The sequence below is a fragment of the Lissotriton helveticus genome, chromosome 5_1, assembly GCF_964261635.1.
Source record: "Lissotriton helveticus chromosome 5_1, aLisHel1.1, whole genome shotgun sequence".
NCBI classification, from domain to species: Eukaryota; Metazoa; Chordata; class Amphibia; order Caudata; family Salamandridae; genus Lissotriton; species Lissotriton helveticus.
In genome coordinates, this window is record NC_136065.1 from 89,951,295 (window position 1) to 90,095,473 (window position 144,179).

The window sequence follows — 144,179 nt, forward strand, 5'->3', positions numbered from 1 at the left end:
CAAGCCTGAAAAAAATAATCTGGAGCAGCCACTGCATTATATGCAGAACAACTAGCAGAAACATGGAGGAGGGCAGGTCCACTCACCTGGCTGGTGTGTGATGCTGCAGTGCTCTCCTCCCTCTGGACAAGGATGAACGGACAGTGCTGCAGAGTCCACTGCACCCTTATCCAGTCCTGGCCTCCCACCCCCAAACTCTACCTCCTCCCTCCCAATCCTGGTGCGTCATTGAGAGGGGTGTCAAATGCATAATTACAGCAGCTGTGAATGTGCTGACGATGGTGGGGAAACCAAGGGAGGGGCCGGCAGGCTACACCCTCTTTAAGTCTCTTGTGGAGCCAACTGATCTGCAAAAGCCCTCCATTCTTGTGTCTGTGAGTTCCTTTTCGGCAAATATAATTGCCCAGTAACAGCCCATCACTGATGATTTTCACACTGTCCAGGCCTAAGATGGTGGGTATTGGGGAGTAATTGGAAATTCAAAGGCCTCTTCATTGACACTGGCTTCCACAGCTTGCCACCTTTGAAAGAGAAACTTACTGGTCATTGTCCATTTTTGAACAGTCTGCAAAGGGCCCGGATGTTATACTTAAAGAGAAGTTCATATAAAGTCATTTGTATTCATTTATTACATGACTTTCTGCTTTTTCCTCCATATAATTGCCTCCAATTCAATGCAAGCCAAGTAAATTCCTCCGATTTGTTTTTAAACACCCCTCTTTCTGGCTTCCAAATGTTGGCATTATGCTGTATATTGTGTTTTCCTTCCCTGTACACATGGAGAGAGCAGGCCTGTCTGGAAATGTGTGTTTACTGGAATAAATGTGTACTGTAAGTACCTATGGTTCAATACACATGCCAATACTTAATCTTACTTAGTGTGTTTGAGACTAGACAACTTTACTTTCCTGATAACTTGCATTGGTGTAAAATGCATTTGATTAAAAACTAAACTATCAACAAGTCTAACAAAATAAGTCAGGCATTTTCTGCCTACTTTGGAAGTGTTGGAAAGTGTTGATCCAGTGAAATATAGAGGTCATCTTCCCCAACATGCCATCAATTAAGCACAACATTTACAGCTTTAGGCATGTCACTTACAAATCATCAACATCAAGGGTTTAAGTCTAATTAGTATAACGGAAGCCATCAAACCCTTCAACAATAAATGCATTAACGTGCTTGGTGCGTGGCTCCCCTGGCTAGTTTTGATGGCGCACCAGGGAGCCGCCGCGCACAGATTGGGAACCACTGGTTAGCGGCTCAGTGGACTAATGCACCCACTCGAGAAACTTGTGTTTGACTTCATTGCCACAGGTTCAAATTCCAGTGGGTCAAATCAGACTTTCATCCTTCTTAGGTCGAATGAGTACCAATAAGTTGGCTAACAATACATTTCTGTTATTCAGCACCTTGATGCCTCTAGAGGTGAAAGTGTGCTGTACAAATACCTGTATTGTGTTATAACTGGTACTGCACAGGTAACAGCAGCTGCAGAGTCCTCTCACACAAAACAGGTGCAGGTGCAGCACAGGCACCAGCAGCACAAGCTTCCCTCACTCACGGAACAGGGGAGGCACAGAAAACAGCAGCTTATGCTTCCCTCACACATATGAGGTGCAGCACATCAACAGCAGTTTACGTTTACACACACAGAAAAGATGCAGCACAAGCCGCAGCAGCACAACCTTTACTCACACCGAAGAGGTGCAGCACAGACAACAGCAGTGCAAGATCTACTCACATAGAAGAGGTGGAACACAAACAACATCAGTGCAAGATTTACTCACATAGAAGAGGTACACCGCAGACAGCAGCGAGCATCCTTCACACAGAGAACAGGTACAGCGGAGGCATCAGAGGTGCAAACTTCTCTCACACACAGAACAGGAACATCACAGTAGCAGTAGTGCAGACTTTGCTCACACACAGAACAGGAACATTGGGGTAGACAATGCAAGCGTCCGTCTCACACACACACACCAGCAGTAGTGTAAGCTTCCCTCTCACACTCAAGAGGTACAGCACAGACAACAGCGCTGCATGCATCCTTCAAACAGAGAACAGGTACAGCGGCGACATTTGCACTGCAAGCATCCCTCTCACACACACACACACACACACACACCAGGTACATCACAGTAGCAGTAGTGCAGACTTCTCACACACACAGAACAGGTACATCAGTGTAGCAGTAGTGCAAGCTTCCCCCACACACTCAAGAGGTACAGCGCAGACAGCAGCGAGCATCCTTCAGACAGAGAACACAGGTACAGCTGAGGCATCAGAGGTGCAAACTTCGCTCACACACAGAACGGGTACATCAGGGTAGCAGTAGTGCAAGCTTCCCACACACAGAGAACAGGTAATCGAAAGCAACAGTACAACCTTGCCTAACACACAAAACAACGGCTAGGGCGCTCGACCTCGGATCTGGGTTTGATGCCAAAACCTCCTGTGATTCTGGGCAAATCACTTAATCTCCCCCTGCCTAAAATGAATGTTTCTTCCCTTTTCTGCATTGCCTTCTCTTCTTACCCTTGATTCACTCCCACCCTCCCTTGGTGCTGTGACTGCGTCCCCCCTACGACCCCACTTAAGGGAACTCTGCCTGAGGATATCTACTATGTGTGTATATATTTGTATATAGGGATAACTCTAATCACTAGTATATGCAGCAGACCTTTATACTATCTACCATGCCTATGTGACTCTTAGAGTATATCCATTCGTATCCCTTCCCTATGTATATAGAGATAACTCTAATCACTAGTATATGCAGTAGACCGTTGTGCTCTCTTCCATTTCTATGAGACTCTTAGAGTATATCCATTCGTATCCCTTCCCTATGTATATAGAGATAACTCTAATCACTAGTTTATGCAGTAGACCTTTGTACCATCTACCATTCCTCTGTGACTCTTAGAGTATATCCAGTCATATCCCTTCCCTATGTATATAGAGATAACTCTAATCACTAGTATATGCAGTAGACCTTTATACTATCTACCATTCCTATGTGACTCTTAGAGTATATCCACGTGTATCTCCTCCTTGTGTGACTTTACATCGTGTACATTTGCAATTTTTTTTCCGTGTGTATCTTTTTTGTAACGCATGTAATCCTAAATCCTTATTTTTTTCAACGGGTAAAGTTCGCGCTATAGAAAATCGCATAAATAAATATATAAATAAGTGTAAAGCGCTCTGATACCTGATTCGGTTGGGTCTAGTTCGCGCTATATAAAACTCTGCAACAAACAACAAGTAATCCTTCCCTTTACACAGCCCTGGTGGGGTTGTCACCTGCCAGTATTTTACCGGACAGGTCAGTATTTGTATGCAGGGCTAGTAGCAATATTGAGAAAAGCAGCAAAAGTTGGTGCTTTACAGCAATAGACACAAAGAGTGAAAAGAAGAGAATACAGGAAGAAATTGGGTCAAAATAGTTTTTGAGCAAATTAAAAACATTTCTAAATAATATTAAAATAAACAGACCCAGAATGGAGGTGTTAAAAATAATGCACATGATTTTACAGAAAGTAATATTCACTTACAGATTCTGACAACAAAACCACGTGACCGATAGTTCAACTGAGAAGGGAGGGAGGCAAACTTGTAATCAAAGCGCAGGCTGCGGGGCGGAGTCAGTCCTCCTGCTCTGTGGGTGTAAACATGAACCCGGAAGTCTCGGCGCACACGTGAGGGGCGCAGACGCACAGACACAGCCACTGCACGCAGAGAGGGGCAGACGCACAGACACACCCACTGCACACAGAGAGAAACTGAAACTGACCTTCACTTCCAGTATTTCTGCATCATGGCGGCAGCAGCTCAGCTCGGGAACCTCCAGGAAGAGGCCACTTGTTCCATCTGTTTGGAGTATTTTATGGATCCGGTGATTATTGATTGTGGACACAACTTCTGCCGCTCCTGCATCACTCAGAGCTGGGAGGAGAGAGATGAAAACTTCCCCTGTCCACAGTGCAGAGAAATCATTTCTGAGAGAAACCTCAGACCCAACAGACAACTGGGGAACATGGTGGAAATGTTAAAACAGCTTCAAATGCTCCCAATGCTCCCCGTGAGGCCCCCGGAGGAGAATCTGTGTGAGAAACGTGGAGAGAAACGGAAGCTGTCCTGTGCAGAGGATCAGGGGATGATACCTTCGGCCTGCCAAGAGTCCGAGGAGCATGAAACGGACACAACAAGCCCTGAAGAGAAGGCTGCAGAGGACCACAAGGTGAGTCTGGCGGCATTAAGGGACCATAAAGTCCCAGAGTGTGCTTCACTGTTGAACCTGCCCAGGAGTACAAGGTGTGTGTGTTCTGGAACAACAAGAGAAGAGCACAGTGCATCTCTGAAACATTCAGGGATCACAAAGTCACTTGGTGCTCCACATCCAGGGGCTGCCGAGGAGCACAAGCTGCGAGTGAGTGCTCTGAGTCACAAGTCACCCTGTGTGTCCCATAGAGGAGGCTCCAGGACAGAACAAGTCATCTTTGTCGATTTTGAGGGACGCAAGACAGCCTGTGGCTCCATAGGAGGCTGCTGAAGAGCATTAGCTGTGTGGCTGCGTACAGTTCATAGTGCACCCTGAGGGCCCCGAGAGAAGGCTGCACAAGGTACACGTGTACCACAGAGAAAGAAGCTGCAGAGGAGCACAAGGTATTTATGTGGGTGTCAGGGTTCACAAGGGAAGACACCAGTTAAGTCTTTAAGAGGATACAAAGTATAGGTTCGGGTGTTAAGGGCTTCAAATGTCACCATACAGGTCTCGTAGAGAAGGAGGCCCAAGAGCACACAGTATGTATGTGGGGGCTTAGGGTTCACAAGTGAAGATACTCTGAGCCCTGCAGAGGAATACAAGGTACATATGCCAGCTTTCAGGGATCACTGGTTGTGCACTATTGGCCTCATAGAAAAGGCTGCAGAAGAGCACAAGATGTGTCTGTGGGCATTCAGGGATCACAACAAACCTGCGGGCTACCTAGTGGCGGTGAAGATGTTGATGTCATTTCATTTGTCTACTGATGTATTGACTGTGGGTTCCGGCAGAGTGTTGGTTCAATGTTTGACAGCCTTGGAGAGGGCTTTGCCTCTGATGGTTACCTCTCTGATGGTGGTTTTCTAGTAAAAGGCTTTAGCTGTGGTTAGAGTTAGTGTTTAGTAGGGTCAGGTCAGCGGGGAGTTTGAACTTCTCCTGTTTTCATATGGTACACTTGTTTTTGTTAAGCCGTGACATCTGTGGTGGGCTGAATCTGGGAAAGTTCTTGAATTTTTTTCGGATGGTTGTCTTTGATGGAAGGTTATTTTTCCTCTTTTCAGTTGTGCTTGATGTTGAGGTGTAGAATATTCGATGGTGAAGGGGGTGGGAATGTGGTCGGTCTGTAGGAGTCCAACTGCTGATAGAATGAGTTCTCGTGTGCGGTCTTTGGAAGAGGGAGTGCTCGGTCCAGCGAGGTCTGTAGGAGTCCAGCAGAGATGAGGAGATGCTGTTAGAATGAGTTCTCATGTGCGGTCTTTGGAGGAGGGAGTGCTCGGTCCAGCGAGGTCTCTAGGAGTCCAGCAGAGATGAGGAGATTTAAAAAAAATATATATTTTTATTATCACTCAGTTCAAAGAATAGACAGAACAAATAGAGTCACTTGTAAAGATCAGACCATTGGCTAGCATATTTTAAGGATACGCTAAATAACAATATGAGCAAGCATTGTATGTCAGTAGGCAAACCAATAGTAATTGAACAGTAAATCGAACAGCTATTCTAAGCTTCCCAAATAGTCAATCATAGGCTGCCAGATTTTAATCCCAAGTTGCTTTTTCCTCGAGGATTTAATACGATACAAATTATATTCTAAGTAAAACAAATTATAAAACTTAGCCCACCACATCTCATATGAGGGTGCTTCGGGCTTCAACCACATAGAGGCAATACATAAGCGGGCAACTGACATAGCTATAAAAAAGAAATATCGATTTGAGTAATACAATGGCTGAGTATCGTTATCTTTAGATATTCCAAATATCATCATCTCTCTAGATATCACCACTTGAAGATTGGAAACATTTGACAAAAATTGTGCAATAGATACAACAAAAGATTTTAATACAGTGCAGTCAAAGAATATATGCAGAATATCCGCATTGTCAGCTTGACACCTATAACATTTCCCATTGTGGCTATTACCCCACTTCATCATCTTAGCCGGTGTGTGGTATAAATTAGATAAAGTTTTATAATGTTGAGAGCTTAAGTTGGCTGTCAACATAGTTTTGGCAGCCATATTGATTGATTCTTGGACAAATAGTTCAGAAATACCAAGTCTAGTATTCCACTTCCGCTCTTGAAACTCAATATCACCGCTCAGTGTACTCAGCAGGGTATTATATAAAGTCCCAATCCTGGCAGTTTTATTCAAAATTTCCAGAATGTAGTTAGTGGCTAAAGATCGTATATTTGGATGTTTAAAGATAAAATCCCGTAGCTGTAAATATTAAAAAAAATCCTGCTGGGGAACCGCATATTTAGTTTTTAAATCTTCGAATGAAGCCAAAGTGCCAGCATCAAACATGCTGCCTAAACAGACAATACCCTTACCCCCCCATGTCCGCATCTTGCTGTCCCAAACTATAGGTGGAAGTAATTCTATTGAGTCACAAGGGGTGTAAAAATTAATACTTTCAAGAGAAATAATTTTGCGTACCCAACACCAACCTTTAAATGCTGTTAATATGACCTTAAACCGAGTTCTTTTATAATAACTTGGTTCTAGAAACCGCAGCAACGTTTGTCGAGTTTGGCTGCCCAACAACATAGAATAAATATTAGGGCTTTCAAATGTCGGCGGTTCCTCCCCAATCACCATAATTTTAATATTCTGGAGAAGGCAGGCTAAATAGTAAAACGTGAAATGTGGAACACCCCATCCACCTCTTAAAAGTGGAAGTGTCATAAATTTAGACGCCCAAAGAGGAGATTTCCAGCCCCATAGAAATCGATCAGCAATAGATTGCAGCTTCATTAATTGTACTCGTAGCAGCTCCAGTGGCACAGTGCGGAAATAATAGAGTACTTTAGGCAGAATAGTCATCTTTAAAACATTACGTCGCCCCACTAGTGATAAATGAAGGCATTCAAGCTTTTCAAACTGATGTTTAACTGATTGTAATATATCAGCCCAGTTAACCGAAACTAACTCTTGGAGCGACAACCTAATTTTAATTCCTAGATATTTGGCCTCCTGGGTAACACGTACATCATTAGGGCATAGCTGTACATACTACTTGGGTTTTAGTGATGATCAATTTATACCCGGGCACAGTGCCAAATGCTTGTGTTATATTTTCAATTTCGGGTAGGGCCTGTTCAGGATCGGATGTAATAACGGCAATATCATCAGCATAGGCTAACACATACATGGCTATCACCCACAGCCATTGATGGTATACGCTGAGAAGCCACTAGCATCTGCAACAGTGGTTCGATATTAATAGCGAACAGTAATGGCGAGCATGGGCATCCCTGCCGCGTACCCTGAGTAATATTAACAACCGATGACTCCTGTCCCATCAAACAGATCTTAGCCCTTGGTCGTTTGTTCATAGTTTGTAGGGCAGATAAAAATAGGACTCCAAACCCCCTTTTACCCATAATAGCCCATAAGAATGCCCACGCCACGCGGTCGAATGCTTTTTCAGCGTCTAAAAACACCAAACCAACATTTTTATGAAGCACGTGTGCATAATCCAAAACAGCAATGACACGGTGTAGATGATTGACTGTGCTTCGGCCTGGAAGAAACCCATACTGATGATGAGACACCAATGATGGCACAGCTTGAATAAGACGAGAAGCAAGAATTTTTGAATAAATCGTAGCGTCGGCATTAATTAAAGAAATGGGTCTGTAAGACCCCGGAAGATGTGGGGGCTTATCTTTCTTTTTGAAGACACGATACGATGGGGGGGGGGGGGGTTTGCCAGTTTGAGCAGCGATCAGCGTGGCCAGCATATTGTCTTTAATAGTAGAAAATAACAAACGATATAGTTCGAGAGGTAATTTATCCGGACCGGCCGCTTTCCCAAGTGCAAGGTCCTTGAGTGCCGTCTCGAGCTCTAACATCGTTATTGGTGATTCTAACTCCTCTCTAATAGTGGACTCTACTGTAGATAGATCAAATCTAGCCACAAACTGCTCGATCTGATCAGAAGAGAGATATTCTTGGGTATACAGCTCAGTATAATATTGTTGAAAAACCTGCAATATATCATCCATCGAGTCAACCAAGTCACCCTGATGGTTGTCTAATGCCGCTATACATTGTAGTGTCTGTCGCCCACGAAGTCTTTGGGCTAGACATCTGCCAACAGTCTCACCATACTCCTATCTCTCTGCTCGATGAGCTTGATATTGACATGCTATGTCACGACTCCAAGCACCATTAATCTTTGCCTTAAGACCTGCGGCCTTGGTCTGTGTAAGATCAATATCGCGATGTGCTCTAATGTCCGAAATAAGTTGCTGTTCTACATTTTTTAGATCAACCAACCATTTATCCATTTCTGTTTTCTGTTGTTGAAACCAACCATAACTACAAGTTTCACCCCGCAGCCCCGCCTTAAAGCTGTCCCATACCATTGCCTGGGATGCTGTACCTCTATTACAATCAAGAAATTGCTGGGCCCAAACTTGGATATGGCATACATAAGCTTCATCAAGTAGTAGTTTTTTATTAAAGGAAAATGATCGCCGTCCCCGCTGTAACTTAAGAAGAGGCAAATCTAGAACGACAGGGCTGTGATCCGATGTGATTCGTGGCATTACCTGCATACAAGCTCCACTTATAAAAGACCTGGGTAGAAAAATATAGTCTAAGCGAACCAGTTTTCTATGCGGGGAAGAGAAAAAGTATACCCAGGTTCGCCTGGGTTAGCCACAGGCCAACCATCCACTAAGCCATGCTGGAGCAATAATTGCCGCAGTGCTCTAAAGACATGCAGCTTGCGACCAGCATAACTGGTAAACTGGGAATCCCACGTAAAAGACTCCCCGTGTATGTTGAAATCACCTAGTAATAATAAAGGGGTACCCCACAATGCCAATTCAACAGTCAAGAATTCAAGAGTCTGAGTTTCGTCCAGATTCGAGCCCTATACTGAGCATATTGTAACAGTAACCCCCCCAATAATACACTCTACAATTGCCCAGCGCCCTAGACTATCCGCTTTAACTTTACCCGTAGTAGCTATCATTTGCCGGCCAAGAATAGCAACCCCACGATTCATGGTAGTCTGCCGTGATGCAATAAATATTGTATAGCCCAATTCACTTAATATCTTCCGATTCGCCCATGCCACATGGGTTTCCTGAAGACATAGAATGTCAGGATTGATTAATTGCACTTTCTGCATCACACGTTTACGTTTAATAGCATTATTCAATCCACACACGTTAAACAAACATATGCGTAAACTATTACTAGCCATTACCCCCAAGTTGGGTCTTGAGTTGCCAAAAACCGATAATACATGACATAGAAAACATGCTTGCTCCAACAATCTTACAGCGTATCCTTTGAACTGACGTTTTTCCCTTTACACCCTTACCCCAAAAACGACCCCACCCTACACCCTGTGAACCCTCCCCAAGAACCCTCCCCCATCCCACCCCCCCTCACCCCCCACCCAAGTGACCCTCCCAAACAACTAAGGCAATAGGGCCAATCGCCCTTGGAGATGAGTGTGAGAGATCCTCTATATTTGGGCATACCCATATCTAGTCCGTATATCTTCATAACCCTTCTAAAAATGGAAGGAAAGAAAAGAGAAAACAAACCATATCATAATAATTGCTCTATATGCATATTCCTAAATAGATACAGATATATACTCATCTTGTGTGTCATCATACATGATTTCAACATTCTATCAACCCAAAGAATTAAGGTACTCCTTAGCTAAGGTCTCAGAGGTAAAAAAACGATTCTGTCCCTTATGCACAGTTTTTAAGGTAGCAGGCTGTAGAAGAAAAACCTGGAGACCCTTGGATTGAAATGGGGCGATAAGTTGGCATAATCGCCATCGATTTTCTACCATGGCAATAATCAGGGCGTACAAAAAATTCTATGCCCTTCCCTTATCTTTTTTTATCCGGTCTCGCCAAGTCATATAATGTTTGTCTTGCCCAAAAATTATGTAGCGAAATCAGTATAGCACGTGGATGTTGAGGTGCTTGCCCGGTTCGAGCTGGTCGCTGACGAAATGGAAATCGGTGCGCCCGTTGGATTTCCTGGGCCCAATTCCAATCTTTAACCTCCACAAAGGCTTCTTCAAAAAGCTCAACTACATATTTACGAATGTCCTGACCCTCACTCCCTTCAGGGACCCCCAAAATGCGCAGGTTGTTGCGGCGGAGTCGATTCTCCATATCGGCAAGTTTGCTATGCACATCATCTTTATGTGCCTTAATATCAGCCATTTCAGCCTTATGGCCTGCGACTTGGTCCTCTAGTGTAGAAATGCGACCCTCCGCCTCTAACATTCTATCTGTAAAATCATTACAAGATTTTGTCAGACGTCGAACATTATTCTGTAGTTTTTGACATGCAGTATGAGTTTTTAGGTGTTAGGCTCTGGCCTCTAGTCGGTGTTCCGAGATCGCTTTAAGGATCTCCTCAAGGGAGGCTTGACAAGTGGCTCCCAGACCTCCACTAGCCTGCTCAGACAAGTCCAAATGCCTGGACATAGTCGGATTCTGAAATAGCCCAGTCGTGACTTAGAGGGGCATTCTGTTGTCGAATAGTAGCATTTCCAGCAGCCAGCTAACTCCGATTACTCACACTCTGTGCGCTTTGCTGAGTGACTCTCCCAGTGTGGTCTCCTCTGTAGTCTCTTCATGGATTGACAGATCTTCCTCATCTTCCAAGTCCTCGTCGAGGTCTGTGCCATCAGATTGCTCGGATAGAGAGTAGAATTCGCTATCTTTGCTGCTCACAGGGTCGCTAGCTTCTTCCCCAACGACAGACATCATAGTGGCTGCACTGCGTTCATGCCCAACATGGTCTTCAGTAAGTCCAACAAGCGTTTGCACTATTGGTGCTATTGAGGAGTGCTGTCTTGAAACGGGGAGACTACCAATTGCTCCAGGGCTTCCACCAATGTAGAATCCCCATCGGTATCAGCGGAATCGAGATCAGCAGGTCTCACTGTGGGAGTCATGCCCTTTTTCCCTTGAGGAGTTTGAAACATTTGTGGAATCCTAGCGTAGACAATTTATCAGTCTCAGGTTCCTTGTTATTGTCCTCTAGCCTGGTGTCCTCTTTACTGCTATCAATTTGCTTTAACTTTGCAGCAAGTGCGGCGCGGGTCCCAACCTGACCCTCTCCAACTGCTCTAGTTTTCCCACCACGGGCTGTTTTTGGACCCATATCCAGATAGTTGAAGTATGAGAGCAGTATAGAAGCGTTCAGGGCGATAGATGATTAATAAAGTGATTTACGTTTTTTTTTTTTTTTTTTTATAGGGGTCCCTTGGCAGCAAAAATAAGAGACTAAGCTCTGCCCCACAGTCAGTCAATCAATCAATCAATCATAACACTTGTATAGCGCACTACTCACCCGGAAGGGTCTCAAGGCACTTGGGGGAGGGGGTCCGTTACTGCTCGAACAGCCAGGTCTTGAGTTGTCTCCTGAAGGCGAGATGGTCCTGGGTCAGCCGAAGGTGGGTGGGGAGGGAGTTCCAGGTCTTGGCCGCCAGGTAGGAGAAGGATCTGCCTCCGGCGGTGGCTCTTCGGATGCGCGGCGAGGACGAGGCTAGTGGATCGTAGCTGGCGGGTGGGCGTGTAGAATGTCAGGCGGTCATTGAGGTACTTGGGGCCCAGGTCGTGGAGAGACTTGTGTGCGTGGGTGAGGAGCCTGAACGTGATCCTCTTGTTGACGGGGAGCCACTGCAGGTCCCTCAGGTGGCCGGAGATGTGGCTGCGTCGGGGGATGTCCAGGATGAGTCGGGCGGAGGCGTTCTGGATGCGTTAGAGTCTTTTCTGTAGCTTGGATGTGGTTCCGGCTTAGAGGGTGTTTCCGTAGTCCAGTCGGCTGGTGACGAGTGCCTGGGTGACCGTCTTCCTGGTTTCGGTCGGGATCCATCGGAAGATCTTGCGGAGCATGCGAAGGGTGTGGAAGCAAGATGAGGAGACAGCGTTGACTTGTCTGGTCATCGAGAGGGAGGAGTCCAGGATGAAGCCCAGGTTGCGTGCGTGGTCCGTTGGTTTGGGTGCGCTGCCCAGGGCGGGGGGCCACCAGGAGTCGTCCCAGGCGGAGGGTGATGGTCCCAGGATGAGGACTTCCGTCTTGTCCGAGTTCAGTTTCAGGCGGCTGTTCTTCATCCACTCGGCGACGTCTTTCATCCCTCCGTGTAGGCTGGTTCTGGCGGTGTTGGGGTCTCTGGTGAGGGAGAGGATCAGCTGGGTGTCGTCGGCGTAGGTGATGATGTTGAGATTGTGTTGGCTTGCGATGGTTGTAAGAGGTCTCATGTAGACGTTGAAGTAGACAAACTCTCAAAATCCAAATTCGAGGTCTGTAGGAGTCCAGCTGCAGATATGAGGAGATGCTGATAGAATGAGTTCTCGTGTGTGATCTTTGGAGGAGGGAGTGCTCGGTCCAGCGAGGTCTGTAGGAGTCCAGCAGCAGATATGAGGAGGTGCGGATAGAATGAGTTCTCATGTGCGGTCTTTGGAGGTGGGAGTGCTCTGTCCAGCCGCGGTCATTAGGAGTCCAGCAGCAGATATGAGGAGATGCTGGTAGAAAGAGTTCTCATGTGCGGTCTTGGGAGGAGGGAGTGCTCGGTCCAGTCCAGGTCTCTAGGAGTCCAGCAGCAGATATGAGGAGATGCTGATAGAATGAGTTCTCGTGTGTGGTCTTTGGAGGAGGGAGTGCTCGGTCCAGAGATGTCTGTAGGAGTCCAGCAGAGATGAGGAGATATTGATAGAATGAGTTCTCGTTTGTGGTCTTTGGAGGAGGGAGTGCTCGGTGCATTCGAGGTCTGTAGGAGTCCAGCAGCAGATATGAGGAGATACTGATAGAATGAGTTCTCGTGTGTGGTCTTTGGAGGTGGGAGTGCTCAGTGCAGTCGAGGTCAGTAGGAGTCCAGCAGATATGAGGAGATGCGGATAGAATGAGTTCTCGTGTGTGGTCTTTTTCTGACAAGCAGCTACTGCAGAGATTTCAGAAGCGGTCCGGAAGGAAGGTTACACATGACATAGGCTACTGTGTTTTTTGTACAACTTGAAGGTTCGAAAGTAGAATCTAGTCAGCAGAAGCCAGTAGGGTGTTGCTGTAATCTAATCTGCTTGTAATGAGTGCCTGTACCAGTGTTTTTCTGGCTGAAAGAGGAAGAAAAGAGTGGCCGTCCTCAGCAGGCGCATCATATGGAAGCATCTACCGACAGTGGCCAGAACCTGCTCTTTCATAGTTAGTCTGGTCTAGACGGACACTGAGGTTCTTAGCTGTCAGTTTGGGAATCTGTGTGGCGCCAAGTTCTGCAGGCCACCAGTCCGCCGACCAGAGCTGATGGGCTTTGTTAAACAGCATGGTTTCGTTTTTTTCCGTATTTAACTGAAGGCAGTCGTTAGACATCCTGGCTACAATTGCTTTCATGCTGGTCGCAGAGATCTTTGTCAAATGTGATGACCAGTTGTGTATCATCCGCATAGGACAGAATTTCAAAGCCGAAAGGTTTGGCAGTTTTGGCGAGGGGGGTGACATAGACGTTGAAGAGCTTTGGGCTTAAACAGGAGCCCTGAGGCACGCCCTTTTCAATTGACATAGTGCGGGGTTTGAAGGAGCCCAGAGAGGTGGTGTGAGTTCTATTTTTAGAAAGTTGGAGAACAATAGTAGGACCCCCCCTATGGACAAACGCTGCAGACAAGTCCAGCAGCACAAGCAAGGTTGTTATGTCAGCTTCGAGGGCTAAGCGTATATTAATAACATTTTATTTGGTTTTCCTGATATAATATGGGCCGTAGTCCTACAAATACCTGTAAGAAACAACATGCATCAGGATTACCATAATATTTAAACAAATGCAACTCCTGCAAGTACTGCAGGTCCAACAATATAAACACAGTGCAGACATTCCTAGATCCCAGTAGTTGCATACAAATTACATAGGTGCAGAGACAGACAATTACATGACATGGAATGAGACGTACAATGAACATTGGTGTGAGTGGGAGGTTCTGTCATGGGTCTAAGGATGGGGGGGGGGCAGGCCTATCCCTCGATATGTCATGCAACCGGCCCATATTTTTCTATGTTTCTGGGGGCATCCACAGGCCAGAAACGGGCTAAGCATATATGATCGGTGACTGCTATGTGATGGATCCAGGATAGTAGTGGAGATAACAAGCCAGTTAATTCAACAATATAACCATTGTTGCCCAGTAATTGTGTAGCTCCGGGCTGTTTCCCATGGTCACTTTAGTGTTTGGGATAATAAACGGACGTTTGCCTGTGTTGTAGTGTATAAGTTGCTGGTCAAGTGAGCTTTAGATTGTGCATTAAGAGTAATAACAGTGCTTTTCAGCCTCTTGGTGCCCGCGGAAAGGTATAGTAGTGGGCTTTACAAACAGTGTGCACGTGTATATAGGTGAACTTATCAGCAAGTGTAGGTTGTATCCATCCGCCAACTGTGGCCAAGTCTATAAAGGCGCTACTGGGGAATAAATCTCCTTTGTTAGTTTCCTCCACCCTCTTATTCTGTTGAGGGTCTGCCTGTCGGCCGTGAGTGAGTAAAGCGGGTTGTGGGTCAGGGGCTGTTCCGAGGCGTATAGCTCAGGGCAGGCTGAGCATTTTCTGATGTCCTCCCAGGCCAGTTGTGCACTCTTGGCTGAGTTTATTTCAGTATGGCCCCGTCGAGGTGCCCTCCCAGACAGGGCACTCAGGTGTATTGTATGTGTCGTGTCTCACTCAAGTGCTAAGTGGTCCATATATGGCAGGGGGTGTAGCCAGTGGTGTGTGTGCTGTGCCTGTGCACTGTAGTAGTACAGCTCAAAGTCTGGTGCTTCTAATCCCCCCGGAATACGGCAGACTGAGTGTTTCCCAGTTTATTCTGGGCTGGGGTTATAGATGCTTTCACTTAGTGCTTTGAAAAAAATGTCAATAGGACCAAGTTTATTCTTTAAAGTAGGGCCGCATCTAAATGTTATTATGAGTTTAGGCAAAAAATACTAATGTCTTTTATCAATTGTTTAAATTTATTTATTGATTTTTAAAATGCAATTTCAGATGTTACAATGGTAAACAATTCCATGTCACAATAACATGCCCACAAATGTCTGTGGTATGTGTTCTGTGCGCAACATACTGGGTATATGGTAAAAGGGATTGTCAGGGAGCGAAACTAGGAATAGGAAACCCATCCCTCTTAAGGCGAAAAGTGATACGCAAACAAATGATGGACAGCATTCTGTCCATCAATTGTTTCTTTTGTATTTGTCGCCCTATGTGGGAAGGGTATGCCTAGACGTGGTGTAGGAAAGTGGAATCTGCTTCCTATGATTACCCCCACTTTTTGCTGATGTATCACAGTTTTTCGACTTTAGTCTGGCTGGGGCCGTGCTATCCAGGACCCCAGCCTAGCTGCTTCCTCTCAAATTGATTCCATGTACTATAGGTACACTCCAGTTTGGTTACTGGGGTACCTGTGTGAGCCCCTAATATATGGTACACTAGGTACTAAGGGCATAGGTACCCCAGAGGCCTACCAGGGACTGCAGCATGTATTATGCCACCCCTGGGATGCCTTCTAAAATGACACCAAAGGACTTCTACTGCTGCCTGGGTAAGGTGGTGCATGCACCCCTTACTGAGATATAGGTTACCTATATTGACCTTAAATCGCTACACATAGAGACCTATCAGTCCCCCTTATGGCAGTCCTTATCAATCCTGAAGGCAGGGTGCTTGGTTTCATGTGAGAGGGTGCCCATGCATGAGCATAGCCCCTCTGCATCCTTCGGAACCTATTCTCTGAGGCTGTTCTGTGATGCAGCCTGACCATATACTCTGAAGTGCATTATATCCTCGCTGTAAATGCTAACTTTGGGATGGCTGCACGGAAACATGTCATGTTTGCTGTCAAACACTTTGAAATACTACCCCCCGCCAGTCCTGGCGGCGGGGGTAGAACTCCACCCTTCTAGAGGGAGAGACATGTACACACCGGTCTACGCTGTAACAGTTTTAAAGAGCCCTGGCATCACAAAATGGATGCTGCAGCCACAAACACGAGTCTGGCCTCCTGCTGCTGGCCGAAACTCTGGCAGGGGAGGCCTGGACAATAGGTTTCCTGTCCCAAGGAGGTGTAACCACCTCGCAGACAGGCTTTAGTGTATTGGGGCTGGGTGGGTGCACTCTGAGTGCTTTGAAGTCTGCACAAGGGGGCACAGTTGGTGTCCCTGTGCATAGCCCAGTTCAAAACGGATGCAGGGGCTACCAGCCAGTAGATGTTAGCAGAAGCCCATAGCTGCTTCCACCGCAGCTTGCGCCTCTCAAACTGCATTATCCCATATGCGCCTTCTCTACTAATACAGGATATGCCAAGAAGACACAGTGCCATCACTGCAGCAGAACGCTCTGCCTCGGTGGAAGCGGGGATACAGACACCGGGAGACATATCACAACAGACAATTAGCACCATTTGACAATGATGTGCCGCGAGGCAAGTTCGTATTACACAACTCATTGAACTTGGCGCTGCGAGCACTGTGGAGAGACAGAACACAAGAGCCTTCAACACACCTCACCATCTAATATATGCATGTGATGGGCGCAGGGAAACTTCTCACAAGGTGGTTTGCAGAGTCTCTGAGATCTCATGCAGCACGTCCATTGACGTCACGTAGGCAGCACTCACCTGTCGCAATGCACCTGCTGAGTCGTGGAATGAACTTGGCAAGTATGCCTATTAGGCTTATATCGCAGATCCAAAAAACACAAGGTGCAGTACCGATTCATAGACCTGGGGTTGATTGTAGCTAAACGCTTAATTACTAGACGCTGGAAGTCCTTGGAACCCCTGCCTAAGAAAGTTTGGTTTCACTCGCTGGTGAACTGGGCCCAGGAGGAGAGCGTCGCTCTACAACGTGAGGGTACCCTAGGGCTACGCAAACTCCTAATAGCAGTGGCATGGGACACAATCCTACTGGGTCTCCGCATCGCCTAGCAGGTGGGTGAAGAACCTCAGGAGACTTCCAAGGATACTGACGGGGTGCTGGCACTTATAACCGGCGCAGAGTAATATGGTCAACAGTACGACCTACCAGAAAGCGCTCCAGGCAACCCCAAATCTCAAACACCTCACACACAAACCCACGGTGCATTACAACTGACAAGCAAGGTGGAAATCTTATCACACAACAATGATATACCAATTATAAGAACAAATTATCCAAAGCATGGGTGGAGCGCAAACATTGGAGGGCAACAGAGTACTTGGTTGAGCAACAGTAAACACATCACTTACCTATTCACTATCTCTCTCTTTCCTATTCCTCGTTTCTCTCCCCGACTATCCCTCCTACCGTTCCACACCATTCCAGTCCTATGCACCCGGCTCCTCTGGGATAGGTAACTCCGGTACTACGGTATCCATGGGTGGGGTGGCTCTAGAACCTCTGATGTTCCAAAGGGTTTTCTTGAAGTCCTTCTAGAAGGGTCCTTAAACTTAACTTTCCAGCCGCGACCTTCCCATAGAGTTGTACGGAGCATGCGTCCATGTTCCTCACTGCACCCGTTCTCCGTGGATTCCCTGTGTCATTACCTTGGGTGGTTCCTTGGGGCCCCGGCGATTCTACATGCACTAGGCACTGTCTTTAGTCAAGTTGTGACTGTTATACCACTACGTAGGTCGAGCCTAGCACAGCGCGCATGCGCTGCTCTAGGAGATGACCTTTTGGAATCGGTCTGCACTTTTCAAACACTCGTGCTTGTGGCGGCATCCACCTTACGGGAACGAGAAGCTGCGCGCAGGGGCTATCTGATTACAATTAGTTGGCCGTGCGCGCTTGTTTACATTTCTCTACTTTCTCTCCCCGGTCTGTTTCACCCTGGCCCTCCCTTGTCAACCGTCTCCTCCTAAACAAGTTTGTGGCTTGTTGATCTCTGCCAATTACTGTGCTACATATCTAACGTTACTAAAAATGCACCTAAGGAAATTAGCCAGATGTACTACAGTAACTCAAGTCCGGCCATAATGCACAATAGTGCGTACAGGGTGCCATCTGTTTCTGAATAGCGCGACCGCTTTTACTTTCATGGCCATGCTTGTTATTTTAACCCTTTGGATGCGTCAGACGGCCCCAGTCCGCCCGACGCTACGGGTGGCATGTGCGTCGGACGGCAGCCGTCCGAATTTTGCACGCATCCAAGGGGTTAAAATTGTTTGTCAGCTTTGGTTAGTTTATTATTGTTATGTAAAGTGCGAGATAACAAAATACAACAGGCGTGCAACTGTTAATGTTTTAAAGAGCGTTTTCTGGTGTGACATGCACCTCATGCTGTCTGCGGTCCCTACTTTTCAGGTGTGCTACAAGCACGGACTGAGAGCAATGCTGTGCCATGATGTAGCGGCTTCGATTGATACGTAGCGCCGTCTGCCTTCAACGCGTTTGAGCCCTGGGTTCTACTGGTGCTTGCAGTTAAATTTTCTGAACCCATCACCAATACTTTCTTGAGTCACACTCTGATCTCTGACAGAGACTTCCCGCGCTGGAGCAGTGCTAAGGATTATGCGGTTTGGTGCCTTCCTTTCTCAGGGAAGGACACGCCCCGACCGAAACTCGTGCCAACTCTCCTCTCTCTCTCAGTAAGTCTCACCCAGTCAGAGTGCTTTTCCATGGCGCAAACCTCCCCATGTACTCTTATGGGCAGCCACGACTCCTCCTTTTATCACTTCCATGGGAAAGCCGCCACTCATTCTTTTATCCCTTCATCACCACATGCCTTATGATTCATACCCTTTCATGGGGCAGTCGCTGCTCCTTCTTTTATCACTCCATCACCACTGCCTTAACTTTCATACCTGCGGCTCCCTCTTTTATCACCTCCTCAGATCCGTTCTTGTTAACTTTTGTGTTTGTGCGGCCCACCGTGGCGCCTGTTTGCATTTTTTTTATTTTATGTAATCACTATGGCGCGCCTTCACAGTCGCCATTTACATAACTTGAATTCGAGGGAGCCATACACATTTAACAGCCACTTAAGTGTCCATAGGAGAGGAACGGAAGCCTCCCCAGCAGTTGAGGTAATCCGCATAAAATAAGCTATGTTTCTGAGGCACTAACTGGCACTCTTAAAGCAGCAGTCTCTGTCTGTTCTTTGTAACTAGGACATTCATCAGCGAGGCACTCACAGGCACTTTTAGGCTAGCTGTCTCTGTATGGTGCAAAAGCACTGTTGGTTAACTGACCAGCACAACAGCAACAAAATGATTTGGCCATGTCTTCAGACCTTTATCTAATCTCCCCGCAGCTGTCGAACTTGCTTACAACCTTCCACCCCCGCCATCGATCTCCTGGACATCGTGCACTTTTATTTATACCTGCAAGCCCCCGCAAATCTCCCTAATCTCCCGCAGCTTTATAACTTGGTAGAATGTTAGCATCTTGCTACTGCATACAACCCTTCCCCCCCGCCATCGAACTCCTGTACATCATGCATTTTTATTTATACCTGCAAGCACCCACAAAGTGTGTTTGGAATATCTTCAGTGCTTCATCTAATCTCCCCGCAGCTGTATAACTTGGTGGAATGTTGGTGTGTTACTCCCAGAAACATCTTGTCAAACTCCTGGACATCGTGTATTTTTATTCATTTCTGCACAGCACATGCAAAACATTCATCAACTAGGCACTAACAGGCGCTCTTAAAGCAGCAGTCTATGTAATGTCATTTGGTCTCATGGGTGTAGAAGCAAGGCAATATTCCCAATCTCTTCTAAATAGATATACGCCAGAAACAGTGGTGCAATTTTAAGTGTTTCAAATCGGATGTGGTTAGTTTCTTTTGTTTTTTTTATAACTTAACTGGTTTCAAACCACAAATGCTGATAAACTCCGAGACGATGGCATTAAATATTGTTTGCGACGTCTGAAGAGTGGAGGAATAGTGCTTGTTTTCAGGGCTTCTGAGTACTGACAGTAATGTAGAACTTCTACTTTTACGGAGGCAGGAGGCTACAGAACAAATTTTGTGGTAACACTGTACCACCAGCCCTAGGCTGTACTACAACAGAGTAGAAAATAAATAGCTGTGGCATCTTTTAAAGTGTTATTTAAGTGTGGCTACCTTGCAGCTCAAACTTTAAATTTTTACCTTGCGCCATAGTTTACAACACAATGTTAAAGCATCCGTTATTTGCAATAAAAAAAAATGCAAATAGCATTCCAAGCTTAAAAACTACTGGGGCGTAAAACTGTGTCGCCAGATTATTAACAGGATAATGTGCTGCATGGCTAAACACTTATAAGGTCCCAAAGGCAATACCTTTTGGCTATGCCAAGGCTTGTTTTGTATATGGTTTGGTATCCCCATGGCGCCCACTGTGTATCGTGCTACTTACAACTGTTCTATTGATCTCCTATTGTGTGCTTTGTGTTCTATCCTCGTGTAGAGGATAGTAGAGAGTGTTGTATTAATAAATACATATTTTTATATAACTACTGTGTGGTTCTCTTTCATTTAGTCATTCAAGAGGTGATATTCTGGTACAACAAGCTGCTTTACATTACTTCAAGATTAAGCCTGAAGGCTGCTCTCCACAGCTACCACTAGGATAGCTTTCTAAAGGTTATATTTGACCTTTGACATCATAAGGGTAGTTTGGACTGATGCAAGGTGCCCACTTTAATTAGTGGACAGCATATACCAGGCTAACTTCTCACACTCTGGGCATGTATGTTTGGTACTGTAATCATAATTTTTTTAAGTAAGAACGCACTCTACAAATCTACATCTATTTCTTGCTCTCCCATCTCTGCAGGTAAAACTTCAAGAGTGGCTGCATATTCTGAAGAAAGAGGAGGAATATATTCTGGAGTCTAAAGTTAAGGACGAGGAACAATTTAAAACCATCAGAGTGAGTAGCTGCAGTGAATGCTCTGAATATATGTGTCTGTATTTGTCCATATACTTGTGTGTACCTCTTAAAGTTCAAGACACACAAACGCAGATTAAACCCCTTACAGACTGGGTTATAATACACACTAGCTAAACAGTCACTGCTGAGGCTGACATCGGACAAGGGTATGTCTTAAAATAAACAACATCTAAAATTGTCCTGCTAATCCCCAGGTAATATTTACATAGTGTGAATTAGTGTATTTATTAACATGTGTGGCCTTATCTTGCAGTGAATATATACCTGTTTTTGTGTGCATGTGTAGGCATAGTCAGAAATTTGCATTTAAAAAACCTTAGAAATGCACTGAAAAAACCATAGGTGTCAGAGACGTTATAGTTCAAAATTAGCATTTATTTATTTATTTATTTATTTATTTATTTTAAAAATTTATAAAGCGCGCATATACCCGTGGGCGTCTTGGCGCTATGACTTAGCTAACGATCTCTGATTAAGCAAGTGTCTACCTTAGGAAATGTTGAGCTGAACAGTTATTGGTCAAATAACCAAGTTTTTACCAGTTTCCTGAATTGGAGTAGCGAGGGTGCCAACTTTATTTCCATTGGAAGCAGGTTCCAAAGTTTGGCTGCGGAATTGATGAAACATCTGTCGCCCCATTTAACCGTCCTGGTTCGAGGCACTACCAGTAGAAGTCTTTGTTCAGATCGAAGAGATCTTTTCGGAAGGTAGTGACAGAGTTTCTGTTTGAGAAACGCTGGGCCATGACCCTTGAGAGCTTTAAAGGTGAGACACAAGGTCTTGAATCTAATGCGATTTCTCACCGTTAACCGGTGGTAGTTTCTTATTGCTTGCTTGGTGGACTGAAATCTGGGAATGCCAGATAGTAGCCTTGCGGCAGCATTTTGAATAAGCTGCAGTTTGGCCACCACCCGTGCCTGAGCATTTACAAATAGTCCGTTGCAATAATCAAGTGATGAGAGTACTAAGGAGCTCACCACTGTTTTCCTTGTACTCTCAGGCAGATAGGGCAGGATTTTTCTGATGATCTTGAGCTTGTAAAAGGCAGATGACGCTACCTGATTGGCATGGCTGGTAAAATTGAGATTATCGTCGAAAATAATTCCCAGATTCCTGACCTTATGCACAGGTTCTGGGGGGGCTCCAAGCGGAGTGGGCCACCATGTGTTAGACCATTGTGGCGATAGTTTTCCAAAGATCATTCCCTCCGTTTTCTCTGAATTGAGACGTAAGCAATTCTCAGCCATCCATTCCTTGATGGCCACCATGCCTTCCTGGAAGCTAGCAGCTACTTCCTTACCATCATTCTTAATTGCGATCACCAATTGGGTGTCGTCGGTGTATGAGGTAAGGCTCATCCGGTAGTTCTTGATTACCCTAGCTAAGTCCGACACATAGATGTTAAAAAGTGTCGGACTTAGGGATGAGCCTTGCGGAACGCCACATGGAAGGGCGAGCTCGGTAGATTGAAATTCGCCCAAGGTCACTGCTTGCGTTCTGTTCGACAGAAAAGAGGCCAGAAGCTCTTTGGCCATGGAGCGAATGCCCATTTCTTCGACACGGTCAATCAAGATAGCATGATTGACCGTGTCGAAGGCCGCCGAAAGATCCAGCAGGACCAGTATCGCTGTTCCTCCTTGGTCCCTGATGGTTCTAATGTCATCGGCAGCCTTTATAAGAGCGGTCTCAGTTCCATGTAGTTTGCGAAATCCGAACTGGGACTCGTCCAGGAGGTTGTTATGTTCAATATACTCGGCTAGTTGGCTGTTCATAACTTTCTCCACTATTTTGGCCAGGAAAGGCAAACTGGCGATAGGTCTATAATTTTTGAGGATTGTTTTATCTAGACCACTCTTTTTGAGGAGGGGTTTCAGTAGTGTGTTTTTTAACTTGTCCGGGAAAATCCCGGATTGGAACATGGCGTTACAAATTGGAGTGATGACTTCACTAACCAAGTCATTTACTGGAATAAGAATTTTAGGGGGACAAGGATCTAGGGATGAGCCAGTTTTTACCTGTCTCATGAGATCTTTTATCTCTTCATTCGTCACGTCCCTGAATTTAGCAAATGAGCAGTCCGGGATATTTTTTAATTGTTTAAGTTGTATGTTGGTATTAGATGACATAACCGAAAAATCGGAGTAAATGTCATTGACTTTTGAGAAAAAGAAACCTGCTAAGTTATTGCAGAATTCCTGTGATTGGGGAGGGCTCAGGTCTACCACTTTCCCTGACAAAGTCTTGACTACTTCAAACAGTTGTCGACTTGAGTTTTTTGATTTTTCAATTTGCTGCTCAAAATAATTCTTTTTTTCCTCCTGAATCATTTTTTTGTAAGTGGTAAGTTCATTTTTGTACTTGGCCTTACTTATGTTATCATAAGTTTTTCGCCAAATTCTTTCCTGGTTCCTACAGGTCTGTTTTTGTTTTCTGAGAGTTTCTGAGTACCATGGTGCTGAAGGCACTTTTCTGTTTTTCGAGATGGTTTTTAGTGGAGCATGCTTTTCAACCGCGTTGCCTACCCAGTTGAGAAACTGACCTACTGCTTCAGTAGGATTAGGCTGAATCTCCGGGCGAGTGTTAGACAAGGATGTCCTGAAGGTATCGTAATCGATATCCTTCCACACTCTAAATTTGTTCTGAGAAGAGATCTGTTTAAAAGGGTTAGTCCGTTTAATCGGTAGATGACACAGTATGGCATGATGATCTGTCCATGTCAACGGCAATATATTGGATACCTCCAACTCATTGATGTTAGAGAAGATGGCATCCAGGGTATGTCCAGCTTCATGAGTTGGTGCCTTTATGTGCTGGTTTAAACCCAGTGTGAGACATTCAGCTAAAAGAGCTTGAGTGTCAACCTCGTCCGTCTTGTCTAAATGAAAGTTTAGGTCTCCCAGTGCCATAAAGGAGTCCTCGATGGCTAGGGGTTCCATCCAAGAAGTGAAAGAGGAAAGAAACTCTGCGCGAGGACCTGGTGGTCTATATATGAGCACTCCTTTAAGGTTATGTGAAGGGTTTAGGTTGATGGTAAAGTGTAATGCCTCGCATGCTGGCGATGGCACAGGGGAAATTCTGACCGAGAAAATATCACGGCTAATAATTGCCAAGCCTCCTCCTCTTTTTTCCCCCCTGTCTGTCCCATCTAAACACCTTATAGCCGTCAGGTACTGCTACCTGTAGGTCGGGCTCGGATGAATCATCCATCCATGTCTCAGTTACAAAAAGGATATCTATAGCGTGGTCCACAATTAAATCGGCTATATCCTGCCTATGCCGAGCCAAGGAGCGTGCATTAATAAGGGAGATAGATCTATTAGTAAGTTTAGTAGAGCCATCAGTCAGATGCTTGACTTTATTATTAGGAAAACAAGCAAAAGTCCCTACTTGATGGGGATATACCCTGGGGCGTAGAATAACCTGGCCAAAAGGCTTTAGGGGTTATCTATGCTCACACAACTGGAAATATATCAACATAACATCATTTTATCATACTAATGGCGGCCAATAGTCAGTGTAGGGACCCTATCTATATGTACACACAAAGGTTTTTTTAATTGTGTATTTTATTGTGCAATGTTTTTGTGATGCAAATGTTTATGTATGACTTTTTAATAAATTGCTGATTTTCCACTGGTAATGATTACAGTCTTTTAACTGTTGTGTGTACATATAGATAGGGTCCCTACACTGACTATTGGCCGCCATTAGTATGATAAAATGATGTTATGTTGATATATTTCCAGTTGTGTGAGCATAGATAACCCCTAAAGCCTTTTGGCCAGGTTATTCTACGCCCCAGGGTATATCCCCATCAAGTAGGGACTTTTGCTTGTTTTCTGTATACTCTCTACCCGGTCCCTTAATCGGTCCCAAGGGTACCTCCCTCCTTGTGTTGTGACTTTATTATTAATTAGCGGTACGGGAGATGTACAGTCCCTACAGCCAATTTCAATTTGGTCATGGAGATCCTCTGGGTTGTGCTTGGTGCAAGTCGTCAGGTGTCCTGGATTCCACTTACGTATTTCAACAGAGGTATAGGTGATCCTTTCGGTACTAAAAGGGGCAGGGGGTATGGCGCTAGGCGCGTGTCTGGCGCGGACGGGCGCAGACGGGCTTGCCTCTGGCGCGCCGCTAGCGCGCCCGCTGCGCCCGCCCGCTGCGCGGACGGGGTGGTCGTCTGTTTTTATCCAGTTTTGAGGAGGGTGGGAGGCGTCCAGCTACTAGACCGCCACCCTTCCTACCTCCAGTATGGCGCCCACGTCAGCACGTATTCTGCTGCGCGTGATGCTAGAGCGTGATGAAGCGGTAATTTTTATCAATGGGGTCTGTTAGTTAAAATGGGTACAAGTTGCAAAGTATGTCAACAAAAAATAAGGCACACAATTTTAAAAACACAATACAGAGCCCCCGGCTTCCGCCTCAGGGGTGAGAAGACTAGCTATTAGTCAGCGGGCGAGCGTTCTCGCGTTGCTTATGTAGTCAGGGAGGGCGGGAGGCGTCCAGCTACTAGACCGCCACCCTTCCTACCTCCAGTATGGCGCCCACGTCAGCACGTATTCTGCTGCGCGTGATGCTAGAGCGTGATGAAGCGGTAATTTTTATCAATGGGGTCTGTTAGTTAAAATGGGTACAAGTTGCAAAGTATGTCAACAAAAAATAAGGCACACAATTTTAAAAACACAATACAGAGCCCCCGGCTTCCGCCTCAGGGGTGAGAAGACTAGCTATTAGTCAGCGGGCGAGCGTTCTCGCGTTGCTTATGTAGTCAGGGAGGGCGGGAGGCGTCCAGCTACTAGACCGCCACCCTTCCTACCTCCAGTATGGCGCCCACGTCAGCACGTATTCTGCTGCGCGTGATGCTAGAGCGTGATGAAGCGGTAATTTTTATCAATGGGGTCTGTTAGTTAAAATGGGTACAAGTTGCAAAGTATGTCAACAAAAAATAAGGCACACAATTTTAAAACACAATACAGAGCCCCCGGCTTCCGCCTCAGGGGTGAGAAGACTAGCTATTAAAAAAAAAACCTTAGAAATTCACTGAAAAAAACACAGGTTTCAGGGACATTATAGTTAGTTGGACATTTCACTCGTACAAAACCAGAGAAATTTCGTCGTTCTAGTTAGTTGAGCTAACTATAACTTGCTCCCCCGCAATGCACTGCTGATGACGTCACATATTACATCACTCATGACATGGTCCGTGACATCACTCATGACATCTCAAATTACATCACTGTTGACATCATCCACCTGTTAATCTGATGCACCTCCTCACACCATAATATAACCTTTGATACACCCACTCTAAAATTCAGACTGCCATTCTTGAAAGCATAGACACACCAATACCAGTTACTAGTATATATATCTTATTTAGAATAATAATTTGCTTCTGGTGTCCTTAGGTCTTTCCTACTATGGCTCTGCAAAATGGCCAAAGGCATCGCTTTCTGCAATCGAGACTCAGGATAGCGAGATCAAGCTGTCAAAGGCTTCTCGTGGAGACAGAGGGCGCGGCAAGCACTTAAAACTCAGCAGCCAACCAACAGACACAATAATGTTATGTCTAACCCATTGCTTAATTTTAGTAAGAAAGAAAGAAAGATCTTTAAGTTCACAGAAAAATGAAATATGAATAAAGGTACAGTTACATGGTTGCATTGCATGTTCCCAGAAATGTGCATCACCCCCTCTTGTGCCCTCTTCCCTCTCTGGGAGTCTCTAGGATCCATGGGGTATCATATGTCCCCAACACTGACCTGCTACACTGGGAGAACCCCCTGACCTGTTAACAAAGTGAAGAATTTGGGCTTCTGGCTGCATTCTACCTTGTCCATGAAGTCTCAGGCTGCTAAGAAGGGCCGCATAATGAAATGGCTCAAAAAGATCTTATGGATACTTTCTTTTCTGCTCAGAGAACCATTGTTCATGACATGATATCTAGATTGGACTGCGGTAATATCCTGTACCTGGGGGCTGATAAAACTGTGATTAGACTTCTTCGAGTGGTTCAAAACTCTGCCGCCCGGCTACTGTTTCACCTTCCAAATTACTCTTCTGCATCTGGTCTTCTCTGCGATCTCCACTGGCTCACAGTGTACAAGTGGATTAACTTCTAGGCACTCTGTTTTATGTACAAAATAAACTCAGATTCGGGCCCTCGGTTCATGCAAAAACTAGTTGTCCCTTACCACCCTCCAAGTTCTCTGCACTCCAACAACTGATCCCTTTTTACATTGCCCAGAGTCGGGCACACCCAAATGGGTAGCCACTCTTTTTCTTTTCTGGGCTTCAAACTGTGGAATGCTCTCCCTGAATCTCTCAAATGCTGCTCCTTCTTGTCTACCTTCCAATAGGAGCTAAAAACCTGTTTTTTCTAGGCCACACTTCCTGGCCACTGAACCTGTTGCTAAGTGCTGGGAATCCCTTCGGGTAGCTATGTGCTCTACAAGAACTTAGTAATAATAATAATAATAATATATTATGGGGGTAGACCTTCTTCAAGGGCAGGTGCAGTTGGCTCTAGATCACCCACATGGCTCATGTGTAGTTCAGATCAATCTCTCATTCTGTTGAGGGTCTGCCTGTCATCCGTGAGTGAGTAAAGCGGGTGGTGGGTCAGTGACTGTTCCGAGGCGTATAGCTCAGGGCAGGCTGAGCATTTCCTGATGTCCTTCCAGGCCAGTCGTGCACACTTGGCTGAGTTCAATTCAGTACGGCCCCATTGAGGTGCCCTCCCAATCAGGGCACTCAGGGGTGTTGTATGTGCTGTCTCTCTCTCTATTGCTAAGTGGGCGATATATGACAGAGGGTGTATCCAGTGGTTTGTGCTGTGCCTGTGCAGAGTAGTAGTACAGCTCCAAGTCTGGTGCTGCTAATCCCCCTGGTCATAGGGCAAAGTGAGTGTTTCCCAGTTTATTCTGGGCTGACGTCCCCCCCAGGCTAGGGTGAGAGATACTTTCACTTAGTGCTTTGAAAATGTCAACAGGACACAGTCTATTCTTTAAAGGAGGGCCACATCAAAATGTTATTATGGGTTTAGAAATAAAATACTAATGTTTTTATCACTTGTTTAAATGTATTTATTGATTTTACAATTTAATAACGGATGTTACGCATGTGTACATATCAATGGTAAACACTTCCAGGTCACAATAACATGCCAATGATGTCTGTGGCATGTTTTTTGTGTGCAACATACGTACGGTAGGAGGGATGGTCGGGGAGCGAAACGAGGAATAGGAAAGGGAGAGTTGGTGAACAGGTAAGTGAAGTGTTTACTGTTGCCCAACCAAGGACTCTGTTGCCCTCCAATGTTTGCGCCTCATCCATACATCGGATCATTTTTCCTTATAATTGGTATGTCATTGTTGTGTGAGAATATTCCCACCTTGCTAGTCAGTTGTAATGCTCCCTGTGTATGTGTGTGAGGTGTTTAAGATATTATGTCGCCTGGAGCTCTGTCTGGTAGGTCATACTGCTGCCCATATTACACTCCGCCTGTTATTGGGGCCTGCGCCCCGTCCGTATCCTTGGCAGTCTGCCAGGTGAGGCGGAGGTCTAGTAGGATCATGTCCCAGGCCTCTGCTATTGGGAGCTCGCCCAACCCTAGAGTATCCTCTCGGTGTAGAGCGAGGCTCTCCGACTGTCTACCTTCCACAAGGAGCTAAAAACCTGTTTTTTCCTGGTCACTCTTCTTGGCCGCTGAACGTGCTCCTAAGTGCTGGGAAACCCTGCGGGTAGCTATGCGCTATACAAGAACTCAATAATAATAATATGGGTGTAAGCGTAATTCAAGCACAGGTGCAGTTGGGTCTGGATCGCCCACCTGGCTCATATAGATCGCCTTTGCCTCAAGAGTTGACACATACAAATCGCTCAGAGTGCAGGTTTCTCTCTGCCTCTTTGGTGGGGTTATGGCTCTGGTGGCATTGGCGGGCATGCGCTGCGTACCCGTCCCTTTAGCAGCAGCTTCAGTTGTGAAAGCTGTAGAGGCAGCTTCACTGAGGTCAAGGACTGCTGGTAATAATCAGTTCAGCAGAGCCTGCACGGCGACGCTCGTCTTTGACACTCGTGCGCCCTAGGCCAGTTTTTTTTTTTTTGCAGAGTTTTATATAGCGCGAACTAGACCCGAACCGAATCCGGTATCAGAGCGCTTTACATATTTTTCCAGTTACGTTACGACACACTTTCATTTTTTTTTTTTTAGGCACGGGGAGATTAAGTGATGTGCCCAGAATCACAGGAGGTTTTGGCGTCGTTACCGAGACTCGAACCCTGATCCCCAGGTCCGAGGTCGAGCGCCCAAGCCGCTAGTTGCACACTCTCTCAGTTGCACACGAGTGCTCAGCCATGGCCGCTACCACCTCCGGGTTGGGTGTCAGTGAATGGCTGGCATAGACAGTTGCGACCTGCAAGGTCGGATCAGTGCTTTCACATCAGCGTTGATGATGGCTCTTCTTGGGGTAGGTCTGATGTCCGGGTGCAGCCGGCACATATCAGGGCACCAGACAACACGGTGTTGAAATTCCCTTGAATGTTTTGGCTCAGTTCATAATGAGACTGTAAGAGCCCGCACAACACAGATGTCTCCTGGCTGTTCTCTGAATGGCAGTCTGCTTTCTCTGTGTGTTTCTCATGCCGGAAATATACTGGGCGTCTCTCCTGGGCAGGCTGACCCGCTGCAGTGCCTGGCACTCTTTCCCTCTCTCACCAGGCTGAAGTCTAGGTGCTATGCACCTCAGCTCTCCTATGAAGAACTGCAGACTTCAGGTGAGGTCTCCTCACCTCTGAGACCCTTTCTGCTCTGTAGACTCCAGCCACTGGCACACAGCAGCCCTTCGAGTACTATACATAGCATTCCTGGGTCAAGATAAAGTGGGAGGTTTGAGTCCTACTTTTAGAATACTCATTTTACAAAGAGGGGCTGCAGATTCACCCGCTTAGGCTCTGGAACCTTCACCAGAGCAGAACCCTGTACCCGTATACTAGTAACCCTGCACAGGAGCACAATACTCTGTCTACCTGTATATTGGTTACACATCACAGGAGCACAAGCCTCTCTCTACCTGTATACTAGTGACACATCACAGGAGCATAATCCTCTCTGTACCTGTATACTAGTGACACATCACAGGAGCACAACCCACCATCTATCTACTAGTGACGCATAACAGGAGCACAACCCTCTACCTGCATACTAGTGACACAGCACCGGAGCACACACTCTACCAGTGGCACAGTAAACAGTATACTAGTGACACAGCACAGGAGCACACACTCTACTAGTGGCACAGTATACCCGTGACACAGCACCGGAGCACAACCCTCTACTAGTGGCACAGTATACAGTATACTAGTGACACAGCACCGGAGCACACACTCTACCAGTGGCACAGTATACTAGTGACACAGCACAGGAGCACACCCTCTACTAGTGGCACAGTATACTAGTGACACAGCACCGGAGCACAATACTCTGTCTACCTGTATATTGGTTACACATCACAGGAGCACAAGCCTCTCTCTACCACTATATTAGTTACACAGCAAGGAGCATAATCCTCTCTGTACCTGTATACTAGTGACACATCACAGGACCACAGCCTTCTACCTGCACTCTGGTGACACAGCAGAGGAGCACTACCATCTATCTGTATACTAGTGACACATAAAGGAGCACAAACATTAACCTGCACACTAGTGACACACATGAGTACAACCCTCTACCAGTATACTAGTGGCACACCACAGGAGCATAGCTTCTCTCTACCACTATATTAGTTACACAGCAAGGAGCATAATCCTCTCTGTACCTGTATACCAGTGACACATCACAGGAGCACAAGCCTCTCTCTACCTGTATACTAGTGACACAGCACAGGAGCACAAACCTCTCTCTACCTGTATACTAGTGACACAGCACAGGAGCACAAACCTCTATCTACCTGTATACTAGTGACACAGCACAGGAGCACAAACCTCTCTCTACCTGTATACTAGTGACACATCACAGGAGCACAGCCTTCTACCTGCACTCTGGTGACACAGCAGAGGAGCACTACCATCTATCTGTATACTAGTGACACATAAAGGAGCACAAACATTAACCTGCACACTAGTGACACACATGAGTACAACCCTCTACCAGTATACTAGTGACAAATGTGATGTCCTTTATTTCATAACGCACTCGAGATTTTGAGCTACCTCACTGGCTTGTTTCTAGAATGCTTCGAAGCACTGGAGTGGGTATTGAACTGGTGACTTCTTTGCCCTTTTTTTTTTACCGCACCCGAAAACTCTTTGTACCGTGAGGGGAAATGTATTTAAAAAGGGTGTTCTTACACGAGAAATGAATTGTGGACCCCGATGGTGCGACTTGAGTATGTTCTACGACGTGTACCTGCGCTGAAGTACTTGGGAAAGTATTGAAAAGTTTGCGGTTGCGGTCCCTACATACGTTGTGGGTCCCTAGCTTGGGGGAGGGGCTTCTGCCAGAGGTAAGCGTTAAAGTGAGGGCTATCTTGAAGAGAAGGTTGTCCAGCAAACACTGGTATCGAACAGAGGACGCTTTACTTTGCTGTGTGCGTACGTTTTTCTTCTCGGGCTCTGCCGCTTTCTGTGGCAGTGCTGGCTTAATAAATAGGCTGCCTATGGCGCTGTACAGAGTGGCAAGTCTAGACGCTGTTTAAATACACCGGTGTGTGTGTGTGTGTGTGTATATATGTATACGCGTCGGCGATAAATATGTTAATGGGGCATTTTGGTGAAGCTGCATTTAAACGCTGGAAGGCAGGGATGCAGTCGTTGCCTTCTCACTGCTTTGGGCACTTTGGTGATTAATTAAATACTCGGCCGTCCTGCCGAGGAGAGGAGCACCATCTGGAAAATGACAGAGGCTGTGGGGCTGAACCTTTCAACTCCGTGAAAGCACTGCGTCCTAATGCGGAAAAAGGCTCATCGAAACAAACCCTAACCTACTAAAGGATTTTAAAAAATGCCTAATTTAAACAACAGCTTGGAACTTACTATAAGTTACTTTACCTGACTCGCAATTGGACTCCAAGTCCCACAATTAACTATGGACTATGCACTCAGCACACGCCCATGGGGGATAATGGAAATAAATAAAGTCCCAAGAATAAAGCATTGCGAGGTTTCCTTTGTGTTGTTTGGCAGCCCGAGAAGAAGAGGCAGAGAGCTTCGAAACGCGTCGGCGATAAATATGTTAATGGGGCATTTTGGTGAAGCTGCATTTAAACGCTGGAAGGCAGGGATGCAGTCGTGTGCCTTCTCACTGCTTTGGGCACTTTGGTGATTAATATATATATATATATATATATATATATATATATATATATATATATATATATATATATACACATATATATATATATATATATATATATACACATATATATATATATATATATATATATATACACACACACATATATATATATATATACACACACACAGTGGCTTTTTTGGCGCTTTTCAAGTATGGCCCTGCACCCGGCCCTGTTTTCGGACCCTGGCTGAACTAGGATTGTTGTCCTTGCACTTGGGTGCCATTGGTTTTTCAATACATGGCTGTGTTTGGTCGCTGTTAAATCCGATTGCTCGTGGCGCAGTATTGTACCCTTTGTAGCTACTGAAGCTACAGTCTTTTATTTTTACTTGGCTCTACGCATTTGATGCGGTTTTAAACTAGTGAAGGCTCTTGGGCGCTACATTGGGGGGTACCGTGTTGAGCCTAGGGATGCTACTGTGCTATTTTAACATGGCGGTTGGTCTTTGCGTCATATTGGCTACTGATGAAATGCATTGGCTGCTCTTGGCGCTGGATGCTCACTGTTTTAAGACCGCGTTTACTAGGAGCTAAGCTACACTTTGGCGCCGCGTTGGGTTCTCTATAATTCAGTATCTACTCTTGGCTCCGCTTCTAATGAAGATGGCGTGACCTGTTTTTGATGACGATGATCTGACCTGTGGGGGGAAAAGGAAAGGTCGGCCTCCCGCAGGGCCCCGCCCCTGCTCCGATATTGATCAAACAGAAAGGCCGGATCATGTGCCTCGAACTGGGCCCCCAGATTTTCATTGCTTGTGACTTCCTCTGGTATAGTAGCATGTGCGGCTCCCCTCAGCGAAGCAGCGTACTACTGCTGTGAGCTTTTAAATATTGCATTTCTATTTTTGTTTACATGATTTGAAAGGGTTAGGTTCCTAAATGTTAATATTCCCATCCTTCCCCGGGACGTATGTACACACAGTCTGAATGCATTAGTACGATATGTATTGGGTGACGTTCAGCCCAGATGTTTCTTCAAATCCTGCGATCGACCACCAGGTTTGTGCTAGTTTTACTCAGAATGTTCACCCACATCTTTGCATAAAGGTCGTCAACAGTTCAGTGTGGCCAGCGTTTTCGTAGTGTATTTGTAGTTTACGCGCGATTTTATGGAGTACTGCTGGTAACCATGGTTTCCACGCGTTGAGGCTATGTTTCACCGTTTTTACGACTTTAGGGTGTGGAAGGAGGGAGCCCCCCTGCTTAGACTTTGGTATATAATCATGGAGTCTACTAATGCTGTGTGTGGGGCTCTGTGTGTGTGTGGGGCTCTGTGTGTGTGTGGGGCTCTGTGTGTGTGTGTGTGGGGGGGCTCTGTGTGTGTGTGTGGGGCTCTGTGTGTGTGGGGGGCTCTGTGTGTGTGGGGGGGGCTCTGTGTGTGTGTGTGGGGCTCTGTGTGTTTGTGTGGGGCTCTGTGTGTGTGTGGGGCTCTGTGTGTGTGTGTGGGGGGCTCTGTGTGTGTGTGGGGGAGCTGTGTGTGTGGGGGGGGCTCTGTGTGTGTGGGGGGGGCTCTGTGTGTGTGTGTGTGTGTGGGGCTCTGTGTGTGTGGGGGGCTCTGTGTGTGTGGGGGGGCTCTGTGTGTGTGCGGGGGGCTCTGTGTGTGTGTGGGGCTCTGTGTGTGTGTGTGGGGCTCTGTGTGTGTGTGTGGGGCTCTGTGTTTGTGTGGGGGAGCTCTGTGTGTGTGGGGGGGGCTCTGTGTGTGGGGGGGCTCTGTGTGTGTGGGGGGGGCTCTGTGTGTGTGGGGGGGGGGCTCTGTGTGTGTGTGGGGCTCTGTGTGTGTGTGGGGGGCTCTGTGTGTGTGGGGGGGGCTCTGTGTGTGTGTGGGGGGGCTCTGTGTGTGGGGGGGGCTCTGTGTGTGTGGGGCTCTGTGTGTGTGTGGGGCTCTGTGTGTGTGTGTGGGGCTCTGTGTGTGTGTGTGGGGCTCTGTGTGTGTGGGGGGGGGCTCTGTGTGTGGGGGGCTCTGTGTGTGTGTGTGGGGGGCTCTGTGTGTGTGTGTGGGGCTCTGTGTGTGTGTGTGGGGCTCTGTGTGTGTGTGTGGGGCTCTGTGTGTGTGTGGGGGGCTCTGTGTGTGTGTGGGGGGCTCTGTGTGTGTGTGTGGGGCTCTGTGTGTGTGTGTGTGGGGCTCTGTGTGTGTGTGTGGGGCTCTGTGTGTGTGTGTGGGGCTGTGTGTGTGTGTGGAGCTGTGTGTGTGTGGGGGGCTGTGTGTGTGTGTGGGGCTGTGTGTGTGTGTGGGGCTGTGTGTGTGTGTGTGGGGCTGTGTGTGTGTGTGTGGGGCTCTGTGTGTGTGTGTGTGTGGGGCTCTGTGTGTGTGTGTGTGGGGCTCTGTGTGTGTGGGGCTCTGTGTGTGTGGGGCTCTGTGTGTGTGGGGCTCTGTGTGTGTGGGGCTCTGTGTGTGTGGGGCTCTGTGTGTGTGGGGCTGTGTGTGTGTGGGGCTGTGTGTGGGGCTGTGTGTGTGTGTGGGGCTCTGTGTGTGTGTGTGGGGCTCTGTGTGTGTGTGTGGGGCTCTGTGTGTGTGTGTGGGGCTCTGTGTGTGTGTGTGGGGCTCTGTGTGTGTGTGTGGGGCTCTGTGTGTGTGTGTGGGGCTCTGTGTGTGTGGGGCTCTGTGTGTGTGGGGCTCTGTGTGTGTGGGGCTCTGTGTGTGTGGGGCTCTGTGTGTGTGGGGCTCTGTGTGTGTGGGGCTCTGTGTGTGTGGGGCTCTGTGTGTGTGGGGCTCTGTGTGTGTGGGGCTCTGTGTGTGTGGGGCTCTGTGTGTGTGGGACTGTGTGTGTGTGGGACTGTGTGTGGGACTGTGTGTGTGTGTGGGACTGTGTGTGTGGGGGGCTCTGTGTGTGTGGGGGGCTCTGTGTGTGTGGGGGGCTCTGTGTGTGTGGGGGGCTCTGTGTGCGTGGGGGGCTCTGTGTGCGTGGGGCTCTGTGTGTGTGTGGGGCTCTGTGTGTGTGTGGGGCTCTGTGTGTGTGTGGGGCTCTGTGTGTGTGGGTGGCTCTGTGTGTATGTGTGGCTTTGTGTGTGTGTGTGGCTCTGTGTGTATTTTGCTCTGTGGGTGTGTGTGGCTCTGTGTGTGTGTGTGTGTGGGGCTCCTCTGTGTGTGTGTGTGTGGGGCTCCTCTGTGTGTGTGTGTGGGGCTCCTCTGTGTGTGTGTGTGTGGGGCTCCTCTGTGTGTGTGTGGGGGGGGGCTCTGTGTGTGTGTGTGTGTGTGGGGGGGGCTCTGTGTGTGTGTGTGGGGGGCTCTGTGTGTGTGTGTGGGGGGCTCTGTGTGTGTGTGGGGGGGCCCTGTGTGTGTGTGGGGGGGGCTCTCTGTGTGTGTGTGTGTGTGGGGCTATGTGTGCGTGGGGGGCTCTGTTTGTAGGGCTCTATGTGTGTAGGGCTCTGTGTGTGTGTGGGGGGGGCTCTGTGTGTGTGTGTGGGGGGGCTCTGTGTGTGTGTGTGTGTGGGGGGCTCTGTGTGTGTGGGGGGCTCTGTGTGTAGGGCTCTGTGTGTGTGTGTGGGGCTCTGTGTGTGTGGGGGGGCCCTGTCGCGTGGGGGGCTCTGTGTGTGTGTGGCTCTGTGTGTGTGGGATTGTGTCTGTGTGTGTGGGGCTGTGTGTGTGGGACTGTGTGAGTGGTGCGTTGTTTCTGTGTGTGGGGGTCTGTGTGTGTGTGGCTCTGTGTGTTTGTGTGTGGCATTTGCGAGAGATTAAGCTATAAGTCACACTCCTCACAACTCACTAAATTACACTATCCACAATTTTATACTCACTCTCTGCTACTCTCTACTACACTCTAATACTAAAAAGTACTAACTAACTACTGCTCTCTAATATATACTCTATTTTAAAAGTAATTCGCTACTCACTCTACTAAATAGATATACTACTCCATATACTATCTATAACTCACTACACTACCTCTATTTCTATCTACTACTTTTCATTACTCACTACTACTCGCTAACTCCTACACGCTCTCTACACACTATCTACTACTCACTCTATACTACACTCCACTAATCTACTCTACTCACTAACTACTATTGCCTACAACTCACTCCTACTCTACTCTATACAAGTATACTCTCTATTAATCAACTAGTCACTCTCTACTAACCACTGCTAATACTCTCTACTACTCTCTAATGCTTACCTAATGCCATTGTAAATGACAATACCATATATTTATCGGTTTAAAAAAAAACAATAAATGAAAAAAATGACATTTGCATTGCCAACAGCTCTAACTTTAACAAAGACGAGACCATTGCATTGTAAATGCTTGTTGGTGATGCTAGAAAGACGCACCTCTCTCCACTGCTGAAACACTCCTATTCTTGCTCGGGTGAAACATGCCTTCCCTGATAACACACATGCTCCTGCTCTAAGCCACAGAGAGACACACCTCATATGATCATACACACGCTCTTGCCCTAAGCTACAGTGTGAAACCCTCACCTAATAACACAGAGACTCCTGCTGAAAGCTACAGTGTGACATACCTCGCCTGATAACACACTGCGTCTTAAGTCTAACCAACTTTTCTTTGGTTCTCACAGAGCAAGTTAAAAACTGAGAAGAAAAAACTTAAACCTGAGTTTGAAAAACTGTGGCAGCTCATGAAAGAAAATGAGCAAACACTGCATGAAAAACTGGAGGAGATGGAGAAGAAAATTCCCATGGTAGAAAATGCAAATATTACCAGATTTTCCAATCAAATCACCTCTCTCAAGGCCTTGATAACGGAGATAGAAAAGAAGTGTGAGGAGCCGGCGCCGGAACTCCTGAAGGTGAGATACTGTTTGGTAAATAAAACAAAAGAAGGAAGTGAAATATTCATATTTTGTGTGCCTTATTAAGTGTATGAGCAGAACACATATGATCTCCTGGCAGGGTCGATGCTAAGTGACTCCACGCACTCTGACAGCCGCACACAATATACAGACATAAATTATTTACATTGTCCCCCTTGATGCTGTGAGCCCAACTCAATATACAAACATTGGAATGTACAGTGACCTCTCACCATGTTATATTCAAGTTAATGCAAATCACAGGAGTATGCAGTTCCTGGGTGGTGGGGGGGAAGAATGGAAAAGGGGGGGGAAAAGGAGGGGGTCGAAGGGGCCATCTGTGTGAAGTCCAGGCACTCGATAGAGAGTGCGTAGTCGCACTGGGAGTGCTCCAATAAGGAGCAAGGGCCCTCACACACCCCAAGGGGTGTCATTCTTCATCATAGGGCAGACTGTTGGGCCGGCGCTGCAATACCCAACGGGCCCCGCAGGGGGGCTCTTTGCCGGAGTTCTTTTCTGGTTGCTGTTGTGAAGCTAGGTGTTATGAGGGAGCTTGTGTGTGGTGAGTAGAAGTGAACAAATGTGCTTGTGATCTAAAAATGGCTACAAGAAACTCCAAGGGTAATTGTATTCTCTGGGTTCTGGTGCCGTGTGTTAAAAAAAACGAATGAGTCGTGAACTGAAGGGGGGGGATTATACCCGCTTGGGTCTAGATAAGTGTGTATGGTGTGTGAATGGTCGACATGTTTCTTGCCCTTTAGTGTCGCAAGGTCCTGTGCGAGCCAGGTGCGAGTTGGTCCCGTACAGTGAGGATCCTCAGTCAAGTTTCCTCCCTGGCTTAATTAGCGATTACTCTGGCCTTCCATGGTTGGGGCAGTCACATTCCTCAAATGAGGTGCATGTCCACAAGAAGGTAGACCAATTTTAACCTCTCACATTTTCACACTCTTGAGATTACGTTCAAATCCAGGCTATAGGGGAAGAAACTTTTGAACAATACCCAGTCACAGCAATAGATGTATCCTAGGTCCTGAAGAATTGCCTAGATCCGTTCGGACACTAAAGGGCAAGAAACATGTCGACCATCCACACACCAAACACACTTATCTAGACCCAAGCAGGTATAATTCTCTCTTCCCCCACCCCCTTTCAGTCCACGACTCATTAGTCGTTTTTAACACATGGCACAAGAACCCAGAGAATACAATTACCCTTGGAGTTTCTTGTAGCCATTTTTAGATCACAAGCACTTTTGTTCCCTTCTACTCACCACACACAAGTTCCCTCATAACACCTAGCTTCACAATGGCAACCAGAAAAGAACTCTGGGAAAGAGCCTCCCCGGCCGGGCCTGTTGGGTATTGCAGTGGCGGCCCAACGAGGAGCTGCTCTATGATGAAGCTAAAGAATGGTGATGGATTAAACCCAGATCAGTTGACTGGGGGTGAGCGTTTGATTTGCTCAAACGCTCCGTCCATCACCCCCTTTGATATCGGTTTGATGTATCAAGTGGAGGTCTTCCTGGTCTTTTGATTGCTGACTCTCAATGCAGGGTTCCTTGACGTCTGCGTTCTTCCCTAAACATCTTGCTGTGTGTTCAGGGTTCTTTCACTTGTCAATTCTAGCTTTTGTAGAAAGGAGGCCGCGAGGCCTTCTGTCTTCTGCCTCTGGTGTGTCATCCAGTTGGCTCTTTGCAGGTGAGAGGCTTGAAGCTGACCTCGGGGTGGATGGCATTGGATCATTGGCCTCTAGATCTTGCTTACTTCGCCAGTGAATTAGAGCTTCTGTGACTTGAGGGCCATTTGTCTCATTTGTTGTTGCCCTGTAGTTCTCTATGTTCAGCGAGGCCCCCCTGGACTCATTCTCTTCCTCATGGGCCCTTTCTTTGTGGATTTTGCCGCTTGTTTTGCAATTTGTTCCCTCATTTGCCACTTAATGCACCCCCTTCATGCCACCCCCCCAAGTTGGACCTGTTCGTGCACTTCCCACTCACAGTCCTTAGGGCATGAGTGATACCTAAGCTTGAGGTGGGGGGACAGCTAACGAGGGTCTGGTCTTGAGATTTTGTGCTCTATGGCAGCTTTTGTTGCTTCCGAGGGGCTATCTGGGATAATGAATGTGCTTATCAGCCCTTATTGGGGGGCGTTCACTAGCGGTGGCTCTTGATTGAGTGATGAGGCCGTGCTTCTTGTGATCCTTAAGTATGTAGAGCCTGTGAGCTCATTCACTTCCATGACGTCCCTTGAGGTTGGGGGGGGGGGGCTTCTTTTTGGGCACCATACTTTGGAGCTCCTGTAGGTGAGTCTTTTTGCTTTTCCCCTCTCTCCTCCTTCCTTCTTTCTTTCTTCCACACTTCAAATAGCCTGTGGCCCGTGCAGCTGAAGAAGGCCCTTAAGTGGCCCTTGGTGGTGGCTGACATATCTAACGCCTTGTTTTAGGCTCCTGATACCCCATCAGGGCAAGAAGCTGGTTGCCCGTTTCAAACATAGAATAGTAGCAATTTTATATTACAGGTGACCCTTAGTTATAGTACAGGGTGCGCAACATTTATGTCCACAAATTGCTGCCTGCCAGCAAAAGAAGTTTGATTTATAACTGTATTACCGTGACACCCTGAACGGCAACCAAATTTCTCACCAATATAGCTTAGGGAGGGATTAGCGGTATAAACCTCCTTATTTTGGTCATACGCTGCCACTTTTAACTGATGCTCTGCTCAAATAGGTTGTTGAGTAGTTTACAGTCAAGAAGCTTCCTGAGAAGTAGCTCAATATAAATGGCACTGGATGATGGTGAAAGAGAACATCCAGGAAATCCCTACAAGGGCAACAGAGAACATCCATTCAAGGGGGATAGGGAGCATCTCTCGGAGGGCAACAAAAAGCCTCCCTCCGAGGGCGACAGAGAGCATCCCTCAGAGAGTGGCAGAGAGCATCCCTCAGAGAGTGGCAGAGAGCATCCCTCCGAGGGTGACAGAGAGCATCCCTCCGAGGGTGACAGAGAGCATCCCTCCGAGGATGACAGAGAGCATCCCTCCGAGGGTGACAGAGAGCATCCCTCCAAGGGTGACAGAGAGCATCCCTCCGAGGGTGACAGAGAGCATCCCTCCGAGGGTGACAGAGAGCATCCCTCCGAGGGTGACAGAGAGCATCCCTCCGAGGGTGACAGAGAGCACCCCTCTTTGGCTCCACAGCCAGTTCTGAAACTCTCGAAGTTGAAGTTGTTTATAATGACCATGACCTGTCAATGTTGGTACAAACATGTAGTTCACCAGTTAATCTAAACACATGCTCAAATGCCATTTCTGCTTCCAGGAAAATGATAGATAATAAACCTGTGCTTTCCCGGACGGCGATTTGGTAATCAAGGTAATCACAAGGTGGTCATTCTTATGGCCCTCATCAATGCACGATCGTTGGGCAAACATAGCCAAGAAATAGCGGACCTTATCATTGATAACAACTTAGATGCCCTTTACATCACAGAAACATGGACGGATGATGCATCAGCCCCTGACCTAGTAATTGCAGTCCCTCCCGGCTACAAAGCCTACTGACAGGATAGGGTTAGAAAAAAGGGAGGGGGTCTGGCCATCATAATAAGAGACCGGTTCAAGGTCCGAACATCTTCTATTCCCGTCACTTCATGTGAAGCCATGCATTTTAACATAAAATTCTCAGCCCTTTTTAACTTTAAGGGAGTGCATTTATATCGTCCCCCTGGGACAAGAGCAGCCTTTCTGACCAATTTAATCACGATAACGGAATCGATAGCTACCGAAGAGTCTACGACAGTTATGGGTGACTTAAATTTCTACCTGGAACAAGAGAACGATAGGGTCACTGCCACCCTCACATCAGAACTAGAAATAATGGGCCTTAGACAATTGGTTACCTCCCCCACCCATCAGGCAGGACATACGTTGGATGGTATTTTTTCCAACGTAGAGGGCTTGCACATATTAAACATTCTACCCATTGACGCTGGGCTATCTCTCGGGCCTCAGGTGGGGACGGTGGTCTCCTCCTGCATGTTCCAGCTGCGCAGGATTAGGAAGGTGGCTTACCTCCTCACCCCTGATGCTCTGTTGCAAGTTATCATGGCCCTCGTCCTCTCCCGCCTGGATTTTTCGAATTCCATCTATCATGGTTTGCCTAAATGTTCCATCTATAGGCTGCAAATCATTCAAAACCAGGCGGCGAGACTGGCCCTCGGGATACCGAAATGGCAGTCTGCCAAACCCCTTCTCATCAAATTACACTGGCTCCCTGTTAGCCTAAGGGCAGCCTTCAAGCTTGGCTGCCTTATTTTTAAGTCTCTCTCTGGCTCTTGCCCCGCTTTCCTGAAATCCCTCATTCGGCCCTATTGTCCTTCACGTAACCTCAGATCATCACACTTACACCTCTTGGTTGTCCCTTCCACTAAACTCTGTAGATCTGGTGGTCGGAGATTCGCCTACCTTGGCCCCAAATTTTGGAACTCCCTTCCTCTCTCAGTTAGGATCTCTAACACTCTCATCCAATTCCGCAAATCACTAAAAACCTGGCTTTTTCCGCAATCTAGCTAAAGTCCCTCTGTTCCTTTCAGCATCCAATCAGCGCCAGGAAACTCACGGTGACAGTGCGCTTTATAAGCACCCCCTTAACATAACATAACATAACCCATGCCATGGACGGATCACTTTGCTATACTTAGCGGCCTGACAATCAAGGAATCATGTAGGAAGAAGGTCCCATTTTCCAAACCAGAATCCTTTAAAGTTTGGAAGAATATTAACCACACTGATCTAAAAAAACTTCTGGACAAGACTCGCCCAGATTTATCCAATGAACCCAACACCGCTACCGGTCAATTCCATGAATGGCTAGGTAAGGCTACGAATCACCTAGTACCTATCGAACTCCACTCTAGGAACAGAAGCACACCGACCGCCCCGTGGTATACAGAGGATTTGAGAACCCAAAAACAATTAAGTAGGAATAGGGAAAGGCAATGGCGAAGAACTTATGACACCGAAAGTAAGATTAAATCTAAAGAATCACTGGCCACCTACAAACTATGATTGTTGCAGCCAAAAAAACATTTTTCTCGGAGCAAATCGAAAAAGCTAAAAATTCCAGTAGGCAACTATATGACATCACTAAAACTTTATCTGGTAATGCTCCAGATCTTAATCCGTCCCCGTCGCAATCACTCTGTGACGCAATGAGTTCTTTTTCTCCAAGGTAAATGACATATACCAAGCTTTTACTTCAAAAACTAATATCTTCAAAGCTCCCCCTTCATACCTGCCTTCTGGAAAAACCCTGTCTAGTTTTAAGGCTCTGACTACCGATCAAACAAAGACCATTGTCGTGTCTATTAAAACGGGATCGGCTTTGGACCCTTGTCCATCCTCAGTACTTTCTATGGTGATGGACACTACTATCCCGGTCATCACTCATGTTTGCAACACAATTCTGAGTTCTGGAACATATCCAGATTCCTTAAAAAACACACTGGTCAAACCTCAGCTGAAGAAACCAAGTTTAGATAAGGAGGAATTAAAGAATTATAGGCCCATAGCAAGCCTCCCTTTCCTAGCTAAAGTGGCCGAAAAAGCCATGAACCAGCAGCTATCAGAGCACATAGAGAAACATCATCTGTTGGACGACACACAGTACGGTTTCCGTAAGTATCATGGTACGGAAACCGCCCTTATCAAAGCAGCAGATGATATCAGAACTATCCGTGATCAGGGAGGGACAGCACTACTTGTACTGCTAGATCTCTCGGCAGCCTTCGACACGGTCAACCACAAGATCTTGGTCGACTGTGTCGGAAGGATGGGCGTTTACCACACGGCGAGAGACTTGCTCTCCTCCTTCCTGGCCGATAGAACACAGGTGGTCACACTTGGGCCATACCAATCAGCCAAGCTGTCACTACCGTGTGGGGTTCCTCAAGGCTCATCCCTTAGTCCGACACTATTCAACATCTATGTGTCGGACCTTGCTTGTTGTTGGACCCGGCCTCATGGCGTGGTCCTACCCCTCCCGCATGGCGGGCCCAGGACGATATCCGCCCTCCACCAGACCTCGGGCGGCCCCTTCGGCCCGATCCTGCACGCCCCAACCCCACAGGGCCGGCTACCATCCCGGTCCACCAGCGCAGGCCTGACCCCAGCGTAGGCCCATCACGACCTCAGCACAAGGCCGTGCCCGACTCCATCTTGGACCCGCCACGTCACAACCACGTGGCCTCGGCCCCAGCCCAGGCCCCAGCGAAGCCCCGACATCGAGGCACCAAGATCCACCCAGGTGGTCGAGTAGCCACTCGACAGATCCCGGAGGAAGGGGAGTTTCGATGGGCCTCCAGCCGTCCCCGGACGCCTGGTATCGATCGCCCTCTGGCCTCCCTGGGCGCTGGCTCCACCCCCCTGCTGGGTGTCTGGACACCATCATCCCGGCCCCTCTGACCCCCAGGCGCGAGGGTCCGGACTTCAAAGACCTCCAGACCTATATCTGGGCGAGCCCTGGATTAAGACTTCAGTTGTATCCTGGACTGGAAGCCCTGCTGACGCTGTCACGGCCGACACCAGACTAACTCATCCGTAACCCGACGACCATCTGAGAGCCTGCTGGCGCTGCCGCGGCCTACCTTGCGGAACCATCTGAGAGCCTGCTGGCGCGGCCGCGGCCTACCTTGCTGAACCATCTGAGAGCCTGCTGGCGCTGCCGCGGCCTACCTTGCTGAACCTTCCGAAGAGCCTGCTGGCGCGGCCGCGGCCTACCTTGCTGAACCATCTGAGAGCCTGCCGGCGCTGCCGCGGCCTACCTTGCTGAACCTTCCGAAGAGCCTGCTGGCGCTGCCGCGGCCTACCTTGCTGAACCTTCCGAGAGCCTGCTGGCGCTGCCGCGGCCTATCCTGTCGAACCATCTGAGAGCCTGCTGGCGCTGCCGCGGCCTACCTTGCTGAACCTTCCGAGAGCCTGCTGGCGCTGCCGCGGCCTACCTTGCTGAACCATCTGAGAGCCTGCTGGCGCTGCCGCGGCCTAATTCACTGAACCACCTTGCAAGCCTGCTGGCGCTGCCGCGGCTCGAACATCTCTGAACCCCCCAGCTCGAGGATTGAGAGCTGTGCGTAGGGTATCCCTTCCTCCGCCCAGAGTAAGACTGTCCCGCTACCTTACCCCCCTTTACGAGACTTTCCAGATCCCTCGATCTGCTTGTACATACTGCCAAGAACCAGCAACCGTTTATTCCCTATAAAAGCTTGAGAACTTAACTTCTTGTGTGGTGTCCATCTGTAGTGTTGTGATTACTCTGCTGTACGATCCTAGGAGAGGACCCTCATTCAGGAGGCCTCTCAGCAAACGCTCGGCTACTCCTCGACGGAGAGGTGGACCTAGGGGTGGTCAGTCAGACATCTTCTGCCTCACCCCGGGGACGCCTTTCTAACATTGGTGGCAAGCGCTGGGATCCGAGCCCACGCAGATCGTACAGAGAGTAATTCGCTCACTACCAAGAAAAAAACCACTGCAACCATGAGCACAGAATTCCAGAAAGAGAAAATGGAAGACTACAGTCACAAGGAGCTAAAGCAATTCTGCAAGGACTTAGGCATCGCTACCACTGGCTTAAGTACTAAAGAAGACTTTAAATCGTCCCTGCAGGCCTGGGTGGACGCCGGCGAGGCGCCACCCCCGAGGGAAGATAACCCGGGCCCGAACGGAGGCACGGAGGCTGCGACGAACCCAGCGGGAGGGAGACCCGCGAACACAGACACGGGCCTCCCCCACGAAGATGCCAGAGAACGAGAGAAGAACCGGCTCCACGAATTGGAGCTCGTTCGACTCAGACAAGAAGGAGAGATCCAACTGGCAGAAAGGAAGTTAGCCCTCGAGCAGCTACGGCTAGAAGGAGACCTAGAAGAAAGGCGAAGACAAAGAGACCTCGAGGAGAAGAAACTCCTGCACGAGCGCGTCCTCAAAGAAATGGAATTTAAAGCCAAGGCAAACGAGACTGATCGCTCCGGGGGGAAGACCTCACCTCCCCCGGGGGACACAAAGGTGCACATACCTAAGGATGTCGTCAAAGAGTACTATAAGATCGACGACATCCAACAGAGGTTCAAAGCCTACGAGGTCGCCATGACCGCCCATTGAGTACCCCTCAAGGACTGGGGCGCCGGCCTGTGGGGGAAGTTTATCAACGAAGGGAGAGACGCCCTGCTAGAGCTCCCAGACGCCGAGATGACCTCGTACGAGCACATGAAGACCGCCCTCCTCACTCGCTACGGACTCACCCCCGAGATGTACCGGCAGCGATTCCGAGACTGCAAAAAAATCCCCGGTACCACGTGGGTGGAGTACGTGAACTATTACAGCCGAGCTTTCGAGGGGTGGACTCGGGGCTGTCAGGTCACCACCTACCAGCAGTTGGTCGACCTCATTCTGTGGGAACATCTATCCAATAACTGCTTCATCGAACTCCGGCAACACCTCCTCGACAGCAAGCTGACTGAGCCACGAAAACTCGCTGTTGAGGCGGATAGATGGGCGAGCACCCGAGTCGCCCGGGGTCCGACGGAAGACTCCGGCCGGGGATCTCCAGGAAACCACCAACCCCGAGGCGGCAGAGTAGGCCAGAGCCGAGGACGAGACGCCCCCCAGGGGTCATCCCCTGCCTCCACGTCGCCACCCTGGGGCCAGAGAGGGGGCCCCCCAGCCAGACCAGGGCCCCGCCCGAATGTTACGTGCCACAGATGCCAGCGACAGGGTCATTACGCGAATGACCCCCTCTGCCCGATGAATCAGCGACCCGGCACCACCGGGCCCCCAGCCCGCCAGATAATGGCCGCGGCCCTGGGTGAAGAAGGTAGTGAGGAAGAGGACAACGGCCCCGAGCAGGCCGAGTGGGAGCCCGCCGCCATGACCTTAACCTGCCTGGGGACTCACGGCCTAATCCCCCGAGGCCCGATCCCCGGCAACACCCAGAAGTACCGCCAGTGGGTCACCATCAATGGTCGCCGGACCGAAGCCCTCCGTGACACTGGAGCCAGCGTAACAGCAGTCCGCTGCCATTTGGTGACCTCCGAACAGATCCTTCCTAACGTCCTGTGCCCAGTCCGGTCCGCAGATAACTCGGAGACTTTGTGCCAGATGGCCCGCATCCCCTTCGAGTGGGGGGGAGTGTCGGGCACGCTAAAAGTGACTGTCCGCGACGATGCCCCCGTGGACTGCCTCCTTGGGAACGACCTGGAAAGTTCCCCCTGGGCAGGCGTCGAAAGAAGAGAGCACCTAGGGATGCTAGGCCTTCCCGAGTGGGTCTGCGCGACCACCCGTTCCATGTCCGCCCGAGCCTCCACCCCAGCGGGGGAAGCTTCGACTGAAGAGCCGGAGTGGCCCGCACCGCCGCCACCCGTCATCCCCGAGGACCCTGGCCTGGAACACGGCTCCTAAGAGCCCGACCAAGAAAATCTCCCCGAACTCCAACACCTCCCCGAACTCGCGCAATGGCGCCAAGAAGGGGGTCCCACTCGCGAACAGTTCCGGCAGGAGCAGAAAACCTGCCCCTCCCTTGAGGGGGTCCGACAGCAAGCCGCTACTCAAGCCGCGGGAGACCCCGCGGGGTCCCACTGGGTCTATTGGGACAACGACCTTCTCTACAGTGAGCAGAAGATTGCCGAACTAGGGGCCAGCCGGGTGCTGGTCGTGCCCCTCCGATTCAGAGACTTCCTCCTAAACTTAGCACATGATGTGCCCCTCGCCGGGCACCTGGGGCAGGACAAAACTTACAGCCGCCTGGTGACCCATTTCTACTGGCCGCAAATGCGGAACGATGTGCATAACCACTGCAGGACCTGCCTGACCTGTCAAGCCAGCGGAAAGAGCGGGGGCAAGGTGAAGGCCCCGCTCCAACCTTTTCCCGTGGTCACCACCCCCTTCGAGCGAGTGGGGATCGACATCGTAGGGCCCCTGGATCCTCGCACCTCGCAGGGGCACCGCTTCATCCTCGTCCTGGTGGATCATGCTACCCGCTATCCCGAGGCCATCCCCCTCCGAACCATCACGGCCCCCGTGGTGGGCCGAACCCTCATGAGCATCTTCTCCCGAGTCGGCTTCCCTCGGGAAGTCGTGAGTGATCGGGGCTCCAACTTTATCTCGAAGCATATGCGGTCCCTCTGGCAGCAGTGCGGGGTCGCCTATAAGTTCACCACTCCGTATCATCCCCAAGGAAATGGACTAGTCGAACGATTCAACAGGACACTGAAGGGGATGATCAAGGGCCTAGAGGAGCCCCTCCGGCGCAAATGGGATGTCCTACTGCCTTGCCTCCTGTTCGCCTACCGAGAGGTACCCCAGAAGTCCCTGGGGTTCAGCCCTTTCGAACTCTTGTACGGGCACCCGGTCCGAGGCCCCCTCAGCCTGGTCAAGGAAGGCTGGGAGACGGCAGTCCGAGATGCCCCACCTGATGTCTACCGGTACCTCCTGACCCTACGCAATCAGACTCGGAAGTTTCGGGAACTTGCCGAGGCCAACCTGGAGGCTAGTCAGGAGGAGATGAAACGCTGGTATGACCAGAACGCCTCGTCCATCGAATTCGAGCCGGGCCAGCGGGTCTGGGTCATGTCCCCAGTCGAACCTTGTGCCCTCCAGGACAAGTGGACGGGGCCCTTCAAGGTGGTGGAGCGCAAGAGCCCCGTCACCTACTTAGTGGACATGGAATCCCCCAGGAACCCCCTCCGGGTTCTCCACGCTAACCGACTCAAGCCGCACTTTGCCCGCACTGAACTAAGTCTGCTGCTGGCGACCGATGACGGAGCGGAAGACGACTCCGACCCACTACCAGACCTCCTCAGCACCTCCGAGAAAGACGGCTCCTTCGAAGGGGTCCGGCTCTCCTCTACCCTGACCCCAGAGCAGCAACAAGACTGCCGGAAGCTGCTGGGGCAGTTTGCGGATCTGTTTTCCCTCACTCCGGGGGTCACCCGGTGGTGTGTCCACGATGTGGACACCGGAGACCGCCCGCCTGTGAAACACCGAGCTTTTCGAGTACCCGACCGGGTTCGGGCCTGCATCCAAACAGAAGTGGCCAAGATGTTCGCTCTGGGGGTAGTCGAACCCTCCAACAGTCCCTGGGCCAGTCCCGTTGTCCTGGTCCCTAAAGCCGCCGCCCCCGGGACAGCTCCGGAGCTCCGGTTTTGTGTTGATTACCGGGGACTGAATGCTGTCACCAGAACCGACGCCCATCCTATCCCCAGGGCAGATGAACGAATCGATCGCTTAGGAGCTGCCAAATTCCTCAGCACCTTCGATCTCACGGCGGGGTATTGGCAGATCGGCCTCACCCCGGGTGCACAAGAACGATCAGCCTTCTCGACCCCCGATGGCCACTATCACTTCAAGGTGATGCCCTTCGGCATGAAGAACGCACCAGCAACCTTCCAGAGACTCGTGAACCAGGTGCTGGCCGGACTAGATGAGTACAGCGCTGCCTATCTCGATGACATTGCTGTGTACAGCCTTCACTGGGGTGAGCACCTGACCCACCTCTGGACGGTCCTGACGGCCCTTCGGCGGGCCGGACTCACCATCAAAGCCAGTAAGTGCCAGATAGGCCAAGGGACTGTGACCTATCTGGGACACCAAGTGGGAAGCGGCCACGTGGCTCCCCTCCAACCAAAGATAGACGCCATCCGGGACTGGGAGCCCCCAGTCACCCAGACCGCCGTCCGAGCCTTCCTGGGGCTCACTGGATATTATCGGCGATTTATAAAAGACTACGGGAGCATTGTGGTGCCCCTGACCGAACTGACCTCCAAGAAGCTACCAAAGAGGGTGCACTGGACCCCTGCGTGCCAAACGGCTTTTGAGACTCTAAAGACTGCCATGTGCACCGCCCCTGTGCTCCAGGCCCCCGACTACAGCAGAGAGTTTGTAGTCCAGACCGACGCCTCGGAGCACGGCATCGGGGTGGTCCTGTCCCAAGTCAACCCCGAAGGAATCGACCAACCTGTGGCCTTCATCAGCCGACGCCTGCTGCCGAGAGAGCAACGCTGGAGCACCATCGAGAGGGAAGCCTTCGCCGTGGTGTGGGCCCTCAAGAAGCTCCGGCCCTACCTCTTCGGCACCCACTTCCGGGTCCAGACCGACCACCAGCCCCTGCGTTGGTTGATGCAGATGCGGGGAGAAAACCCGAAGCTGCTGCGCTGGTCCATCTCACTGCAGGGAATGGATTTCACCGTGGAGCATCGCCCGGGTAACGACCACGCCAATGCTGACGGCCTGTCCAGATTCTTCCGCCTTGGCGAGGAGAATCCCCAAGAAGATGGGTGACTCTCCCCTGCCTTCAAATGGGGGGGACGCGTGTTGGACCCGGCCTCATGGCGTGGTCCTACCCCTCCCGCATGGCGGGCCCAGGACGATATCCGCCCTCCACCAGACCTCGGGCGGCCCCTTCGGCCCGATCCTGCACGCCCCAACCCCACAGGGCCGGCTACCATCCCGGTTCACCAGCGCAGGCCTGACCCCAGCGTAGGCCCATCACGACCTCAGCACAAGGCCGTGCCCGACTCCATCTTGGACCCGCCACGTCACAACCACGTGGCCTCGGCCCCAGCCCAGGCCCCAGCGAAGCCCCGACATCGAGGCACCAAGATCCACCCCGGTGGTCGAGTAGCCACTCGACAGATCCCGGAGGAAGGGGAGTTTCGATGGGCCTCCAGCCGTCCCCGGACGCCTGGTATCGATCGCCCTCCGGCCTCCCTGGGCGCTGGCTCCACCCCCCTGCTGGGTGTCTGGACACCATCATCCCGGCCCCTCTGACCCCCAGGCGCGAGGGTCCGGACTTCAAAGACCTCCAGACCTATATCTGGGCGAGCCCTGGATTAAGACTTCAGTTGTATCCTGGACTGGAAGCCCTGCTGACGCTGTCACGGCCGACACCAGACGAACTCATCCGTAACCCGACGACCATCTGAGAGCCTGCTGGCGCTGCCGCGGCCTACCTTGCGGAACCATCTGAGAGCCTGCTGGCGCGCCCGCGGCCTACCTTGCTGAACCATCTGAGAGCCTGCTGGCGCTGCAGCGGCCTACCTTGCTGAACCTTCCGAAGAGCCTGCTGGCGCGGCCGCGGCCTACCTTGCTGAACCATCTGAGAGCCTGCTGGCGCTGCCGCGGCCTACCTTGCTGAACCTTCCGAGAGCCTGCTGGCGCTGCCGCGGCCTATCCTGTCGAACCATCTGAGAGCCTGCTGGCGCTGCCGCGGCCTACCTTGCTGAACCTTCCGAGAGCCTGCTGGCGCTGCCGCGGCCTACCTTGCTGAACCATCTGAGAGCCTGCTGGCGCTGCCGCGGCTACTTCACTGAACCACCTTGCAAGCCTGCTGGCGCTGCCGCGGCTCGAACATCTCGGAACCCCCCAGCTCGAGGATTGAGAGCTGTGCGTAGGGTATCCCTTCCTCCGCCCAGAGTAAGACTGTCCCGCTACCTTACCCCCCTTTACGAGACTTTCCAGATCCCTCGATCTGCTTGTACATACTGCCAAGAACCAGCAACCGTTTATTCCCTATAAAAGCTTGAGAACTTAACTTCTTGTGTGGTGTCCATCTGTAGTGTTGTGATTACTCTGCTGTACGATCCTAGGAGAGGACCCTCATTCAGGAGGCCTCTCAGCAAACGCTCGGCTACTCCTCGACGGAGAGGTGGACCTAGGGGTGGTCAGTCAGACATCTTCTACCTCCCCCGGGGACGCCTTTCTAACACTTGTGTGATCAAAGCATACAGGATGAGCCTAACCTCATACGCCAATGACACGCAACTGGTGTTGGCCATTAAAGGTGATGGGCTGGAGGTGGCAGAACGCTTCCAAACTGGAATGACGGCTATTGGAGAGTGGATGGCAGGTAACTGCCTGAAGCTCAACTCCGACAAAACGGAGGTGGTCATTTTCGGGCTCCTCTCCCCGAGTTGGTCTGTATCCTGGTGGCCATCAGCCTTCGGTACCCCTCCTAGCCCGACCCCGAAGGTCAGGAATTTGGGAGTAACCTTTGATGATCATCTTAACTTCATGGCACATGCGAATAAAGTAGCGGCTACAGCTCATTATAAACTTAGATTAATAAGGAAAATCATCCCTTTCCTCCCGGATGCTGCAGCCAAAACACTGGTCAGTTCCTTAGTTCTATCATCTTTAGACTATTGCAATGCACTTTTTTTAAATGCACAAGCCAGAGTAACTAAAAAGCTGCAGACAATACAGAATGCAGTAGCACGTCTGCTGTCTGGAACACCAAAGTTCGCACCCATTTCGGACACTATAAGGACATACCACTGGCTGACGATCCAAAACAGGATCAAGTTTAAGTCACTCTGCATAGTCTTCACGACCAAGGACCACTCCCCCTCAAGGACCAGCTCATACCTTACAAACCGATCAGACGGCTCCGATCCTTAACGCTCAATCACTTAGTGGTTCCACGCTCTAAGACAGTCTCTTGGGGCGATCGCCGCTTTTCAGTCGCAGCTCCTAAGATATGGAATACCCTGCCACAACACATCAGAACTAGCCCTTCACTTTTGCAGTTTCGGAAGAGATTAAAAACCTGGCTGTTTAACCAGTGATACTGCCCATCGATCCGCCGAAGTTATTTATATCTGGGGAAAGACAGCTGATTAGTCTAGCGCCGAGACGCCTACGGGCATTCGTTCACGCTCAATAAATGTCAGAAGTAAATAAATAAATAAGCCCCAATTAAGCTAAATGTTTGGAGTATAGTTTTGTGTCAGTGTTGAGAAATGAAATGGGGCCAGTAAGACCTACTGTCCAAGCGAGGTTCATTCATTATAAAACTTAGATTCCCTGCCAGTCTATTTAAAAGGTTTATTAAGCTATCAAACGTTGGTTCCTACTTTCATGAACAAACATAGGGCCATGGGACACGTGCTTAATATTCTAAAATGTTACTATCCTGAAGTTGTACTGTATCACTGTTTTAGCGCCGCTGGGCCTTCTTAGATCCTCTCAGAGGTTGCTTGGTACACTTAAAAGATGAAGGTTACGTTTTGCCACTTGGTGGCAGTCCTCAATCAGAAAATACTTATTTTTGTGGCTCACTCATCTGGCTTCCCCTTGTGATTTAATCTTTCACTGCTCCTTAGGTTACCTCTCTAGACCCTTTAATTTTATGGCCCGTTTTCATGATGTTTTTTTACCATATTCTGAACGTCTTCGCGTGTATCACTTTTGTCTGTTTACAAGGTTAATGTACTGTCTTGTTAAACATCTTAAGAAAACATTAATACTGTAAAACAGTTTATTATAATAACCACTACTTCCATGCAGCGCTCCTCGCGATGGTCTTTGCTACTCCCTGGGCTGGGCATGTTGGGGCGGAACCATTAGAGCTAATGAAGGAAAAGCAGCAAGGGGTAGCAAATGACCAATCACTGCATGGCTTAATAATAAAGCTATACTCTGATTGGCCATGTTCTTCTGTAAAGCCAAACCTCCCACCCCAATGCTGCCTTCATGACTAGGCCTATTCCTTGCCTCTTGAGACAATCCAGACGCTGCTCCACAGCATTAAAACACTGTCGGGATTGGCTGGAGCAGACAAAGTCAGCGCTCCTTCAGAGACCAGGGAGACTGCGGTTGTGATTCCTGGCTCACTAACGTGGCCTAGAGAGGCCTTATGTGCACCTGTCAGGTTGGTCGTAGGAAGACACCCGTTCAACCCGACATGCACACTTACACGTCTTCAGACCCAGACGCTCTTCCGGTGCTGTATATAATGATGCCCCAACCCCGCCCACTCATAAATTAAAAGTCTGCTGCCTGCAATGTGCACCTGATCTGCGGATGAAATAAAAGCACCCCAGTCGGGAATATAAACCTTCTAAATGCATTTTAGGGGCCAAAGGGCAACGCATACTGGGGGGCGATGCCCCAACACCCCCATAGAAAATCCACCACTGAGTGAAATTACACCGACTACATCAGGACTAGAATTTTGTGATTGTTGTGTCCCCCCCCCCCCATGTGTCATGGTTTTACTCCCCTATGCCAAGAAGCATTTCCAATGAGCTAGTGCCATCATTCTGCCATGGGTGCCCCCTTTGCCAACTATTTCCTCAAGTGTGCCAGTATTACTTAGTTGGTTCCCATTATGATACAAATTATCCCGAGCATGCCAGTAGCAGTATTTTTCACAGGTGCCTGTCATGCCAACAATTGCCTTCAGTATGCCAGTGGTAGAATTTCTCCACAGGTCCCTTTATTAGCCACACATGACCTTTTGTACGTAAGGGCCAATGGCAGACTAGCAAGAATAACATCACATTCTGACTCACATTTAAATACATTCACTCACTCACACTCCATCATTCATTCTCACTTGCACTCGTTGATTCTAACTCATTCTAACTAACTCTCACTCATTCTTACTCCAACATACTCACTCATTGTCTCTCCTTTATTCACATTCACAGTCATATTGAGCACAGGCATATTCACTCAAACTCTTACTCACTCATGCTCTTTCACTCATGTGCGCTCACTAATTTTGATGCTCATTCTACCTCACTCATACTTACTGACCCCCAATCTCACTCACTGCCTTTTAGTGGCACTCACTCACTTTTACTCACACAAACTCATGCTCACACTTAGACACACACAAACAAACACACGCTTTCTTTCACACAAACACACTCCTCCAGCAGCACACACACTACATACATTTAAAAAATGTTTTGACATAAAACATCTGAGACTAAAGTTCTCATTCTAGATCCTGGTGCCTAATTTTTTTATTACGCAAATAGTGAATAATAAGCTGGTATTCACTATTAGTGTAATTAAGAATTGGCAAAAAACAAAGGTGAAACATGACTCCCTTCAGGATAAGCTGCCTCTGTGTTCTTGGTACTCATGTTGCTACCTCTGAAGCCAGGGCTTGCACAAGCAGTGCAGGGGTCACAAGGGGCAATCCAGGAGTCGCAGCTGCGACCCCTGGCAAGCCCTATAGGATGCCCGTGCATGTGACCCTGTTGAGAACATCATACAATGTGAAATGACCCCATTCAGAATATCAGAATGTGCTGCGTTTTGTGACTCTATTCAGAAAGACACTGTGCTGTGTCGTTACCATTCAGAATATCAGTTTCTGCTATGTCATGTGACCTCATTCAGAATATCACAATCTGTGCTTAGTCATGCAATACCACAAAATGGGCTGCGTCATGTGACCTCAGTCAATGTTTTATAACCATGGATAGATGTGTTTCACTCCTAAAAATACTGCCATAACTTTAGCATCTTCTCTGGAAACTGATTTTACTTTGTTTGTTTCTGTTTTGCAGGATGTCAGAAGCACCCTAAGCAGGTAAGACTGGTTTATTATCCTCCTCTCAGTGTGTAAGGAGCAGGTCTCGCTGCTACAATGTGTAAATGCCACTACTGAGCTCACACAAAGTGCTAGGAAACTTTCAGTTCCTCATGAAATCACTTTGCATTCTCCAAAAAAAAAACATTAAGTCCTCAGAAAATACCTTTTATTCCGCTGGAAATGTAAGTCCTTGGAAAACTTCCACGCACCAATCAGGAAACTCTCTTAAATTTTCATAAATCTCTGCGACCTGTCAGAAAACTCCTTTGAGTCCTGAAATAATTGCTACAAAAATGAGCTGCTGTCTACACAAAACATATTCGTATCTTTAAAACTAAAGTCCTAAGAAAAGTACCCTGAACACACAGAAAACGCAAGCACAGTCTGGAAAAGTCCTCTCAGGTTTTCATCAATTCAGAGTTGTGCAAAAACTCATTCAAAATTTCCTAACTAGGATGCAGTCTTCAAACTATCCCTTCAGTGCTTCCCAAAATCATTGAAATGTCATTAAAGCCATATTCAGGCCTCAACCATTACTAAATTCTCTCCAATGAGAAGAGGTCTAGTCCAGTTCTCATAAACCTCATTGCAATCCTCAGATCTGCTCCTAGTCCTAAGAAATCTTTCTCCGGTCTGCAGTGACCTCCCTCGAGTCCATAGCATCCTCTTGAGTCTTCAGAAGCCTCATTTCAACCCTCAAACCTCTGTCCAGGTCACTGTCCACTCAGTCCAGCTAGCCAACTTTTGGGGTATAACTGGGGTGCCTTTAGGAGAGTGTGTTTTAGCTTCATCAGATTAGGAATGAGATACGTTGCGGGTGTAGCCTGGGAAGAGAGTGCGCCCGAGGAGACTCCATGAGAGGAAGATAGTTGGAAGATAGTCTCTGTCCGTCGGTTTGCTGAGAGATTAGGCTGTACCTGTTCATCCCGTCCTGTGATCTTTGTCTCCTGAGCCTATCTCAGGAGGGGAGAGAGCCATTACTACGCGGTTTTTACACCACGGTACCATTACAATGCGTCAATCCCAACGCAAGTCGTTACAACGACTTGCGATGGATGGCGCTATGCACTAAGGAATTGCATGATTTACAGATCCAACACCTCCCTACTGTAACGTAGGCTGGAGTTGGAATAGTAAATCATACTATTCCAAAATCCAGCGCCTCCAGCGCAAGTCGTTGTAACGACTTGCATTGTGATTGACGGGTTGTAATGGTACCGCGGTGTAGAAACCGCATTGTAATATCATACATCCTCTCAGGAGACCCCCGCCGCAACCTTTTGGACAGGAGGTGGTTGTCCCTGTTTCTTCAGTGGGTACATGATGCTCATTGAAATGTTTTCTAATTTGCAATATCTTTTTGCAAAGTATTTCTGCTTAACTTTTTGTCTCTATCTTCTTATTTTTCTTAAGCTGCTCGATGTTTTTCTAAATGTTACTTGATCTGCATTGCATTTAAATGTTCCTTTATGTATGAATACCGTGTATGCACTGTTGACTGAGTGAATGAGTATTTTTTTCAAGACTAATGAGATAAAGTTTATAAAGTTTACAAATGAGTCTGTGGTTATTTAATTAAAGATTTAAACTGTTTTGTTAGTTATAGTCACCATCCACTACTCTAACTAATGGTCCATCGACCAGAGGAAAGAGAGTTGAAACTAGTAATAGTTAGGAATATGTAAATAAAATCTATATATTAGGTACAGTACTGTATATGAAAACTGACAAAATAAACCCCCCCCCCTAATCCAGCGCCTGTCCTCTGGGATCATTTGTAGGTAATGTGTGATGGGCCCCGTTGCTTGGTAAGTGGTTTATGTGTTGAATTTCCTGGTCCCTGGTTCAAGAAATAGGGGTCGTACTGGATCAACCTGTTCTGTGAATAGGTTTGAGTGTGTTACAATATCCGACATTTGTAACCATGTACTACTTATTGCCCCCATTGCGGACAGGGCCGGGAATTTTGGAGGCAGATCTTCATCTCCTGTTGATTTGCCTTCATTTTTTTCCATTTCCTGTCTGTTTGTTTCCAGATCCTGATCTTGTTTACGACACCGTCTTGTACCTGCAACATTTTGTGTGGTATTATACAGTGCCCTCGATGTAATTGAGTTAAAGCTCGATTTTGAGTTTAACGAATTAACTAAATAATAATAGGGGACACTCCTCGCATACCTGGATTGTGCTGCTGCTGCTGTTTGGGAAGGCTCCCTGCCGACGGCTCGCGGAACCCGCTCAGCGGGTCCCGCTTCGGATTTCTCTCCCTGTTTGGCGCTTCGGTGGGGGTCTGAAAGGCTGCAGGGCTGCGAGCGGAACCCGGGACTCACACTCCCAAGAGTCCCGGTGTAAGCGGCCGCATCACCTGGCCCCGCTCTCCCTGACCGCCCCGCCCCACCTCCACCAACAGAAAAGAGGGAAGGACCCTGTACTGCGTGGGACACTCCTCGCATACCTGGATTGTGCTGCTGCTGCTGTTTGGGATGGCTCCCTGCCGACGGCTCGCGGAACCCGCTCCGCGGGTCCCGCTTCGGATTTCTCTCCCTGTTTGGCGCTTCGGTGGGGGTCTGTAAGGCTGCAGGGCTGCGAGCGGAACCCGGGACTCACACTCCCAAGAGTCCCGGTGTAAGCGGCCGCATCACCTGGCCCCGCTCTCCCTGACCGCCCCGCCCCACCTCCACCAACAGAAAAGAGGGAAGGACCCTGTACTGCGTGGGACACTCCTCGCATACCTGGATTGTGCTGCTGCTGCTGTTTGGGAAGGCTCCCTGCCGACGGCTCGCGGAACCCGCTCAGCGGGTCCCGCTTCGGATTTCTCTCCCTGTTTGGCGCTTCGGTGGGGGTCTGAAAGGCTGCAGGGCTGCGAGCGGAACCCGGGACTCACACTCCCAAGAGTCCCGGTGTAAGCGGCCTCATCACCTGGCCCCGCTCTCCCTGACCGCCCCGCCCCACCTCCACCAACCCCGCCCATTGACCTAGGATATACAAATACGGACACCAAACGCTGCGCGGGAGCGCGCGCGGGAGCAACCGGGGCGAAGACCGGGCCCTCTGTGGCCCTCCGGGGACCAACGGAGCCGGGCCGGGGCCACACTCTTTAGTCCATCTTTGTTCCAGTTATTAATATATGTGAGTGTGAATCCTCTGTTCAATGTAATATTAGTAACTACCACTATAGGAATTTACTATGCCTCCTAAACCTGTTACTATGGACAATTTCTTAATTAAAAAGGTTGCACAGATTAATAGCAATAGAAGGGCGTCCCTGGGGCTGGAGCTCCCTCTAACAAACTCTCTTGAGCTTCCAGTCACCTTTGTAGATATTCCTTTGGAGGAGCCTCCTGCTCCCATGCGCAAAGCTACGACGGTAGTTGCTTTAATCCATGCGGGTGCGAATGATGAGGTTTCTAACACCCAAGGGGTAGTTAAAGGCTCCTGCGAACCACAGGAGTCTGCTACAAAGGTTCCTTCACGAATATTCAGGAAAGCACGTGTGAGGCGCAGGGGTAAGCAAAGGAAAAGTAATAACACAACTAAACAAGGAGGGGGGGTAATGTTTGGCCCTATATCAGCGTGTTTTGAACCTGGACTATGTAAAACAGGAGAAAAAGGGGTTGTTATTACACCTGAATGCCCTACAGATTCTCTGCTACTTATTGATTTGTCATCTTCAGGGGTCGTTGATAATATTGTAGGGTGTTCCCATGACCAAACTATAATTAATAAGCTCCCTTTGTCCAGTACACCTACCAGTTCTCCTGTATTGGACCTACTTACTGGGAATGATACTGTTAGGCTATCGGGCTCCCCTAGACTCCCTATTGATCCATCTCTTATGTCCCCTACAACCTCCCCTACTATAACTAATAGTTTAAAAAGGGGAGGTGAGCCACTGGGAAACCGTGCAAATAAAATTAGAAAAGGGGCTGTTAGTGTGCCCTCGAAACAAGGTGGTCAAACTTTAGAAGGGGAGGTGGCTATGATGGCCAAAATTGCAGAACTTTTCAAGGGAGCGATGCAACCACTCGTAGATAAGATAACGACATTGTGTGCTCAATTAGATCAAACTCAGAAGAAGGTTGAACATAATTCCCTCCTTCTACTGGATTTGGCAAAGGGGATAGGAAAACCTAAATTAAATCCATTGGAAAATTCTAAGGTCAACCCTCCTGTGAAATCTATTCTAAGAGGGCCCCCTTTGTCATTAGCACCCATAACACCAACAGTAAAAAAGCCAGTACTGCAACAAAAACAGAGTTCCGTACAAAAGGGTGTAAGAGCAGGGAGCCCTGCAATTACGATAATCACTCCAGCCCCAAAGATGGCTATACCCCAACAGGTGGCGCCGGTAATCAATGAACAACCAACTAAACAAGGGGACACCCAAAATCAAGTCGGTAGTAAGGATCTGTCAATGACCAAGCTAAGTAAAGGTAACCATCCGACAATCGCCCCCACTAAAACTAAAATTAATCGTGTCGTGGACTTAACCCCTGAATCTGCCCCTTTTGTCATTGTTATGGCAGGGGTCCCTGAACTCCCCGAAGGCAAACGGGAAGATCACGGAGCCCTACGGAATAAGGTTGTTTTTTGGCTCCGTGATAATAGACCGCTGCCCGCTTCAATAAATGGCGAAATTTTAAGCCTAAGGCGTGCTAACTGGGTCGGGGTTAGGCCCAAGGACAAAAATGGTGATGTTATAATCATCAACTTTAAGGATCATAGGGCAGTGAGGCATATTGGGGATTGGTTCGATGCTAGTAGCAGTGGCTCTATCTCCACGCATCTTCTTTCCTATTTCTATCCCTATGCACCCCCAAAAAGTTTTACTAATCGGGGGAGGGACAGGCAGCTTCTCAAGAAGCCAGTACGTCAACACTGGGGGTCTGAAAATGCAAGACCGTGGGATAGGCCATGGGGCAACCTGCCCATGCAGGCTACTCCTGGTTACGTTAGTGGTCAAGGCCCTCCTTTTTATACTGAGAGACCGGAGGACTTTTATCGTAGGAATGATTATCAGGTTTATCAAAACCCACCTACTATTAATCACTATCCACCCTATTTCGGACCTAATGTTACCCAAGGGAGACTATGGAATAATGGAGGACCCCTGCCACCATTGTATAGTCTACCGATCCAAAACCGTTATCATATCTTGTCGGGTTTGGACGGTGTAGATTGACAGCGAGCTCAGACTCTTACGGAATCTGTGGCTGAGGAACAGCTTTCACGCCCAATTCTTCAAGTCTCTACTAGGGGCAGGGTATCTTCTAGCAGTACTGAGGCTCCCATTGATTCATCCCATGAATCTCCTACATTAAATAAGACCAGCATCTCGGACGGGTTAACAGCTTCTGACAATGTTTTCCCGGAACAGGTGCAGCTTCTTGGAGGAGATACTAATGGGCCTACAGAGCAGATAGGGAATGGTTCGTTACAGGTGAAGAGTGACCTGTGCCAATTGCTCTTCTGGAACGTAGCCGGGCTGAGACAAAAAATCTGCAATCCAGCATGGGATTCCATAATAAGTGGGCAGGATATAGTGGCCCTCCAAGAAACATGGACTCAGGACCCAATCCACGTAAACGGCTATAGGACTTTCTTTACCCCAGCTATTGGAGGACATTTTGGAAGGGCTAAAGGAGGTTTGATTACGTTTATTTCAAATAACCTTAAAATCAAACAGGCCCATCATCATTCACTTTCCAATTACTTCCAGATCATAGTCTTAAGAGACCTAAAAGGAGCAAAGATTATTGTTATTAATTTTTATAACAATATTCCGAGGGAAGAAATCGTGGTTGCAATGAAGCAACTCAGGGAGGAAGTTCAGGTAGAGGTAGATAAAAATAATAGAGAATTTGTAATTTTATGGGGGGGAGATTTTAACTGCCCACTCTGTCCCAAAGGTAGACAGGGACTATGTGGTCTAATGATAGATAGAGATACGAATCTGACCCATTTCGACCATAATCTAATGGGGGATTTGCTGAACGAAATATTATTTACGTTCGACTTAGGGTTTGCAAATGAAATAGCACTAAAACCCGCGCCCTTTATTCCCACTTTTGTTGGTAGAGGTTTGTCGTCAACTATTGATTTTATTATCATTTCCAGCAACCTTAATCATAGAGCGGTGGAGGCTACAAATATTCCATTGCCCTTAAGTGACCATTTCCCGCAATGCCTTACGGTAGTTGATTTGTTCCCAGACCCATCTACGGCCGCGCCTCCTGTTGAGGCAGCGGTTGATGTGGTTCTTGGGAGACAAAATGGATACTCACTTAAGTGGAGCAAAATAGTCCCCGCAATGTTCTTTAAGAAACTCTGGGAGGCATGCTCTACTAGCTTTTTGATTTGTTTGGGAAATGATGCGAGTAGTGATCAAATTATTGAACATTTTGGTATCATTGCCGCAAATATAAAAAGTAGTTTAAGGGTGGAGTCAAAGCGTAGTGGTAAGGGGTGTAAGAGCTGGTTTAATAATGAATGTACTAGGGCGCTGAAAAATTTAAAGCATGCAGTTCACAGAAGCCCAAGAGACCGAGGCGAAATAAGAACATGCAGGTCACTATATAACCAGGCTCTTAAAGAAAGGAAAATTGTGCTTAATAAGGAGGCACTAGATTCACTCTGTGAGGCCTCACAATCCAAAAATTCTGCTGCTTTTTGGAAAGTAATTAATACACCTTTTCCTTACGAAACCCACACTGCGCGAATTGAGATTGCAATAAATGAGGACAATTGGGTGGATCATTTTTCAAATCTTTATATGGCTCAGGATGACAATCAAGGAGGTGGTCGCCAGACCAGTTTGGATTTACAAACTAGGCCTAATTTGATTATTACACTTGACGAGGTTCTGCTTGCCTTAAAAGCAACTAAGGGAGGAAAGGCAGCTGGGCCCGATGGGATCCCGGCTGACCTTTTCAAAGCCAATTCTGAAATCTGGGCCCCTATTTTAGTACAAGTTTTTAATGCAGCATTGGCAAGTGGCTTAAAAGATTCCTGGTTCACCTCTGTCATTGTCCCCATTTACAAGAAGGGGGATAGAAACAGCTGTGCCTGTTATAGGCCTATCTCCCTTCTTGATTCTTCAATAAAAATCTTGGGTCGAATAGTGTTGGCAAGACTTCAAAGTTGGGCGGAAGAAAACGATGTTATGAGCGACTTGCAATTTGGCTTTCAAAAAGGGATTGGTACAATTGAGCAAGGCCTAAATTTAATGTTGTTACAGCATAAGTATATAAGGATCAAGTCGGAACGCTTGTATTTTATTTTTGTGGATCTCTCATCTGCGTTCGACTGTGTGTCGCATTCCAAATTATGGGCAGTAATGAAAGGTATGGGAGTGGATAATACTATCATTTGTTTCTTGAGGGAACTGTATAATGGAGCCACTGCGTCTGTTCGCTACGGTAGAGGGGGGGGAATGCTCCAGAAAATTTAGTGTGGGTCGTGGAGTACGTCAAGGTTGTGTGCTGGCACCTTTTCTTTTCCTCCTCTACATTAACGGGCTTGAGCATCACCTGCTGCATGAGTGCGGGGATATGCCCAGGGTCGGGAGGAGGGCAATCCCTGCGCTCATGTATGCGGATGATGCTGTGCTCATGGCACGCACACCGCAGGCTCTGCAAAAGCTAGTAACAAGCTTTGAGAAGTTTATGCTGAATCTAGATTTGCAAGTTAATTGTAGCAAAACATTTACAATGAACTGTGGCCCCAAATCAAGTAAACCAATGAAAAGAATGTTTTTAAATAAACTTCCACTAGGTAATACCCCAACCTTTTCTTATTTGGGCATTTTATTTCATGAGTCAGGTTCATGGACATGTGCAATTAAGGCCAGAACTCTTTTATTTATGAAAACGATCATGGCTTTAAAGAACTTTGTTAGAAAACTGGGCAGGAAACCAATAAAAGAACTATTAACTATATATAAAGCAACATGCTTATCTGTGGCTATGTACGGCTCAGGTTTGTGGGGGTACGCAAATGTTGATCCTATCCAGGTTGTGGAAAATAAGTTTTTGAGGGAAGTCCTTGTAGTCCCACAGTCTGTTGCCACATTTAATTGTCACACTGAATTGGGTTTATCTCATATATCAGATATTATCAAAATTCAACCCATCTTACTGTGGCACAGGGTTTGGACTACAAATGAGTGTACCATGAACAGGGCTCTGTTACAGGACACCCTTCGCCTGGAGCACGTGGAGAGATCACAATGGTTGGGATATGTTAAGTGCTTCCTAACTGATTTGGGGTGCTTCTCTTATTTTTTGGATCCATCTACAATGGACAGCATCTCAAGGAGCACATTGAAAGCCCTCTGCCTGGACCATCTTGAGGATAAGAGGAGGAGAGTTGAAATCTTGAAACACTCTGTACAATCCCACCACCCTACTCTATGTGAGACTAAGACTGTACAGCCATATCTTTCCCTGCCCATTTCAAACTATGATCGTTTTCTTTTAACTCGATTTAGATTTTGTATATATTTTAGACTGGTGTCCTTTCCTAGTATGAACCTATGGACCCGCATTTTGCCCACTTGCCCATGTGATGGCTTTTCACAACAATCGGACATTCATATCCTTTTCTTTTGCAGATTTTATAGAGCCTCTCGTATTGAAATTATTGTCCCTTTTCTAAAAGAAATGAATCTTACCAATCACCGCTCAGCTTTTTTAGATCTCCAGAGAATGGATATGGTTTTAACTGTAACTGTGGTCTTAAAATTTTTAAAAACTGTGTTTCATTTACGGAAACAAATGGATAGAGTAATGGTTTAAATTTTTAATCTATTGATCTCCCTCACTGAACATTTATTTTTAGAGTTGCATTCACTGTAGCCTGTTGTATTTGTTTGCTACTTTTATGGTTATTTGTATTTTAACCGAATAAAGTTTTGAAACTGAAACTGAAACTGAGTGTGTTACAATATCCGACATTTGTAACCATGTACTACTTATTGCCCCCATTGCGGACAGGGCCGGGAATTTTGGAGGCAGATCTTCATCTCCTGTTGATTTGCCTTCATTTTTTTCCATTTCCTGTCTGTTTGTTTCCAGATCCTGATCTTGTTTACGACACCGTCTTGTACCTGCAACATTTTGTGTGGTATTATACTGTGCCCTCGATGTAATTGAGTTAAAGCTCGATTTTGAGTTTAACGAATTAACTAAATAATCCAGCTCCAGCATTTGACCGGACGACATTGAAGCATTAAATGACTCATACGAGACTTCAACTTGCTCGGATTCTGAATCATCGATAATATTCGGATCTTCATGTCTGTATATCGAATCTTTTTCCGAGTTTATTGCTTCATTACTTCCTACATTGCTTGCTACATCTATTTTATCATGTATCATTGATTTTTCATTCTCCTTTTCCACCTGATGTAATCAAAAGATCTCCTCTATTCATATTGCCTCCTTGGGTGCTCTGCACGACTGGTGTGATTGTATAGGTAATGAGGTTTTCTTGGCTCGAATCGTCGGTGGAGGCGCAACTTCTACCTTGGATTTATTCATGCTAATCTCATGTCTCGCTTTGACGTTATCTCTAGGGCCTAAACCGGCCATATTCTCTTTTTTCCCAAAGCATTCCTTGATTGACTGCTGTTTCAAGGCTGGCGAATCTGTTGAAACTGTTATATCGTGTGATAACTTTCTTAATATGTTTCTTGATGGGGCTTGCAGTGGTGTACCACGGGCAAAACTCCTTTCCACATTTCTCTTTTTTGTTCTGACACCACTGTGTCTACCTTTAAGAATCGTTGTTTTCAAGGTAACTGGACTTGTACCGCCCCCAATACGGGGCCCCTTGGACATGCCCTCTTTGGGGTGCCTCACTTTCCTTTGGGTTCTGCTGCTTGTACTTTGCTTCTTCTGGACCAAGGATTTTGCTGATCTAGTTTTCATCATCAGATCGTCTCTTCTTATTTTTTCAATGTGAGGACACTGCCTATACTATGCAGCTCTGTAGTCTGTTATCCCACTGGTACTCGCTGATATAACAGTTACAGGTGCCCACCACTCGCTGTACTTCAACTGATCTCTGGAAGCCGCATTCTGCCCTTGTTTTACATAACCCGACTCAATCGGTGTCCAATGAAAGAGCAGTAGTAGTAAGGCCTGAACATAGTGGGGCAGAAATGCGAAATGGTAAGGAGAAAGCAGGTCCTCGGACACAGGCACGGGGAGCAACAGCAATGTGGGGACAATGGAAATATAAGGAGTTATATTGATATATAATACATTTCTCACCCAAAAAACGTGTCCTTGATACAGCAATCCTAAAGCATCATTTACTTCCATGCTTTTCATTGTTCATTGGGTCCTGACAGAAGGAGCCGGAAAGAACAACTGACCTAACTGTCACCCCTGAGGCATGATGGTAAGCCAGGGGTCTTGGCTGCCTTAAAGGCACGGTGCCAGTATTTGTTGAAAATGCCTTCATTTTCTATGCTATTGCTTTTCAATGCAGCCTGTGGCTAACGATGTCTATTTATTAGCAATTTTCAGGATTTATGAGTGTTTTTGCTCATTAAAACACAAAGTTCAAGGGCTATTGGACCTAAGGTGTTTTTTATTTCCTTGCTAATTTCAGTGCATGTATGAGTGATTACATTGTATAGCCTCTGTTTTGGGGCTGCATTGGTGTGAGCAAAAATGATATATGTGCATACACATATGTAGAGCTATTTATATGAAGAAGTGTGGCTCACTGGTTAGAGCAGGCAGACCCTGAAGCAGAGAACGGCCCGGGACCAGGGTTCAATTCCCGACACGGCAGGGTCGTGGACCAGGGTCAGCGTACTCGATAATTCTCGCTTCGGTGCCTACTCGAATCACGGGTTCACACTCAGCAACTCTGGGCATTAAGCTTGCTTAATCTCCACAATGCCCCCCCCCCCCGCGGCGGGATGCCTGGCTTTCACCTTGGGGATACCCAGTACGGGTTATCTCACTGGGAAAAGCCAGGACGGGTTCCCAAGGCAAGCGCCGATATGCCTCACGGTGATTCGAGCGCTATATAAGTAGCCTAAAAAAAAATATATATATTTGATTTACATATATATTTTTATATTGTTTTCTGGGGTCCCCGCACGTGGGCGGGAATATTCAGTGCTTATGACTTTGATGAGGATACCCCTGGAAGAGAACTAGGATTACAGGTAAGTAACTTATCCTTACATGCGAACCAGTTGAAGTTGCGAGCCAACCAGTGCCCTTTACAAATCATTTTACTTTATTGAATAAAAGAAGACATTTAATGTATTAGAGCGAACTGCAGAGATCTTGAACAAACTGTTGATTTATTTTTTCATTTTATGCAATGAACGCTCCGTCACAATGAACAGCACCTACCTATCCTGAAGCTTTTTTTTTTCTACGACTGGCCCCTCGTAGACCCGCCGGCCGGATGAGGAGGCACCCTCTTACTATTGCGTAGGGAGTTCGGACGCTGCGCGCAATCGCCTACGGGTCAAGTGTTTGGGTGTCCATGGAAGAGGCGCGTATGATCAGTACAGACTATGAGAGTTAATGGAGGGCATGCTTTGGATTAAGAGAGGTTAGTGGTCATGCAATAGTAAGGTACGATGCAGAGTTTCACTGGTGCGGTTTTCGACCGAAGATATATAGGAACTGCGCTGCCCAGTGTTACGCAAGGCACAGAAGTGCCAAATGTATGTGGGGGGACACCACTGATTCGTTCAAAGTAGTGTGACAGCACAAAGTTGTATGAAAGTAAATGTGTGAAATTACTTAAGGTCGCCCCTAGCGTGGTGTGGTGCGCTTGAGTAATCCTTTACCGCAAGCAGAGAAGTAGTATGAGAGGTTCACTAAAACAGAGGGCAGAGCGAGTGAGAGGCCAGGACGTGTGGGCGAGGAGAGAGAGGAAGATGAGGTGGGGACCAGGAGGTGAGCCCGCAAGTGGTGCGCGTGGGAGAGCAGTCTGCTAATTTTCAAGCACTGCACTGGTGCTTGTGGCGCGCCGCTGCTCGCTCCCGCAAGGTGGATGTTGCCACAAGCATGAGTGTTGAGGTAGAGAGCAGGAGGTGAGCCCGCGAGTGGTGCGCGCATGCGCTTGGCAGAGCAGTCTGCTCATTTTCAAGCACTGCACTCGTGCTTGTGGCGCGCCGATGCTCGCTCACACAAGGTCGATGCCTCCAAAAACACGAGTGTTTGCTTGAAAATGAGAAGACCGATGGCTAAAGACCCTCCTAGAGCAGCGCATGCGCGCTGCGCTGCCTAGGTGAGACCTAATCAAAAGGAAGGTTTAGGCCTGGTGCAAGTTTTATTTTTCCAGGTTAAAACACAGTGGCAGGCCTGAGACATGTTTTAAATGGCTACTTTAGTGAGTGGCATAATGAGGCATAACGAGTGCTGCTGCCCACTAGTATTGTTTCATTATACAAAGCAAATATTATTTAAACTGAAAATAACAGGGTAATGCATCTCCCAAGCGACACCTCAACAATTTTAAGTTTAAAAAAACCTGCCTAAAATGTGACCTATCGTGTTTCTCACATAACCTTTAAACATCCAGCGAGAAGGATTGTTTGACTTCCCGTGTGTGAGGATTCATGGATCCAGTCACACGGGGGACTTCCTCTAGTGTGGGCCGTTAGTTCTCTTGATAGTGCCGCCGTTACCTAGTTCGTGGACTGGATCCGCCTAAAAATCCTTCTTGATGGATCTGTAAGTAACCCGATCCACTACACTCACAGCGCACTTTAGGGTGTGCACTGATATATACACATTTGGTGGCCTCTCATCACCATTTTGGGCCACCTACATCACTCCTGGTTCTGAAGAAAGCCTCACGATTAGCGTAGAAGGCTGAAACTAGTTGACCTACACTTTTTCAGGGATACTGAGGCATATCTACACCTCCCATATATCCCGGCTATGTTTTTACTCCTGCCCTTGGACCCTTCTATTAAAACATGTACAAGGGCTTTTCCTACAGGCATTTTTATCATTTAATTACACTTCACATAGCACTTCATTCTGCACAAAAAAACCTGCTCCGCTGTAAACAGGTGTCGAAGCACAGCTGGATTGCACTTGGAAATCCGGCTGGACTCTGATGATGAAGCATGCCACCTACTAGGTAGGTGGGTGAGGGGTTTTATAAGACAACAACCTGTTGTCAGTGTTCCTCCTATACTAGGTTACCGGTGAACAACTTTGAACTGAACCTGCTAAAGGACTTGTCCACGTTGTTTGTTTACTATGCAAACAAGCCACCTGCACAGCGATGAACCCTTTCTGAACACAATCTGTGGATGCCGGTGGTTCCTAGGAGGCTGCAGCTCTTGTAACATGGCAGGAGGGGGGAGAGATGGGATGGGAGCACCAGGCACTAGTAGGAGTGGGAGGGGCTGCAGTGCCTCATGCCTTCCTACAAACAAGACTTCAACCAGCCCAATTTCTCTTTAAAAGAACCACAAACCAAAAGATTATCCTACCAAAAAAGCCCAACTGACCGTGGACATCGAAAAGTGGAAAAAAGCTACAAAAATGCAAGTAATGGAGCAGGAGGTATGGCGCGGGAGGCAGCACTAACACAACTGTTGCATTAAAACAAGGTGGGAGGGAGGAATGCTATATTTAAATGTAAGCAGCTATGGCGCCGAAGCTGAACACAGGTAACCAGTAACAGAGTAGGAAACAAAGAAAAAACATTGTCCCCCCAAAGAACAGATAAAGAACCAAAGCGGAATGAGACAATACTTAGTCCCTGCTCAGTGGGAGGGAAAAGAAGAAACAAGCAAGGTTTCGCCTTTAATTAAGTTAAAGCCATTTTCTTTGGTAATGGGATTGTATTCTAGTTTTGCATTATTTAGTGTATATTTGTGATATGTTGTAGTTGTATGCAGTTACAATTGTTTTGTTAGCTGTGTAGTAGTTTAAAACATAGCGTTAGTAGGAAAAGAGCAATGTTTCAGATTTGGGAGGTGAATGAATAGAAGAATAGTATATGTGTTAATTTCGTATAGTGAGGATTTCTATAGCATGAGGCAGAAGAAAGGGGTGAGGGGCAACCAAATATATGTTCATATCACAAATACACACTAAATAATTCAAAGCTAGAATACAATATCATTAGCAAAGCAAATGGCTTTAACTTAATCAAAGGCGAGACCCATTGCATTTTCGAAGCTTGTTTTGTTAGGCACGAGGAGATTAAGGGCCCGATGTAGGTAAATCTCATTTACCGACTCTAGAATACCGAATTTTACCGATTCGGTATTCTAGATTAGGTAAATGAGATTTAGGTAAAAATTCGGTAATTCTTACCGAATCGGTATGATTCGGTAATTACCGAATCGGTATTTACCGATTCGGTAATTGCCATTGATTCCTATGGGCCTTAAGGCCCATAGGAATCAATGTCAATTACTGAATCGGTAAATACCGATTAGGTAAAATTACCGAATTGTCAAGGGGGGCAGGGTGTCACTTTGACACCCTGTTGCACCCCTGATTCTGGCTTGTGTGCCATGTGACACACATACATGCCCTTAGGTGTACATGCACAGATGTGCATGTATACAGGAACTCGGTATTTACCATGAAATAGTATTTCATGGTAAATATCCAATTCTCAAGGGCCTGTGGCACTGTTTTCAGTGCCACCTACATCTAGATTTACCGATTCGGCAAATTTACCGATTCGGTAAATTTAAGGCCCACTACATTACAAAAGGCAAATACCGGTCGGTTACGGCCGAAATCGGCCGTTACCGACCGGTATTTGGTGTCCTACATCAGGCCCTAAGTGATTTGCTCAGAATTACACGATGTTAAGCCAATGCTGAGACTCGACCCTGGTTCCCCCAACTCCAAAGTTGGCACCTCTTGCCGTTATGCCATATTGACAAGGCAGTTCATAGTTCCATATAAGAGAAGGATCAGTCATGATCTCCACGCTGTTTTCTGTGACACAGCTGTCCATTTGCCACCGATTCCTGTCGGGTAGAGAGTTGCCATGCTTATTTTGTAAAAGTAGAAGTGCCAGGGGATAGCTTCTGCATGCTCCGCCCATTGCTGCTGTCAGAGCTGCCAATAACAGGAACAACACTACTACTAACCGTCACACACCTACAAGTGTGACAATTCAAATGGGAGAGGAGTTGGCCTAACGGTTAGGGCGGTCGAGCTCGAATCACGGGAACTGGGTTCAAGGCTCGGCAATGTGCTGGTGTTGACAAGTAAGTGCCGGTGCCGAGCACCGGAAACCACAGGCTCAAATTAAGCTCTGGAGAGTTGTTGTCTTTTTCCCCGGTATCATCATCTAAATTTATAATGATCAGCTGTAACATTGGGGTAGGCTGGAAGGAGTACCCGAATCCATTGACTAAAAACGTGTGTCCACTTAAAATTATAAAATGCAAGTGGTACACAGAGTGCTTCATTATTGCTACAGTTGACTTTCCGAGTGTGCAATGACTACTTGCAACTTTAAGTATTTATGGTTTAATTGCGTTAAATTGTTTTTAGGTCGAGCTAGAGTTGCGCATGCGTAGCATGCGGTCTAGCTCGACAACTATTGTTTTCAGTTTCCTGGGAATCTGAGACAGCGTTCGGCCGTGCGCCTCTGCTGTCTCAGATTTGTCCTCGTGATCGCGCTTTTCCTGCTGGCTGTTTGCTGTGTGTGCGCTGTTTCGCTTTCGGGTTTGAGTTTCTCAAGACGTGTAGTGCTGGGCGCAGACAGACACTCGCGTACACACCCCCTCTTCACCCCCAGCCCCCCACGGTCATCGGGCTATTTTAACACACACACACACACACGCATACATACACACGCATACACACACGCGCGCACACACAGACGCGCACGCGCGCACACATCCCCCTCACACCCCACTCACCAGGTACTTGTCGCGTGTCCCTCGGCAGCCAGCGGGTCATTCTTGTTAACAGGCGGGGCCGCGGGCCTCTCCACGAGCACGGGAGCCCCGCTAGCTGATACGCAAATCTTCCGGCGGGCACAGCAGCTCGGCTCCCGTCTGCTTCCTGTATTTGTCCGGCCCCGCGCCCGCCCCCGTCCCCGTCCCAACAAAGGTTGCCTGGCTTCCTGTTGAAGCCGGGCTGCGGCGGTGAGTTTGCTTGTTTTGTATTGTCGTGAAAACTCAACGATTTTATACTATGTCAACATCACCTTTACTTGTACAGGGTACATTCGCCTTTGGATTTCTTGCAAGTGAAATTTACGATGTTCATTGTTAGCCAACTAAATGGCGCTCATTTTATGTACCTGTTCCCATGATGTCCAACATTAGTCTGCTGAGCCACCATACTTCGTACAGCGTTGTCTTGTGATCCTCAACATGCACCATTGATCACACCTGTTAAAATATGTTGCTTCCAAGGTTTTTTGTTTTTTTTTACAGTTTTTTTATATAGCGCGAACTTGTTTTTGTTTTTTTGCAGCCTGAAGTAGAAGAAAGGGTCTTCAGGATGCTTCTCCGTGCTAATAATGCATAAATCAGTTGCGGAAAAAAAGAGAGAGGAGTTGTTTATTTTAACGTTTCAGTATGGCTCGACATTTCAGTGCAACAGCAGGGGAAATCTTGACAGGAGCTGTAGAGCTTGAATAAACATCCAGGCGTTTTATTCAGATTGTGTCTGGTTTAGTGGTACTTGAACTACCAGACAGGGGCTGTGAGTAACAGAAGGCAGTGTGCACGCTTCCAATTACAGCTCTGCTAATGCACCTCCGTTTCCTCAGATCAATACTGCCTGTGCAGGCTCTGCACAGCCTCCCAAACCAGCAGCCTGTGAGGCTGCAGTGGCTGGGATTACTGGATACGCAGGTTTATGTTTCATTCGAAACAAGCATTTGCAATGCAATAAGTCTCGCATTAATTAAGTTTGAGCTATTGGCATTGCTAAATAATGCAACACCAATAGCTCCAACTTTAATAATGCGAGACCTATTGCATTGCAAATGCTTGTTGATTGTGTTTTTAGTGGATCGTGCCTATATCGGATAATTTCAGAATTAAATAATTAAGTGAAAACAGAGATAGTGCCGAATGCTACCGTGATTTATTCTTCCAGGGCTCATATTGTCATTTATTCAGAGATGACATCGGCGTGAGTCGCTGTGTGCTCTGTACTAGTTGTTAAAATCCCGGACCGGTTATACAATATCATGCTTCACACAGGGACAAGTTGGCAGGCAGCTGTGCGGATCATCTAATTTAATTTCAGGGCAGGTATATATTTCGATACTAATATAATAAAGAGAGAGCCCAAACCTTTGAGGCGGGTAATCTCAGGAACCACAGCACCAATCACAACATCCAATACAGCGTTGGAAAGGGCAGTTGCAGCAGAAGGACATAGGCTATGCAGATGCCCACCATATACATTTAAAAGGTAAAAGAACCGTGCCAGCAAAGTAGTCCCTTGTGGGCGTGTCTGCGTTGTGCTGTGGGCGTGCGCTGGGGGCGTGACAAACGCTGGGGGCGTGTGGTACATTCCGCCCTTCATGCCATGTCTCATATCGTGAGCTGTGGGCGTGTGCTGGGGGCGTGGGCGTGTGTGGGGTGCGGGATTACGGAAAAAAAGCGAGCGTTGTGCCCAATATTTTATTGTTTTTTCTTCTCCGGTTCTGTACATTCCAGCTCCGGGTGTCCATCCTGCTCCCTTTAAATACCCCTGCACCCCATAATCATAACCCACCCTTACTCCTTAAAATACCCCAACACCCTTAAACACTAACCCATCTTAACCCTATAAATACCCCTGTACCTCAAAACCCAAACCTACCCCTGAACCCTAAAAATACCCCTGTACCCCAAAACCCAAACCTAGCCCTGAACCCTAAAAATAGCCCTGTACCCCAAAACCCAAACCTACCCCTGAACCCTAAAATACCCCAAAACCCAAACCTAGCCCTGAACCCTTAAAATACCCCTGTACCCCAAAACCCACACCTACCTTTGAACCTTAAAAATACCCCTGTACCCCAAATCAAGCCCTGAACCATAAAAATAACCCTGTACCCCAAAACCCAAACCTAGCCCTGAACCCTAAAATACCCCTGTACCCCAAAACCCAAACCTAGCACTGAACCCTAAAAATACCCCTGTACCCCAAAACCCAAACCTAGCCCTGAATCCTTAAAATACCCCTGTACCCCAAAACCCAAACATAGCCCTTAACCCTAAAAATACCCCTGTACCCCATAACCCAAAACTATATCTGAACCCTTAAAATACCCAAACACCCCAAAACATATACCTCAGTACCCCAAAACATATACCCCTATACCCGTACATACCTTATCAAAACATTAAAAACATTTTTAAAAAAACATGCTTTTACCATTCATGAATTTACAACGAATTTCGTAAATGTATGCGTGGTAAAAGCATATAAAATGTAATGCCATGCGTTATAATGGCATTGCGGAGTCATGGTACTTTCGGAGTGATGGTATGTGGAAAGAAAGTTGCGGAATAATGGGTGTTTACCCTCCCCCGGTAAGTACATTGGTGGCACGGCAGCCCACATCTCCAGCAACATACTCATATTTTTTCACCACCCATTTGAAAAATGCACAGGTCTCTCTCATTGATGGCCAGCACCGGCATACACTTTTAGACACACCTCCCGCCACAAGTTCTAGAATTGTGTTTTGAATTCACATCCTCATGCTGGTGCCAACTTCCAGTGCACAGTGGTGAGTCTTATTTAACACATCTTATTCTACAAAACTATATACACAAAGACGTTTTCCAGATTGTAATCGTCTCTATCATTAATAAAAATGAATGCCCTTGCTGATCCTATGGAACCCCCACAGTATAAATGAACAGATAGATCCAATAGACGCCACATACAAGTTCAGCCAAAGATAAAGGAAGAATCCTAAGAAGTAACAGTGCCTCGAGGTTACAGCGTTTAGTGACCTGAACTCTCCTCTCGTCATAGGTGGTATGGTGCGCTAATCTCATTAAAAGTTCTATAACAAGGAAGATGGTGTTTACAGTTGCAGGGATTGTGTGTTTGTTGATCCATGGATCTAGAGCACAGATGAAGGGGTTTAAAGTTGTAGGTATTGTGTGCTAATTCCACAGAGGTTCTAGAACGGTGATGATTATTTTTACAAAGTTAGCTCCTCAGTCCAAATCCCACCAAGGTCCTAGAGCAGTGATTATGGTGATTACAGTGTTAGCGGTTGTGTGCTCATCCCATCAAGGTTCTAGAGTAGTGATGATGGTGATTACAGTGGCAGGGTTTGTGTGCCTGTCTGCTGCTGTAGTGAGGGTATGTGGGTAGAGATCTTCTAAAGTACTGCAGCTTTTGGGCATTCATCATTGCTGTTAATAAAATAGATATTTTCCACTTTGGTAGTGTGTAGTGTAACATCCCGAGAAGGATGAAAGGGTGAGTTTGCCTTTCTAGAATTCACAGCTGTGTCTCACAGGTCAGACCGATTCCAGTAGTGAGCACTTACCTCACTGAGCCCTCCTGTAAATTTGAGGATGTGTTTTTAGAGGGGTGTGTGTTCTAACGTTCTAGAGCAGCCATGATGGAGTTTGCAGTAACAGAGGTTGTGTGCTAATCATTCCAAGGTTGAAGAGTAACGGTTTACATTTTCTTGTCCTCATATCACCATCCAGCTAAGTAAGCTGTGGGCCTAGACTACTCCACTGGGAGTGTCCAGCGTATGTGTTTACTGAATATTTCTTATAGTTTTACCCTTTTGTAGAAAGGAGAACCACCCATTTCTCAGCAAGATAGAGGTGTAATCATAGGATGTTATGATTAACTTTGCCATATCACAAAGGAACGCCATCTTTTATCTACTGAAGCCGACTTGCGGTCCAAGTGCAGTCTACTGACATCTCTTGATCTGAGCCATTCTGATACCTGTGGCAGGTCGGGAGAAATCCATTTCTTACAGATTTCCTTTCTTGCTAGCGATATCAGAAAAAATATCAGCAAGGCCCAATACGAGTTTAACTTGTCACAGTAAGGGCACAAGCCCATCCCTAATAGGCAGGGGGCTTACCTTAATTTCGCAGCCAATAGTTTCTTGAAACACCTGACTTACATACCACTTGAAGAAGGCCAATATTGGGCATTCCATGAACATGCGCATGTTGTCCGCCTCTGTGTGACTGCACTTCTTATATTTTGCTGGTTCTGACATGATCTTGGCCAAATTCACTGGTGAATAACCAGTAAACTCAATGGAGAGTAAACAAAGGAATCTTATAAAGTGGTGTTGGTTTGACCAGAGTGTATAACAGATTTAATAATACTCACCATAATTGCTTTGTAGTCAGCTCTGGAAGATCCTTTTCCCAGTACAGGTATGGAACTCAGATTTTCTCATCTGCTGCGGAAATAAATATCCAATACCACTGGGAAACATCTTTCTTACGTTGTTGCTTAGCTCTCACCCGCTTGAGGAAGTCCTCCTGCACCGAACCACTCACCTCTGACAACTTTTGGAATGACCACCAAGAACACAGCTGCATGTTTTTCAATTTTGAAATCCCCCTCTTCAGAAGATTAAAGAGATCTTGTCATGTGACAAGTGCCACACCCTTCCTGAAGTCTCCCCACATGGAAAAGTTGCCATGCTGGACAGGGTAAGTAAGTTAATCTTAGAGCCACTCGGGGGTTCCAGGAGAGCCCCAAATTGGTGCCAAGTCCGCTTAATAATCCAGCCCGAAAAATTTCCTAAAGAATACCCACTCTGTTAAGAGTACCTTGAACCTACCTTCTTTAAAAGCTTTGGGTCCCCAAACTTAAACAAAAAACGGATTCAGTCCTACATGCTTCAACTTGGCTCTATACATTTGACCCATGTAAGAATTATCTAGCTCTCCAGCCAAGAGTCGTGAATTCCTGAACTGGAAAGCATAACAATAGGCTTTGAAATCTGGAAGAGCCTGCCTCCCCTTGCTTGAGTCTTCCGGAGCTTCTTTCATCAGATCCTGGCACCCCTGGATGCCCATATAAGGCTGCTGACCCTTCCTTGCAATTTCTGCAAAAGCTTTTTGGGGAAGGGAAGTGGTTTAGTGGTAAACAAGAAGATCACCTTAGGAAGAACCAGCATCTTAATGCGGTTTACTCTCCCATAGATACAGAGGGGCAGATTTTCCCACCATCTTGTAAGGCGAGCATCTATATCATGGTGTTGCTTGAATATGAAATACCTTTGAGAGACAAGAGGTATTTGGCAAAACAGGAACAGTTAGTTTGATTAAACATAGTGGCCGGGAGAAGAGTTAACAGGCACTGGGTCAAATTACAATCGACCTGTAGCATTCCCGTATACAGTTTATCATAGGCAATAAAATGTTTCTGGCGATCCTTGTATGGTGACGATTCTAAGTTGCTCCCTCTAGAGTTATAAATTCATTTTAATGAATAATCCAGGTGGGCCTCGACCTTGCATGGACAAAATGCGTCCATCGGTTAACGTGTCCAGATGTCTGGCATGGAGAGTGCTTAATCACTGCATGTGCTGTATTCTGATTGGCTCTATATTCCTAACTCATGTGGCATCTGACTTTATTGTGTGTTTGGAGCACGCGTGCCCCTCCTGTCATGCGTGCTTTATCAGGGCCAATCTCAATTGACCATTTTAGTGTCCCTTCGCCTAACTGTGGGATTGATCTACGGTTTCCTGTCTGTGCATTTCTCTGCCGGCTACATGCCACCCCACCTGGAACGTGTCCATTAATAACCTCAGGCTTAGGTCTCAGTGCTGGCCTAACTACTTATTTGAGAGTCTGGGTTGATGTGAAGTTCACAACGGGTGAATTTGTTAATAAGGACTCAAATTCGTTCACACGAATGAATGTATCGTTTGTGATACCCGCATAGTTTTTTCCAAATTAACAATTGATTACCTTACTTGGGTCTACAACCGGTATTTCCTCCAAGCTCTGAGTTACCATGAACCCTAGATACCCAATCTGGTTTCTGGTTTGATGTCCTACCCTCTCTTTAGCCCATGTCATAATCTCTGTCTTCTCTTTATAGATTAAATACTCTGAAAGACTCCCAAAATCTCTTGCTTGCAGCTCAAGCTGTGGAACAGAGATCTTTTTGTTCGATGTTTACAGAACTATGTCATCAGCCGGTAGTGCTATATTGGTTGGTAATCCTGCATCTATCTTCAAAGGGAAGAATGGTCTTACCCTGCCGAACCATCTGGGAAAAGTGCCTAATATATAGACAAAACAGAATTAACGACAAAGGACACTCCTACCTAATTCCCCTGGATATGTGACACAAAGCTATAAGTTCAGCATTAACCAAAATCTTTGTTGCCGGCACCTTATATAACATTTGTACAACTCCAGTAACATTGCTGCTGAAACCATAATTCCGCAATACCTCCCAAAGATAGTCCCTATCAAATGCTTTAGCAGCATCAATTCTTGTGATTGCCAACAGAAGATTAAATGCCTCGGCCGTATCATTTGCAACGAAATGTTGATGGGTTAATAATTCATACATCTGTTTGCCAGGCACAAATCCCTTTTGAGCAAAATGGATCAACGTGAAGGACATCTGACAACCTCTTAGCCAAGATTCCTGTGATCATTTTGTAATCACAGTTCTACAGTGATATAGGTGTATAGGAATCCGCTAACCTAGCATCTTTACCCGGCTTAGAGATCATAGCCACAGTTGCCTCATACCAGGAAGGTGGAATTTTACAACCCTCCAGAGAGATCTCATTTAAATAAGATACCCAGAAAGGGACCAAAGAGTTTAACAATTTTTTACAGTATTCAGAAGGGATCCCGTCTGGTTCTGCTGCTTTCCCATTACTGAGCCTTCTGACCTGTTCCCTTATCTCTTCCGCTGTGGTCCTTCCCCTAACGCTTGAAATCTGCTGTTTCGTAAGATGTAATCTTTCATTGCTAATGCGTTTGGGTTTAAATCTCCCTTTTATATCCTACTAATGCTACCCAACATCTTGGTTGTAGAGGATGGTGACAAGGTTTACACCAGCAGGGATTGGATGTGACAGTTGTGTTGTGGGTGTTGACAGGCATACACGTGGACCTCAGTTAAAGTATTTGTTAAGTGTATACACAAGACTCCACCAGGAGCAGATGTAACCTGTCTCTCACTGAGCTAACCGCTGCTCCTAGAAGACCCACGCTGAGGCACTTGATAGCAGCACATGAAGCGCCCTGGTCTCACTGAGCTATCTGCCTTAGAACAACCACATTCTGGCATAGGATATAAACCCCTTGCATGCTCATGACTGCCCCCGGCCGTCATGCTTCACGGTGGGCGTGTGCTCACGATGGCCGGGGGCCGTCCGAATCACGCCCACTATGTAAATGACCCGCACAGCGCAAAAATTCGCCGCGCTTGCAAGGGGTTAAAAGTACTGTTGGATATCGTTAGAGCTTTGTCTGTTGTGTATGAACAGTAGCTCGCACTGAGCTCTAGTCCGCAGCCGCTGCTCTTTAATACTGAATCTTATTTCAAATGCAGGTCTTATGTGGTGTTCATCCTTTGTTCCTGTAGCTGTCATTGCTCTTTAATACAAAGATGATGTGTGTGTTATTGCAGGTGTAATAATGTGAAGATTCAGTGCCCAGAGGTGGTGAAGAGTTATAAAGGTAAATATCATTGTGACTATTAGCTCTGTATGTCATTGTTCATGAAAATGGTTTGGAACATTATGATGGGATGGTGTGGTGTGCTATTGGGTGCTATCATGGTATAGTATGGTACAGTATTTAATGATAATGTGCACTCACATAAGGGTACAGTTACTTTATTTGTGTCTGTAAACTTGGTATTTTCCAGATTTTTCTAGATTTATACTTTGTATATGTGCTGCTGCATTTCCAGGGTTTAAATCATTCTTCCCGCTTGGACATTCATGCTACGTTTATCGGAAATTCAGATGCGGTAATTTCACACCTCACATTAATAGTACTGAAAGCAACTCCGTTATTTCAATATTCTGAGATTTTCACTGTGGAATGAATCCTCAGAATTTGGTATTCACCGCATAACACATTCTATGTTCCAGATTTCTAGCACCAACAGGGACTTAGCATATTCATCGACACTGACCTAGCACATGTACCTACACTGACCTTGCACATGTACCTACAATGACCTAGAACATGCATCTACACTAACATGGTGCATGCATCGACACTCGCCAAGCGCATGCACCTACAGTGACCGGGCACATGCACCTACACTGACCGAGCGCATGTACCTACACTGACCTAGGACCTGCATCTGCACTGACCTAGCGCATTCATCAACACTGACCTAGCACATGCACCTACACTGACCTAGAGCATGCATCTACACTAACATAGTGCATGCATCGACACTCGCCAAGCTCATGCACCTACAGTGACCTAGCGCATGCACCTACACTGACCTAGCGCATGCACCTACACTGACCTAGCGCATGCATCTAGACTGACCTAGCGCATGCACCTTATACTAGAGGTGGATGGCAAAGTCCGCTGCGCTTGCGGAATTTGCAAAATTTTGGCAATTCCACGTTCCGTGCGGAACTACTGAATATTCCGCGATCTGCGGCGTCGCGAAATTCGTGAGCATGGTGAGGTACCGTATTGCACAAAACGCCGGTGGCATCTTCTTGGATAAATATGCAGGACAGGATTCATTCTGGCACGATGCTCCTGTCACAAAAATTAAACCTCAACAGGAAGCACTTACAGGTATAAATAAAGCAGGTGCCCGGGCCGAGTTGAAGCTCAAATTCAGTAACGCATTAATCACCAGCACAAAAAATTGGTGACCACAGTCGAGGCTAGGGAGGGGTGCTTTCTCCCCATATCTACCGTCCACAATTTGCCGTAATCCCAGATGGAGGTCTTTGCATCCATGACTTTCTCGAGCGCAATCCCTGTGTAGTTCCTGTGACCAGGAGGTTCTTTCTCCTCATCTGCAGCTCTGATCGTTCTCTGACCCTTTATAAACAAGAGGCATGGGAACTCGCATAGAAGCCCTGCCCCACAGTCCCACACACTAGTGGTATGCAAAGTCTTCCCGCCCTTTCCCCTCTATGAGGGACAGCTCACCCCGGTGCCCTTCGATCACTGGAGACAACTCTTCTGGCCCACAGCTGTAGTGTAGGAAAGGCACTATACATTTCCCCAACAAGGTAGCACTTACAGATTTGCCAGTAGTACTCCAGTTGAGTAGAGGTATTGCACAAAACGCCGGTGACATCTTCTTGGATAAATATGCAGGACAGGATTAATTCTGGGACGATGCTCCTGTCACAAAAATTAAACCTCAACAGGAAGCACTTACAGGTATAAATAAAGCAGGGGCCCGGGCCGAGTTGAAGCTCAAATTCAGTAACGCATTAATCACCAGCACAAAAAATTGGTGAGCACGGTCGAGGCTAGGGAGGGGTGCTTTCTCCCCATATCTACAGTCAACAATTAGCTGTAATCCTTGATGGAAGTCTTTGCATCCATGAGTTTCTCGAGCGCAATCCCCGTGTAGTTCATGTGACCAGGAGGTTATTTCTCCTCATCTGCTGCTGTTATCGGTCTCTGACCCTTTATAAGCAAGAGGCTTGTGAACTTGCATAGAAGCCCCACCCCACAGTCACACACACTACTGTTATGCAACGTCTTCCCGCCCTTTCCCCACTATGATGGACAGCTCACTCAAGAGACCCTCGCGCCTTGTGGCGCGGTGGCAAAGTTACAGACACACATGGTCACTGGAGACAACTCTTCTGGCCCGCAGCTGTAGTGTAGGAAAGGCACTATACATTTACCCAACGAGGTAGCACTTACTGATTAGCCAGTAGTACTCCAGTTGAGTAGAGGTATTGCACAAAACGCCGGTGGCATCTTCTTGGATAAATATATGCTGGGCAGGATTCGTTCTGGCACGATGCTCCCGTCACAAAAATGTATTCTGCGAACTCGCAAAATTCCGCGTGCTAGCGGAGGTTTTTGCCGTTTTGCGGAATTTTGTGTAGTGAGACTACGCAAATTCCGCCCACCCCTAACCTGCACCTACCTTCTAGTAGCTCTCTTACTCTGTACCATTTCTTTCTTTTTGAAAACATATTTTATTGGTTTCAGATGTGCAAAAATGCACTAGTCACAACCATTCAGCATCAACTTATGTCAAGCATCCTAATATCTCTCCCCCTATTTATTGCTTGTAAAACTACCCAAGATATACGAAAACGATATAATGATACATTGACAAATTAGGCATAATCATAATATATGTCTTAATTTCCAAATCCTAATTGAAACACCTCCCCTGAACCGAATGAGGCTCCCACCTCACCGGTGTGTGTTCCTGTGGCATCTGTCTCATATTCTTGTCGTGATGGAACTACTCCTAACCGCAGTCCGTAGTGTACCTGTGACTGCAAGAGGACTTTATGGTACCCAGTTCGCTTCGCCTACTCTTCCTCCGCTTGGTAATCCAATAAGGATTGTACTAATGTCTCCCATGCACTTGCTGAATCTAGGGCTTTTTCATTGAGACGGCGCGCCTGCTGATATCTAAGGACACTCTCATTGCTTGCCCACTTTAAGAACTCAGCCTTCCATCTCTCGCTATTTGGTCCGTCTTTCGATTTCCAATGCCTGGTGATTTCCCTTTTCGCTAATAGTAGCCCCATATCTACAAATTTGCTAGTCATCTCAGTCTTGGGCATGTGAGGGAACCAGTGTAGTATGCATGTTGCGATATCAAAAGATAAGTGTCGCTCCGTGGTCAGAGCCAGCGTGTCTCCCACTTCTTCCCAGTAGTCCCCTAACTTAGGGCACTCCCATAGCATATGTTCCAGCTCCACCCCTTCGCTCGGCAATCGGGTGCACACTGCTTCCTCCACTTTAAAATACTTCTTAATCCTACCCGGTTTTAGGCATGCCCTGTGCAGGATATAGAACTGTATCAGTTGAAACCTTGCATTCCTCGTGCTTTTCCAATCTCTACGTATTCTGTTACCATGCATTCTCCGGTATTGGTTTCCCGATGCCCATTTCCCATTTGATTTTCAATGTATCTAATGGTGCCAGCCCTTCATTCAGCATTCTAGAGTATAGACATGTGACCGCTTTAAAAGTCCCTGCCGCCATCATTACATATTGGCATGCCTTTGTCTTTTTAGGCTCGATGAGCCCTTCCCTCCACTGTACCCGTAATGCATGAACCAGCCCGGCGTGTATTAAGAATCCTCCACCGGGCAAATCGTACCTCTCTTGCAGGCTTGGTAGGGTAGCAACTCCCCATTCTCAAGTTGCCAAGCTAATAAAAAAACAAAAAGATGGAGCACCAGGTCCGAACAATATTCCCTTTGCCCTGTATAAGGAGGATCCAGATATATGGGTAGAACATCTCACCAAAGTTTTCAAAGAAGTAGTCCGGTTAGGGGTGATACCTGAATCCTGGAGAGGGTCCCTAATATCCCCCATCCTCAAAAAAGAAGATTGGGCCCTGCCTGAGAACTATGGATTAATAACCTTACAGGACACTGATGCAAAACTGTTTGCAGGGATTTTATCTGACTGTGCAAAGGACAATTACATTCTCCTGCCTAACCAAACCGGCTTCATTAAAGGCCTAGGAACATCTACCAACATCTTAGCTCTATCTGTTTTAATCGACAAGGCAATTTAAAAGAAAACAATCTTTGTATTTATGTTTTGTTGATTTTAAATCAGCGTTTGATTGTGTGGATAGAGAAAGTTTGTGGGAAAAATTACGTACACAAGGGATTCCACCTTTGTTATTACATCTGATTCGTCTCCTGCATATACACACTTGGGTCAGAGTACGTATCGCGAATGGTCGGTCACTTACCAATGAAATACCAACGACAGGCGGACTGAAGCAAGGGTGTGTATTGGCTCCTTTATTATTTAACCTGTTTTTAGCTGGTTTGACGGAGGCCTTGAATGACATAAATGCTCACCCACCTAAGCTTGCCGATAAACACATATCAAATCTACTCAATGCAGATGATGTCATTATTTTAAGCAATACAAAAGTGGGCTTACAACGTTTAATATCACGCACATTGGAGTACGCCACAGGAAATAGGATGGTAATAAATTAAACTAAATCTAAAGTTATGGTCATCACAAAAAACTCGAGACGGAAATATAATTCCAAATGGTTTCTGGGTAAGGAGAACTTGGAACAAGTTGAAACCTATAGATATCTGGGAGTCATATTTAATGACAATGGCAATTTTACCCCTCAGAAACTTGATATTAACAGGAAAGCAAATGCTTTAACAGCTGCATTTAGGATTATTCAAAAATCATCGAGTGACCTAACTTATCAACCTCTCCCTAAAGAGATATCTGCCAAATTACTACCCTCCTTAACCTATGGCAGTGAGGCCTTAAACGGAAAAGATGCAGATATCGTTAACAATGCTATCGCGAAAACTTTTAGATCTCTTTTCCACCTTCCTAAAACGCGTCACAAGCCCAAGTTAGGCTGGAATTCGGTCTGAATAATCAGATGTACGCACGAAAGGGTCATGTAATCAAAGTATGGAATAGAGTGAAAAATGATGAGGAGAACTTAATGTCGCAGCTATTGTGGAAAGAAATTGAAGGTAACAATAAATCATCTGCCTGGAGATATCTGGACATGGCTCTGGATGAATTTGAGGTTAGGGAGATTTGGGCCTCCACCATAACCCAGGAATCATTTAAAAAAGTTGTTAATAAAACAGATTATCTATCATTGATAAGTGACAAGGCTACTTTAGTCAAAAGGAAACATGCATGGTCCATAATGGATGGCTACACAAAAAAGAGGGTACAGCAATATTTGGACACGGCATGGTCATTGAAAAGTAAACAGATTTTCATTAAGCACTATTTGGAATATGGCCAGGCGAATCCCATGCACCACCTTGGAAAAAGCTTGAAAACAACATATTGTGTAGGCTATGTAAATCTGGAGAGGAAAATATTATCCATCTCTTTTGTCTCTGTCCAGAACTAAAAAATGAAAGATTAACAATACTAAAAAGACTTTTTAATGAAAGAGGGATAAGGACATGTAGACAGGCTTTGATCAGATGTCTTTGTTCAGATGATGTACTCATTAACTCTGCTTTGACAAACTTTTTAACAAAAGTATGGAAAAAATTAGAAAAGCATGAAATTGGAAACTAATAATGATTATATCTTCCTTCAAGCCTTAACATATGACTTTTTTTTTATTGTAAGCAGTTTTTAATAAGGACCTATACAATTTTTAAAAGACTTACTGCTATTTAAAATGTATTTTTAAGGAGGTATTGTCATTCAAATGTATATAATGGAGTATTGTATGGAGTATTGTATGAATTTGCGTTTTTGTAAAGATTTTAATTAATCAAACAATAAAGATCTATCTATCTGCCATTCTCATATAAATCCCCAATTACTTGGATCCCCGCCTGTTCCCAGTCCTGTAGGGGCATCCAATCGCCACTGTGGGGTAACGCTGTAGCCATCCGGAATTTCGGGCGCATAGGGATGTAGGACTCTCGCTCTACGCTGTGAGCGATTCGAACACAGTCTCAGGGTCTTTTCTTCCATGGATAAATCTCTATGGTCTAGTCTCTGTTGCATGATTATGTATGATATAACATGGCGTTCTCTTACTATGAACCATTCAATGCCTAGTCTAGTCATTTATACCTTGGAGTAGTTCTGTCACTCTGTGCCATCTAGTGCAGTGTACTAACTAGTGCTGTATACCTTCTAGTAGTTTATTTGCTGTGTACTGAGGAGTACAGTATACCTTGGAGTAGCTATGCTACTCTAATCCATTGAATGCAGTGTACCGACTAGTACAGTATACCTTCTAATTTCTCTGTTGCTCTGTGCCATCTAATGCAGTGTACCGACTAGTACAGTATACCTTCTAATTGCTCAGTTGCTCTGTGCCATCTAATGGAGTGAACTGACTGGCACGTCACCAGGGGAGGGGAATTCATATCGCCCGGCGCCCGAGACAAGTTGATTTCTGTCAGGGGCAAGAATATTTAATGTCTATTTTGTCCCACGGACAACTAGACATTAAATCAAAAGAAATGGAGACGTCCCTACTTGGCCCCGCCCCTCCAGCTATCGGCTCAGGGAGTGGCTGGTAGTGTTCTCTCAGATGCAACTTCCCTTGGCTTCTGGTTGTGGCTTCAGCACGCATGCATAGCTCTTGTGGGCACAAAAACAAAGGTCTGCCTATGAGAGGTCGACAACTCTCTCTCGCTTAGTTTACTAATGCCTTAGTATTCGTGATGGCACAGGATGCCGAATACAGAATGAATGCACAATTTATTTTCCTTGCAGGCTAGTATTTTAACAACACGTGTTTTGTGTTTTACTAGCAGCTAAGGCCTGTGTGGCTAGTGCTGAAAACTGGACACTTTTGCTCCGCAAGCTTATGAAGTAGGGGATAGAGGCGGCAGAAAGAGAATGAAACCGGGATCAGCAAGGACTGGGGTCTTTGATAGCGGGCGTAGACTCTGCCAGTATACATTTTTTTCCCTCACTAATTGACCCAATAACACACGAAGGAACTCCATAGTAAAGTCATTTTTTCTTGCTTTAGATTATAATAAGAACGCAATACAAAGTCCGCTGAGGCATGGTAACTCCTTTCTTCCGTCTGTTTTGTTGTCCGTTTTCACTTGCTCCTGTGGTGCGGCTGTTCAAAGAAATCGAAAGTGTGGTGGAGATTGCGGGTGCAGGTTAGCGAGTTTGCATTTACAAACATTTTTTGCTGTTGCGCCAGGAAGCCTTCCTGCATGGGTGGCACTGGAAAGGACCGTCTCATCTGGCGTGCGGGGTCCCTTTGGCTCAGATTCTCCTCACCATGGTGGCTGTGCAGGGGTTGGAGTAGTCGGCTGTAGCTGTGCTAAAGAGAGCAGTGGAGTTGGATGGTGCATCAAGTTCCGAACCAAGAGACCCTGATTTGCTGCTCTCCGGGCCCAGACCTTGTTATTCAGATTCTGAAAGGTGAGCTTTTGTTCGGGAGAGGCACTGACAAGTTGTCAGTCTGCTTAGGCATTTCAGGGTATTTTTATTTTATGTTTTTATTAGTCTTATGTGTAAAATTTAAGAGTTATGCTTTTGGCTCTTTTCGCTACACACTTAGCCCATCATTTTAAAGGTCTTTGTGTGATGTGGTACTCGTAGCCGATTTTTCATTGCTTATGGGTGATATTTCCGTGGTGGCAGTGTACTTAAAACAAGTGACATTCTGCTGCCAAATGTTGGCCACCTCAAGTGACATTTTTTGTGAGTAAATAAATAACAGACATGTAAAGAAATGCACATCAGAAATTAATCCTTTTGAGAAATGAGAACTGCAGCGAATCACCTGAAATAGACAACCTAGCCTACAGGGACAAGGAACGTGAGTCTGTCTGTCTGAGGAACCAATGCCTAATATTAGGAATTAATATAATCTGCAATTAACCAATGTAGGAATATGTTCAATATAATTCTCAAAAATACTTTGCCATCATAAGGGTCTGGGCAGGATATTCTTTTCAGATCTGAATAGTATGGATCCTCAATGATCTGAAAGAATACCTTTTTAAAAAGAAGCAGTGATCTTTAATATAGTGCTTCAACCTGCACTCCTGCCATTTTTAAGCTCAAACAAAACACATAGCTGCACTCTACAGGGGATTTATTGATTGAAACTGTATCATTTAATGAGAATTAGAGTGAAAACCACATACTTTTTAGTCAACCCGTACTTTGCCCAAAGGTAATACTGTCTCCATTTTTCTCCATGCTCTCTGGAAAAGGAACTACAAAGCAAGCAGTGCGACCTTTCCCTGCAATCCTAACAAATTAGGTGGTGTTTTCTTCCCACTTCCACCCTGGACACAGATTTTGTCCGAAATTTGATATGAGCAAATATTTGCCCATGTCCGTGATGCGAATAGGCTGTGGCAAGATTTGTGAAAACTTCCAAATGCATTATTTTGTGAGTGTGCACAAACTTCCCAGGGGATTCCAACTTTGAAGCACCCTCTTCTCACACCTCAGAAAATATTAATTCACAAGAAAATGTTGTGCACATCTGCACTCTGAGCCTAACAAACTGAAAAGCTGTGCTATTTGTGAACCGAAGGTGAAGCAAGCATTGGCGAACAAGAGAGCCTTAAACAGCCAAAGAGACTAAACGTGTGCCAAGGACGGCCAAACGCATACTAGATTTTCAGGATCATCACATAAAATAAACAGATACGAACTTAATCTCAGAACGAATTTGAATAGTAAGTGGTCATTTTGAAAGTCTGGCCATGGATTCTATTCTGACCTGCCCTCATGGACCTATGCTGGACATCACTGCCACCTAATCCTAAACTTCCTACAAACTCTTCCCCTTCTGCAACATACATTTGTATTTTTAATACATTTGTAGAACGTCCTACCTAAGAAGAGAACATTAGTGGCTTCTTCCATCCTTTCTGGAAATTCGTGGATATCTGTGCTGGCAGTATCTCTGCTCCAGTCAGTGCCAAATTAGGCACATGTTATGCAAACCATTCCTGTCAGGTACAGCTTGTATATAAAGAGCGCTTGGGTCGATCTATAGTGGGTGTGTTTATGTCTGCGCGGGGGTAAGTCTAGGGGTGTGGTCCTGCATGTGTTTGTGTGTTTGTCCATTAAGTGATGTATGAGTCTATGCATCTATAGCTTAGCTAAGTGTCTGTGCAATGGTGGTTGAGTGTGCAGTGGGTGTTTGTTTTTTTGTCCCGGGAGGGTGTGTCATTGTACTTGGGTTGTGTGTATGTGCAGTGAGTATGTCAGTTTGGCATGATGAAAGGGGAAGAACCAATTAGGCTGGAAGCAGGCCAGACATCTCATGACAGGCAGCACCTCCTCAACTGCACAGAATTTCTCATCTATTTCTTTTTTACTGCAACCCTGAGGTACTCTACCTTATTTTTGACTTTAGAATATCGTGCTACCAGAATATTATATACAAAATATTGAGGGCCAACATTTTGAGAAGGTTATTGGTCAGTAAAGATTTACTATTCTTAACTGCAGACCGTATATTTTGTTTCTCAATATTTGGCAGCATGATGTTTCTGCAGTAGGTATTTCCACGTACAACCAACATGGATCGATGTGCAAATATGCTGCAGCTTATTGTTGGACCAGTATATCCAAACTACCATACCTAAAGTCAGCTATTCAAGATCCTTCCAACAGTTTTGCAAATCATTGATAAATCACTGGTCCTGTTTTATTAAAACAAAGATCCATTAATGGCTCTGTGTCATCCCACGTAATTGATTTGAGAATAGGTGGGACAAGTTGATTGTCTTACAGGACATGTAGGTTTATTTTGCATTTTGTCCCATGGACGAGTAGATTATTAAAAAATGTCCACACCCCTGCATCACACGTCTAGTAGCTCTGTTACTCTGTACCTTCTAAGCAATATACTGACTTGTACAGTGCGGCTTCGAGGGTCTATGTTACTTTGTAGCATCTAAGGCGGTGTACTGACTTGTACAGTATACCTTCTGGTAGTTCTCTTACTCTGTACCATCTAATGTAGTGTACTGACTAGTACTCTATGTTTTCGAGTAGTTCTCTTGCTCTGTACTATCTTATATATAGTACTGACCAGTATAGTATGCTGGTGTACGCTGTAGTGTAGTGAGCGGTCTAGTGCTGCGCTCTCTAGCACAGCGTGCTCCTTCCAGATGTGTTGTAAATTAATCATATGTAAAACAAAAGCAGTGATTACAGCCTTTATTTGTGTCAATAATAAATCTCTAATTGTGAATCTCTTCTCTGCAGTGATGGTGACTCTGGATCCAGACACAGCTCATCCTCTACTCCTCCTGTCTGAAGAGGGGAGGTGTGTGAGAGACTCGTACACAGGCACATGGAAGGACCTGCCGAACAACCCCAAGAGATTCACCTCCTCCGACAAGTGTGTGCTGGGAAGTGAGGGGTTCACCTCCGGCAGACATTACTGGGAGGTGCAGCTGCTGCAGAAGGGGGGATGGTGGATTATGGGGGTCGCAGCAGAGTCTGTGAACAGGAATGGAGACATCACATGGTCACCCGAGGGGGGAGTTTGGGGTGTGCAGAGGGTATATGATGGTCAGTACTTCGCTCACACCTCCCCTGGCGGCTGTCCCTGTACAATGCTGACTCCATGGAGCTTCTCTACTCCTTCCCGCAGACCCCCTTCACAGAGAGGCTCTTCCCGTTCTTCTATCCCAAGTACGAAGCGGTGATGCTGCTGGTGTGAGAGCTGCAGGGAGCTCCAGCCCCTCATCCTCCCTCCCTACCCCCCTCACACTGATAACAATGTGACCAGGAGCACAGGGAGAGGCTCTTTTAAATAATAAAACGCTCCATTTGGGGGTGTCTATTGGGGGGTTGGGGGGAGGTTGTAATTCCAGTGACTGGAAAAGGCTACTTTCATGTAGATTTATTAACGTATCAATGTCAGCCAACCCCAATGTGCAGAGTCCACCCCTCATCTTTCATCTACAGTTTAAACGCCAACGTTCCAAAAGAAAATTCTTCACAATGACCCTCCACATGTTGCCACAACAACCATAAGCTTCACAACTAGTATCTCTAGGGCTGACAATGTTTGTAATGTGAATCATACACCAAACATCATGTAACATATGATAAAGGCTCTGCAGAATTAAACAAGCATTGCCATAGCCAATAGGTGTCGCCTTTGGGTCCTTATAAGTGCTTAGCCAGAGCTATTGGCTTTAGCAATGTTTTTAAGGTATGTTGTAGAGCAGTGAAGCTGCTGTGCTCTGTACTGTAAACTTGGTGTCTAGTGCAGTGACGTTGGGGCAGTGGCATGGTGTGGAATGTAGTGGTGTTTTGTTATAAGGTGTGTGTTGGTGGGATGCATGTGGGTAGTGTGCTGGGGTGCATGTGGCCTGTATATGCATCTTTACAACAAAAATCACCAATTGTAATGAGATTAATAATACTGGTCTGCAAACTATTAAAAGGGCAATAAGGGCAAAAGTAATATTCATGTCCCCATGGATCAATCTAACATATATGTCGCCCATAGTGTGTGCTCCTGCCTTAGGCATTGCATTTAGGGAACCCGTTTCACTCGTCACGGATATCGCCATATGATGAACCAGTGGCATCGCCGGCACTTACAATGGTAGCCTCTGCGCGTGTTTCCCCAATTCATGCCACGCATGAGATGTGCATTGCACCGTATCTACTTCATCCTTTTCCAAGACAGTGGTATTGTTAACAATCGGCTTTGAGTGGTACAGGGTGAACCGCCCCGGCTTCCACCGCAACACGTGGTGTATATGGCGGCGCATTTAACCATTAAAAGGCATATTGTGCTTGCGCGCACAGATAATATAACTGCATGTCTGGCACTGTAAATCCACCCATCTCATACGGCAGAGGCAATGTCTCCCATTTGACTCGTGGTTTTTTACCTCCCCATGTTAGCGTAATCAGCAGTGTGTGTAATGTAGTAAAAAATTGGTGTGTTAACTTAATGGGAATAGTGGCCATCAAATATAAACATGTTGGCAGGACCACCATTTTAATCAGAGCTACCCTATCTGCAAACGTTAATGGTAGCCAGTTCCATCTGGATACTTGTTCCTCCAGCTGAGATATTGCTGTGCCATAATTTATGCGTATAATGATCTGTGGGTCTTTATGTATCCAAACACCCAAGTAATAGTCTATACTCCATTTTAACGGGTAACCTAACTCAACTTGCATTGTGCTCTCCGTCAAAGATAGCACAACTGATTTACTCCAATTAATTCCAAGGCCCGAGTGCCTCTCGAATCGAATATATTCTCTAACAAGTCGTTCCAGGTATATCGCCGGCTCGCGCACATACAAGACCATGTCGTCTGCGTACATGGATACCACCAATGGCCTCTGGAGGAACCACAGTGCGGCCTTCGCATGTCGCTGCCTCAGTATACAAGCTAGCAGCTCCAACACAACTGCAAACTATAACGGCAAGAGCGGACAGCCTTGTCTCGTTCCGCGCCGAATATGAAATGTGTTGGATGTCCGCCCGTTGATACGCACACGGGCCACTGGATCCGTGTATAACATCTTGATCCAATTGGTGTAAATGTATGGCACTCCCATACTATGCAACACTGCGAACATGTATCGCCATGATATTGAATCAAAGGCCTTAGCAATGTCCAGTAAGACCGCCGCTGCAGGTAGTGTGGGCTCCAGTAGATGCATTATTGCAAAGAGCGTCCTTAAATCATGCGCCGTGGAGCCTGACTGGTCAGGTAAGACCATGACAGGAAACAGTAATTTCAGCCTGGTTGCTAGCACTTTGGCTAAAATCTTAACATCGGTATACATTAGTGACAACGGCCTGTAAGATTCACATTTATCAGGCGCTTTTCCTGGCTTCAATAAGGCTATAATCTTCGCCTCACGAAGCGAATCTGGAAGCCGCTGTTGCTCGTAAGCTTCTTCAAACATAGCATGAAGGTGCAGCACTAGTATGTCAATGTATTCCTTATAAAACTCCGCTGGGAGTCTGTCTGTGCCTGTAGGCTTGCCGTTTGGCAGAGCAATTATAGCATCACGTATTTCGTCAATCGTCAGTGAATGCATCAGAAAGTCTTGTTGCCCCTTCGACAACCAAACCAATGCTATATCTTCCAAGTATTGTGGTATGTCATCTTCACCAGCAGTTTGTCTACTGCTATACATGGATTTGTAGTATTGTACAAACGATGCGAGAAAGCATGTTGTATCGCAATGGATGTTATCACCTTCTATAATCGATTGCACAATATTGTTTTTTGCCCTGGGCACAGTTATCCTGGTGGCTCCCTCATCGTAGTATCTAGCTTTCCAGCGCCTCGACATGTGCTTCATCTCTAGGTCTGCCAGATCATTATATTCAGTGATCTTTGATCATATCGAAGCAAGTGTAGCATCATCCGATGTGCTGTCATAATGTCGTTCTAGGAGTCCCAGTTCTTGTTCAAGCCTGGCTATGGATCCCCGTAGTGATTTAAGTACCCCAGCTTGTAGGCCTATGCACGCGCCACATATCGTTACTTTGAATGCTTCCAATAATGTGCCCAGACTTTGTACTGACCCAACATTTTCAGTAAAATAATTTTCTATGGCTTCCCGCACCCCTTCCCGGAAAACCTGATCATGCAGCGCTGTGGAGTGCAATTTCCATTGGAACTGTGGTGGCGTGTATGTTTGCATGAGCATTGTAAGTAGCAACGGTGAGTGATTGGAAAGCTTGCAAGGCAAGTGGGTAACCTTAGTGATCCAGGAGTTGACATCACTGGTAGTCAGCCAATAGTCGAGTCGTGACCATGACTGATGAGTGTAAGAGTAACACATGCCCTCCCTCACCTCCGGGCGTCTTAACCTCCATACGTCTATTAGGAACAAATCTTGCATGCCATTCTTAACAGCCTGTGCTGCTTTCCTCAATGCAAGGTCTGCATTAGAGGGCCGATCCAATGCAGGGTTTAGTATAACATTAAAATCACCCCCACAGATGATCGCAGCTGGTGGTAACCTATGTATTTTACTCCACAGTTCCTCGTAGAATCCAGGGACGTCTATATTAGGCTCATATATATTGATCATGGTCAATAACGTACCATACAGTTTCCCCTGCACTATTATATATCGGCCGTTATCATCTATATCTTCATGCAAACTTACAAACTGGATTAAAAAAAAAATTTCAATCATAACCCCTCTCGCATACGAGGAGTAGGAGGATGTCAATCGTATCCCTGCCCATCTAGTGGCCACCGCTGCTGCAGTATGTTTGGTAAGGTGAATTTCCTGCAAGAACGCCACTTGGACATTGCGACGGTCCAGATACTTTAGCACTTGCCTTGTCTTCTTCGGATTGTTAAGACCTCCGACATTCCACGTTACCCAGGTTAGTTTACCATCCCCCATCCCCCATCCCCATAATTCCTACATGATATCCATGTATACATTATAAACACTGTATCGTACTTCACTCATGTATGCTGTCCTCAGTCCATGTATTCTGCATTGCACCCTCGTATATCTGAACAATCCCAAGACGAAACCCCCCTCCCACATCAGCATCCCAATTATGCTAAGGATCCCCAAGACATTGAACACTAAAAACAACTTATACCCCCCTGCACGTTGTGAGCGGTTAATCCGCTCACGATGCTGAGCCCCAACCATGAACTGTGTGGGTCGTACCCTCTTGGAGGACACTAGTCGCCCACCGACCCCATCGATGTAGTAAGGTGGGGTCAGGGCAAACACTTAGATTGTCACCCAGCTCATCCCATAACCATGTGTTTTAGTAAACTTTACACAATATAAGACCCTGTATAATCACATTGTCAACTCTATATGTGAACTTTGCATCTGAACTATCATCACATCCATTGTGGCTCTCAACCCGGAGCCCGTCCGCATTTTATGTCTCGAGCCCCAAGTGGTTGATACTTCGCATTTTTCAAACAGCCTTGGAACAACATCTTGAACCATACACAAGTGTCCATAAAAGAGTTGTGTCATTGTGTCACCTGCGGGATAACAGTTTTATCAATATTCACAAAACCTCCATCTTGTGGCCCTACATCCGCATGGCTTTGCCAATGTTCCGTCGTATGTTCAATCCGAGGTAACCCTAGTCACATAAACATCCCACTGCACCTTATGCCTTATACTGAATAGCTCATCCCTGGATCCTGTGGCATTTCCTTATATAGGAGTTCCATTGTCTTAAGGCTACAGAATTACCCATGACCATACATACAGAAAAGAAAAAAACTATGAGCAATAATACCAGTCTGTACAGGCAGGTAATCTAGCATGTTAATCTTCATTGTCCGCGTCGTCACCGGCCGTTCTAGACGTTTCTTGTCTCTCCAGTTGGTTTATAAACTGCATAGCGTCTTTGGGGGTTGTGAAGATTCTGGGCTTACTACCATGTTGTATTTTGAGTCTCGCTGGGCACAGCATGGCGTATTGTATTTTCATTGCTTTCAGTTTTCTCTTGACGTGTTGGAATTCCCGCCGAGCCTATTGCACCGCTGTCTTGAAATCCGGGAATAGTGCGATCTCCATCCCCTGGTACTTGGTGGTGTCCAATTCCCTTGCAATCTTGTCTAAAACAACAGGAGTGTAACCTGTAGACCGAGTTGAGATCAGGGTAGGTAAATGAAACAAACAACAATATCTCAACTGGTGTAGTTAAGGAGGACGGTTAGGTATGCAAGTCAAAACCTTTACACGAGAGGACAAACCAGGAGACTTGGTAGATTTTTTTAATGTGTATACAGCATCATATATTTGAGAACAAGGGAGAAATCACATAAGAAAAAATACAGTCAATACAGCCAATGGAGAAGAGGGGCGGGTTCAAGCCCCACTACTAAAAAACATAAATTCTCGCCAGCGAGACTGCGCAAGCGCAGGCTTTGCAGGCCGAGACCTAAAAATCTACCAAGAGTCTCCTGGTTTGTTCTCTCGTGTAAAGTTTTTGACTTGCATACCTAATCGTCCTCCTTAACTACACCAGTTGAGATGTTGTTTGTTTTGATTTCCTTGCAAGGCGGAGCGCCACGTCTCTGTTGCAATAATTGAGAAGTTTGGCAATTATCGGGCATGGGGGTGCCCCCTGGACAGGGCGCAGAGCAAGGGAGCGATGTGCCCTCTCAACAACCAGCATGTTGGAAAAATGTTCTGCACCCAACATAGTTTTGAGCATGTCCTCTACGTAGAGCTCCATTTTTATCCGTGTTGGTGGACTAGGGTACCCCCGTAATGCGTAGGTTATTACGCTAGCACCTGGCTTCTAGGTCCTCGTTCTTTGCCTGTATCACCGCTAGTAGTTTCTCCATCTGTGTACAGAATTCTGTGATATTCTCTACTTTGTCTTCTGTGCTGGAGATGCGTTGCTCCGCCTCCGTTATGCGCACTCCATGCTTGTCCAGTTTTGCCATCATAATATCCATTCGCGGATTAAGATTGTCAATTTCGCTATCAATTGTATGTAGGCTCTGCTGCATGGCCAGCATCATGCGTTCCAGTTTGTTGCTACTGCCGGCCTCCAGATCTGTCTCTGCATGCGATCATCTTTATTGCTCCAAAAATTAAAGTCCAAAAATATTTCAAAGTCTCTACCACCATAAAATAGTTCAACCCGACAGCATGTCATGGTGCAAAATAAATCCAAGGAGCAAGCTTTTTTCACCCTTTCAAACAAGCTCTTTTATACCCTTTTTCTCTAATTATCTAACTGTATATTGAAACTTTTAGGGTCCACAGTTCATTCTGATTGGTCCATTAGAAGGGTGGCTATGATCACCTCATCCTTCCTTGCCTGAACCAGTTTTCCAAAATGCTCAGTCATCCTCAACATGTACCCATAGTTGTCATCTCCGTTGATGCTTGTCATTCACTTTTTTTGATACATGGTCTTCCGTTCTCACAGTCTTAACAAAAAACATCCTTTGGCACCCTTTTGCGCTTTAGGCCAAGCTGACCTTGACATCACTTCGCTCTGTGTATCAGTCATGCTGCTTATTCAGCTTCCCATGCACTCGCATACGTAGAGGCTCTTTCCTTTAGCCAATGTCAATGTCACCTCGACCCATCCAACTATACCCGATACTACGGAGGCGATGATGATCCCTATCCCCTGCCCACACCCTAGTAAAGTGCACTGAAAATATATACAGGGCACTATCAACCAGAGCGCCGGAAGAGGGAGGGAAAAGAAAAGGGAAAAAATGCACTGGACTTCTAGGGTAGGTAATCCCATCAGCTGGTGGAGTTAACCCAATAGAAGTATACCTGAAGCAGGAGACAAAAGGACAGAAGACTTAATGATAATAGTTCTAATGACACATATGTCTACTACCATTCGTTCTGTGACCATGTACATTAACAGATACCCCTAGACACATAAACAAACCCCTCTTACCAAGGTTCTGTCTTTTGACGCTGTATCTTTGAAATGGCAGAGTTCTAAAAGACGTCTCCAATGATTCGTGATACGTTGTTCAGCATACCGCAAAGAACAAAACAAGTCCCAACAGTTCAGCTGTCCGTGAATCCAAATGAAGGGCAAAACTAAGGGGAAAAAGTCAATGGACAGAAAAAACCCCTTCTGTGCAGGATTAGGTAAGAAATGTAATATAACTGAACTCCAGCAAGAACCCCCAACCTACTCTGACTAACTACAGGGAAAACGCCAAAAGAAAAAGGGAATCAAAAACACAGTCCGTGAAACGACCCAAAACTGGGCATAATGAGGGGAAGTGGCAACAAAAGACCCCGGAAGACGCCGCTCTTCAGCAGCCGCGCACTAACCCGACTCCAGAAACAGACTTATAAACGGGGTCACAGGGGTCCGCCGTATATGCAGCGGAAACCGGAGCGGTCCTCAAGGCACCTTCAAGAGGTGCCTAAAGTACGATCACCAATCCAAGGGAAAAGGGTGCAAAAACAGGATCCGGCAGCCGCCGGAACCGCGAGGCAACACACAGGCACTTCCAAGGATGGCAAGGCTTAAAGGAAGTGTATGTGTATCATAGCATAATAACAAGCAGAAGGGAAGGAAAAATGCAAAAAGGAACCACAAAAATACTTAAATGCAAAAAAGACACTTTTTCATTTAATCAATATTCATATTAAAACCCAATATACATCAATGACAATATTACATAAAATTCAACAAATAACATAAATAAACAAGTTATACAGTATTAACAAAAATTAATCCTGTTTTTAAAAAAAAAAGGACCATAAAGTAGCAATCAATGCTTTCCGACGCGCGTTTCGGCGTTACAAGGACGCCTTCTTCAGGAGCCACAATTTCTGTACATGGAAATTCCGAAAATGGCTATTGCAAATTTTTGCTTCCTTAGATACCCTTATTCAGTTTTATTCAGGTGATGAAGACAATATGTCTTTTACTGATTAATGTAAGTGTTGAGAAATTCTGTGCAGCGTATAGTCTCCACCGTCAGTTAAAAACGGAATCTCTAATTCATTAAAAAGTTTCGGATATATAGAAGTCATTGTTTCATCCACTGCAAGTAGGCGTACCAGCCTCTGTTCTAATTTGGATGAACCAGCTCGTCGATTTTGACGCTGATCGCAATCTATCGCATCAATTTCACAGGTGTATGTGAATTATGCTTCGTAATGTCGTTAAAAAGATGTATAAAACTGCATATGAGCAAACCAAAACCCTCGGAAGCGATGACCGATATTTTCGCTCTACGATGTCGAAATTCGATGGAATTGGCGAGGGACTGAATACTCGGAACAGGCGCTGCGAAGGATAGCCGCTGGCGTCCTGCGGCCGTTAGAGATAAAAGGAAGAACACGATTCCAATCCACACGGAAGCCAGGTCCAAACGACAGGATAGCAAAACCAAGCAATGTATCACAGATAGGAAAGCCCTTTTAAACAGAAGCCCACTCCCTCTCTGCATCAGGTGACCTGCATGTACATGGCCACAGAAAGGGGACTAAGTATCCGGCTGAATCCTAACAGTCAATACTGCAGTCAGCAGCCATTTTCAACAACCAGGCTGCGTAGGCCTCAATGAGAACAAGTGCGAAATGTTAGATCTAGAATTATAATTTTTCTGTTTACCACCCACCTTTCTAATATCCCTTATTAGTAATTACTTAGCAAAAGCGTGACATGTAGGTTTATTTTACTTACCAAATATACGTTATTTGCTTTTTGCCACGATAAATACATACCCTCTATTAAAGCAAAAAAACACATGCTGTTTCTGTATTATAGCACTATGCTAATACGACTCGTTCAGAATTATCAATAGATTAATTTTGCAAATGGCAATTAGTTTCCCATGTGTAAAATATCTAAGTGTGTTTTGTTGATTAGTTTTTTCATGCATCACTCCATTAATTTGATTATTGTTATACGAAATTAATTTTACAGGGGGTACACAACATTTTTGTGTCTCCCCTGCTCCATCAATTCCCCCCATGGTGATTTTATCACCACACAATCATTCCACAAACTTTTCTTCAAGAACATGTTTCAGTCTCTTCTGTTATTAGACCTTAGTATCTTTCATAATTTGTCCTATTGAATTCTCAATCATTTCATCTCAACTCTTCAAGCTCAATTTCACCCATTTCATGTTCTCTTTGTCGTCTCTTTTCTATATTCCTTAACTTTCTTTCAGCTCGTTTTCGCCAAATACAGATACACCCTAATCTTATCATTAAAACTATCATTATTATTAATGTTGCTGGTATTAGTATTTTTTCAATTAATGAACTACTTATTTCAGCAAACCAATTCTTTACATTAGAAAAACTCTTACCAAGTTTCTCCAAGACACCATGAACCTCCAGTAGGATAATTTCTTTACGCAATTCAGTAATATTTTTAATATACCTTTGTATATTCTGACTTTTATCAGGAATATAAGTACAACAATGTTGCACTTTCAATATTCCACAGACTCCTCCTTCTTTTGCCATTAATATATCTAGAGCAAGTCTATTTTGCATTACCATAGCTCTCATGGCAACCATTTCTGTATTTACCATTAAAAATCTTCCAGCTGGAGGGGCGTGGCCGTCGACCAACTAAGATGGCCGCGACTTAGCTGAGCTCCGCGACCTGACGAGTTCTCCCTGACAATCCGCCACACTTATCCTGATTTCCGGCGGCGAAGCTGCCCAGATACTGTAACCGGAGCACCTCCGCTCCGCAACGACCCTACCTGCACCCGCGGACTCCCTTCGGCCGCGACGCAGCACCGCACAGATCGCGGCCCAGTACGCCAGCAGCAGCCGGGCCTGGAGTAACAGAGAGGCCCGGCTGTGAGACGGCAGGTGCGGCGCAACAATCGCCGGTGGGCCGGGGCGGCCAAGTGGGGTCACCGGCGCGGACCGGGTCCCCGCAGCGGCACCTACAGCTAGAGCGGGACGAGCCCCCCCACACTCCCCCCCTCCCCCCTCCGGTAACGGTGGAAAAAACGGGTGGAGACGGCGAGGGGAGCAGCCGGGGCCAGAGTGACACTGGGCCCTACACCAACGTGGGAGACGATGACAGCCCGTACATAACCCTGGGCCTGGCAGTTGTTAGTACACAAGCCCACACGGCTGGCTGAACCTCGGAATTGGGGGGGGGGCTGCCACGCAAGCGGACCCGGTGCCGGATTCGGGCGCCCAGAACCAACAGGAGGCCGGAGTTGGGCCTTGCACGGCCCCCCTACGTCGTCATTACCAGACCGGGACCCTGCATAGAAGAGTGGAGCCCGTGATTTGCGCAGCATATAATCTTGACGGGCATCCGGCCCGGACATTATCGCATTACAGCTGATCTGGGACCCCACCTCAGCAATCACGCCGGTGGCCCCCGCAGACTTCCCTACGCTGCACCACAAACAAGAGCGATGAGTGGAAGGGGATCCAGAGGGCAGCAAGTGCCACGGCTCGACAAATTTGCTTATAATAAAGATGTCGCAGACACTACCAAAGGCAGCGGGCCGCACACGGCGGCCTGCCAAAACTGACAGCCCCGGCGCTTCAGAGGAGATCACACTCCGCGATGTTATGGCGGCACTAAAGACTATGCAATCTCCACTGACGTCTCTCTCTTCCGCGCAGACCTCGCCAAAACGTCGGACCGTGTGGGAGATGTGGAGAAAACAATGGCAGGACTAACGGCTGACACGGCGGACCTACAAACCAAAGTGCGCAAATTAGAGGAAGACAACATCCTGTTGAAGACCAAGCTGGACGAGCAGGAAGGTAGATCCTGGCGTAATAACGTACGCCTGGTCGGAGTGCCGGAGACGGCCGGGGGGCCAGCGCTTGACCTCTTCGTGGCGGATCTCATTCAAAATCAACTCCAACCAAGAGGACTTTCCAAATATTTTTCGGTGGAGCGCGCCCACCGCGTACCTGGAGGGAAGCCGCGCCCACCGCGTACCTGGAGGGAAGCCGCGCCCAGGGAATCCGCCACGACCGGTCCTGGCGCAAATTTTTTACTTCCGCGACCGTGACGCCATTTTGCAGGCCGCACGCATTGCCCCACCAATCAAAATTGAAAATTCGGAGATTGCCTTCTACCCGGACTACACGGCGGCGGTGGCACAACAGCGACAAAGCTTCACGGAGGTGAAGAAGGAGCTCCGCACCAGAGAAATAAAGTACTCCATGGTTTTTCCTGCCAGACTGCACGTGAAATCTGAAGGAAAGACGTGGTTCTTTGAATCCCCAGGGGAGGCACGCGACTGGCTGGAGGGATGGCGTCCGGCTCTTGGACCAAGGAACCGAGGTTCACCGCACAACAATCCGGGAGGAGAGGTACGCCACACAGATAACTGAGTTCCCTGACTTTGCTTCACGGATGATCCCAGGCCAGGCTGCGGAACGAAGGGTCCGACAGACGTTTCGAAGGACCTCCATTGGTTTTTGAACAGTGACCCATGCAGTGGGGTTGCCGGGGGGGGGGGGGTGGGGTGCACGGCTGAAAATGGGGTCTACCGTGACATACGGCTGATACTGCCGACACGAAACTGAGGACTCCAACAGATAGGAGATATCGAACCTATGCAGCGCTATCGTGACAGTCGTCTAGGGGAGGGGTCATAATGGTCGCTAAGGACTCACCCTCACAAGTTATGCAAGTTACGAGGGATAGTAAGCGCTCTGCTCAGTTTGGGAGGTGGACGGTTCCATTTCCCCCTGGGGAGGGAGGCAGGGTGGGGGGATGGGGTTACAGCATCACACTGTTTATTTGGTTATGTTTGAATGTTAAAGTTTCACAATCTCTCCATAGGATGGTGTACAAACTGTATGGGCAATGGATGTCCAATTACGAGCGATGTTGCATAGCAGTGGGGGACCCACCTGCGCAGGTTGTGCCCCTGATACTGGTTCGGGAGGGAACCACAGTCGAACGATTCACACCACACCACAGACGCAATGCTAGGTAGCGAGGTGCAAGACACTGACGCACAGACACAGCAAATGGTCGCCCCCTCCTTGAATGTCATTTCCTGGAACGTGAACGGGTTGGGACACAAGATTAAAAGAGGTCTAGTCCTGCAATACTTGAAGAGGAAGGCCCCCACCGTGGTGCTACTACAAGAACCTGACTGGAATGGCCTGCAAAGCACTAAACCGCTGGGGGTTTAAAATGGCTGCACATGCGGAGTTCACCACTGGATCCAGGGGGGTGGGTATACTGATACATAGGAGCTCGCCGCTGGTGATCAAGAAAACTTGGACGGATGACCAAGGGCGATTCTCAGCAATCACTTGGCAATGGGAGGGGCGCGTATACAATATGATCAGTGTATATATCCCCCCGACGCTTCACCAGACAGCCTTCCATGACCTTGGGAAACTGCTGCTCGACTTACCTGAAGGGGAACTAATCATAGGGGGAGATCTTAATACAGTGGTCGACGCAACACTAGACCGTAAACCACCCAGAGGTGATGCCAGATCCAATCAGACCCTTAGGGAATTCATAGATGCCATGGGACTGACCGACATGTGGAGGCTTAAACACCCGACTGAGTACCAATACACCTTCCATTCGGGGGCTCATAACAGTCTATCCAGGATAGACTATATATTGACATTAGCGATGGCTCCAGAGCAGGTCACGGTGATAGACCACCTACCACGGGGAATCTCCGACCACTCCGCGATTCAATTTACCTACACTACACAACTTCCCCGAAGACAGAGAGTCTTCCCGCTGCACCCTGGCTACTTAAAGATTTGTAAGATTGCCAAGACATTAATAACCACTACGGAACATTATTTTACCGAAAATGTATCTACAGTAGACTCACCGTCCATTCTCTGGGAGGCATATAAATCTGTAATTAAGGGACAGGCCATCTCGACTATTACCCAACATAAGCGGGAACACAGGCAGGCCCTTGACACCCTAGAAGCGGCAGAACAGCAGGCGGAAATGGCACACGCCATGACTACCAACCCTACCACAGCGCACACGATGACACTAACAGCTCAGGAATACCGTGCATATGCGGAGGACATGGCAAAGACTAGGCACACAGACACTCTGCACAAGATATACGAACTGGGGGACAAGACAGGAAAAATGCTCGCGTGGTTGGAAAGGAAGGAAAGGGCAGATAGGTGGATTGCCCAACTAAAATTGGGAGATGGTACACAAACCACAGATCCACGTCTGATAGTGGAGGAACTGGCAACCTATTATGAAAGGGTATACACACCACAAGTCACAGCAACGGTAGAGGAATGCATGGGATTCTTACACGATATACCACTGACCACTCTCTCCCTAGAGGACATACACTTGAGGAGGATCTGACATCAGAGGAGGTTGGGAAAGCGATAGTGGCACTACATACGGGAAAGGCGATGGGGCCTAATGGCTTACCGGTAGAGCTCTACAAAAAGGTAGCAAATAAGATCACCCCCCCACTTACTTAATATGTACAATGTCTGTTTGGCGAAAGGTATGCTACCTAAAGACCAACGATTGGCCACAATTGTGGCGATCCACAAGCCAGGTAAACTACCGGAGCAAACCTCTTCCTATCGACCGATATCTCTAATGAACGCTGAAGCAAAGATATTGGCGAAAGCACTGGCACTCAGACTACAGTCACACCTTGTGTCATTCGTCCACCCCGACCAGTCGGGCTTCATGCCTGGACGGAACACCTCCCTTAACCTACGACGCCTCAATGGTGTATTAGCCCGTGCTCATTTGCTCCAGGAAGATGCGGCAATCCTCTCCTTGGATGCCACGATGGCGTTCGACTTAGTGGAATGGTCGTTCCTCTTCGCAGTGCTTCGCAGGATGGGTTTAGGCCCCAAATTCTGCGGGTGGGTCAAATTACTATACACGGCACCACTGGCACATGTAGTGCAAATGGTCATATATCACGAGAAATCACATTGGGGCGGGGGACGCGGCAGGGATGCCCGCTCTCCCCGCTCCTCTTTGCGTTAATATTAGAACCTCTGGCAACATGGATAGGCACGACGCCGTTACTCCGAGGGATAATATGGGAAGCAGGTTGGGAGGACCGGATCTCCCTTTATGCGGATGACGTGCTGATATATCTAACGTCCCCGACCGAGTACCTGACGGCCCTGCTAGACATCCTCACGATATATGGTACATTGTCTGGATACACCATAAATTGGGCAAAGTCGTTGCTATATTTGCTGCACGGACTAGTGCCTACACTCCCCCCTGACTGTCCCTTACAAATAGTGACCAGGGGGTTTAAATACTTAGGAATCTACATTACCCCACAAGCTAACGTATTTTTGAAAGAAAGCCTGCTGAAACCCCCTAAAGCGACTAAAATCTGATGTTACACACGGGAGAGCCCTCCCACTGACACTTCTGGGAAGAGCAACTCTCTTTAAAATGCTTGCGCTTTCTAGGTTCCTCTATGCGCTCCAGAATACCCCTTTCCCGGTCCCTACTTCCTATTTTAAGGCCATCGAAGCAGAAATTACCTCCTTGCTATGGGACGGAAAACCTGCACGCATAGCACAATCTAAATTGATACGTAGCTGGTATGACGGGGGATAGCCTTGCCCAGTGTTAGATTACACTACTGGTCGGCGCACCTGGCGATCATTAATCAATGGCTCCACACCCCGCAAGACGAACCGGCCTATAGACTGGACCGGAGTGTGCTACCGGTGGAGCGTGTGATGAAGGCCCTTTATACAAACAAACAACGGCACGCATTAACAGGCCCCACGGCTCACACGGTAAAAATTTGGCACACTGCACGGAGGGCCCTGGGATGGGAGGGAGTACTAACACGGGCCACTCCGCTATGGGAAACACGCAGCTTAGGCACCCTAGCGAACACTAAGGGATTCAGGCAATGGGACCTCATAGTTATTACAAAAATTGGCGATCTGTGGGTGAAGGGAGGAATCATTACATTTGCAGCTCTTAAAGAGAAATACGGGCTGGCAGACACTGAGGCCTACCGCTACGCCCAAACCAAACATGCTCTTCAAAGTGCCATCCCCCTAGGCACCACACTAGTTGAATCATCACCCCTCGAAGACAGGATCCTTACAGACGACAAGGATAAAAAGGCCATATCTCAACCATACCGTAAGTTAGTTAATAATCTCCCGATCCCATCTCGCTTAAAGCTAGTGCAACTTAAGGTATTGCATCGTATATACTACCCCCGCACCACGATACACAAGCTCGGGCACACGGCTGACCCACTCTGCCTTACGGGATGCGGTCAGATAGGAACATATTTCCATATAATATGGGACTGTCCAAAAATACAACTTTACTGGGAACACGTCCTAATAGCGATTTCGGAGGCAAGTGGGGTGGAGGTTCAACGAGATCCTAGGTGCTGCCTATTAAATATATGGCGACCAACGGACCTAAATCTGGGACTACGAACTTGGGCTACACTTGGGTTGGCAACGGCAAAAAGAAATATAGCCAGGAACTGGGGATCCGAGGAGGTGCCCACGCAAGCACAATGGGAGAATGATATGGACACAGCGATGATCGCTGAGAAAGCAGTCTACACGCACCGGGGATGCCCCAAAAAGTGGTCCAGAATATGGGGGAAATTGAATGAATCCCGAGGGAACATCTATTCCATCATCTCACCCTGAAGACAGTCCATAGCATTCAGAGAAAGTCACTGTCACATTTCCACCGATCGCGCATGGAGAGAAGTGGGAGGGGGGTTATATGGGAATGTTGTCTATGATACGCGCCTAGTATGTACTGATAACTTTTGATTTAAATACCCCAAAGTGTGTGCAACATTGACTCGTTACTAATGGAGATGATTGTTGTTTCATCATGTATGTAAACTCCTGACACTGAAATAAAAATAAAAAATAAATGTTTAAAAAAAAAATCTTCCAGCTGTACTTGTTGACAAACGATCTACTATCGTTGACAATTTTTGAATTTTGTTTGCATTAAAAGATATACCCACTGCTGGTATCATTGCACCAAAAATATCACCTACAATTTCTAAAAAACATTCCCTTCTCCTACGTGTTAATGGTTTACCTATTTCATGAATTCCATTAGTACCTCTATCTACATGGGAAATTTTCGGAAAGACCAAACCCCCACATAGCACGTACCATACCAATGGTCAGGCAGTCTATAATAAGCCTTGTTACCACAGATAAAATACAATCCAGGAAATACAGGATCTTTTCCCCCTTTAAATCCCCATCCCCCAATAATTCTGTAAGTGTTCTTGCAATTACTTGCTCTCACAAAATAATTATCATAGGCTGTGTTGTCTCTTCGAATACAAAACTTTCCCTGTTGGGGAAGTCCCAATGCGACATTAGTATCTCCTTTTACAAAAATTTCTTCATCAAAATTCAATGTGGATGGCTTCGATTTACTTGCTGTATGTAGCCTTTCTTTGATACATGTTAAATAATTTTTGTAGACTTATTCAAACGTCAATTCATCAATCTCTAAGAAAAATTCTCCCAAAACTTTTGCAAGTTTCACTTTGTTCATTCTATTTGCTACAGGAACTTCTGCAAAAATGTCATTAACATCAGAATAATAATACTCTAATTTACCAGATTGATAAAATAAACTAGCTATAACACTACAAGTCATTTCATAAGTCAAAGGGAGGTGATGATAGGTCACACCCTCTGATACAGATGCAGGCAACTGCATGCAAACGTAGTAGTCTTGTACATCCATAGTTTTGACATATTTTTTCAATAATCTAGAAAACACATTCCTTGAAAAATCATTAATAGATCTATCTTTGTGTAACTCTGTTTTATCTATTAGTTCTACATTATTGTTGGCATCATGTATTATTTCACTCTTATTATCACCTCTATTTCTATATGAATGCTCAAAATTTGAATAAAATTGAATCAAAATTGCTCAAATAATCCATATAAGTATAAATAGAACAGTACATATTAGACACATTCTGCAACATCTGCGTATTATCCCACATTTGGAGGAATTTGTAACAGGCATTTTTTAATGTTTTTTTTCCAAACACAAAAAGTATTTAAAATGTCTCTTTATCCCTTTACAATGTCTTTTTGTCATTACTCCACACAAAATATGTGTCCTTTAAAATCTGTAAATTCAATTATGTCTTCTTTTTTTATTCCATTTAACTTTTACTTTTCATTTGCCACTTTTATTTTTCTTAACTTTGTAATCAAAAATTCCTTTTCTGCGTCCTTGTTTTCTCACTCACCAGAGTCACTTTGATTTTCTTGATTACTTTCAACTTCCGGTATGTCAGGTAAGGAAATATATATCCACTCAGGTGACTTATACTTTGGATTTGGTCTCCTTACTCTCTTTGGTCTTTGCAAAATTTCAATATTCCTTTTGACCTTCTTGACTGGTTATCTCATTTACTTGTTCTTGTGGTACTCCATTTATATTTACCAATTTGAATTTTAGTCCTTTAATTTCTGTAGGCCAATTATCTCCCTTCTTGGGCTTTTTAATTACAGGTTCAATTACTTCACGTTCAACTTTCCAAGCCCTTTTTCTGGAACTCTTTCTCACATTACTTTCTCCATCACTTTCATCAGACTCCGTTTCAGGTTTGTCTTTACTTCCTCGAATTTTGAACTTTATTGTTTCAAATTCAGCTTCTGAGTCTTGTCCTTTTTCAGTTAATTCAGTTCTTGTGCAAGGAATCTCTTTATAACTGGTACTTGGAATCTCATCCTCATTGTGAGTTACTTCCTTTTCTCCAGTTTCAAGATCAATCTTCCTTTTCTCAGAACTTTCTGTTTGACTTTTAGAATCTCCTCTTTTACCAGTTTTATTCTGTTCTTTTTCAGTGTCCAAACTGTTTTCTTCTTTTTCCAGATGTCGACTTACAGGTCGATCTTCAAGATCTGGAATTTCAATTATTTCAGTCTCTGCTTCTGATGCTGAACTTGTATCTGATATTTCCAGATGTCGCCTCACAGGTTGATCTTTCTTATCTGGAACTTTATCAACAGTTTCCTCCGCATCAGAGTCTCTGCTTCTTGCAAATGTTGATTCTCAGGTTCTGGTACTTGGATTGTGTGGCTGGCGTGCACCCACCTTTTAATAGCCGCGCATTTTACTGCAGTTGCACTGACCAGAATCACCTGTCTCGGTCGATCCCATCGAGGGACCAGACAATTTCTCCTTCTGTGTATTTTTATTCGGACCCAGTCTCCAGGACTTAAATCATGTGTTGGATGCTTTTCTTTAGTACATGCCTCAGTTCCAACATGGTGAAACACAGAATTGATTGAATCAGATAGGCCTTTGCAGTAATCCAGTATGATATCATCATTTATAGCTAGCAGTTTGCTGACAAGTACAAATGCTTGTCTCATTACTCGTCCCATCAGTATCACATGTGGACTTCAACCAGTCTTTTTGTCTGGAATGCTTCTTAAAGTCATTAGAACAAGTGTCAAAGCATCAGGCCATTTTAGTCAAGTTGCCAAACGCATCTTTCCAAGTCTGTTTTCAATTGTTCCATTGACCTGCTCAACTACACCAGAAGCCTCTGGTCTGTAGGCGCAATGTAATTTCTGTTGAATATCCAGTGCTTCACAAATCAATTGTATTAATTCATTTTGAAATGGCTCCCTCTGTCTGATTCAATCGTTACTGGAAATCCATATCTCGGAATCCCTTCCCTTAATAAAAGCTTTGCAATAGTCACTCCATCGTTTCTCCTGGTAGTGATAGCCTCAACCCATCTTAAAAACAAGCAGATGATCACTAGAACATACCTCAGCTTGTTGCATGGAGGCATCTCTATAAAGTCCAATTTCATTCGTGTGAAAGGACCACCCTCCCGTCCTATGGTTCCCAAACTCACAACAGTTTTTCTTCCTGGATTCAGTTGTTGGCAAACCAAACAATGTTGGCACAAGCTCTCAGCTATTATTCTGAACTTTGGATTGGACCAAGTTTGTTTGAATATTCTCAACATAGCATCTCTCCCAACGTGTGCTTGACCATGGTACATTCGAGCCATATTTGAGATCATGCTATCAGGCATTACTGGTCTTTCATCTTTGTAAACCGAAATTTCATCTTCCTCTCTTTGTCTGCAACCTGATTTTATCCATCTATCTTTTTCCTCATCCTGAATTTGTTTCACTTCCTGCCAAGTTTCAACAATGTTAGTGAGCATTAAAGGACTTGAAACATGTTCTTTTTCTCTATCCCGATTGATTGAAGCATTTTTTCTGGCACAATATTGAGCAATAGCGTCAGCAAATCTATTGCCTTCAGTAACCTAGTCATCTCCATTCTTATGTGCAGCACACTTCACCACTGCTATGCTCCTAGGCAGCTGTATCGCCTCAAGCAACATTCTCACAAATTCACCATTCCGTATAGGTGATCCAGCAAAGGTCATATACCCTCTCTGAGACCACAGTTGCCCATAGTCATGGAACACTCCGAATCCATATTGACCCAGTAACTATAGTAATTCGGACATGCTTTCCGAACTTGCATGCTCAAATCAAAGCAATCAATTCGGCCACTTGAGCAGAACGTATTCCTTTCAGACAAGATGCTTCCATGACATCTGCCACTGTACGTACAGCATATGCAGCACTCAGATTTCCTTCATCAGTTCTTAGACAGAACCATCAACAAACAGCACAAAAACTGATTCTTCCAAGGGTTCATCTTTAATGTCAGGTCTTGGTTTGGTACAGTATTCAAGCACATCCAAACATTTGTGATCAATATCATCCTTCACCTCCACATCCAAAGCATCTGATAACAAAGTTGAAAGATTCACATTGACACACCTTGCCACAGTCACATTGTGGCACTAGACCCACCCACACGAGTGAGGTACCATTTTTATCGGGAGACCCGGGGAATGCTGTGTAGAAGGGAATTTTTGGATCCACGCAGATTTCCGAACTTTCCCACACAGAAATTTGAGAAAAGTTATTTTTTTCAGCTAAATTTGAGGTCTGCAGGGGATTCTGGGTAAGCAGATGTTGGAGGACCCAAGCAAGCCATACCTTACTGGACTCCCCCGGGTGTCTAGCTTTCAGAAATTTGTGGGTTTGGTAGGTTTCCCAAGATGGCTGCTGAGCTCGGGGCCAAAAACTCAAGTGACTCCCCCCTTGCAAAACCAGGTCTTTTCAAAATAGGTAATTTTGACGTTTCCACAATACGCTTTGGGCTCATCACCGACACAGTACTTCTCCCACCCACACAAGTGAGGTACCATTTCTATTGGAAGACTTGGGAAAATGCTGAGTGGTAGGAAATGTGTTTCTTTCTGAAGCGTGAACATTTTAGCACAGTAATGCAAGGAAAATGTGGCCACATTTTGAGGTTTGCCGGACATTGTGGGTAAGATAACTTGTTGGGATCCACACGAGAGACATCACCATGTACTCCAATGGGTGTTTAGTTTATAACAATATCTACAGTTGGTAAGTTTTCTTAGATGGAATGTACACCTTGGCAGAGAGACAAAAAAGGCAAATATTACTGCACAACCATATATTCCTCAAGCGCACAAACATACTGGTTGGATTTGGCACGAGGGTGAGTCATTGTTCAGTATATACAATTGTATTAACAAGAGATTTCACAAAAAATGAAATGCACTGTTAGTACCTGAAAGGACGAGGAACTGAACCATTGACTCACATAACATTACAACACTCACATCAGCAGACCGTGCCATTCAAGGGCCCATCACTTTCACACGCCCACATGCCTGACCTGCAACCATACCAGCTGACAGATTGCGTGGACTGGCGTTTGGCTACCAGTGTTTGTAGTGACCAGCAGCAAGTCACTACTCACACACCGCCAGCCAAGCGCCAGTTCACTCACAGCACCAGTCCATTCACACTACAAGCCAAGCACCAGCCCATGCCCACCACCAGCCAAGCATCACCCTACGCACACTGCCAGCCAAGCGCCAGTCCATTCACACCACCAGCCAAGCGTCAACCCACGCACACCACCAGCCAAGCGCCAGTCCACACACACCGCCAGCCAAGTGCCACTCCAAACACACCGCCAGCCAAGTACCACTCCACACACACTGCCAGCCAAGCACCAGTCCATTCACACCAACAGCCAAGCGCAAGCCCATGCACACCGCCAGCCAAGCCTCAGCCTACGCACACTGCCAGCAAAGCGCCAGTCCTTTCACACAAACAGCCAAGCGCCAGGCCACGCACACCGCCAGCCAAGTGCCAGTCCACGCACACCGCCAGCCAAGTGCCAGTCCACGCACACCGCCAGCCAAGTGCCAGTCCACGCACACCGCCAGCCAAGTGCCAGCCTACACACACCGCCATCACATTTAGGTTTTTTTTATACAAAAAAGAAAACACAAACAAATTGTGAATAGATACAAATCTACTAACACTAAATCTGAAACTAAATACATTGCACAAATGCCAACCTTGAAACTGAAAAAAATATATATAAAACAATACAGACCAGGCAGTTCACTTTACCACTCATGGATGCTCCCAAAAATTATTTTGTATGTGGTACATTCTAAAACAAGCAGGCACACACAGCACAGGGTTAGAAGGACACTCAGTGCAGTACATACGAGTCTCCTTCCGCGTACCTCTTTGCCAACAGACTCTACATCTCCTACTGGGAAAGTCTTTTGAGGGTGTGGAAGGAATTTGATCAGGAAAGTGGCGATCTTTCAATCTAGCCACATCATCCACCACTCCAACTCTATGAACACATGCCTGTTCCACTACAACAAGGCTGCCTATTACAGACTCCTGAAACTTAGCAAAAGTCATCTTTGACTCAGGACAACAATCCTTAACCTCTTCCATGCTCGTGACGGCCGGGAGCCGTCATGCATCGCAGTGGGTGTGTGCGGAGGACGGCCCCCGTCCGTCCAAATCCCACCCACTAATAAAAACTCCAGCATTGCGCGAATATTTTGCGGGCACGGAAGGGGTTAAATACAACAAAAGCATTAAAGGTTGCCAGGTGGAAAAGATGGATAGCCAACTTCTTATACCAAATGTAAGCCTTAAGAAGAGCATTGTAAGGTTCCAACCTCTGATCTACTCTATCAACACCTCCCATGTGCCTAGTATAGTCTAAAAAGCACACAGGTTTGCGCACTTTAGCAACCTGACCCCAAACAGTCACAGGTGAAGTGCTTTCATCGTGAATGGTAATCAGCCTGTAGACATCTCTCTTGTCTGAAAACTTCACAGCTAGAAGATGCTCGCTACGCAATGCACTGCACTGTCCCCGCTCAAGCTTTTGACAAACAAGTTCTTTTGGGAAACCTTTACGGTTAGAGTGGATTGTGCCTCAAGCAACAGTGTCCACTCTGGCCAATTCCCTGAACAACCGCACACCAGTGTAGAAGTTATCTACATATAAATGGTGACCTTTGTTAAACAGTCCTCTACTAAGCTCCCACACAATTTTCTCAGTCACTCCAAAGTAGACGGACAACCAGGGTGTCAATTCTGGAATCCTTACCGGTGTACACCCTGGTATTAGAGACCTAACGAGTCCTACCGTCACACAGCATTTATATCTTAATTCCATAGCTTGCCCTCTTTCTAGGAATGTATTGCCTAAAAACTAAGCGGCCCTTGATCAACACCAAAGACTCATCCACTGCTATTTCTTTCCCTGGAGCAACGACTGGCAGAATCTTGAAAAGACGGTCACTCTTCCGCTGCCATCCCCCTTTGTGGCAAGTTGTTGGGCTGCCCATGGGGGGGGGCACCAGCGCCCTGTCGGTAACTTACGTTTATATATCTTTAAGGGCAGTTACTGGTAAAGTCAGCAAAGGGTTTCCAAAATATAAAGCTGAAATATTAGCATATAGTGAGCTGCACATTACAGTTGGCCCCATGGCCCTGTAAGTGAACTGCAGGCTAACTGTCGTAAAATAACTATAAATGTAAAATCTGGAAGGGCTGGGACAATGCAAGTCGCTCGGGTATTTCTGCTTTATATGCAGATTACTGGCCGTGGGCCTGTAGCAGATGGTGTGAATATGAAAGGGGTGAAAACTTTAGCAGTAGCGGTTTAAAAGCAGTGTTTTTCTTTTAACTGTAGCTTGTAGGCAATGTTAAGTGTTGCAGATTTTGTTGAAGAGTTTGCATATGTTAATTAATGTGGCATTAGGAACGTACACTTGGGTAGATGGGATAGTAAATAAATGCCCTTATCTGTGCGGTAATAGCGTATTGTACGGTAGAGCTTAGAAAGTGGTATGCAGTGTCTTATGTAATGTATGTTTTAAATCTTGTTAGCATCATGTTTTAAATAGAAACAGCTTGTACGGTTTGGACAAAGTCAGTTATTTAGGAAATACGTAAACACTTTTAAATAAGAAACCAAATTAATAGTAAATGTTAATCGCATCGCCCGCTGTTGGTTTTCCCCGTGCTTGCCATGTAAAATACGATGCGGTGAGGGGCTCTTGCCAGGAGTAGAAATCAAGGCTCTCATTCCCAGGCAGTCAGAACCAGGAAAAGAAAAAGAAGTGCAAAAACGTCCAAAATAGTGAGAGATGGTATAATGCTTGTAACAGGGCCGGTCGCCATGGACCGAAACCACCCACCAAAAGGAGGGACAAATGCAAAATTAGACACTGAAAGGAAGGGGATTTAGACAGACACACAAAAGAGCTAATGAGGAGTGAGGCGTGTAAATAATATCCCTTGAGAAGATACAGCGTGCCTCGCAGGGCAGCGCATGCGCTGCTAGGCGCGACCTAAAAATGTGTATTTCTTTGACATGCTGAGCACATTATAGCGCTGCACTGAGAAGTACTTATTAAAAGTGATTGTTTTTAAACGACCTTAGAAACCATTCCTGCCCCCACACAGTAACAGTGCTAATATTAGTGACCTCAGAGGCAAGGCAGTTGTCATGTGAACCCTGTGTGTAACCCAGATTCAGGGCGGCTTTAGGACAGTGCGACCAGTGCAGCCGCACCTGCGCTGACCTGGGAGAGGCGCTGTGCTCAGAAATAACTTTGGCTTTTAAAAGCGCCTGCTGTTGTGTGTCCACCAAGTTTCAGGCAACAATAAAATTGTAACGATAACGCAGCAGATTAATGTTTCTGCTGAAGAGAGATCACAGTTTTGACTCAGAAAGTAGCACATAGGGTTAATAAAAGAACGTGTACATGCAGATCACAAAATGGTAATCCTCACTGGTTTGTGTAACATTTCCTATCGAGTGATTTACACACAAGATTCATTTCCTCTGATAATGTGTATTTGGTGTAAAGTGCTCCGACACCCTAGGGTTAGTATGAGTAGCGCTATAAAACAATGATGTGAGAGAGAGAATGTGCAGAGATGAGTGCTGCTGTTCGAAGGTGGGAGTAGGGGGTCTTTGCAGAAGGTGGTCATGTGGGGAGGGGCCCCAAAACGATTGCCACACCTGGGGTCTCTAACTCTAAATTCAGCCCTGCCCAGATTCTTATACATAAAGCAACAGTATAGTCCATTAAATGACACACAATAGTTTTTTTTGTACCATTGGTATTCCAAAGTCACAGATTTGATGGTGCTTTCATGTGTGATAGTGAGGAAAATGATTGATCGGTGAAGTCAAATATTTGTCTAGGATCACAAAATGTGGTTAATTGGTGAAGCTGCCATTAATCCAGGTGTTCTGATTTCACTTTGTACAAATTAACTACCAAATGGTTATCTATTTGTAAATATATAACAATACAGAACTATTTATTTGCACATTACAGTGCCTAAAGTGCAAAGAGTCCATCACAATTCTGGGCCACCTTATCTATACTACTATAACAAGCATTGGAAATGCAATAGGTCTCGCAATAGAAAAGTTTGAGTTTTTGGTGTGTAAAATGTAAAGATTTTTGATTTTTTTGTTTATGTTTTTAAAAATATTAAAGTATTAATTTTGGTACTACAAATGGCAATAGTTATTAAGTTAGCAAATGTTACATCTACATCAATAGGTCTTGCATTAGGAAATTTTGATCTATTGGTATTGCAAATGACAATTTTTTTATTTCAGTGTTGGTTTTGAAAATAGCTAAATAAATAGCTTTGTCATTCACAATGCCAATAGTTATAACTTTCGCAAATGTGACACCTATAGCATTTGTAATGCAATATGTGTTGTATTTACGTGACTTAGATGTATTGCTATTACAAATAACAATGGTTTTTAATTTTTTTAAATAATTAATACTTAAATACAAGCATTTGCAATGCAATAGGTCTCGCAGCATTCAAGTTTGAGTTATTGGCATTGTATATGACAATGTGTTGCATGAATTTGTTTGTAAACTCTGTATTGGCTGGTGGTGTTTGTGCCCGGTGAAAGCGTGCACTGACGGATGGCGGTGTTTGTGCCCGGTGAAAGCGTGCACGAACAACTTATGGTGTCTGTGCCTGGTGAAAGTGTGCACTGACGGCTGGTGGTGTTTGTGCCCGGTGAAAGCGTGCACGAACAACTTATGGTGTCTGTGCCTGGTAAAAGTGTGCACTGACGGCTGGTGGTGTTTGTGCCCGATGAAAGCGTGCACTGACGGCTGGTGGTGTTTGTGCCTGGTGAAAGCGTGCACTGATGACTTATGGTGTCTGTGCCTGTTGAAAGTGTGTACTGACGGCCGGTGGTGTGTATGCCTGATGAAACCATGTACTGATGGCTAGTGGTGTGTGTGTGCCTGTTGAAAGTGTGCACTGATGGCTGATGGTGTGTGTGCATGGTGGAAAAGCGTGCACTGACATGTTTAAAAGTAAAGTGCGCCATACTGCGTTTGCTACAATAGTTAATTGTGGATGTGCTAACAATTGATGCGTGCACTGATGGCTGGTGGTGTGTGTGTGCCTGTAGAAAATGTGCACTGATGGCTAATGGTGTGTGTGCCTGGTGGAAGTGTGCACTGCCAGCTGGTGGCGTGTGTGCCCGGTGAAAGCGTGCACTGATGGCTGATGGGGTGGGCCTGGTGAAAGTGTGCACTGACGGTTGGTGGTGTGTGTGTGCGCCTGGTGAAAGCATGCACCGACGTTTGGTTCTGTGTGCGTGTGGTGGAAGCGTGCATTGATCGCTGGTGTTATTTAAATAGCAACAAACTTGGGTCCAGCATTAAGAGCACTCTTTTTAAACAGGCATTAAGAGTGAGACAGCACACAATGATCCAATGGTAATTACTAGTTGAAGGCAAATCGCATATAGAACATTAGGAACACTGCAATTCTTTACATTGATTCAGACGGTCCTGGCTGCATTCAGGACATTACTTTCATGAGAAGTAATACCTTACACCCTAAACAGCTGTTTTAACAGAATGTTCCCGACTTTAAAAAGAGAGATGCCTAAAACATTGGCAGGGAGGCAGCATCCTGAATTTAGGTTGTATAAATGTCACTTTATTGTTTAACTGAAAGAAAAAAGCTCAACTATAATAAACTGCTAGCCAACGCTGCAACACCACTCTGCCAGCTAAGCAAGCTGAGTAAGAAGGGATGTGCAGACTTTACCCGAAGGTGTCAGAGCGAATTCACAATAGAAACAGAACTGATACATGAGAACATTACTAGTGAACAAAATACAAAAGCAAACGTTACATTACATGAGGCAAAAGTGACAATGGTGAGCCAACAAAATACAAGAGGAGCAAACGGTGCAATACAGGGGGAAAGTGACAAGTGTGCAGGTTACAAAAGCGTCAATAAATGGAGGACACTCAAACACAAAAACAAACATTACCAGGGGCGTAGCAGAGGCCCCCGGTGCCCCCGTGTTGCGGTGGGGGGGCCTTGGGCTCTAGGGGCCCCCTCACTTAATCATGAAGTAAATGGGACGTCCAGCCTCTTAATAAATTAAATGGTGGTACACAGTGCGCAAGGCACAAACGGCCCCTGCGGGTCCCAGCCGGGCCTCAGAGGCTTGCCTCGCTCTTTATTAATTTAATGGCGCGCAAGTGTTGCGCATGCGCGGGCCCCAGCCGGGTCTGACTGAGTCTCTCAATTAATTAAATAGTGCGCGGGGCCGGCCTCGCCGCTGAGGCTCACTTCCTTCCATTAAATGGTGAGTGTGAGTCAGGGCAGGTACCACGCTCCTACACCGTCGCCAGAGACTGAGAAGGCCTGTCCTACGTCCCGTCCATAATTTAAATTAAAATTCATCAGTACAATCCGCCCCCCCCTCCCCCCGCCAGGCTAACCTTGCCATGCCCCTGGCATCTGCTTCTGCTGCCTGCCAGGCCTCACGCCTTCCTCTGAAGCAGCAGGCCAGGCCAGGCCCAGCCCTAAGGTCAGTGTTTTTGGCACTTGTAAGGCCTTGAGAGTGTGGTGGGGACTCTTCTTGGGGTGTCTCATCCATCCTGTTGTACGGGAGCCGGGCACTTGCTGATCCAGATTGTATTTCAAACAATGTGCACGTTGTTTGCCTTTTACGTGTGCTGTTGCATTCACATGTTCTTTTCTACGTTTTTAAAATTATTTACCTGTTGGATTCCAGGTTAATTGCACATTGTGAGATTAGTTATTTTTATGTTGTGTCACATGTTGGTCACGCATTCTGTTACCATTTACTTGTAGCTGGAGTTTTAGGTTACTCACATCTGAGTCTGGTCCAGTCTGTTAGCATGGTGCGTTCTAGGTGTACATTGTGTTTACTTTCACTCTTTGGTTCTAGGTTATCTTCAGGTGGTGACTTCCAGGTTACGTGAATGCTGTTCTATAAAGTGTTTTCATTTGGTGCCTTTGGGTATAGAAGTTATTTTGCAGGTTCTCAGCTCTATTCTATGTGATACGTCTACTTCGTTCTAGGTTACTTGCATGGTGCTTTCGGGTTGCTTGCATGACGTTGTTATGGTCAACTGGTAGGTGCAAGACCCTTCCACCCCCCCCCCAAAATCTTCATTTGAGCTTTTTCCAAAACTACATATTAAGTTTCTATGAAAGTATATTTTAAGTTATAGTCGACCTAGCCTTGCAATCAATATCAGATTTAACAAACAAGTTGCTATAAAATAAATCCAAACCACGCATTTGTGGTAAAACACCATTTGCTAGAAATATGTTTTTACTAAAGAACAATAGGGAGAATATAGATGTACATGGTAGTAAATTACAGGAGTATAAATTAACCATTACCCTAGGGCTCACCACAAAACCGTCAGGAAAGCCAGTATTATTTATGACCTGTTTTGATTGTGAAAGCGTGGCATCAAAGTCAATGTGTTCTTCATAGTGTTATTGTTTGACAAGTCTTAGATGAAATATATATTGTTAAGCGATTTTTGCAACTGAAATTAGTTTGTACATTTGTACATCTCAAACCTATAAACGCAAAGTTAGCAAAATAGTTATAGAATCAATGTCTGGTATTTTTGCACTGTAATAAAGAAAAACATGTTGTCGCCTTTTTTTCAATTTCGCAAATGGGGTAGGTCCCTAAAATGTTTTTTGGGTGCTTAATTGCACTCAGGTTTGCTGCTAGTGAGATCTACCCTGCCCATTTATTATTGTAAGATGCCGATGCCTCTGACCTCACTGCCCCTTGTAATAGCCATAGCCACTCCTAACTTCCTGCCCCTGTCGACTGCCATTTCCCACTCTTGCCGCTTCTCAGTTTATGCTCTAAATGTATAACTCTTGTAATTTGCCTATTCTGCAGCTAATTAAAGTCTGCTCAGTTGTATATGTTCTGTCAGTTCTATTGCCTGTTCTCATCATGTGCTCTACTCGATCCTGAAAAGTTATGATTGAAATATAACAAGGTAATAAAAGCAGGAATTTCAGAGTTTTTTTAAGATTATTTGTTTTCAGATGCATGGCTGCCCACTTTTCTGCTGTCCTGACTGGTGAAGAAAGCATTATTTTCAACTTGGCCCTTTGATGATAATCTTGCGTGCCTTACCCATTTGTTATCTTTATCTTTTCCTTTGTCTAAACCGTTTTTGTTGGCACATTTTAGTTACTTAACAGTCCCTAGTAGAAGGTGATGCATGTACCCAGGACCTGTAAGTTAAATGTTACTAGTGGGCTGCAGCACTCGTTTTGCCACCCACTAATGTAGCATTGTAAAATATGTCTAAGGCCTGCCTCTTCAGCCTGTAGTGCGATTTTAGACTGCCACTTTGACCTGACACAGTAAATCTTTTGCCAGTACAAAACCTTCCTTAATAATACTTATAAACCACCACTATGACAGGCCCTAAAGGATTATGGTACAAAAGGGGGTGGTGATGGACGGAGCATCTGAATCAATCAAACACTCACACCCAGTGAAAAGATCTGTTCCCATGAGGCACAGGGTCAGACTGATTTGCATACAGCCATGTCTGAACTGGGGTGGCAGAGTGGGCTAAAGAACGGTGATGGATTAAACCCAGATCTTTTGACTGGGTGTGAGTGTTTGATTGGTTCAGATGCTCCGTCCATCACCACCCCCTTTTGTACCGCTTTTGGCCGCCATAAGTGTGGCAGGGTATGCTCAGACGTGAGTCCCTTGCACACTTTGCCACTGGATTCAAGCAAGCCGGGCTGAAGACGGCTGTAATGCCAGAAACTGGTCCTCGGAAGCTTGTTTCCGGTCCAGGGAAGGCATGGCTTGGCAGTTCGGGCTGTACTGTTCCCATGAGGCACAAGGTCAGACTGATTTGCATATAGCCATGTCTGAACTGAGGTGGCAGAGTGGGCTAAAGAACGATGATGGATTAAACCCAGATCTTTTGACTGGGTGTGAGTGTTTGATTGGTTCAGATGCTCCGTCCATTACCACCCCTTTTGTACCACTCATAAATTTAGAGCAATTATGAGTGACATTACGAGGACTATGAGTGACACATTATTGTGAACAAAATCAAGCAATGAAGACAAGGAAAACATTTAAATATCAGAAATGATCCCCATTTGAACAACGAGAAACTCTATGATCATCTTAAAACTTATGTAAAACACCAGAAATGGAAGGGCACTAAAGAGACAGACTGTGTGACTACCGTATCAGAGGTCAGGCAGGCACAGCAGCTGTTAATAAGATGATATCATTGATCTGCTCATTCATGACCTGCGCTAGCCTAAAAAAGAGAAATTAATAGCATAGCAAGTGCAACTAGGTTGGTTATACCATCACTCATTCTCAGGCATTATTGGTTGCTAGTGCAATAAGATCAAAAAGAATGCTGGGAAGTGTCAGCACAAAACCCGGTGGTGTTTTGCTCTTAACATGCAATCGTGCAAATAAAGGAATAAATACAAATTGCACTATCACAAAGATGTAAAGTGAAGTCCTAAAAAAAGTTATACATTATATTATACTGGTTTTACACATATTCAAAGAAAGAATGGTGAGAGGCCCCGGGTCCGGCGCACAAGGAGGGGTTATCAAACGGTGTAGCCCCCTTACTCTGACTTAGGAAGAAGGGTCCCCACTTGGACAGTGGCCAGCCATTGCCAACTAGAGACCCCCATTTCTAACAAACAACCATTGCGATTTTGAGAGGGGTAAACATCTCAATGCCCATTAGATTCCCCATGTTAGACTAATGTTCTGATTTGTTACCTTTGCATCAAATTGTAAAGCGCTCTGATATACTTCGGGTTCAAGTTCGCGCTATATAAAACTATAAATAACTAAATGTAACTTTCATAATCGAGGTAACTGTTAGCAGCAATACTACGTGTCTCTGTCTCTCCTCGGAGACTCTGACATCTTTGAAGTGCTCACCGTCCTTTTTCCCCAGCACCCCCCCCACACACCCCAAGGGGCGGCAATCTGAGGGGAAGCCGCAGGCGCCACAAGCTCTAGCTACCCCGTTGATTAACCTCATATCTGCCAGCACAGAGATGCCACTCGCCACACCACTGCCCCGTGCCCCATACGCCCGTCTCGCCTAGTTGTACTAGCAAAGGTCTAAACAGAGGAGTAAAATCCCATAATACAAACAAAGGAATTTAGGGTAGTTGTGCTATGGAACGGCAAATGTTTTTGTATTGAAAATAATGGCGTCTAAAATATCCCCTAATGTGTGAAGGTGTTTGTAATGTCATGGTCTAGTCTTTCTGTGGTTTAATTTGCTCCTCTTTGCGTGTGACGTATGCCGTAGCCAATCAGATTGCTTCTTTTGTTACGTAACGTAACGCAGCAATCACCGCACGTGTAAATGTTATATTGACGACGGCGTTGAAGGTGTAAGGAGTGTTGCGCTCGTAGGGAGCTTCGCTTCGCGCATAATGTAAGTGCTTTTATTAATTGTAATGTGACTGTATTTTGGTAACAATGTCTCTAATTGTAATTGTTATTCTTATGTGATTATGTATATATAATGCACTTGTTATTTCGTGCTGTTTCAATAATATATGTTATCGTGTTATAATATGTGAAGTTTTTTTTATTTGTAGGGACGGTATTTCGTTTGCAATGCATTAATAGGTATATAGAGTATATATGGATTAGTATTTGCTATATTTGTATTTTGCACTTGCAATTTTGTTACCTATGAAGGTGGCTAAACTGCTCTATATTTTATTTGTAGTGCTTATATTGTGAGTACATTTTCAAGGTATTTAATTTATTACATATTCGATATATTTGATATGTCTTTTTAAATGTAACATTGTGTGTTGCGTGTTTTTATTGTTATCACGGAGTGGTATTCGGCCATGTAACAAGATAATAATTTGAAGTGAGCATTTGTGTATTTTGCTGTAATATAGTAATAATAAGACATTAGATGCTAGTTTTTACAGTTGCAATTTTGCATAATGCAGTGTGTGGCTTATATATACATTGGTGTTGAAACGCAAAAGTAATTGTGTTCACAGTGTTTAGCTTTAAGGCTACGAATGAAAATAAATTGAAGTACATTTGTATTGTAATAATGTTTTATATGGTATGTTAATATTGAAAGTGCAATATTTTAAAACGCAATGTTAGTGGTAAAATACTAAAGTAGCTGTGTATATAGTATTTTACTTTAAGGTATATATCAAAATAATGGTAATGTGCTGTTAGATTTGTTTTGTATTGCTTTAGTTAGTTGGCCGTTTTAAAGTGTTCTAAGTACATAATAAATGTGTATTTATAAAATAGTTGTGCTGTAGAGTGGAGCGCTGTAGAGTGGAGTGCTGTAGAGTGGAGCGCTGTAGAGTGGAGCGCTGTAGAGTGGAGCGCTGTAGAGTGGAGCGCTGTAGAGTGGAGCGCTGTAGAGTGGAGCGCTGTAGAGTGGAGCGCTGTAGAGTGGAGCGCTGCGCTGTAGAGTGGAGCGCTGCGCTGTAGAGTGGAGCGCTGCGCTGTAGAGTGGAGCGCTGCGCTGTAGAGTGGAGCGCTGCGCTGTAGAGTGGAGCGCTGCGCTGTGAAGTGCTGCGCTGTAGATTGGAGTGCTGGACTGTGAAGTGCTGCGCTGTAGAGTGGAGCGCTGTGCTGGCGCGCTGCGCTGTAGAGTGGCGCGTTGGGCTGTGGAGCGCTGCGCTGTAGCGTGGAGCGCTGCGCTGGTGAGTGGAGTGCTGGACTGTGAAGTGCTGCGCTGTAGATTGGAGTGCTGCGCTGTAGAGTGGCGCGCTGCGCTGTAGAGTGGCGCGTTGGGCTGTGGAGCGCTGCGCTGTAGTGTGGAGCGCTGTAGCGTGGAGCGCTGTAGAGTGGAGCGCTGCGCTGTAGAGTGGAGCGCTGCGCTGTAGAGTGGAGCGCTGCGCTGTAGAGTGGAGCGCTGCGCTGTAGAGTGGAGCGCTGCGCTGTAGAGCACAGCGCTCCACTCTACAGCGCAGCGCTCCACAATGCGCACCATTCCACTCTACAGCGCTCCACTCTACAGAGCAGCGCTACACTCTACAGCGCAGCGCTACACTACAGCGCAGCGCTACACTACAGCACAGCACTCCACTTTACAGTGCACTATTCAACTATGCAGCGCTCCACTCTACAGCGCAGCGCTCCACTCTTCAGCGCTCCACTCTAAAGCGCAGCGCTACACTACAGCGCAGCACTCCACTTTACAGGGCACTATTCCACTATGCAGCGCTACACTCTGCAGCGCAGCGCTACACTCCGCAGCGCTACACTCTGCAGCGCAGCGCTACACTCTGCAGCGCAGAGCTACACTCTGCAGCGCAGCGCTACACTGCAGCGCAGCGCTCCACTTTACAGTGCACTATTCAACTATGCAGCGCTCCACTCTACAGCGCAGCGCTCCACTCTACAGCGCAGCGCTCCACTCTACAGCGCAGCGCTCCACTCTACAGCGCAGCGCTCCACTCTACAGCGCAGCGCTCCACTCTACAGCGCAGCGCTCCACTCTACAGCGCGGCGCTCTACAGCTCAGCGCTCCACTCTACAGCGCAGCGCTCTACAGCTCAGCGCTCCACTCTACAGCGCAGCGCTCCACTCTACAGAGCAGCGCTCCACTCTACAGCGCAGCGCTCTACAGCTCAGCGCTCCACTCTACAACGCAGCGCTACACTACAGCGCAGCGCTACACTTTACAGTGCACTATTCCACTATGCAGGAGGAGCCTTGCACATCCGGGCTCAGGGAGCAGAGGTCAGCGCTCTAGTGACGCTGAAGGCGAAAAGTTTATTTAGGTCAGCAGAAACAGGTGCGCGCTGTGGAGAAGAGTGTTGCCGGTGGCAGAGGCAGCCTCCATTCACTCAGCGCTCACAACTGCTTTTTACTGCACTGCTCGCGCTGTTGTAATAGCGAAAGTTTTTAATGTAGCAATTGAGGCTATCTTTTTAAAAACGTTCAGTGTGGGTTAATCGGACACATTTACTGTGAATCATTGCATTTACCTTGTCTGCTTAGTTTCTCTCCTACTCCCGCCCCGGTCCGCCGCGTCCAATCATGGGCGTTTGATGCGGAGGGAGAGGAGGAGCCTTGCACATCCGGGCTCAGGGAGCAGAGGTCAGCGCTCTAACGACCCCTCCCTCCAGCATAAATGTACTTGGGGCAGCGACCGCGCAGCGGACGCGTGCAGCGGGCGCGCCGGAAGCGCGCCGAAGTCGACCCAAAGTCCAGCCCGTCTGCGCCCGTCCGCGGCCGGACGGGGCGCGGGGCTATGGACCCTGGCATATCGACTCAAACTACCATAAGGTATGGCAGACATGCTTTGCTTGCACTACAACCTGACACGCTTGCCGCTTGTAAACACTTCATGCCTGCCCAGTCGCTAACAAAATGTATGAGGTGCAGCTTTGAACCCATCTTGCAAGTCCCAGCCACTAGTACGGGTCCTACCATCAAAGCAGCTTTACTTAATTGTAGATCTCTACGCAAGCATGCCCTAGAAATTTTCCATCTACTTGAGGACCAAAACCTTAACATCCTTTTCCTGACGGAAACCTGGCTAGATGATTACTCAGACCCGGACATTATCCAGGCCATGCCCCACGGCTACTCCCTTTCTAGATTGGATAGGAAAGACGGTAGAGGAGGCGGCATTGCCATAGCTACGAAAGCCCCTCTAGTCTGCTCCCTATCGTACATACAGGTTGATCACAGTGAAGCCGGATCGTTTACAATCAACACCGGTCCCAACCATTCTATATCAGGCATCTTGATATATCGACCACCTGGTAGACTGTATGACTTCACGTCTACCCTAATGGAAGCTATTACTCATTTAGCACTTAGGAAATCCAGAGTATTAGTGCTAGGAGATCTCAATGCTCATTTTGAAGATCCCTTAGACAAGGACGCTACTGATATTCGAATGGAACTTCTTTCGGTACAGCTCGAAATAAAAAACAAAGAACCGTCACATCAATTAGGGCATTTATTAGACCCCATCTTTGGGAACTGGCAGGGAGTTTACACCTCAGATCCTATACCCATACCCTGGTCGGATCATTATATCATCCCCATCACGGTTCAACTTGACAAAACCGAGCATTTCCGACATCAATCCCTGCGATATAAACGCAGAAAATGGAAGAACTTTTCATTAGATTCTTTCATTCAAATTGCCCAGGACGAAGGCCCTCCTAAAGGGGACGACTGTGAGGCAGCTAACAAGAACTTAAATAATATCGTCACTAAGGCTCTTGACATTACTGCCCCCAGTCGCACCCTGACCAATGCCAGGAGATCAAAAAAAGCTGCTCCCTGGTTTGGCCAAGCACTGCAAACTTTGAAGACGGCATGTAAAAAACTTGAGAGAGCTTGGCGCCAGAACTTCTGTGCAGATACTAAAATGCAGTATAAAGCAGCACAGAGAGAATACTATAAATCAGTACGTCTGGCCAAGGCAGAACACTATCATACTCGTATCATGGAAGCAGGCAACTCCTCTAGGGAACTGTTTCAGATATATAAAGAAATATCTATAGTGGATGTGACTTCCTCCGCCCAAAATGATTCTGTGGAATCTTGTAATAAAATTGCACAATACTTTTCAGGCAAAATTAATAAAATCTATACAAGTTTCTCCAATCAGCCAGAGCCGGCCACGGACTTTACTGAAAATGACAACCGTGTAAATACACCTGAGTGCCTAAAATCTTTTGAAGTTCCCCCTTATGAAGTCCTGTCTAAATTGTGCAATAAAATCAAATCGGGGTCTCCCCGAGACCCGGCGCCTCCTAAAATCTTAGCTGAAGCTTTCCCTGCATTAGAACCTCACTTCAGACACTTACTGCAGATCTCCTTCTTCACTGCTTGTTTGCCGGCGGAATGGAAACAGGCAGTAGTGTTACCGATTAAAAAAAAGCCGAATATCAGCCAAGACACAATGGATAACCTCCGGCCAATATCCTTGCTACCTTATGTGGCTAAGCTAGCTGAGAAAATTGCCAACAATCAACTCATGGAACACCTTGAGGCCCATAATGTCTTCCATAAGTCCCAGTCGGGTTTCAGATCTGGTTTCTCTACGGAGACAGCTCTCCTGAGGGCCACGGAAACCTTACGAGAGGGAGCAGACGGGGGCAAGACTATGGCCCTCATCATGCTCGATCTCAGTGCCGCGTTTGACACTGTAGCACACTCCATCTTGCTACAGTGTCTAAACAAAGCTGGAGTCACTAATAAGGCACTGGGATGGCTGAAAGCATTTTTGATCAATAGGAGCTTTCAAGTCCAAAGAGGGACTTCCCTCTCAGATAGGGTGCTGCTTGAACAGGGGGTACCTCAGGGCTCGGCCCTGAGTCCCACCCTGTTCAATCTGTACATGGCCCCCCTGGCAGAGGTGGTGCAATCGTTCGGCGTGGAGCTTGTCTCTTACGCCTACGATACGCAACTTTTTATATCTCTGACCCAAGCCCCGTCCATGGAAGCTGATAACTTTAATGCCTGCATGACTAAGCTGGCCACTTGGATGACAGAGCATTGTTTAAAACTGAACGGTACAAAAACGGAGGTCCTCATCATTGGAGGCAATGAGGCCAAATGGACAGCAGAATGGTGGCCCAGTTGCTTGGGTCCTCTGCCTCCTCCTAACCGAGAGGCGAAGAATCTAGGCGTCTGGGTTGACAACAAGCTGTCCTTTGATAGCCACATAAAGAAAACTGTAGGCAAATGCTTTGGGGTGATGAAAACGCTCAATCGCACCCTTGACCTGTTACCTCTTAACTCCAGACGTACCATGATGCAGGCATTAATAACTTCCCGCATTGATTACGGGAATGTACTGCTCCTGGGCACATCGGAGAAAAACATCAAGAAACTACAGGTTCTACAAAATTCGGCAGCACGCCTGGTGTTAAGGCTTCCCCGCAGAGCCCCCTCACGACCCTCTCTGGCAGCCCTCCATTGGCTACCTATTAGTAAGAGGATAGTTTTTAAAGCTATGCTATGGTGCCATAGGATAATCCATCACAGAGCACCGGCCTATATGTCGGATCTGGCATCCTTGTATGAACCCAACAGACCACTCAGATCCAAAGGAATAGGTCTGCTCAGAACTGCCTGCCCCAAAAAAGCTAGAATGGGAGGTAGATCATTCCGCACTTTAGCGGCTAGGCACTGGAACCTCCTGCCTCTGGATACCAGGCTAGAGATTAATGAGTCCTCTTTTAGAAAGAAGTTGAAAACTTGCCTCTTTACTTTGTGATTGCGCTCTCTCTTTCCTTCTAATATGCTCTCTCCACAGCGCGGGGACACGCCGGGAGGCGTCACCAGGCGCTTTACAAACTCCTTTAAATTAAATTAAATTAAATTAAATGCAGCGCTCCACTCTGCAGTGCTCCACTCTACAGCGCAGCGCTCCACTCTACAGCGCAGCGCTCCACTCTACAGCGCTCCACTCTACAGCGCAACGCTCCACTCTACAGTGCAGCACAGCGCTCTACAGCGCAGCACTCCACTCTACAGCGCTCCACTCTACAGCGCAGCGCTCCACTCTACAGCGCCGCGCTCCACAAAGCGCACCACTCCACTCTACAGCGCACCACTCCACTATACAGCGCTCCACTCTACAGCGCAGCGCTCCACTCTACAGCGCAGCGCTCCACTCTACAGCGCAGCGCTCCACTCTACAGCGCAGCTCTCCACTCTACAGCGCTGCTCTCCACTCTACAGCGCAGCGCTCCACTTTACAGCGCAGCGCTCCACTTTACAGTGCACTATTCCACTATGCAGCGCTCCACTCTACAGCGCAGCGCTCCACTCTTTATCGCAGCGCTCCACTCTACAGCGCAGTGCTCCACTCTACAGCGCAGCGCTCCACTCTACAGTGCTCTACTCTACAGCGCAGTGCTCTACTCTACGGCGCAGTTTTCTACTCTACAGCGCAGCACTCCACTTTACAGTGCACTATTCCACTATTCAGTGCTCTACTCTACAGCGCAGCGCTCTACTCTACAGCGCAGCGCTCTACTCTACAGCGCAGTGCTCTACTCTACAGCGCAGCGCTCCTCCACTTTACAGTGCAGCACTCCACTTTACAGTGAACTGCTCCACTCTACAGCGCAGCGCTCCACTCTACAGCGCAGCGCTCCACTCTACAGCGCAGCGCTCCACTCTACAGCGCAGCGCTCCACTCTACAGTGAACTATTCCACTATTCAGCGCTCCACTCTACAGCGCAGCGCTCCACTCTACAGCGCAGCGCTCCACTCTACAGCGCAGCGCTGCACTCTACAGCGCAGCGCTCCACTCTACAGCGCAGCGCTCCACTCTACAGCGCAGCGCTCCACTCCACAGCGCAGCACTATTCCACTATTTAGAGCTCCACTCTACAGCGCAGCGCTCCACTCTACAGCGCAGCGCTCCACTCTACAGCGCTCCACTCTACAGCGCAGCGCTCTACTGCGCAGCGCTCCACTCTACAGCGCTCCACTCTACAGCGCAACGCTCCACTCTACAGCGCAGCGCTCTACAGCGCAGCACTCCACTCTACAGCGCTCCACTCTACAGCGCAGCGCTCCACTCTACAGCGCTGCGCTCCACAAAGCGCACCACTCCACTCTACAGCGCACCACTCCACTATACAGCGCTCCACTCTACAGCGCAGCGCTCCACTCTACAGCGCAGCGCTTCACTCTACAGCGCAGCGCTCCACTCTACAGCGCAGCTCTCCACTCTACAGCGCAGCTCTCCACTCTACAGCGCAGCTCTCCACTCTACAGCGCAGCGCTCCACTTTACAGTGCACTATTCCACTATGCAGCGCTCCACTCTACAGCGCAGCGCTCCACTCTACAGCGCAGCGCTCCACTCTACTGCGCAGCGCTCCACTCTACAGCGCAGCGCTCCACTCTACAGCGCAGCGCTCCACTCTACAGCGCAGCGCTCTACAGCGCAGCACTCCACTCTACAGCGCTCCACTCTACAGCGCCGCGCTCCACAAAGCGCACCACTCCACTATACAGCGCACCACTCCACTATACAGCGCTCTACTCTACAGCGCAGCGCTCTACTCTACAGCGCTCTACTCTACAGCGCAGCGCTCTACTATACAGCGCAGCGCTCTACTCTACAGCGCAGCGCTCTACTCTACAGCGCAGCGCTCTACTCTACAGCGCAGCGCTCCTCCACTTTACAGTGCAGCACTCCACTTTACGGTGAACTATTCCACTATTCAGCACTCCACTCTACAGCGCAGTGCTCTACTCTACAGCGCAGCGCTCCTCCACTTTACAGTGCAGCACTCCACTTTACAGTGAACTGCTCCACTCTACAGCGCAGCGCTCCACTCTACAGCGCAGCGCTCCACTCTACAGCGCAGCGCTCCACTCTACAGCGCAGCGCTCCACTCTACAGTGAACTATTCCACTATTCAGCGCTCCACTCTACAGCGCAGCGCTCCACTCTACAGCGCAGCGCTGCACTCTACAGCGCAGCGCTCCACTCTACAGCGCAGCGCTCCACTCTACAGCGCAGCGCTCCACTCCACAGCGCAGCACTATTCCACTATTTAGAGCTACACTCTACAGCGCAGCGCTCCACTCTACAGCGCAGCGCTCCATTCTACAGCGCAGCGCTCCACTCTACAGCGCAGCGCTCCACTCTACAGTGAACTATTCAGCGCTCCACTCTACAGCGCACCACTCCACTGTACAGCGCTCTACTCTACATCGCAGCGCTCTACTCTACAGCGCAGCGCTCTACAGCGCAGCGCTCCTCCACTTTACAGTGCAGCACTCCACTTTACAGTGCACTATTCCACTATTCAGCGCTCCACTCTACAGCGCAGTGCTCTACTCTACAGCGCAGCGCTCCACTCTACAGCGCAGCGCTCCACTCTACAGCGCAGCACTCCACTCTACAGCGCAGCACTCCACTCTACAGCGCAGCACTCCACTCTGCAGCGCAGCACTCTACAGCGAACTATTCCACTATTCAGCGCTCCACTCTACAGCGCATCGCTCCACTCTACAGCGCAGCGCTCCATTCTACAGCGCAGCGCTCCACTTTACAGTGCACTATTCCACTATTCAGCGCTCCACTCTACAGCGCAGGGCACCACTCTACAGCGCAGCGCTCCACTCTACAGCGCAGCGCTCCACTCTACAGCGCAGCGCTCCACTCTACAGCGCAGCGCTCCACTCTACAGCTCAGCGCTCCACAGCGCAGCACTATTCCACTATTTAGCGCTCCACTCTACAGCGCAGCGCTCCACTCTACAGCGCAGCACTCCACTCTACAGCACAGTGATCCACTCTACAGCACAGCGATCCACTCTACAGCGCAGCGCTCCACTTTACAGTGCACTATTCCACTATGCAGCGCTCCACTCTACAGCGCAGTGCTCCACTCTACAGCGCAGCGCTCCACTCTACAGCGCAGCGCTCCACTCTACAGCGCAGCGCTCCACTCTACAGCGCTCCACTCTACAGCGCAACGCTCCACTCTACAGTGCAGCACAGCGCTCTACAGCGCAGCACTCCACTCTACAGCGCTCCACTCTACAGCGCAGCGCTCCACTCTACAGCGCCGCGCTCCACAAAGCGCACCACTCCACTCTACAGCGCACCACTCCACTATACAGCGCTCCACTCTACAGCGCAGCGCTCCACTCTACAGCGCAGCGCTCCACTCTACAGCGCAGCGCTCCACTCTACAGCGCAGCTCTCCAATCTACAGCGCAGCTCTCCACTCTACAGCGCAGCTCTCCACTCTACAGCGCAGCGCTCCACTTTACAGTGCACTATTCCACTATGCAGCGCTCCACTCTACAGCGCAGCGCTCCACTCTTTATCGCAGCGCTCCACTCTACAGCGCAGTGCTCCACTCTACAGCGCAGCGCTCCACTCTACAGTGCTCTACTCTACAGCGCAGTGCTCTACTCTACGGCGCAGTTTTCTACTCTACAGCGCAGCACTCCACTTTACAGTGCACTATTCCACTATTCAGTGCTCTACTCTACAGCGCAGCGCTCTACTCTACAGCGCAGCGCTCTACTCTACAGCGCAGCGCTCTACTCTACAGCGCAGCGCTCCACTCTACAGCGCAGCGCTCCATAGCCCAGCACGCCACTCTGCTGAGTTCAGGGTGCACATTGCTGCTGAGTGCAGGGTGCAGTAATCAAAAAGCCAGCTGCCCCTGAACCAGTAAAGCAAAAACGAAACTTTTAAACTGCAACAAAGTAACAATGTAGAACTGCTCTTGGAAAACTGAAACTGACATGCTGTTCACAGTGGATGCGCGTGACCTAATCCAAGTTGAAGATCTGCGCGTTCACCTCTCTTGTCTCTTGTCTGTTCCCCTTGAGTCCTTGAAAACTGAAATGATCACAATAAGTCTCGCAGCGACGGATCGCTTTCGCGATCCGGTTCGCAGGTGCGAGACCTAATAAAGGAGAAACTTGCAGGCTTTGAGGCAAGTAAACGCGGGAACCACTGCGCCAATCTACACACCCGATACACCGTAGAAATCGGCAGGGTGTGTAGATGGTTATAGGCTATATAAACTTAAAAAAAAAAAACTTATTTAAAAAGATTGATTTAAAAAGAAAGTAGTCCCCCCCAAAGTAGCGCCGGCCGCGACGTCCGTGCTCACGTCGAGGAGCGGCGTCAGAGGACCGGCGGACATGGCGCGGGGGAGGAGCTGTCACGTGAGCAGCAGCGGACAGGCCAGCGGCGGTGAGAGACCAGCATCCACAAAGTTACAGAGGCGGTGCTTTCATTATGCCTCCCTTCGCTCTATCCTTTTTCTCTTTTTCTGTATCTACCTCTCCTCGGCTCTTCTCTCCCCCCCTCCCTCTTTGCCTCCCCATATCCCTCTTTCCTCACATTGTCTATTTACCCCATCTCCTCTCCCTACCCCCAGCCTGCTAACAGCACTTCATAGCTGTCATCAATTAGTGCGGCAAGTGCTGAATTATATCTCGCTAATTAAACCGCCTGTTGCCGCGCTCAGCGGCTGCAATTACACCCGAGGAAATAAGCCCGTGCAGAGAACATCAAAGTCTCTCCTTCCCAGTCTGAGCAACACAGCTGCTCGAGGAGGGGGCTTCGGGGGGACTGCACAGCGCTTAGAAGCAACAGGAGGACTGTGCGCAGCCACAGCTACCAGAAGACTCTGTGTCAGAACAGTGTCCGTCCTGTTCTGACCCTGAACAAAAGAAGTCATTCTGGGAATTGTAGTTGTGTGTAAGGTCATCTGCACACTGTGGGCTTAAGTTTGAAACTACAATATGTTGCTGTGGTGAAGCAGTGCCTGCAGTCTACAGACGACCTATAGCCTATAGACTATAACTATAACTCAAAGACTCTGAAAGTCTCAGCTGAAAACTTGATCCGTCGTCCATCGATCTGCGATCTGCTGCCTGCCTACTACTACACGCAACCTGCACCTGTAACCTGCGATCTGTGATCAACTAGGAGGAGAGGTGAGGCGTGGTGGGTGCGAGGTGCTCAGCGAGCACTAAGGGGCTTCAGTCTTATCTCTTTTCTCCGCTTATTGCTTATTGCTGCTATTTGTAATACCACGGAAAACTACCACCCGCCACTCTCCTCTACCCTCCTGCGTCCTTCTTCACTGCCACATCACTGTCACAGCCATCGCCGCGGTAACTGCTAATCCTGCGGCAAGATGCACACAGACTCACGTGTCTCCGGCGTGTCATCACTGACAGTGGAGCTACAATAGTGGCGCTGCGCAATGATGTGATGGAATGAAGCTGACGCCTGTCGACCGACGCTAGCTCGTGGAGTGCGGGTGCGGCAAAAGAACTCTAAGGTCTGTAGAAAGCAATTAAGGAGAGCCGAGAGGATCGGCCACCCGATGCGACTGGCTTTAGGTTCGAACTCTCCCTCATGGAAGGGTGGATGCATGAATGAATGATGTATGGATGCAGGATGGGTGGGTGGATGGATGGGTGGATGCATGAATGATGTATGGATGGATGCATGGATGCATGCATGATGGGTGGATGCATGATGGATGGGTGGATGCATGCATGAATGAATGATGTATGGATGCAGGGTGGGTGGATGGATGAATGAATGATGTATGGATGCAGGGTGGGTGGATGGATGGGTGGATGCATGAATGATGTATGGATGGATGCATGCATGATGGGTGGATGCATGATGGATGGGTGGATGCATGAATGAATGATGGATGGATGCAGGATGGGTGGATGCATGAATGAATGATGTATGGATGCAGGGTGGGTGGGTGGATGGATGGGTGGATGCATGAATGATGTATGGATGGATGCATGCATGATGGGTGGATGCATGATGGATGGGTGGATGCATGAATGAATGATGGATGGATGCAGGATGGGTGGGTGGATGGATGGGTGGATGCATGAATGAATGATGTATGGATGCAGGGTGGGTGGATGCATGAATGAATGATGTATGGATGCAGGGTGGGTGGATGGATGGGTGGATGCATGAATGACTTATGGATGAATGGATGCATGCATGATGGGTGGATGCATGAATGTATGGATGCAGGATGGGTGGGTGGATGCATGAATGAATGATGTATGGATGCAGGATGGGTGGGTGGATGGGTGGATGCATGAATGCTGTATGGATGGATGCATGCATGATGGGTGGATGCTGGATGGATGGGTGGATGCATGAATGATGTATGGATGCAGGATGGGTGGGTGAATGGGTGGATGCATGAATGAATGATGTATGGATGCAGGGTGGGTGGATGGATGTGTGGATGCATGAATGATGTATGGATGGATGCATGCATGATGGGTGGATGCATGATGGATGGGTGGATGCATGAATGAATGATGTATGGATGCAGGATGGGTGGGTGGGTGGATGGGTGGATGCATGAATGAATGATGTATGGATGCAGGATGGGTGGGTGGATGTATGGGTGGATGCATGAATGATGTATGGATGGATGCATGGATGCATGCATGCATGATGGGTGGATGCATGATGGATGGATGGGTGGATGCATGAATTAATGATGTATGGATGCAGGATGGGTGGGTGGATGGGTGGATGCATGAATGAATGATGTATGGATGCAGGATGGGTGGGTGGATGTATGGGTGGATGCATGAATGATGTATGGATGGATGCATGGATGCATGCATGCATGATGGGTGGATGCATGATGGATGGATGGGTGGATGCATGAATTAATGATGTATGGATGCAGGATGGGTGGGTGGATGGGTGGATGCATGAATGAATGATGTATGGATGGATGCAAGGTGGTTCGGGCTCACTCGCTGCGCTCGCTCGCTGTGGTGCAATATGCAAATTAGTTTACGCCTCACCACTTTCAAATGTCAGCAGCCGCCCCGGACACAGAGGCAGTGTATGATGTGACGGGTTAATAAGGCAGAGTACTGAACATGTAGGGGTAAAAAACATAAGACAGCTAGCTGTACGTGGAGTGCATAACACCCAGATGCCCGAGGTGTAATTGTAATTGCATTTATAAAGTGCTTGCTACCCCAGACGAGGCATTGAGGTTAGTGGTGGCTGATACGGGGCATTGGTGGTATATGTGTGTGTGTGGCAGGGAAGTGTTAGAAACAAGCATTTGCAATGCAATAGCTCTCGCATTAGGAAAGTTTGGGCTATTGGTATTGTAAATTACAAATTTTGTATTTATGTTTTGTATTTGAAAATAGCTAAATTAATAGCTTTGTCACTTACAATGCCAATAGTTATACCTTTCACAAATGTGAAACCTATAGCATTTGTAATGCAATATGTGTTGTATTTACGTGACTTACATGTATTGATATTACAAATAACAATGGCTTTTAATTTCTTTTCAATAATTAATACGTAAATAAAAGTTATTGTAATTTATAATGGCAATAGCTTAAAGTTTTGTAAATAACGTTTGTGAAGATTATGTTCAGTGTATTTTATTGTGACGAAAATCCAAGAACAGAAGTGACATATTAACATCTTTTTGTTACATCTATACTACTATAATAAAGGAGAAACTTGCAGGCTTTGAGGCAAGTAAACGCGGGAACCACTGCGCCAATCTACACACCCGATACACCGTAGAAATCGGCAGGGTGTGTAGATGGTTATAGGCTATATAAACCTTAAAAAAAACCTAATTTAAAAAAATTAATAAAAAAAAAAAAGTCCCCCCAAAGTAGCGCCGGCCGCGACGTGCGTGCTCACGTCGAGGAGCGGCGTTAGAGCGGCGTCAGAGGACCGGCGGACATGGCGCGGGGGAGGAGTGGTCACGTGAGCAGCAGCGGACAGGCCAGCGGCGGTGAGAGACCAGCGGAGAGGCGGACATGGCGCGGGGGAGGAGCGGCGTCCGACAGGCGGTGAGGAGCAGAGCGGCGAGGACCTGTCAACTCAGGAGCGGAGAATGAGTTAAGCAGGCGGGTGTCGGGCCAGGTGGGGGACGGGGAGTTACTAAAGGCAATGTCGGGGCAGGCGGGGGTCAGGGAAGGAGGGGGACGGGGACTAACACCTCCAGGCGAGGGTCGGGCCAGGCGGCAGCCGGGGGACGGGGCAGGCGGGGGCACGGGCTGCTGGGCAATGTCGGGGCAGGCGGGGGTAGGGGGTAGCCTGACAGCACCCGGACAAGGTCGGGACGGGCTGCTAGTTGCATTTATAAAGTGCTTGCTACCCCAGACGAGGCGTTGAGGTTAGTGGTGGCTGATACGGGGCAGTGGTGGTATTTGTGTGTTTGTGGCAGGGAAGTGTTAGAAACAAGCATTTGCAATGCAATAGGTCTCGTATTAGGAAAGTTTGGGCTATTGGTATTGTAAATTACAAATTTTGTATTTATGTTTTGTATTTGAAAATAGCTAAATTAATAGCTTTGTCATTTACAATGCCAATAGTTATACCTTTCACAAATGTGACACCTATAGCATTTGTAATGCAATATATGTTGTATTTACGTGACTTACATGTATTGATATTACAAATAACAATGGCTTTTAATTTCTTTTCAATAATTAATCTATACTACTATTATAAAGAGAGAACTGGGAACCTTTGAGGCGGGTAAACTCCAGAAGTACAGCACCAATCATAACACCCAATACACCATTGTAAAGGGGAGTGAAAGCAGATGGACATAGGCTATACATCTAGGCACCATATACATTAGAAAGGTAAAATAACATAGGGGGTAAAGTAGTCCCCGAAAGTAGTCCCTTCTGTGCGTTGTAAACTACAGTGGGCATGTCGTGGGCATCATTGGGGGGCGTGGCGTGTGCCTTCTCATCGAGCTCAAAGTTCGCCACCTTCACTACAGTGGGCGTGTCGTGGGCATCGTGGCGTTATGTTGGAGACTACAGTGGGCGTGTCGTGGGCGTCATTGGGGGGCGTGGCGTGTGCCGTCTCATCGAGCTCAACCTTCACTACAGTGGGCGTGTCGTGGGCGTCGGGGCGTTATGGTGGACCATTGCCGCGGGATACAATCAATCAATGTGGGCGTCAATCATAAAGCCGTCTAAATGGCCGCGAACTACAAATGAAGCGCTGCCGCTTTATGCGCAACTTTCCACATATCGACCTGTAAATAAAAAATAACGCATATTAACAACAATATGACGCATGACAATAGCGTTAGCCGCCTGCATCACGCCCCCTGAGAATAGCGTTCAACGCACCCTGACAACGTCACACGCCGCCTGCATCACACCCCCTGAGAATAGCCTTCGCCCGATCGCCGCAATGGAAACACAGGTTCGGCTAAAAACAAACGTACCCCCAGCATTAGCCTGTCTGCAAATATCAACCTGACAGGTAAACGGACAATTTCTCCTTTTAAAAAATAAAGCGTGTTAAGGATTCGAAGGATTGAGCATTAACTTAAAACTCTATAAGTAAGTTAAGTAAGCATTGAACACATTCTCTTTTTATGCCTGGACAACGTCGGGCATAAAAAGAGAATGTGTTCAATGCTTACTTAACTTAACGCTGTTGGTATGAATGTTGTGGCTGTTTGTGGAGACATCCACTTACAATATATTTAGGGCTGTTGGTGGTCGGGGAACAGTGGTAGTCGTCCCGGGCCAAGGAACAGCAATCTGACCCTCAAATGTTGGGTTGTCTTGCAAGTTATCCAGAGAGGGAAGTGGCCGACAGACTCAAAGGGGGTTTCAGTGATGGTTTTACATTGAGATATCAAGGCATGCGACAACAGTCAATCAATCAATCAATACATTTATAAAGCGCACTACTCACCCGTGTGGGTCTCAAGGTGCTGGGGGTGCTGCTACTGCTCGAACAGCCAGGTCTTGAGTAGCCTCCTGAAGGTTAGTAGGTCTTCGGTTTGCTGTAGGAGGATGGGAAGGGTGTTCCAGGACTTTGCGGCGAGGTAGGAGAATAATCTGCTGCCGGTGGTCGCTCTCCTGATGCGAGGGACGGTAGCGAGGGCAAAGTCAGCGGAGCTGGCGGTTCGGGGTGTAGAAGCTGATCCGTTAGTTGAGGTATGCTGGTGCGGTGTTGTGGAGAGCTTTGTGTGTGTGGGTGAGGAGCTTGAAGGTGATCCTCTTGTTGACGGGAAGCCAGTGCAGGTCTCTCAGGTGGGGTGTGATGTGGCTGTGGCGAGGGATATCGAGGATCAGGCGGGCAGAGGCGTTCTGAATGCGTTGCAGTCGTTTCAGCAGCTTAGCCGTAGCTCCCGCGTAGAGGGTGTTTCCGTAGTCCAGTCTGCTGCTGACAAGGGCCTAGGTGACCGTTCTTCTGGTGTCGGTGGTGATCCACTTGTAGATCTTTCGGATCATGTGGAGGGTGTTGAAACTGGAGGATGAGATGGCGTTGACTTGCTTGGTCATGGAGAGTGTAGAGTCGAGGATGAATCCCAGGTTGCATGCGTGGTCGGTGTGTGTTGGAGCTGCTCATAGGACAGTCGGTCACCAGGAGTTGTCCCAGGCCGAAGGCATGGAGTCGAGGATGAGGACCTCCGTCTTTTCAGAGTTCGGCTTCAGACGGCTGTTCTTCATCCATTCGGCGGTGGCTTTCATACCTTCATGGAGGTTGGTTTTGGCGGTGAGAGGGTCTTGGTGAGTGACAGGATAAGTTGTGTGTCGTCGGCGTATGAGATGATGTTGAGGTCGTGCAGTCTGGCGAAGTGGGCGAGTGGGGTCATATAGATGTTGAACAGCGTTGGGCTGAGGGAGGATCCTTGGGATAAGCCGCAGATGATCTTGGTAGCTTTGGATCGGAAGGGAGGGAAGCGGTTGCTCTGTGTTCTGCCGGAGAGGAAGGAAGTGGTGTAGTCCAGTGCTTTGCCTCGGATTCCTGCGTCGTGGAGGTGGGTGCGGTGGTAGACCGTGTCGAAGGCGGCTGACAGGTCCAGGAGGATGAGGGCCGCAGTCTCCCCATTGTCCAGCACGGCCCTGATGTCATCAGTGTTAGCGATGAGGGCTGTTTCTGTGCTATGGTTGCTGCGTAAACCGGACTGGGACGGGTCCAGGATGTTGTTCTCCTCTAGGTAGCGGGTCAGCTGTTTGTTGACAGTTTTCTCAATGACCTTCGCCGGGAACGGGAGTAGGGAGATGGGCCAGAAGTTCTTGAGGTCCTTGGGACCTGCTTTGGGCTGCTTGAGCAGGGCGTTGATCTCAGCATGTTTCCAGCTCTCCGGGTAGGTCGCGGTCTCGAAGGTGATGTTGATGGCTTTGCGGAGGTGGGGTGCGATGGTGGCGCTGGATTTGTTGAAGCTGTGGTGGGGGCACGGGTCTGATGGGGAGCTGGAGTGGATGGCGCTCATGATTTTGATGGTGTTGTCGTCGTTGATGTTGGTCCAGGTGAGAAGGGGTTTGTCGTGGGTGGAGGCCGTGGGGTCAGAGATGTTGTTGGATGTGGTGGAGGCCTGGTTGTCGAAGCTGTCGTGGATGTCTGTGATTTTGCGGTGGAAGGAGGAGGCCAGGGAGTCTCACACGTCTTGCGAAGGTGGGATGTCGTTGGTGCTGGCGCTGGGGTTGGAGAGTTCCTTCACAATGATGAAGAGCTCTTTGCTGTTGTGTGCGTTGTTGTCGAGGCTGTCCTTGAAGGAGGTCTTTTTGGTGGCTCTGATGAGGTGATGATGTTGGCGCATGGCGTTCTTGTGGGCTGCCTGGTTCTCTGGTGTCTGTTTGTGGCACCATTTCTTCTCCAGCTTTCAGCAGTTTTGCCTCGAGGTCTAGAGGTCCGCAGTGAACCAGCCGGCAGTCTTGTTGGTGTGGCTGTTGGAGGGATTCTTGATCGGGGTGAGGGTTTGGCGCAGTCCTCAATCCAGCGTCCGAGGTTGCTGGCGGCGGGTCGGTGGGGTCTATGGGTGGGCTTCGGGCAAGGGGCGGTGTGTAGTTGGTCTTCAGTGATTTTGCTCCAGCAGCGGCTGGGATCTGTTGGGTGCGGTGGTGCATGGTGGGCTTCTTGAAGGTGAAGTGGATGCAGCGATGGTCGGTCCAGTGGAGTTCGGTGGTGTGGCTGAAGGAGATGTGGGAGCTTGCGGAGAAGATGGGATTGAGCGTGTGTCCGGTGGAGTGGGTGGGAGTCGTGACAAGTTGCCCGACTCTGAGGTTGTCGATCAGGGTGGTGGAGTTGGTGTCGTTGTTTTTCTCGAGGTGGAAGTTCAGGTCCCCGAGGAGGATGAAGTCCGTGGACGTGAGGGAGTGCGTGCTGACTAAATCAGTCGGTGAACTCTGGCCCGGGTCCAGGGGGCCTGTAGATCAGAGTTCCTCGGAGGGTGGTGTTGGGATCAGTGTTGATCTGGAAGTGAAGGTGTTCGGTGGTGTTGAGGGTGTCGTCGGAGTTGGTTGAGACCTTCAGGGTGGACTTGCGAATGATGGCGATTCCAACTCCTACTCCGTTGGTGCGGTCTCTGCGGGTGACCTTGTAGCCGTCCGGGATGGTTATGGCAATGTCGGGTGCCGAGGAGTCGTTCATCCAGGTCTCTGTCAGGAAGGCGCCGTCCGGGGAGGACGTGTCGAGCAGGTTCCAGAGTTTGAAAGCGTGTTTGCCTGCAGAGCGGGTGTTCAGGAGTATGCATCTGAGTTGGTCGCATCCTGTCCTGGTGGGTGGATTGGCTGGTCTGTTGCTGGTGAAGTTGCAGTTCCGGCAGGAGAAAGGTCCATGGGTGCGCTTCGGGGCGGCCTGGAAGCAGGAGTGTGCTTGTCCGGTGTTGAGTGTGTGGTGTTGGCGGTGTAGCAGAGTCATGTGTCGTGGTGTACGTGGGGGACAGGGGTTTGGGCGGGGTCCAGGCGCGGACGCCATAAGAAGGGGAGGTGGGAGGGAGGATCAGCTGGGAGGGGGTGAGCGAACAAATGGGAGCCACAGGGGATGCAGCGGCGGGAAAGCGGGACCGGAGAAGGGACAGAAGGCAAAACAGGCACAAGAAACAGGGGGAATTGAAGGGAGAAGCAGATAAAACACACAAAATAAAACAGTTACAAAAACGGCAGCAACAGTAAAAAAAACAGCCAAAAAAGCAAACCTAAGGCCTACCACTGGCCACCAGGGATGAGGTGCAGGTGGTAGCCTACGGGTGGAGGCAGGCCTCGAACAAACAGCAGCAGCTGGTCTCCAGACACGGGCACAGACAGGTGGAGCTGCGCGGCGTGGGGAGCGACCTGCCTGGAACAGGGTCAACTGACAGTGACAGTGTTGTTCAGTGTCAGTCAGTGGTGAAGGAGAAACTAAGGAATAAGTGGAGGAAGAAAGGATTACAGGCCCATTGCTGAGTGGGCATTGCCAGAGTTGAGGGTGGCCCTTTTGGGGGGTCGTTCCAAAGAAAACCCCAGGGGAATATTGTTTAAATCACCATTTATGATGGCCAGAGAGGGTGTCAGTGAATGGCTACATTGTGCAGGAAGATGCAACAGAGCAGTGTGCTGCAGCGGATGATACTATAACTTTTGGGCAGAATAGGCAAAATGTGACATTATGTTAGCAGGACACAAAATGCCAGTTCATCCAGTGGGGATTTCTTTGCTATGATGTAGTTTGAAGGGACAATATATGTAGACTGAGTTTTGTCCATGGGTTGTGCAATTTCGTGTTCTCACTGAAATTTTCAGCATCTTCTTACAATGGGGTTTGTCAAGAATAGCTGGTCACAGGTTGGTTTTACATTATGTAAATAATTTCTTGTTTTTTGGGAAGGGAGGTTCAGGTAATTACCGAGAAGTGTTGGGCATTTTTCAGGACTTCGCATTAGATTTTGGGGTGCCCTTAGCACCAGAAAGACAGAGGGCCCGAGTACTGTATTGATTTTTTTCAGAATCGTCATAAAGAAGATGCAGGTGTGGTTGCCAGGAGACAAAGTGCAAGAGATTGTTTATTGGTAGAAGAGGTGTGCAAAGCGTGGAAGTTGGTGCTCCATTAGGTTAAATGTGTGTTGGTGCCTCTCAATTTTGCATGCAGAGTGGTCAGGGCTGGCAGAATGTTATGTACAAGTTTGGACTTTGCCACGTGAGGGGTGGATTTACTGCACCATAGAGGGTGAATGGCAATTGCTCCTCAGGCAGATCTGCATGTATACTAGCATGTTATTTAGAATGTAAACAGAGTAAGCATATTTTTTTACAGCGGACGGGACAAAGTGACATGTACAGATTTTGTAATGTAATGTAATGTAAGGGACATTTCTACCGCGCGGCTTTCACTCCAAGGAGTATCTTGGCGCTCACACTTGCTCTGAGATGGCTGGTGGTGTGCAGAACAATGACTTTTTCACTGGTGGTTACTTTAGTTGTTCAGGGGTGTGGAACTGACGAACAGGAGAGTAACATTCAGCGTGTATAACATATCAGGTGTTGAGTTGTTTAACAGAAGGCAAAGTACTTGATGGTTTTGCGGCTCAAGAGGAAGGCAATGTAGGATTGTCTGCATTTCAATATTGTTTTTAGAGCAAAGAATGTCCCTGTAATGAGCAATGACATTGCTGACACTTTATCTTGTTCGCAGTGGAAGTGGTTTCGGAGTTAGGCCCTAGAAACGGAAGAGATGAAGACCAGTTGCCACAGGACATTTGGTCACTGGGGCAATGCACATGCTGGAACTTGTTGAACAATCTATGTCCGTAACTACTAGATAATCCTAATGGCAGGCTTGGTGGGAGTTTAAATATGGTTGGGGTAGGAAGAAAGGGGATGATTAAAATGATTTGGAACTGAGTAGCGAGGACTGTGTGCATTTTCGATTATCTTTGACAGGAACTTATCAGTTGTTACCATTGCTGGGAACCAGGGAGGTTTGTCATTCTTTGCAAAGTTATTGTAGGGATATGACCGGGCGGCTGGGGAACTGGTGAGGTGAGTACTAGCAGGTTGGTCAAAAGTGAATGGAAGAAAATCTAAGCTATTGGAACCGATTCCATTTCACTTGTTGACAAGGTTAATCTGGGTGTTGGGGTTTTGTTGTTTTTGTTTTGTCTTTACCTGTTATGGATGTTTCTGTGGTGTGATGGGCTCAAGGAAAAGGCCAGTTATAAAAAGACAAGCGGTGGGGATGGAAGATTTTAAAAATATGGCTTGGGCGCTCCAAAACAGAGAGGGCTAAGGAGATGGCTTGTGTTGAAGACTGGGCTTGTGACAGAGGCAGGTAGACTTTTGACAATGTGTACAATTTTCAGATGTGTTTGGGAGATGAGGTTGTTTACTCTACTGAGAGTGACAGAGTGACTGCGGCCAATCTTTTGGAAATATTAAGAAAATTATCTGTGTACTTGGGATTGAACGTGAAGTGTTTTGGCATGTGCTGTTTACAGATTGGAACTGCATCTAAGGCAGCAAGGACTTCAGACTGAGGACATAAAAAGGATTGAGAGATGGCGGTCCGGGCATTGAGAGGTACATACAAGGTTAGGACTTCAGACTGAGGACATAAAGTGGATTGAGAGATGACGGTCCGGGTGTTGTGAGAGGTACATATGTGGGAGTAGGGATAGCTGTTTTTAAGGCATGGTGGGTTTGGTTATATTATTTTTGTTTTAGTCTCGGTTGTATATAAGGCCCATTGGCAGAAAGAATAGTGACGTGAATCGTAGGGCATTCCTTGGTTGAGTGAGCTGCAAAGTTCACGGATTACCATCCATATGGCCGCTTGTTAGGCCCATCAAGTATTAGACATGGGGGTATATTGGTGGTGCGAGAGTGGGATGAGGTGGGGGCAGCTGTTGCCATTATTGTCTGAACTATTTATGGGCAGAGGATGTCCAGATGTGCCAATAATAAATCTAGGAGAAAATGATCAGTGCCGCTACTGGGCCTCTCTCTGCTGAAGAGCATGAAAGAGGACCTGGTGAGGCCGAAGAGCCTTTGGGCTGCACGTGCATCGTGTGGACTGAGTCTGATCTGTTCTGACGTGGAACACAGCGCTATGGACAAAGCAAGACAAACTGAGTAGAGCAATGAGAACTTTTTTTGTACAAGCATGGGATACAAGTGTTATCACGTGTGAATATGAATGAAGAAGATGTCCCGTTATATTGCTCAGATGGAGCGCATGTGTCCATTTTTGGAAATTAATATAATTTTGGGGATTTGCCGGTATTGTTTTCAAAGCTGCTGAGTTACAGGGTACGGTGTTGAGTGACAGGGTACGGTGTTGAGTGACAGGGTACTGTGTTGAGTGACAGGGTTTGGTGTTGAGTGACAGGGTTTGGTGTTGAGTGACAGGGTATGGTGTTGAGTGACAGGGTATGGTGTTGAGTGACAGGGTATGGTGTTGAGTGACAGGGTTTGGTGTTGAGTGACAGGGTTTGGTGTTGGCATTACAGGAACAAGCTGCTTGACTGTGTTTTTGTGCTAAAGGGAGTTGGGCATTGGGGCAGGAAAACACCTTACCATGGTTTTACTGGGCAGCAGTATTTGGGAGGATGATGAATCATGAGTGGGTGTATCCACCTCTTAGGGGGGAGCACAACTGAGGGGTGTGGTAGAAGTTTGGGACAGTTGGAGCTGGTTAAGGTGGGGGTGTTTTTGTCTGTGCACAGCGCAATGCTACAAGTGGAAAAGAATACAAAGGTGCAGCGGTGTATACAGGTTCTGCAAACGAGCACAGTGTTAGTGTAGGGGGGTCAGTGGTGTGTGAACCCCCCTCCCTGACTCCTGTCGCTCATGATTCTCTGCATCCCTGGGGGTGTGTGAGTATAGTGGAGATCAGGGGTGTGTGATCCACCCTTCCTGACTCCTGTCGCTCTCATAATTCTCTGCATCCCTGGAGGGGTGTGGGCCTTGTGCTGCTCGCAGTAGCAGATATTTTAAGTAGGGGGATTTTCCACCAGCCAGTGGCATAACAAAACTTAAGGGGGGGTGTCCCCCTGCAAGGTATGTTGATGGGTCCCCCACACCGTTTGTTCCCGCCTTAAAAATTGAAAATCCACACCAGAAAAAAAAAACATTTTGTGCTATCGTAAAAAATATTATTATTGTGAGACTGATTTGCAGCCCCAGAGTTAAGAGGATGTCACTATAGACCTCATTTTATAGAAACCTGAAGGTAGAAAAGTGACCTGAAGCAGAAACTACACACACAACCCACCAATGAGAAGATGGTAAAAGAGGATCTTGGCTCAGAGAGAGACCACAGGCTCAGGTTGGTGACACCAGTGTGACTTACGGGTCCCGTCGCACCTTTATTACACCATGGGGTCAGGAACATATGAGTCAGAGCTGCAAGGGATAGCGTAAAAATTTATTTTGTTGTCTATATTTACATTCCATGACATCACTGAATGTGACCTCATTAAACAGGGTACATAATACAATAATAAAGGTAAAATAAATGCAACTGTAAACATCTGAATAGTTGATGCCAAATCTTCAGACAGTCAACCTCAACCCCTGTCTACTGTCCTCAGCCCTCAGGAGAAAATGTAAAATCACAGGATTTGTAATCCCCATGCATCGCACTAAGAGGAATTATGAAAATGAACTTTGTGATGTCAGGTGCACACATAATGAATCAACCGCCTGAGCACATTTACATTTACTGTAAAGAGGGTCTCTATATATGTCAATGAAAAGTTTCAGCGCTTCAAATGGGGATATAGAAGTGCAGGTGCTCACCGGGGGGGGGGAGGAAGTAAATTGTGCAGAAGGAGAAAGGATGGACTCTCAGTGAAGGGGCTTCAAATTGTCACGGATGTCTAACAAAAGGGAAATGTGGAGGAGGAATGGAGGAGAGAGAGAGCGAGCAACACCGAGAGAGAGCGAGAGCAACACACAGAGTGAGAGAAACACGTTTTAACACTGCCCTGAGTTGGATGCTGTTGGGCTGCTTGTGAGGATTGCCAGGACCTTTCTCAACTGCTTGCCGGACCCGCTGCGCGGGTCCCGCTTCGTCGTCGAGGGAGTCTGCTTGGGGCTCTGGACTCGTGTTGGGTCTGCTGGGGCGTTTTCCAGGCTGGTAGTAGGGCTGCGAGCACTGCAGGGACTCCATCTACCAGGAGTCCCTGCCCGGCCAACTCGGAACACCTGGCCCGCTCTCCCTGCTAACCCTGCCCCCCCCCCCCCCCCCCCCCCCCCCACCCCCGGTGTCAAACACTTTATATTTCGGGCATAGACTCCGCTGCGCGGGAGCGCGCCGGGAGAAGCCCGGGACAAGGGCGGGACCGTCTGTGGCCGTCCGTGGTTGGGTTGGGCCACCCCCCCTGCTTCTTTGTATTCATCGTTGTGCCAATATTGTACGGCTATTGTTATAATT

The 144,179-nt window shown here is 47.2% G+C and overlaps 1 protein-coding gene across 2 annotated transcripts; it reads left to right on the forward strand.

The window, feature by feature from the left end:
• The first annotated feature begins 3,768 nt into the window (after positions 1–3,768).
• Positions 3,769–89,369, forward strand: LOC144754194 (E3 ubiquitin-protein ligase TRIM39-like). 2 transcript variants are annotated; one of them, XM_078641779.1, is made up of 7 exons: positions 3,769–4,243; positions 21,037–21,132; positions 37,034–37,264; positions 54,611–54,633; positions 78,228–78,277; positions 85,437–85,660; positions 88,478–88,612. In XM_078641779.1, the coding sequence occupies exons 1-6, from the start codon at positions 3,821–3,823 to the stop codon at positions 85,613–85,615; spliced, it is 1,002 nt and encodes a 333-aa protein (XP_078497905.1). In that variant the 5' UTR covers positions 3,769–3,820; the 3' UTR covers positions 85,616–85,660; positions 88,478–88,612. The 2 variants fall into 2 exon arrangements, with proteins under 2 accessions (XP_078497905.1, XP_078497904.1); XM_078641778.1 differs by lacking the exon at positions 85,437–85,660 and having other exon boundaries at positions 88,478–89,369.
• The last annotated feature ends 54,810 nt before the right edge of the window (positions 89,370–144,179 follow it).

Coding starts and splice junctions, on each gene's coding strand:
- LOC144754194 (XM_078641778.1), top strand. CDS start 3,821: ATGGCGGCAGCAGCTCAGCTCGGGAACCTCCAGGAAGAGGCCACTTGT. Junction 21,133..37,033: donor AACAATTTAAAACCATCAGA/GTGAGTAGCTGC, acceptor TGGTTCTCACAG/AGCAAGTTAAAAACTGAGAA. Junction 54,634..78,227: donor GTCAGAAGCACCCTAAGCAG/GTAAGACTGGTT, acceptor GTGTTATTGCAG/GTGTAATAATGTGAAGATTC.